This window comes from Leptodactylus fuscus, chromosome 6 (assembly GCF_031893055.1).
Source record: "Leptodactylus fuscus isolate aLepFus1 chromosome 6, aLepFus1.hap2, whole genome shotgun sequence".
In the NCBI taxonomy this organism is placed as follows: Eukaryota; Metazoa; Chordata; class Amphibia; order Anura; family Leptodactylidae; genus Leptodactylus; species Leptodactylus fuscus.
In genome coordinates, this window is record NC_134270.1 from 112,248,412 (window position 1) to 112,392,590 (window position 144,179).

The 144,179-nt window shown below is 42.4% G+C and overlaps 3 protein-coding genes across 6 annotated transcripts; 1 reads left to right on the forward strand and 2 right to left on the reverse strand.

Moving 5' to 3' along the window:
- The first annotated feature begins 1,055 nt into the window (after positions 1-1,055).
- Positions 1,056-85,038, forward strand: LOC142210033 (piezo-type mechanosensitive ion channel component 2-like). Its single transcript, XM_075279063.1, has 53 exons — positions 1,056-1,101; positions 1,822-1,928; positions 2,337-2,374; positions 3,461-3,639; positions 7,465-7,659; positions 10,024-10,237; positions 11,948-12,110; positions 12,199-12,288; positions 15,517-15,637; positions 20,187-20,299; positions 21,308-21,571; positions 21,649-21,754; positions 22,721-22,902; positions 23,411-23,559; positions 23,794-23,967; positions 24,081-24,122; positions 24,525-24,557; positions 29,918-30,018; positions 31,968-32,125; positions 33,205-33,381; positions 33,483-33,626; positions 36,702-36,902; positions 38,648-38,852; positions 40,767-40,868; positions 46,205-46,370; positions 48,707-48,950; positions 49,051-49,147; positions 49,226-49,388; positions 50,755-50,844; positions 51,118-51,215; positions 52,688-52,756; positions 53,302-53,414; positions 55,154-55,268; positions 57,212-57,280; positions 57,365-57,531; positions 57,627-57,823; positions 57,945-58,070; positions 59,048-59,257; positions 60,407-60,665; positions 61,456-61,644; positions 62,321-62,522; positions 73,997-74,126; positions 74,240-74,387; positions 74,478-74,692; positions 75,915-76,073; positions 76,187-76,334; positions 77,591-77,779; positions 79,594-79,686; positions 79,821-79,990; positions 80,086-80,202; positions 83,802-83,881; positions 83,959-84,187; positions 84,702-85,038. The coding sequence occupies exons 1-53, from the start codon at positions 1,056-1,058 to the stop codon at positions 84,955-84,957; spliced, it is 7,812 nt and encodes a 2,603-aa protein (XP_075135164.1). The 3' UTR covers positions 84,958-85,038.
- Positions 85,039-90,949: 5,911 nt separating this feature from the next.
- NPEPL1 (aminopeptidase like 1) lies at positions 90,950-99,963 on the reverse strand. The gene is made up of 12 exons (XM_075277055.1): positions 99,760-99,963; positions 97,199-97,384; positions 96,684-96,854; positions 96,510-96,599; positions 96,075-96,156; positions 95,746-95,888; positions 95,085-95,162; positions 94,771-94,871; positions 94,278-94,401; positions 93,836-94,012; positions 92,118-92,228; positions 90,950-91,432 (listed from the first exon to the last, which is right to left on the reverse strand). The coding sequence occupies exons 1-12, from the start codon at positions 99,907-99,909 to the stop codon at positions 91,280-91,282; spliced, it is 1,566 nt and encodes a 521-aa protein (XP_075133156.1). The 5' UTR covers positions 99,910-99,963; the 3' UTR covers positions 90,950-91,279.
- Positions 99,964-102,261: 2,298 nt separating this feature from the next.
- Positions 102,262-120,077, reverse strand: STX16 (syntaxin 16). Of its 4 annotated transcripts, XM_075277059.1 has the most exons (9): positions 119,827-120,076; positions 112,676-112,687; positions 109,281-109,388; positions 105,738-105,878; positions 105,497-105,659; positions 105,324-105,415; positions 104,639-104,782; positions 104,479-104,559; positions 102,262-103,674 (listed from the first exon to the last, which is right to left on the reverse strand). In XM_075277059.1, the coding sequence occupies exons 1-9, from the start codon at positions 119,905-119,907 to the stop codon at positions 103,570-103,572; spliced, it is 927 nt and encodes a 308-aa protein (XP_075133160.1). In that variant the 5' UTR covers positions 119,908-120,076; the 3' UTR covers positions 102,262-103,569. The 4 variants fall into 4 exon arrangements, with proteins under 4 accessions (XP_075133160.1, XP_075133158.1, XP_075133161.1 ...); XM_075277057.1 differs by lacking the exon at positions 112,676-112,687 and having other exon boundaries at positions 109,281-109,381; positions 119,763-120,077; XM_075277060.1 differs by lacking the exon at positions 112,676-112,687.
- Between the last annotated feature and the right edge of the window lie 24,102 nt (positions 120,078-144,179).

Genomic DNA, 144,179 nt, shown 5'->3' on the forward strand with positions numbered 1-144,179 from the left:
CCACAGTTCCCATAATATGGCAGCAATACTCTTTGTATAATGTTTGTCCTAATATAGATTGTAAAATCATTCCTGTATGAAAAAAATAATAATGAAGCCATGTGTAGGATATTGTAATGTAATTCTATATAATATCAATAATTGTTGCCAAAGGAAATCTTCTATTGCAAGTCAACGGGACATGTCTTAATTAATATATGATATAAAAAAAATCTAGCAATTTTTTCTCTTTGTGGAGTTGGGTTTGAGATTCCCTGACCTAACCTTTGGCTAAAGACCTAATCTATACACAGTATTCCACTGCGAGCAGCCTGTTTGTGTACAGCAGAGCCTGGAGAAGGTGAGGAGTGAGATTTAATAGCAGTGTGAATTGTCCAGAGAGCAGTGGGATATGAGGGCATCAGGATCAATATGTTCCTTCCCTCTGCTTGCAGGCACCTCCCCTCACCACACTGAAGACCTCTCACTCCTGTCTGCTCTCTGACCAGTGTGGACACTCAGGTGGGTCTTTTATCTTCATTTACTCTGGTGAATCTTTGAACTTATCTTTTATCTGTCATGGACATGAAATGTAAATACCAATATACTACTTTTATAGCATTCAAGATGTCTACTTTATTGTGACTGGACTGCTTGGCCCTTCCTAACCTGCCTTTGCTCACTAGTATAGAGAATGGCAAATGAACTATTATGCGGGCTAGTCTTTCGATTCCTCCTCCCTGGCTGCTTACTGGCAGGTAGGTATCAAAATTCACTACGTCACACAGACAATTGATATAATCTTTCTCTAAGAACGTAATCTTCTATATAATATTCTATATAATTATTATATTCTAAAAGGCATGCTGTATTCTGAGACTTTATACATGTTACTAAAGCTTTTCTGTGTATCCTTCTTTACTCAGCAAGATGTATAAATATTACTCTATCATTAAAAAAATTATATATATATTTGGAATCAAATTATCATTTTAATAAATCGAATATCTGTTTTGTATCCTAAAGCCATTTGCATCCGTTTCAATGGATTCTCCATCATCTATTTTGTGTACCTGATGCTTATCCCTCTTCTGTCGAAGCCAACATACGCTACAATGAAAGGTAGACTTACCTGCGTGTTTATGGGACTGTGGTTGAAATTCTTTGTATCTATAACTTTGATACATTGAATGTTTGAGAAATTACAAAACTTAAAATTCTAATTTCTATAACTATAATATTTGTATTATCTGTATTATACTTAGTACATCTCTGCTCGGTGACTGCTTGGGGATTCCATTCTCCATTTCTGGAAGCAGGACTTTTCTCTCCACATTTTTCGGAAGGAAACATTTTCTGTGGGTTTCTGTTTTGTGGATCCCCAAGCAGACCCAAAAATGGAAACCCAAGCGCAGGTTTGAACCTTGAATAAGTGGATAATGTCCCAAACCCCTTCTCGTATCATTAGCATTTACAACATTGTCCTCCAAATGTACTGCTGCGCGGCTACAGTGTCCCTTGGTCCATATGTTATGGCAGCTAGTGATTAACTGTACATTTTTTGTTTTCTTTAGTTACAGTAAATTATTGTGATCAGATTGAAACACTGACTACAAGTTTACATCTGCTTTTTTACCTTTTTTTTACCCTTTTAGAGAGAAAAACAAATCTAAATAAAATACTTATGTACAGTGTTACATTCCTTGTTTCTGCTTCTGTTAAATTATTTTTCAGTTCTGCACATGAAGTGTCTGGATCTTTAGGTAGTAGTTTAAAGAAATGTTACTGTTTTCCTAGTTTATGCGCTTTTTATTTAAGTATGTATTTTTTTCTTTCTCCTAGGGCACACTGGGAAATTCTTAAAGTCTATATACTATACCAGCTTTTTTCTACTCCTTATACAGTCATCTTTCCAAATTGCATTCAATTATGTTCCTCCAGAAGGTAATATACCAGATAGGATTCAGTATAGGTATGCATTATAAAAGGCATAATCTGTAGGCGAGGCTTCTATGGCAACATTGCAGTAAAATAGTAGGATGCCACCAAAATTCACAAGTATATCTGCTCCTGTTTCTGCATCTACTGTATGATTGTAGAACGTTATAATAATATACTATGTTCATATCACAGTTTTTATGCATCTAAAAGCGCTTTCACAATGTGTGAACATACGCTAAAGCAGCAGTGTACAAGATGAAACGTCTCTCACTACAATTAGAGCAAAATGATTGGAAGCGGATATTGAAGTAAAAATTGATAGCAATGTATATTTAGGGAGATAATACAAAAACTGCTTACTTTTATGAAGTGTGTCATGTGTTACCTGGTTATTTGTTACTGTCTCTTCAGATCACCTATGGGAAGAAATCCTAAAACACTTTGGAATTATGAGGTAAGAGAAATATTGCAGTGAAAGATACTTCTGCTTTTATGACTGTATCAAAACATATTCCACCAAATGGAGGTGACCATATATTTTAGTTAGCTGTTACCTGATTCTCCCATGCACATACACACTCGACTCAAGGGAGAAAGAGCTGAAAGGTACCTTATTTGAAATCATCTGTCATTTAGGGAGAGCTAGTAGACCCCATACACATCACGTCAAGTATAGAAGGTTCAGCCTATGTACATCTAATGTGTAGAGCCAGTTTTACTCTCTGTTATTTTTCTTAAGATCAATAGCTGAAGTTGTTACTGAGTATCAGATAACACTGACTGCTAAAGTTGTAGGCTTATTCTGAGACTATAAAGCATATGTGGCATAGATATATTGGGATAGATTTACTATTGTACAGTAGTTCCAGCTAAACTATAGCATAAAATACACCAAAATGTGGCACAGCTTAGCACATTTCAGCACATTTTGTTCTATATATTTTGAGATAAAATTTTTCTGACTTGCTAGGCAGATGAGCGATGAGGTATAAAATTCTGACTCAAACTAAGGGTCCATTCACACGGAGTAAACGCGCGCTCATTTTGGCAAAATACACATGTAAAAAATACACGTGTAAAAATAAGACTCCCATTGACTTCACACGTGTATTTTGCCAAAATGAGCGCGTGTTTACTCCGTGTGAATGAACCCTAAGCCAACTGATCAATGATAAAAACTTAGCCTAGACAGTCTAAAGAGACTCTAGATTTATCATCCAGTATCAACCACTGTAAGCAATCTGCCTAAGTTTACACTGACATTCGCAGTATAAAGTAAGGTTATACAATTTTCCATTATAGTTATTAAGATCTCTGCTGGCAGTCGTTCTACAGGATTATACATTGCATATCAATGTGTCTTTGTCATGTGTTGATCATGCAGGTACTGGAATGAGCTGTCCCTGTATGTCCATCACTTGACAAGGACACATATTTATCTATAGGAGTGCTCCAGTTACAGAAGAAGCTGTAATGTTTGCTAAGATTTAACTATGATTTAAGATTAAGCATTTATCGATTAATTTTTTTTTTTTTTTAGACTCAGCAGTGTAGATCCCTGGAATATAGTCCGCCTTTTGGCCTCGGATATTGGCATGTTATTTGCTGGATTCTTCATTCGAAGGGCTTGTAAAAAACTAGTAAGATCAGGAGCTCCCAAAATCAGTGTTCGTGTAAGCAGTGAGGAGGAAGAAGAAGATGAGGTAAGCTCACCCATTGGTGTCAGAAGCGTTTGTATGAGACGTGTTTAGTTTATTATTTGTCTTGTAGGGAGCCTGTAATGCTGAAAATGCAGCGCAATCTGCAGTGAGCGTGTTATAGAGCAGGAGGGGCTGAGCTGATAACTATTTTTATGGGAAAAGATTCAGTATAACTTGTGATTTCTGTATAGTGTTACACTTTCTATGCTTACACTCAATTACCTATTCATGGCAGTGGTCCTATCCGAGGCCGACAGTTATCTTTGTATACATGGAGCGCTGTCAGTCAGTAAGTAGGGCCGCCCTATGTCTAGATGACTGCTTCTGAGCTTAGCAAGCAAAAAACTATAAATGAGTAAATCACACATATATTTAGCTGTGTTAGTTGTTCTAAGTGTTAAGCCAGCTTCAGATGGGCAGTTTCAGCCTGTGAAATAAGGGCCATATGTCAGCTGTAATCTGCTGTATTCTGCACACTTTTAGTTGGGGACTGTAGCTCCACAGTGAGGTGGTGACTTATGATGCTGTGATAAACCAGGTCTTTGGACAATGTTGAGTCCAGAAAATGCAGCTGATATATGGTCCTTATTTCATGGACTGAATATACCATCTGAAACTGGCCTGAGGTGGATGCTTGAGTTGTTCTCACTTTGGGCCAGTTTCTGAGAAGTAATGCTGGATTCCACTTCAACTCAATGGAGTGAAAAGTTCTAGTCTATGAGGTCTACAGGTGTCCGCTGGGAAGCCCTTTTTAAGCAGACAGGCTCTCTGCCTTTTGGGTATCCGTGCGGATCAGAATGATGGAGAACTGAACGCTAATGTAAACCTAGCATGAGCAGTGCAGCAGAAAACATTATAGAGAAGACAGCTAAACTGGTAGGGGTGTGCTAGTTAGTGGACTATAAGTAATTCTAAAAACATATGTGAAGCCATCTCTTTAGGTTTTTCTAGATCCATATATAAAATGTAAATTTTCATAAAATGAACATTGAACCTTCGTGATATCAAAAGCCCCATTTTGTATAAAATAAAGAATACTAGAAGATAAATAAGAACACACAATTCATTGGATTAAATAGGGTCACAATTTTTATTAAGGGTTACATAAATGGTCACATAAATAACAAGAACCCAGAGAAATAAAAACAAATAAACCAGTAAAATAATGAATGGTAAGTAAATAATGAGAACCCAGTAACCATCTGCATTAACCAAGGAATAGACTGAATCCACCAAGGGTAACCAAGTCCCACTAATAAACATTATGAAAATATAGACAGTATCTTTAAGGGTGGTGGTGGGGGTCACAGGCTCATCTTCCTCCAGCGATTGCTTGACCAAGGTGGGATCGCTTTATTTTAAACTCTGCTTTTCCCGCCACTGGATACCAATAGCCAATCAGTGATGCCATAAGATAATTCTGCCCAGATACAGAAGAAGCTGGAAGGTGGTTGCACCAAGTAACAGCTGACCAGAGGGGGACTGGTAAGTACCACTATAAACAAATAATGGAAGAAAAACAAGCACAAAAAACAAACAAAAGCAACCAAACTAATATTAAAAATGAAAAATAAGGGGACTGTGATAACATGTGTCCCCCAAACTAAGTACTCTGAGGGGTCCCCTTATCAATCTGAGTAACCTATGCATGATCTTACTCTTATGCTATCTGTACCTGTGCTTCTCCACAAGATGTCGCTGTAATGCTGCCTTAGTAATGGTGGTATAAAATACTAACTAGCTAAAGAGAAAAATGTAGTGCTGAAGTACTGTAGATAGTTTAGTTTTTTTATTTTGTCAATCTGTGAACCTAGACCTGTAACAGCAGGCACCAACTACCTGTTATCATATAGCTATGGCTAATGCACAGGGCTGTATATCTAAATCTGAGATCTGCAAACCGTAGACCGTAGCTTCTAGTAGCTATATAGTAGCTCTTGTGGGTTAAGCCTGCCTAGGTAAGCACCAGTGTTATTCATGCCCGTTCATTGCCTGGCAGATAAGCCATATGGCTGTCATTTCCATTTCTCACCATTACTACTACTAAGGGTGGCATTACTTTGCCATGATTTCTTATACTGGTAAACCATTACCAATCATTAATAGATGGATGAAAATATGATTGTTGAGTTTTGTTAAATGGTAGAAATATTTCTCCATGTTCAGACATGGCAGATTTGTTGACAATTTTTTGCATGGAATTTACAAAGTAGAGAATAATATATTTGCCTTTTCTAAATGTAGTTGATTCCTCTGCTGTGCATTTTAGGACACCACAGCAATTTATCTGCAGCATTCCTACTATATGGCTGCATTTCTGCAACACATCTACAACCACTTCTCAATGTTTGCAATATGGTATTGAGTACAGTACATGTTATTCACCCAAAGAAACATAGAACATGAAATGAAAATGGTAGCCCATAACGCCAAATTAAGAAACTGCTAAAAAAAAATGTTAAAAACTTTAAGTAAAAGAACATTTGTCGCTTTGTTTGACCCTGAATTACAAGGAACCTGAGAACTACCAGATGTCCTAATAATGCTGAGTAATAATGGTGCTATAATTGCTACATAGTTTTTGCTGAATTTTATTGTATAATTAAAGGGTTATTATTCCTATCTCAGCAAATTTCCGTTGGGAATAACTGGCCACAAGACCCCCAACCACCAGAATGAGACTTATGGAAACAGGTGGGCAGCACTGCTCTACATTATTAATGTAATAGCCATGGAGGTGAATGGAAGCTATGGAAACAGAATGGAAGCTACATTGAGCTATGCTTTTTCCATAACTGTGGAGCTACATAGATAGTGCAGTTTAGTTGTGCTTTGCTGTTTACAGAGCTCCCATTCACATCTATGAGAGTTACAGAAAAACATTGTAGAGCAGCACTACTGGGCTGTAAGTCCCACCCGGTGATCAGAATATGCGGCCAGTTATTCCTATATCAGCAGCAATTTGCCCAGCAATTTGCCTAAGCAATTTGTTATACTGTGAAATTTCTTGTGATAAACCAGAAAATTGTACAATTCTGCTATGTAGCATACATTTTCTCAAGATGAGAAGCAGATAGCGGCATGGAGACAATTAGGTTCTCCCCATTCCTCCATTTCCTATGAGAGCCTCAATGTCATTCGCATAGGCTTGCAAGCAGAGACTGACTTTCCCATACACAGGACAGGAATTGTAGGCTTCAGCTAGTGAGAGTGAATGGATAGGGGTCATGTGATACAACCTCAGACCAGAAAAGAGTGCAGAATGCTAAGGCTGGATTTACAGCTGCACTTGTTGCCTTTTGGGCATTCCATCCATCAGTCCGCTTAAAAAATGTGGAGAGAAAAATTCTGCAAGCAGGCCTTTTCGCTCCGCATTTTTCGGAAGGAAACCAGATGGGACCCCATTATAGTCTATGAGGTCAGCAGGTTTCCGCAGGTAAATGCTTTTTTAAGCGGAATAGGTTTCCGTTTGTTGGGTCCACAAGCAGATCCCACAAACAGAAACCTGAATGCAGGTGTGAACCTAGCATTATTAAGAAAATTGCCTATACTGCTGTTTAGAAGATGTACTTTACCAAGTGTTTCTCTACCAGTTCAGCATGTATAAGGTTCCTGTGATTCTGAATTAAAAGAATTGTTCCGTCCATTAAATATACCTGTTGTGAATGTTTTTCATATGAAGCTGGGAATAATTTCCATTTCTTTTCTTTGTCCTAGATAACACATTCAGCATATGATTTGGTTTGGCATTACATAAATGTTAGTGGTGGGAAACAAGCAGGGTTATATTTAACATACGGTAAATGTTTTTATTAATCTGATTTCTTTCAGGAATCTGAAACAGAAAGTGAGACTGAAGAAAGTGAGAATGAGACCGATTTTTCCACAGATGAAGAAACCCTGGATAAGGATGTCAATGATACTCGAGCAAAAATCATTGAGAAGGTTACAGCCTTCATCTCTGCCATGAAGCTATTGTTTGAGGCTCTGTTTACAACAGCCGGAAAAGTGGTGGTCACGCTGCTACTTGGCCTGTCAGGTACTTTACCTATTATTTTATTAACCTCTTCTCTCCATAGCATTGCGATGAGTTATAATATCTAAAGCAATTCCCTGGTTTATTGCACTATGCATCTATTATTTGATCATTATTTCCTCCCATTCTTGGCTGATAACAAAGCAGAAAACAGTTCCACTAAATCCAAATGCAAATGTTCCATCTAGACTGTGCTCCATAAAATGCCCTCCCTCCAACCCCCTGATAACCTATGCAAACATCATTAAACATTTAGAGAAATCTTATGAAAATATCATAATGTATGAAATATTTTCCTATGGTTGGATTTCCCATCACTGCGGAGTGTTTACATTCAGATATGACTATGTAAAATTTATATATATATATATATATATATATATATATATACATACACTCACCGGCCACTTTATTAGGTACACCTGTCCAACTGCTCGTTAACACTTAATTTCTAATCAGCCAATCACATGGCGGCAACTCAGTGCATTTAGGCATGTAGACATGGTCAAGACAATCTCCTGCAGTTCAAACCGAGCATCAGTATGGGGAAGAAAGGTGATTTGAGTGCCTTTGAACGTGGCATGGTTGCTGGTGCCAGAAGGGCTGGTCTGAGTATTTCAGAAACTGCTGATCTACTGGGATTTTCACGCACAACCATCTCTAGGGTTTACAGAGAATGGTCCGAAAAAGAAAAAACATCCAGTGAGCGGCAGTTCTGTGGGCGGAAATGCGTTGTTGATGCCAGAGGTCAGAGGAGAATGGCCAGACTGGTTCAAGCTGATAGAAAGGCAACAGTGACTCAAATAGCCACCCGTTACAACCAAGGTAGCCAGAAGAGCATCTCTGAACGCACAGTACATCGAACTTTGAGGCAGATGGGCTACAGCAGCAGAAGACCACACCGGGTGCCACTCCTTTCAGCTAAGAACAGGAAACTGAGGCTACAATTTGCACAAGCTCATCGAAATTGGACAATTGAAGATTGGAAAAACGTTGCCTGGTCTGATGAGTCTCGATTTCTGCTGCGACATTCGGATGGTAGGGTCAGAATTTGGCGTCAACAACATGAAAGCATGGATCCATCCTGCCTTGTATCAACGGTTCAGGCTGGTGGTGGTGGTGTCATGGTGTGGGGAATATTTTCTTGGCACTCTTTGGGCCCCTTGGTACCAATTGAGCATCGTTGCAACGCCAAAGCCTACCTGAGTATTGTTGCTGACCATGTCCATCCCTTTATGGCCACAATGTACCCAACATCTGATGGCTACTTTCAGCAGGATAATGCGCCATGTCATAAAGCTGGAATCATCTCAGACTGGTTTCTTGAACATGACAATGAGTTCACTGTACTCCAATGGCCTCCACAGTCACCAGATCTCAATCCAATAGAGCATCTTTGGGATGTGGTGGAACGGGAGATTCGCATCATGGATGTGCAGCCGACAAATCTGCGGCAACTGTGTGATGCCATCATGTCAATATGGACCAAAATCTCTGAGGAATGCTTCCAGCACCTTGTTGTATCTATGCCACGAAGAATTGAGGCAGTTCTGAAGGCAAAAGGGGGTCCAACCCGTTACTAGCATGGTGTACCTAATAAAGTGGCCGGTGAGTGTATATATATATATATATATATATATATATATATATATATATATATTCATATCTGTAAACACTGAGCAGTGATGGAAAATCCACATATAGAAATGTTCAACCAAGATGCTGCAGAACCGGACGGGAATAGGACTTGTTCTATATTTTGCTGTATGGACTGTCGGTCCGCACACACAATCGTGTAATTCACGGTCATGTGCACAGGCCCACAGAAATGAATAGGCCAGTGTGCTATCCAGGAAAAAACAGGATAGCATGTTGACCTAGCACATGGTCGTCTGAAAGGAGCTTGAACCCCACCTCACAGTTTAGATACTTTGGACCAGTATTTTTCTAAAAGAAAACTGGTGAAGGCAATAATAAATCACAAAAGTCAGACTCCCTTTTTTTAGAGAGTTTGGAAAACTGTCTAGCAGGGTCTAAAAAGGTTCGTAGGCTGAGGCCAACTTTTCAGAAAAACTGTGTTTTTTTGTCCAGATTTTGTTGCAAATTTTTGAACCGAAGCCAAGAGTAGCTTTAAAAGGAATGGGAAATATAAAGGAGGTATATATACATCTCCTATCTGCTAAACCCGCTCCTGACTTAGGTCCAAATAACAAAAAATGTAGCTTCTCTGCAGCATGTGTAGAGTTTTGTAAAATGTGTTTTTGCTATATAAAAGGAAAACTAATTTTCAATTTGGAAGCCATAAATTTTCACCCTTTCACCCATGTTATATATATTGCAGTAACTGGACCTGTTTGTTTTCTACAGGAATAATTTTACCTTCTGTGACATCTGCCGTGTATTTTTTCATCTTCCTGTTCTTGTGCTCCTGGTGGGCATGTAACCGTAGTGTAAGCCTAGTGGTTTTCAGCAGTCTCTGTGTCTTGGGGGCAATTTTTAGTGCTGGTCACTTGACCGCCATCTATCTCTATCAGCTCCCATACTTTCAAGATGTAATTCCACCTCAGGATTTGTACGCCAGGTAGGATTACAAATTGTTATTGTTGCTTCTTTTTTAAAATAATGTAATGTATTATTAATGGTTGTATTGTGCTAAGTAGCTAATACAATGAAGGATTTTGCATTCAGCAATTTCACATTTGCCCAGCTAGATAGTGAGCAGGTAGATGGGTATACTGTAAAAGCAAACAACAGCAGGGCTGTTTATAGAGATATAGTACTCAGCACTAACAGTCAGAACGTAGACAGGGAAAGTGATGGGCGTTCACACTACCGTTGGTGTCCGTTATGAAGGTGTCCGTTTAAAAGAAAAAAACGGACACCTATCATAACGGACACTAACTGATGCTAACTGATGTTAATGTGTCCTTTTTTTTTACTGATCCATTTAATGGATCAGTTAAAAAAAAACGGACACATTAGTATCCGTTTTTTATACTGTCCGTTTTTTCTTTTTTTACTGTTTATGCTTTCTGAGCATGTGCAGAAAATAAACGGACAGAAAATAACGGACTGTAACTGATGGCCATCAGTTACTGTCCGTTATATGTCCGTTGCCCTTAGACCTCAATGTAAAAAAAAAAAAAACGGACACTTTCTGTCCGTTTATTCAAATGGACAAAAAAATCCTACATGTGTGATTTCTCTGTCCGCTTGAAAAAACGGACATGGTTGTTAACGGACCCTTAAGGACACAAACGGACAACAGATGAAATCCCATTGAAATGAATGGAAATTGTAACGGACACAGCTAGTGTCCATTGCTAAAATCTTGAATGGACAGTAGCAACGGACACTGCAATCGGAAACCAACGGTAGTGTGAACGCCGATGACTTGTTACAGTATAATCTCTGCGCCATGATATACAGAGAACAGGGCGAGTAGAGGCAAGCTATGGAGCCTGCATATAATGCTATCCATAGATGAGTATAGTGTGCACTATGCATGCTATGTACAGAAGGACTCTCCTTAGCAACTCACAATTAGATCATGGCTAAAATGAGACTTTGGAGTAATCTGTCAGTAAAGTGTATTACAAAAGTGTTAAACATATACCCCCTACCCACAGTAAAGAAAAAATTCCAAAAGTTAAAAAAAGATGACTGTTACACTCAGCATAGTATTTCTATCTGTAATCCTTTATGTAATGTCCAGGTATTGAATTGGTATACTGCACATAGCAATGTGTAGCAAGTGTGAGAGAGTGAAGGGTGTGGTCTGGGAGACAGGTATATCCCAGCCAGGCAGCTAAATGGTGTATGGTAAAGGCCCACACCAGGGAGGTCAGCTGACTAATCAAGGCCTTATAATAGACTGTGTGTGAGGATTAGGAGTGTGGCACCACACAGACAGAGCTGACCTGTCCAGATTGAACATACAGAGCAGGTACTGTGCCACCCGTTGTTGTTGCCAAGGCGGGAGTCTGGTAGCCAGGTTTCTGTATAGTCAGGGAAAAGTTTTCCTATGTTTAGTGAGTTCTCAGCCGAGAAGGCTTTTGTTTTGTTTATTTTGTGCCTTTAAAAAGGCAGTGTATGCACTACAAGTGAATAAAGCCTGAACTTTTGTGCAATCCAGTGTCTGTGTCCCTGTTTCCTGCACTGCTACAAGCATCTACCTGAGCGATTCCTGACACAAGTCAATACACTTTTTAATACAAGGCATATCAAATTAATATTTGACATTTCCAATTAATTTTTGCAAATGTATTTCTTATCCATTCTAAATGTCCAGACTTTTTGGGATGACAGCAATTGTCAGGACCAATCAGACTGAGTTATGGAGGATCCAGATGCACGAAGATCTGCACTGGCCAGTTTTCACAAACCCATTTATGCTGCTGGTTCTCTACTATACATTAGTCATGTTGGTACAGCAGTGGGCTAAACTCCCAATGGTATGTCGCAAAATGTTACAAAACAACATTTCTAAGCTATTGGTGCTACACTGGAAAGATCTATATATAATATTATTATCTTTTGAAGGAGGAGCCTGCAAGTAAGAAAGAAAATAATCCCAGAGATGATCACCATTTGGATGGAATGCTGTGGACCTCAAATGCGGAACTCATACAAGTGAGAATCTACACTGAATTATCTCAGCGATTGCTCAGAGCTAGCTAGAAAAAGAAACATTTAGAACCTAGAGGATTACTATATGCATCAGTAATATGTAGAGGATGTACTGCACCAGTGGCGGATCCAGGGTTTGCGGGGCCCTGGGCAATTGACTTTGGCGGGGCCCTACTTACTGGGGGTCTCTCACTTCTAACCTGTACTTCCCAACTGTTGAAGACTAGAAAGAGGGAACAAAACGTGCGGCGCGCGCAGTGCGCCGCAGCAAATTAGGCCCCGCCCACTTTTATGTTGACTCCACCCATTCTCATTCAATTTTCATGTGATTCCACACAGTATAATCCTCCTACAGTCACCCGTAAATTATATCTCCCCCCCATTTTCATATACACCCTTCATCTACCCCTAGTTTCATGTCCCCCCCTCTATCTCTGTCCCCAGTTTCATGCCATTCTCCCCTTTATCTGCCCACAGTTTCATTTCCCCCGTCTCTGCCCCAGTGTCATGCCGTTCTCCCCCCTTCATCTGCCCCAGTGTCATGCCGTTCTCCCCCCTTCATCTGCCCCAGTGTCATGCCGTTCTCCCCCCTTCATCTGCCCCAGTGTCATGCCGTTCTCCCCCCTTCATCTGCCCCAGTGTCATGCCGTTCTCCCCCCTTCATCTGCCCCAGTGTCATGCCGTTCTCCCCCCTTCATCTGCCCCAGTGTCATGCCGTTCTCCCCCCTTCATCTGCCCCAGTGTCATGCCGTTCTCCCCCCTTCATCTGCCCCAGTGTCATGCCGTTCTCCCCCCTTCATCTGCCCCAGTGTCATGCCGTTCTCCCCCCTTCATCTGCCCCAGTGTCATGCCGTTCTCCCCCCTCCATCTACCCCAGTGTCATGCCGTTCTCCCCCCTCCATCTGCCCCAGTGTCATGCCGTTCTCCCCCCTCCATCTGCCCCAGTGTCATGCCGTTCTCTCCCCCTCTTCATCTGCCCCAGTGTCATGCCGTTCTCCCCCTTCATATGCCCCAGTGTCATGCCGTTCTCTGCCCCTCCATCTGCCCCAGTGTCATGCCATTCTCCCCCCTCCATCTGCCCCAGTGTCATGCCATTCTCCCCCCTCCATCTGCCCCAGTGTCATGCCGTTCTCCCCTCCCTTCATCTGCCCCAGTGTCATGCCATTCTCCCCCCTCCATCTGCCCCAGTGTCATGCTGTTCTCTCCCCCTCTTCATCTGCCCCAGTGTCATGCTGTTCTCTCCCCCTCTTCATCTGCCCCAGTGTCATGCCGTTCTCCCCCTCCATCTGCCCCAGTGTCATGCCGTTCTCCCCCTCCATCTTCCCCAGTGTCATGCCGTTCTCCCCCTCCATCTGCCCCAGTGTCATGCCGTTCTCCCCCTCCATCTGCCCCAGTGTCATGCCGTTCTCCCCCTCCATCTGCCCCAGTGTCATGCTGTTCTCTCCCCCTCCATCTGCCCCAGTGTCATGCTGTTCTCACACTCACACACACACTCATCATTCCTCTTTCCCTCGCAGCTTTCTGCCTCATACACATATTGTAGCCGCGATGTGATGACGTCATCACATTGCGGCTACAAATGCCGGAGGCCGGAGCTCAGCGTTAAAGCAGGAGCTGAGCTGTGACAGCTCCGGCTTTAAACGCCTATGTATTCGGCTCATCGGCGTCCTACCGCCGATGAGCCGAATACATAGGCGTTTAAAGCAGGAGCTGTGAGCTCAGCTCCTGCTTTAACGCTGAGCTCAGTTGGAGTCGGGACATGCCGACCGGGACCATTTTGTTAGGTTCCGGCCGCGCCGCGGGGCCCCGCTAAGCGCGGGGCCCCGGGCGGTTGCCCGGCTCGCCCGGCCCTGGATCCGCCCCTGTACTGCACCCTTTATGTCCTCTAAGATCGGGAATGTTTCAAAGTGGTTGCGTTTCCGCTGCGGTCTTTTCTGCAGGGCTTCTTCTAGCAACGATTTACTGCATGGGGCCTTAGCCTAAATCTCTCCTTATACATGACTCTTATCACTTTTGTGGTCTTCCATTGAACCTTTTCCAACTCTAGGACATCCTTCTTATGAACTGAACTACATATTCCAGATGGAGCCTTACCCTTGTAATACATGACAGTTATCCTGCTGGATTTACAAGCAGTTGACTGACATTGTATGCTGTAATTTAGTCTATGATCTACAAGTATACCCAGGTCCTTCTCCACCAGCTTTACATCCCCTAGGACATATGTTTTATTCAGATTATTATTACCAAAATGCATAACTTTATATTTATCCACACTGAACCTCATATGCCATGTGAATGCCAAAACATTCAGTCTGTCCCATGTCTGCTTTTAACCTATGTACATCCCCTATTAACTGTACTGTACTACATAGCTTGGTGTCATCTCCAAAAAATAGAAACAGTGCTATTAAATGTATTTTCTATATCATTAAATAACAGTGTACTTAGCACTGAACCTTGGGGTACACCACTTATAACAGACGACTAGGCCAAGCTCCCAATCATTGGCTACAACTTTCTGGATATGATCCTTTAACCAGTTTTAAATCCCATTACATACTATATTTTCCAAGCCAATGGAACTGATTTTACCCATATTTCTGTCCCAGTCCCAGAGATATCAGGGCTGTTAGTTTCAGTTGCCGATCTCTCTGCACTGTCAGAGGTACCGGCCTTACAGCCAGGGTGATTGTTGGGCGGTGAGGTATGCCTCTCTGATGGTACACTTCTATGGACTTGTACTGTGAAGGGGGTCGTACCTCACTGCCCAACCAAGACACTGAGCTGTTAGGCCGGTATCTCTGAACCTCTGACAGTCCAGTGATATCGGCAGCTTAAAATAAAGGCACCGATATCTCTGGAATCGGGGCAGACACTCCTGATCATAGAGGACAAAAAAGGTCATCTCTAATGTAAAATTGGTTGACAGTGGTTCCTTATTTGGAGTAACTTAATATTACTAATGTTATAGTGCTTTTTAAATGGACTTTGGCCACACTGATATATAAAGTGTGTTTCTTTCTTAAAGGCACTCTTAAAGGAAGTACCTTTTGAATTCCCCACTCTTTACAGCAGGGGAGGATTGCTTTACAGTTCAGTCTAGTAATGGCAAGAAGCCAGTAAATAATCCTGCATTATCTCTCTGCTCTGAACTGTTTATTAAAGGTGCAAAAAACTGATCATTATAAGAAACAAAAATCTAAACGTAATATTTTACATTAATTTTAGCCTGAGTATCTCATGCATAATGGATGGCAAGAATTACCACTGCTGAAGTGTGAAGTACAAGTACATACTGATTTCTCTGTTCCTATATATCTTGAAGATGAGGAAAAAGAAAAAGAGTCAGGTCAGTTTGCCTCAGTAAGCTTAACACACTAAGAAACAGATATCGCTGATCCTCTAGTACATTGGGTCGCAGTTTTGCCTTAACTTCATCGAGGGCAATGCCAAGAGGCGAAGCTAAAGCGAAACACACGTTGGGGTGTGGTTTGGATCCCTCAGGGTTTTCACTTTACCTTATCAACCAGATATATATTGTATTTCCTTTTCTAGTTTGTTTGATTGTGTGCATTTACCACTTTATGTAACCAATGTTGAGTCACAACGGGTATACAATCTTTTTTACCTGGATTACTCCGTGACTTGTCCACCCTGTGGGATGTAAAACTGTTTTATGTGGTTATCCCTCCATATGTATGTCATTTTTATCATATATATATATATATATATATATATATATATATATATATATATATATTTGCGAATTTATTTGCAAATTATGGTGGAAAATAAGTATTTGGTCAGTAACAAAATTTCATCTCAATACTTTGTTATATATCCTTTGTTGGCAATGACAGAGGTCAAACGTTTTCTGTAAGTCTTCACAAGGTTGGCACACACTGTTGTTGGTATGTTGGCCCATTCCTCCATGCAGATCTCCTCTAGAGCAGTGACGTTTTGGGGCTGTCGCTTGGCAACACGGACTTTCAACTCCCTCCAAAGGTTTTCTATAGGGTTGAGATCCGGAGACTGGCTAGGCCACTCCAGGACCTTGAAATGCTTCTTACAAAGCCACTCCTTCGTTGCCCTGGCGGTGTGCTTTGGATCATTGTCATGTTGAAAGACCCAGCCACGTTTCATCTTCAATGCCCTTGCTGATGGAAGGAGGTTTGCACTCAAAATCTCACGATACATGGCCCCATTCATTCTTTCATGTACCCGGATCAGTCGATGCAAACACGAAAAGTTGTGTTTCTACCAAACAGTTCCAGTTTGGTTTCATCAGACCATAGGACATTCTCCCAATACTCTTCTGGATCATCCAAATGCTCTCTAGCAAACTTCAGACGGGCCCGGACATGTACTGGCTTAAGCAGTGGGACACGTCTGGCACTGCAGGATCTGAGTCCCTGGCGGCGTAGTGTGTTACTGATGGTAAGCTTTGTTACATTGGTCCCAGCTCTCTGCAGTTCAGTCACTAGGTCCCCCCGCGTGGTTCTGGGATTTTTGCTCACCGTTCTTGTGATCATTTTGACCCCACGGGGTGAGATTTTGCGTGGAGCCCGAGGGAGATTATCAGTGGTCTTGTATGTCTTCCATTTTCTAATTATTGCTCCCACAGTTGATTTCTTCAATCCAAGCTGGTTGCCTATTGCAGATTCAGTCTTCCCAGCCTGGTGCAGGGCTACAATTTTGTTTCTGGTGTCCTTTGACAGCTCTTTGGTCTTCACCATAGTGGAGTTTGGAGTCTGACTGTTTGAGGGTGTGCACAGGTGTCTTTTTATACTGATAACAAGTTTAAACAGGTGCCATTACTACAGGTAATGAGTGGAGGAAAGAGGAGACTCTTAAAGAAGAAGTTACAGGTCTGTGAGAGCCAGAAATCTTGATTGTTTGTAGGTGACCAAATACTTATTTTCCACCATAATTTGCAAATAAATTCTTACAAAATCAGACAATGTGATTTTCTGGATTTGTTTTCTCATTTTGTCTTTCATAGTTGAGGTCTACCTATGATGTAAATTAGAGACGCCTCTCATCTTTTTAAGTGGTGGAACTTGCACTATTGGTGACTGACTAAATACTTTTTGCCCCACTGTATATATATATATACAGTCCTATGAAAAAGTTTGGGCACCCCTATTAATCTTAATCATTTTTAGTTCTAAATATTTTGGTATTTGCAACAGCCATTTCAGTTTGATATATCTAATAACTGATGGACACAGTAATATTTCAGGATTGAAATGAGGTTTATTGTACTAACAGAAAATCCGCAATATGCATTAAACCAAAATTTGACCGGTGCAAAAGTATGGGCACCTCAACAGAAAAGTGACATTAATATTTAGTAGATCCTCCTTTTGCAAAGATAACAGCCTCTAGTCGCTTCCTGTAGCTTTTAATCAGTTCCTGGATCCTGGATAAAGGTATTTTGGACAAACAATTCAAGTTCAGTTAAGTTAGATGGTCGCCGAGCATGGACAGCCCGCTTCAAATCATCCCACAGATGTTCAATGATATTCAGGTCTGGGGACTGGGATGGCCATTCCAGAACATTGTAATTGTTCCTCTGCATGAATGCCTGAGGATTTGGAGCGGTGTTTTGGATCATTGTCTTGCTGAAATATCCATCCCCGGCGTAACTTCAACTTCGTCACTGATTCTTGAACATTATTCTCAAGAATCTGCTGATACTGAGTGGAATCCATGCGACCCTCAACTTTAACAAGATTCCCGATGCCGGCATTGGCCACACAGCCCCAAAGCATGATGGAACCTCCACCAAATTTTACAGTGGGTAGCATGTGTTTTTCTTGGAATGCTGTTTCTTTTTGGACGCCATGCATAACGCCTTTTTTATAACCAAACAACTCAATTTTTGTTTCCAAAATGAAGCTGCCTTGTCCAAATGTGCTTTTTCATACCTCAGGCAACTCTATTTGTGGGGTACGTGCAGAAACGGCTTCTTTCTCATCACTCTCCCATACAGCTTCTATTTGTGCAAAGTGCGCTGTATAGTTGACCGATGCACAGTGACACCATCTGCAGCAAGATGATGCTGCAGCTCTTTGGAGGTGGTCTGTGGATTGTCCTTGACTGTTCTCACCATTCTTCTTCTCTGCCTTTCTGATATTTTTCTTGGCCTGCCACTTCTGGGCTTAACAAGAACTGTCCCTGTGGTCTTCCATTTCCTTACTATGTTCCTCACAGTGGAAACTGACAGGTTAAATCTCTGAGACAACGTTTTGTATCCTTCCCCTGAACAACTATGTTGAACAATCTTTGTTTTCAGATCATTTGAGAGCGGGCTGTCCATGTTCGGCGACCATCAAACTTAACTGAACTTGAATTGTTTTGTAGAAAGAAATGGTCCAAAATACCTTCATCCAGGATCCAGGAACTGATTAAAAGCTACAGGAAGCGACTAGAGGCTGTTATCTTTGCAAAAGGAGGATGTACTAAATATTAATGTCACTTTTCTGTTGAGGTGCCCATATTTTTGCATCGGTCAAATTTTGGTTTAATGCATATTGCGCATTTTCTGTTAGTACAATAAACCTCATTTCAATCCTGAAATATTACTGTGTCCATCAGTTATTAGATATATCAAACTGAAATGGCTGTTGCAAACACCAAAATATTTAGAACTAAAAATGATTAAGATTAATAGGGGTGCCCAAACTTTTTCATAGGACTGTATATATATATATATATATATATATATATATATATATATCTTACAATAAAATATTGATTTTCCGTATGTGTCTATGGTATATATTTAGGATTGAAATTTTAAGCACATGTGCTTTTTTATATATGTGTATTGGTAGCCCAATTTTGCATAGGTCACTACAATATATATTGAATATAGTGGATAATACACTGCCTGGCCAAAAAAAAGGCACGTTGTGCAACAAGGTACCATTCCACCCCTGATATAATTATGAACAGTTCATGACAGGAATTTGCATATATTCTTGAATATATATAATTGAGCTGTAGCCTGTCATGTGCAGATCATAATTAAAGGTGTGAAGCGATGTCTACCAACGGAAGAGCTACCAGAGGAAGAGATGTTAGTGCCTTCAAGAAGGGGCAAGTCATTGGATTGCATCAGGCCAACAAATCGAGCAAGGAGATTGCTGAAGTAACTGGTATCGGACAGAGAACTGTTCAGCGTATCATACAAGCATGGCGAGATGGTGGAGAACCCCCCTCCAACCGTGGAAAGTGTGGGCGTAAGAGTATACTCGAAATTCGAGGTTGTAGGTCCCTAAAGCGACTGGTGAAGAATAACCGCCAGAAAACCACCTTTGAGCTCACACAGATGTTCAACTCGACGGAGCGACACGTTTCGGAGCGAACAATGCGAAGAACTCAAAGGAATGGGTCTCAACAGTTGTGTCGCCACACGAAAGCCATTGCTGACAGAGACCAACAGACGTCGGTGCCTGTCATTTGCAAGAGACCACAAGGATTGGACCCTAGAGCAGTGGAGAAAGGTCATGTGGTCAGATGAATCACGTTTCACATTGTTCCAGAGTGATGGTCGTGTCCGGGTGCGACGAGAAGCAGACGAAACACTGGAATGTGCTGGAAAGGAACCTGCACTGTCACTCACCACCCTCAACGAATCTGCGTAACCTGGGCTCCCTGATACTTGAGAATTGGATCAAAATCCCTGAGTCTACACTACAGAAACTTATAGACTCTATGGAGAGACGGATGCGTGCTGTTATTCGTGCTCATGATGGCCCAACTATATTAACACTCGCGACTTTTTTTTTTGGCCAGGCAGTGTATGTTGCGTATATGCACAGATATTTCAATTTCACAGGTTTTGTGAACTATATTTTTAGAGAATAAATTTTGTGTTTGCTGTCACTCAGAGAAGGAGGAAGCGGAGGAGGTCACTCCAGAAGAGACAAAGCCCGGTGGAATGGCAGTGCTTGGCCAGTTTATCATGAGACAGAGTTATGTCAGTGCCTTAATAGTCATGATGGTAAGATGGTGTACCATACTTTAAATGGATTTGTTTAATGTAGTACAATGTGTAGATTTCAATATGTAGATGACTGAGATATGACCACATCAACTCTGTTATTTTTCCATCAGTTCTTAAAGTAAACCTACCAGAAGAAAATCCTTTATTGAAAATAAAAAAAATATTAAACTCTGCTTTTAATATCTCACTTCTGTGTTAATATATGGTTATTTATAGTTACATGGCCAAAGTCTAAAGAAGCAGATCAGAAATTCTGCCGACAATTGCTGTACTACTAATTTGTGGCAGTTGTAGTGTTATAATAATGACCATGAAGTCTATGATACGGCACTACAGCACCAAAACCCGCTGCTACATATCATATGGCAGTGTGTCTCCTGGTATGTAAATGTTATCGGGAGCTGCACTGTACCGGGGACAGTTGGACTGTTGGACCCTCGCAGATCTAATATCCAATATTAGAAAGCGATAACCCCTTTAATTTATTTGGTAAAACAGATTTCCATAATAACACTATGGCTGACATAAAACCAAAAGAGATACAGTTGTCAGTGAAATCTCTTCTCAGCTTCTGGGCATGCAACTTCAAGTAGGATTAAGCGATCGGGAAAGATCGGATCCCGATTGGCGATCGAGTAAATTTCACGATCGTGATTGGGCTCTGATCCCGCCTAATAAAAAATCGGGAACGGAATTCCGATCCTGATCGCTCAACTTACCTGCACCGAATCGCTGCCGCTCCCCGTTGTTCTTGGTCCTCTCCTCTCTCATTCACACGCCTGCAGAGCGCCGTATGTGCCCCCGCCTACCTAGGCTAGTGTTACAAATGCTGGGAGAAGGCAGGGCTTGTGACTTAGGAGAGTGTGGGCAGGCACTGGGAGGAGAGACATGAGTGATGTGTTTTTCACTTTTTTATGTACACTAAGGGGTATTGTCTCTTAAAGGTCATCTCCTTTAACCAGTTACCTAGAATAAATATGAATTTAATCTCTTGTTATTACCTAGATTTGGAGTATCACACACAACAGTTGGCTGACATTTGTCTTATTAATATGGTCATGCATAATCTGGATGACGCGGGATCGGCGACGTTATGCCATGCTGAGCGCACCGTTTTTGGCTTTATATGCAAACATTTTAGTGGTCCAAAATTTTTTTGTTGGGCTCAATATCTCCCAAGAAGAGCTGTTCCCTGGAATACCCACAGCTGTTCTCATTGACTTTGACTTAAAACCATATACTATGCCATGTGTACATCTTGGACTAAAGGTGAGACTAAACCAAATTTCTTTTTGGTTGGACTCTCTGGATAAAATTATATTGTTGACTGCATTATTTTTTTTCAGATCTTCTATGCCTTTGTCTTCTGGACTTTGCTAAGGCAGAATCTAAAAGAACGTCAACAGGAAGGAGATAAGGAGTCACTTAAAGATGTTCTGGTAGAGGAAACTGGTTAGTAGACAACAATATGGAGTATGCAGAATCATTTTCTTTGTATAATAAATCAATACCAATCTTCTTTTGGGTCCTGAGGCCTAGCTACATCAGAGCCCTTGAATTGCAGCATGATATAAAAGGATGGATTTCAATCGAGTAATATACTTGTTCTGTGGTCAATCAGTATACACTGTCTAGTACCAATGAGTATTTGGACACCCATACAAATGAAGATATCTGCAGTCGTGATGTACGTCACGCCTTACGCCGTTAAATATTAAACATTGGCATTAGTGCATTGGCATTAGTCCATTTTTGATGTCTAATTTTGAGAAAAGGGTAATTGTGAGGTACCACAGAAATGGTCGAACCTTAAGGGACATATCAAGTGAACTGAATTACCCAAAATCGACAGTGGCCTATAGGATTACGAAGTAGAAGGTGAATGGTGATTGTCAGAATGTGCCCTGAGTTGGCAGACTCCCGAAACTGGGAGATAGAGACCGACGAGTGCTGGCCAGAGAAACCGCACCCAACCGATGGCTCACTATTGAATATAATAAATGTTTTTCTATTCTACCACAGGTGTCCAAATACTTATTGGTAGACAGTGTATTACATGATATATTAATATATTCTGATTGACTGATAATTATCCATAAGACATGTGTATACTTTATTGAACCCCATCCTTTTTCATAACTGTAGCATACACAGTTCAGTCATTGATTTCATGTAGGTTTTCTTTTCCTGACGCTATCTATGATCACATGATCAGCCGAGTCACCATTTGGAGGCTGAATGATAGATGCATCTTTCACTGTGTTTTAATATTCCCTATACCACAGGGCTAAGTCATCATACATTTGTCGGAGTGGAGATTTAATAAAATACACCATGAGTTATGATTATAGTCAGTGAGCACCTTGTAGTTTTTAGTAACTCAACAGTTGTTGATTTCACTATTTCTGTTACATGCAGAAACCGAGGAACCTCCAAATGCATTCATGGAAATGGTTGGCACCTTGGTGCGGGGAACATTGGTGAAATACTGGATTTACTTTTGTGGTGCCATGTTTTTTGTCATCAGTTTTAGCGGCAAGGTTGTGGTTTATAAGATCCTCTACATTGTGCTTTTCCTCTTCTGTGTCTCTTTATACAAGGTGAGAACAATTTTGCCGCAAATTGAATTGTGAAACTCTTTCTGGGCAGTTTCTTATTTTGTGTATTTCATGATGAAATTTCAGATATTCCTGAAAATGCATGTAGAAAAGAAACAAAATATGGTTGCCTAGGCAGACAGCACTATGGCTGAGCTTGAGCTGTATCTACCAGGTGGCAAGCCATTTCTCTTCCAGCTGACACCTAGGCAATTATTCTGCTGGACACTTTATTACTGAGATCTTTCCTCCTGTGTTGTTGTCTTTTTTTCATTATGCTGTTTAAGGGAAATCTCTCCCCATCATTCATGCAGACACTGCATGAAAACACACAGACTCCATTATAGTCTATGGGGTCCATGTGCTTTCTTTTCCCGCTTTTTAATGTATTCGGTATTCCATTCGGGGGGTTGCCAAGCGGACTCCCCAAACGGAATACCGAACACAGATGTGAACCAGGCCTAAGACATTAGACTATGTAGAGGAATTTTCAAGTTTCCTTTTTCTGCAGATTCATTATGAATGGTGGAGAAGAATCCTAAAGTATTTCTGGATAACTGTGGTTTCCTACTCCATGGTGGTTCTCATTGCCGTTTATGTCTACCAGTTCAAGACAATCTCTGGATTTTTTCTTCAGATCCTGGGAATGTCAGAGGAGGGGTGAGAAAATGGAAATTTTATATGGCATGACAATACAGTTTGCATACATACAGGCTGGTGTACCTAAATGAATTATGTATATATAAGAACTGATAAGTGGTAAATTTGTGACCTAGGTTAGGCTTGATTCATATGACGCCATTACATTTGGTAAAGTAGACCCTAATTTTATATCAATTTTTAGTTGAAATAATGGACATTAGTGATATCTTCTTCTCTCCCACTAATGGTCAGACTGAGAGACCTGGGTCTGGAGCAGTACAGTGTTGTGGAGCTGTTTGCTGGGATATTGCTTCCGTCCTCCTTCCTCCTCGCGTGTATTCTTCAGCTCTACTACTTCAATGAAGACTTCCTGAAGCTAACAGATCTCAATAACATACCAGTCAATGAAGGAGGCATTCATGACAGGTCTGTATATAAAAGAGATTACCTTATCTATTGCATAGTCTTCTAAGTTTGTAGCATTATAAATGTATCAAAGTATTTTACATTGCATCACTTATGTTTCCTTATGTAAACAGCAAGAAGAAAATGGAGAACCGTGTCCTTATTCTTACCAATATGTGAGTAACACAATTATAGATAAAGATAGATAGATTTATATTTTTTCTTACTTATACTTACTTCTACTTAGCCATCATATTCCACAGCGCTTTGCAGAGATATTGCCAACATTGTCCCAAGCAGGGCTCATAATCTAAATTCCTTATCAATATGTCTTTGGAGTGTGGGAGGAAACCGGGGTACCCAGAGGGGGCTAACCACTGAGCCGCTGTGTTACTCATAGACAAGGAGATAAACTGACAGACAGTGTCATTTGGGGAAAACAGGCAGAAATTGAAAAAGAAATCCTTTTTTGGTTTTGTCAAATATAAAGTCACAGCAGAGCGAGGAAGAGTTGTACTTTTGCTTATGTACATAATCTCCATAATAGTAATCTCTGCATTTGTGTAACCTATTTGCAGGATAAAGGACAATATCGGCAATCTGAAGACAACGTAAGCAACCAATTACCATTTTCTCAGAAACGTTTGCAGCAAAATGTTTAATTTCAGTTTTATAAAATACTGTTCATGGGGCAGACAGTAAAACCAGAAATAAATAATATAAATAAAAATCACATATATGTTGTTAGATTATTGAACTATTATGTCTACAATAGAATTATTAAATTCCCCAATGTGAGTGTTGCACTTTTAAAGGAGTTGTCTGATTCAAAAAAACATTTTTGTTTTTGAAATACAAAGAAGACATTTTACTGTTACTATATCACTAGAGATGAGCGAACAGTGTTCTATCGAACACATGTTCGATCGGATATCAGGGTGTTCGCCATGTTCGAATCGAATCGAACACCACGTGGTAAAGTGCGCCAAAATTCGATTCCCCTCCCACCTTCCCTGGCGCCTTTTTTGCACCAATAACAGCGCAGGGGAGGTGGGACAGGAACTACGACACTGGGGGCATTGAAAAAAATTGGAAAAAGTCATTGGCTGCCGAAATCAGGTGACCTCCATTTTAGACGAATAGTGGATTTCAAATCCGGGTCATATGAGAATGTGAACTTTGTGACTATGAGACAGGGATAGCTGTACAGGCAGGGATAGCTAGGGATAACCTTTATTTAGGGGGGAATGTTATTAAAAATAACTTTTTGGGGCTCTATCGGGTGTGTAATTGTGATTTTTGTGAGATAAACTTTTTCCCATAGGGATGCATTGGCCAGCGCTGATTGGCCGAATTCCGTACTCTGGCCAATCAGTGCTGGCCAATGCATTCTATTAGCTTGATGAAGCAGAGTGTGCACAAGGGTTCAAGCGCACCCTCGGCTCTGATGTAGCAGAGCCGAGGCTGCACAAGGGTTCAAGCGCACCCTCGGCTCTGATGTAGGAGAGCCGAGGGTGCACTTGAACCCTTGTGCACCCTCAGCTCTGCTACATCAGAGCCGAGGGTGCGCTTGAACCCTTGTGCACACTCTGCTTCATCAAGCTAATAGAATGCATTGGCCAGCGCTGATTGGCCAATGTATTCTATTAGCCTGATGAAGTAGAGCTGAATGTGTGTGCTAAGCACACACATTCAGCTCTACTTCATTGGGCTAATAGAATGCATTGGCCAGCGCTGATTGGCCAGAGTACGGAACTCGACCAATCAGCGCTGGCTCTGCTGGAGGAGGCGGAGTCTAAGATCGCTCCACACCAGTCTCCATTCAGGTCCGACCTTAGACTCCGCCTCCTCCGGCAGAGCCAGCGCTGATTGGCCGAAGGCTGGCCAATGCATTCCTATGCGAATGCAGAGACTTAGCAGTGCTGAGTCAGTTTTGCTCAACTACACATCTGATGCACACTCGGCACTGCTACATCAGATGTAGCAATCTGATGTAGCAGAGCCGAGGGTGCACTAGAACCCCTGTGCAAACTCAGTTCACGCTAATAGAATGCATTGGCCAGCGCTGATTGGCCAATGCATTCTATTAGCCCGATGAAGTAGAGCTGAATGCTAAGCACACACATTCAGCACTGCTTCATCAAGCCAATACAATGCATTAGCCAGTGCTGATTGGCCAGAGTACGGAATTCGGCCAATCAGCGCTGGCTCTGCTGGAGGAGGCGGAGTCTAAGGTCGGACCTGAATGGAGACTGGTGTGGAGCGATCTTAGACTCCGCCTCCTCCAGCAGAGCCAGCGCTGATTGGTCGAGTTCCGTACTCTGGCCAATCAGCGCTGGCCAATGCATTCTATTAGCCCGATGAAGTAGAGCTGAATGTGTGTGCTTAGCACACACATTCAGCTCTACTTCATCAGGCTAATAGAATACATTGGCCAATCAGCGCTGGCCAATGCATTCTATTAGCTTGATGAAGCAGAGTGTGCACAAGGGTTCAAGCGCACCCTCGGCTCTGATGTAGCAGAGCCGAGGCTGCACAAGGGTTCAAGTGCACCCTCGGCTCTCCTACATCAGAGCCGAGGGTGCGCTTGAACCCTTGTGCACACTCTGCTTCATCAAGCTAATAGAATGCATTGGCCAGCACTGATTGGCCAGAGTACGGAATTCGGCCAATCAGCGCTGGCCAATGCATTCTATTAGCCCGATGAAGTAGAGCTGAATGTGTGTGCTAAGCACACACATTCAGCACTGCTTCATCACGCCAATACAATGCATTAGCCAGTGCTGATTGGCCAGAGTACGGAATTCGGCCAATCAGCGCTGGCTCTGCTGGAGGAGGCGGAGTCTAAGATCGCTCCACACCAGTCTCCATTCAGGTCCGACCTTAGACTCCGCCTCCTCCAGCAGAGCCAGCGCTGATTGGCCGAATTCCGTACTCTGGCCAATCAGCACTGGCTAATGCATTGTATTGGCTTGATGAAGCAGTGCTGAATGTGTGTGCTTAGCACACACATTCAGCTCTACTTCATCGGGCTAATAGAATGCATTGGCCAATCAGCGCTGGCCAATGCATTCTATTAGCGTGAACTGAGTTTGCACAGGGGTTCTAGTGCACCCTCGGCTCTGCTACATCAGATTGCTACATCTGATGTAGCAGTGCCGAGTGTGCATCAGATGTGTAGTTGAGCAAAACTGACTCAGCACTGCTAAGTCTGCATTCGCATAGGAATGCATTGGCCAGCCTTCGGCCAATCAGCGCTGGCTCTGCCGGAGGAGGCGGAGTCTAAGGTCGGACCTGAATGGAGACTGGTGTGGAGCGATCTTAGACTCCGCCTCCTCCAGCAGAGCCAGCGCTGATTGGCCGAATTCCGTACTCTGGCCAATCAGCACTGGCTAATGCATTGTATTGGCTTGATGAAGCAGTGCTGAATGTGTGTGCTTAGCACACACATTCAGCTCTACTTCATCGGGCTAATAGAATGCATTGGCCAGCGCTGATTGGCCGAATTCCGTACTCTGGCCAATCAGCACTGGCTAATGCATTGTATTGGCTTGATGAAGCAGTGCTGAATGTGTGTGCTTAGCACACACATTCAGCTCTACTTCATCGGGCTAATAGAATGCATTGGCCAATCAGCGCTGGCCAATGCATTCTATTAGCGTGAACTGAGTTTGCACAGGGGTTCTAGTGCACCCTCGGCTCTGCTACATCAGATTGCTACATCTGATGTAGCAGTGCCGAGTGTGCATCAGATGTGTAGTTGAGCAAAACTGACTCAGCACTGCTAAGTCTGCATTCGCATAGGAATGCATTGGCCAGCCTTCGGCCAATCAGCGCTGGCTCTGCCGGAGGAGGCGGAGTCTAAGGTCGGACCTGAATGGAGACTGGTGTGGAGCGATCTTAGACTCCGCCTCCTCCAGCAGAGCCAGCGCTGATTGGCCGAATTCCGTACTCTGGCCAATCAGCACTGGCTAATGCATTGTATTGGCTTGATGAAGCAGTGCTGAATGTGTGTGCTTAGCACACACATTCAGCTCTACTTCATCGGGCTAATAGAATGCATTGGCCAGCGCTGATTGGCCGAATTCCGTACTCTGGCCAATCAGCACTGGCTAATGCATTGTATTGGCTTGATGAAGCAGTGCTGAATGTGTGTGCTTAGCACACACATTCAGCTCTACTTCATCGGGCTAATAGAATGCATTGGCCAATCAGCGCTGGCCAATGCATTCTATTAGCGTGAACTGAGTTTGCACAGGGGTTCTAGTGCACCCTCGGCTCTGCTACATCAGATTGCTACATCTGATGTAGCAGTGCCGAGTGTGCATCAGATGTGTAGTTGAGCAAAACTGACTCAGCACTGCTAAGTCTGCATTCGCATAGGAATGCATTGGCCAGCCTTCGGCCAATCAGCGCTGGCTCTGCCGGAGGAGGCGGAGTCTAAGGTCGGACCTGAATGGAGACTGGTGTGGAGCTATCTTAGACTCCGCCTCCTCCAGCAGAGCCAGCGCTGATTGGTCGAGTTCCGTACTCTGGCCAATCAGCACTGGCCAATGCATTTCTATGGGGAAAAGTTAGCTTGCGAAAATCGCAAACTGACAGGGATTTCCATGAAATAAAGTGACTTTTATGCCCCCAGACATGCTTCCCCTGCTGTCCCAGTGTCATTCCAGGGTGTTGGTATCATTTCCTGGGGTGTCATAGTGGACTTGGTGACCCTCCAGACACGAATTTGGGTTTCCCCCTTAACGAGTTTATGTTCCCCATAGACTATAATGGGGTTCGAAACCCATTCGAACACTCGAACAGTGAGCGGCTGTTCGAATCGAATTTCGAACCTCGAACATTTTAGTGTTCGCTCATCTCTATATATCACCATTACATTGGTAATACAGGTGATTAAAGTTTAAGGTTTACGTTAAAGATTAAGGTCAGTATCCATGGCCTCTTCACCATAAGAACAGTGAATCGGTGGAATAGTTAAACTCAGGAACTGATCACTGCAGTAGCAGCTTAAAAAGGTTTAAATGCCTTCTTATAGCAAAATAGCATTGATGTTTATATAAATGTATAGAATTCTTGTTTCCCTCACCTCTTCCTTTCATCCATTTCCTCATCCTTTGTAAACCAATGTATATTGGCATGTATTAGTATCAGATTTATAACCTTGAATTCTGATACATTGGGGCTTGATTTTTGACTCCTATCGCATATAATATATATGATATATATAAATCAAGGTGAATAGAATCTTTGAGAAACCTAATGTATTTACTTGTACATTGAGATAGCTCAAATGCGATACAGTTATTTTATCTAGTTTATCTAGTTTTATCAAGTTATTTTATTTGTCTCATGAAGACCTATTCAGAAAAATGGATATAATAAAGAAGGATCCCCTGCTCAGGTTATTCCCTTTCCACCATGAGCTAGAACGTAGAACTGCTCTGAATAGCTCAAGTTGTAGTAGACTTGATTCATACTTGTAATGCAATGACAGCAATTCATGTAAATGGATAGGTTGTACAGTAATATTCCATTTCCCTGCAGCAACAAGATATTTGGCTGATCTCAACTTCCCTGGTAAAATCAGTTGTTTGTCAGAGAGTCCTAATAGTTCAATAGCCTGATTCTATTGGCTTATACTTTTATAGCCACTGATATAGCTTTCATAAACTGAACGTGTTCAATTCTGTTCTATGTAACGTATTAGCATGACTTATCTTGAAGCCAACTACACCTGAAAACCTTAGGAGTGTAGATCCACCAAATAGTAGTGGTTGTGTATATGTTGTGAATGGTTTTTGATAATGCATTCTTTTTCATGATGTCATTAAGGAAATAATAATAATAATAATAATAATAATAATAATAAATAGTAGTGAATAAATAGAAATGGTGTGCTGTCTCTTGTATATAATTATGGTATATATATTTACAAGTAATGTTGATCGGTATATATTTTCCATAGTCTGGATGCTGATAAAAAGAAAACTTCAAGTCAGAGCACGCTGGAAAAAATTGACAACATTACTGAGGATGAAGACACTACTGAGGATGATCCACGTTCTGGTAATAAACAGACCTGCATTATTCTAATATTATTGAGATTTTCAATTACCGTATTTTTCGGACTATAAGACGCACCTAGGTTTTAGAGGAGAAAAATAGGGAAAAAAAATTTTGAAGCAAAAAATGGTAAAATATTTAATATATGGGAGTTGTAGTTTTGCAACAGCTGCAAGGCCACATTGACAGGTGACCCTGCAGCTGTACGGGGACGCATAGAGTGGTTTTTTTTGCGGGGCCAGAAGTACTTTTTAGTTATACCATTAGTTATACCAAAAAAACCCGGTGGTTTATGACATATGATTTTCTACTTTTATATATATATTCTAGGGACAGGAGGTGATTTAGAACTTTTATTTATTTCATATTTTTATTATATATTTTTAAAGTTTTTATTTTTTTTATTTTTACTATTTTATTCCCCCCCGGGGGCTTGAACCTGCGGTCACTTGATTGCAAGTCCCATAGACGGCAATACAAGTGTATTGCCGTCTATGGGACATTCTGTCTATTAGTATTACGGCTGGTCATAGACCCAGCCGCAATACTAATATAGCAGTGACAGGCCTGGGAGCCTCATTAGGCTCCCGGCTGTCACCCGAACAGGTCGGCTCCTGCGATACCGCCGCGCAGGAGCCGGCCTGCAACTTTACAGGTACAGGGCCGGTGGGGACCGGCCCCGGGGGAGAAGAGGCCGCTGATACAGACTGCAGACCCGGCATCCGCTGTACTAGAGAGGCGGATGCCGGGGAGGGATAGACGCTATCACAGGTGCCGGGGCCTGAGACATCGCTGCGCTCCACTGTCCTGCATGAAGCCAGCAGCGGCGGGGGGACGGAGGAGCAGAATAGCATCGCACCTGCCGCTGCTGGCTTCATGCAGGGCAGAGGAGCGCAGCGATGTCTCAGGCCCCGGCGTCTATCACTTGCCGGCTTCCGCCTCTCTATTACGGCGGGTGCCAGGTGCCACATTCAGACTATAAGACGCACCCTTCTTTTCCCCCAAATTTTTGGGGAAAAAAGTGCGTCTTATAGTCCGAAAAATGGAAAAATGCTTTTCCCAATGGAAAAGCAGCCCCAGTGCATTTTAGTGAATCCTCTCATGAATACAATATTGGTATTGTACATGATTTTCAAATAGAAGATGCCATTGAAATTATGTGTACACTATACCTAGAATTAATCTACCAAATTTCACTCATAGAGTCCAGTTTGGCACATATTGATGTTATGCTTCTTTTCTCTAACATACTGGGGTAGACTGGTGTATTATACTCTAATCTTAATAAAGGCCCCCGTGAAGCACAGGGGACCAGTAATTTATGAAGGGGCTCCGGCTGCATCATAAATCAGCCGCACGTCTGTCAATCAGAAGGAAAATCTCCGCCGGTTAAGAATTGTAGATTTTCACTATAACTCACATAACAGAACTGGCACAAGCTTTGCCCACGTTTAAACAGTATGGTGAGTTATGAAGAACGGAGGTTGTTCACACGTTTGGTGCAAGAAAACTGGAACTGATAAATTTCACCTACTGTGTCTAAATTGACTGGAATATCAGGTGAAGAAATTATACAATGTGCGGTATAAAGGGATTGCAAAGTTAGCAAAAAAATTGGCACTACAGGATCATCTCATTGATGCCTTTTTCACATTGCCTGTCTGACTTAACTCAATGTATACGTGTGTGTAACAATGAAGACCATTAGCAGGTCAGGGATGTATTAGTGTCTCTACCCTAGCTTATGCGGTTCTTCTGTCTAGAAACAAATTAATACAACCTCTATGGAGGGTATTTTACTTAGTGTCTGTTAGGTTATAGAGATATATAATTGTTATTTAATAAGTATTATAAACAGTCTATGTTTACTATATGCTACTATTCAACATAAGATGCCTTATATGCCTGATTACCAAGGATCTTCAGTTTGTGAATATGTCATCTATTTCCAGATAAAAACCCATGGCTGGTAGTGATTGACAAGCTAATGTCCTTGCTGTTGACTGTACTATATTTTATTCATGATGTCCAAGTACTCTTGTGGAGACTGCTGGAATTGCACATCATCAAGATTGTGTCCACCATAGTGATCTGGATCACACTCCAAGAGGTAGCATAATATATAAAATTAATCTATCATAAGAGCAGCAGACAGTTACAGAAATGAGAATAAATTAATCCACAGAGAAAACTTTGAGATACGATTTTGGGAATACAGTTTTGAGTTTATTTTGTGTGTTTTAATATGGTATAGCTTTGAGAAAGTGTATGGGGGGATTACCATCATAAGAGCAGCAGGGGGTTCATAGGGTAAGTGTTGCTACTTTTCTTAATATATAGCAATAAAAGGACATTGCAAAAAATACCATGGGGCTGAATAACAGATGCTGCAACAGCAATGTTCACAAGCAATAACAATCAGTAACCTTTACATTTACTTATAGAAACTGTTGGTCTTGCAATTACAGTAAACTAAATATAGCCTCTAGCAAGACTGGATGCAAAGGATTGAACAGATGTGATCAGACTCCTCTGATAAGAGTTTCTGTTTTAGCAGTTTATTTGGTATGGACTTCTTGGCTGTTTCTCCCCTTGCAAGACATTTTATATTCATTTATATGACCATGTAATCATAAGGAATCAGGCTCCAGTAGTATTGAATTAGTTAACAGGGAAGGTGGTTGTCTTAAATTGCATATCTTTACTTACCGGATAGTACAAGACTTCAGATTTGTAGAAAGTAGAATTGATCCACTGTAATGGATGAATGGACAGCACTGGACTAATAAGTAATATGATGAGTTTGTAGATATAGGTTTTCAACCCATATCTAGAGAAGAAGAAATCACTTATGTGTGATGTTTTGACCTAACCGGCTTTCCTCTGACGTAAGACCTTGCTTAGAGAGCTACCAAGAAACAGGTGCTTTCTTAGAAAACCCAACTTCCTTCCACAGCAGTCATCTGTTACTTCTAACAAAGGGTCTATTTCTTAGCAGCCTGACACCTTGGCCTTATGTCAGAGGAAAGCTGGTTAGGCTAAAACATCACACACATAACTGCTGTCCTGTTAAATAAATCTATTACGCATTTCAAGGCTTTTTGTTATACAGTTTGTCTTGATCTACTGTATATTATGTAGTTACTGTATGTTTTTTAATAAGTTGGTATACATTTTCTTGGTTACCAGGTCTCTCTTATGAACTGTCTTTTCTACATGCCCTGGGTGTTTGCATTGCCATACTCACACCTCCGTCCATATGCTTCAAACATCTCCACTGTCTGGTCCTGTGTCATGGTCATTTGCAAGATGATGTATCAGCTGAAGTTTGTTAAACCACTAGACTATTCTTCCAACTGCACCGAGGTCTGATTGTTTCTGCTGACTAATATTTGCCTGTTTCAATATTTCATAGCTGTTTCTTCAAGAAAAAGAAATATAAGTTGTACTTGTTCTCTTTACTGCAGGGCTTGTATCACAATGGAAGTCTCCACAGTACAATCTCAGAAGAGTTGCTGCAAAAATCCGTTCTATATATTGCCCCTGTGGACCCAGCTTTGTGGTGTGGAGGACTGAGAAAATGTGCAGACAGTGTTCTTCCCTGCCTCAAGGTAACTCCTAGTTCCATATACTTGCACATTAAAGGGGCTCTATCATTGGGAGAAGTCATTTTTAGCTAAACACATATTTGCATAGCCTTTAGAAAGGCTATTTCACCTGTACCTTTTGTATGTAAATTGCCTCAGTAGTCTTTGAATAAGTCTGCTTTTTATTCATATGCTAATTAGCCTTCTCTGTGCATCGGAAGTCTCACTGTGCACTTCTCTCTGCTATTCTCTATGTGTATGCACAGCAGAGGCTGCTGTGCTGATGACTTATCTCCCTGCTCTCATACACAGAGAATACCAGACACAGACACTTCTGGTTTATGGAGAAGGTTAATTAGCATATGAATAAAAAATGGACTTATTCAAAGACTACTGAGGCAATTTACATGCAAAAGGTATGTGTGGAATAGCCTTTCTAAAGGCTATGCAAGTATGTGGCTTGTCTAAAAATGACTTTTCCCAATGATAGAGCCCCTTTAAGTTAGATTCCTTATTATTACTCTATCATATGTGTATTGTTTGGTAGATATTCTGCGGAGGTGCTAAGGAGTCACAAATAGAGATGAGCGAACACTAAAATGTTCGAGGTTCGAAATTCGATTCGAACAGCCGCTCACTGTTCGAGTGTTCGAATGGGTTTCGAACCCCATTATAGTCTATGGGGAACATAAACTCGTTAAGGGGGAAACCCAAATTCGTGTCTGGAGGGTCACCAAGTCCACTATGACACCCCAGGAAATGATACCAACACCCTGGAATGACACTGGGACAGCAGGGGAAGCATGTCTGGGGGCATAAAAGTCACTTTATTTCATGGAAATCCCTGTCAGTTTGCGATTTTCGCAAGCTAACTTTTCCCCATAGAAATGCATTGGCCAGTGCTGATTGGCCAGAGTACGGAACTCGACCAATCAGCGCTGGCTCTGCTGGAGGAGGCGGAGTCTAAGATCGCTCCACACCAGTCTCCATTCAGGTCCGACCTTAGACTCCGCCTCCTCCGGCAGAGCCAGCGCTGATTGGCCGAAGGCTGGCCAATGCATTCCTATGCGAATGCAGAGACTTAGCAGTGCTGAGTCAGTTTTGCTCAACTACACATCTGATGCACACTCGGCACTGCTACATCAGATGTAGCAATCTGATGTAGCAGAGCCGAGGGTGCACTAGAACCCCTGTGCAAACTCAGTTCACGCTAATAGAATGCATTGGCCAGCGCTGATTGGCCAATGCATTCTATTAGCCCGATGAAGTAGAGCTGAATGTGTGTGCTAAGCACACTCATTCAGCACTGCTTCATCACGCCAATACAATGCATTAGCCAGTGCTGATTGGCCAGAGTACGGAATTCGGCCAATCAGCGCTGGCTCTGCTGGAGGAGGCGGAGTCTAAGATCGCTCCACACCAGTCTCCATTCAGGTCCGACCTTAGACTCCGCCTCCTCCAGCAGAGCCAGCGCTGATTGGCCGAATTCCGTACTCTGGCCAATCAGCACTGGCTAATGCATTGTATTGGCGTGATGAAGCAGTGCTGAATGTGTGTGCTTAGCACACACATTCAGCTCTACTTCATCGGGCTAATAGAATGCATTGGCCAATCAGCGCTGGCCAATGCATTCTATTAGCGTGAACTGAGTTTGCACAGGGGTTCTAGTGCACCCTCGGCTCTGCTACATCAGATTGCTACATCTGATGTAGCAGTGCCGAGTGTGCATCAGATGTGTAGTTGAGCAAAACTGACTCAGCACTGCTAAGTCTCTGCATTCGCATAGGAATGCATTGGCCAGCCTTCGGCCAATCAGCGCTGGCTCTGCCGGAGGAGGCGGAGTCTAAGGTCGGACCTGAATGGAGACTGGTGTGGAGCGATCTTAGACTCCGCCTCCTCCAGCAGAGCCAGCGCTGATTGGTCGAGTTCCGTACTCTGGCCAATCAGCGCTGGCCAATGCATTCTATTAGCCCGATGAAGTAGAGCTGAATGTGTGTGCTTAGCACACACATTCAGCTCTACTTCATCAGGCTAATAGAATACATTGGCCAATCAGCGCTGGCCAATGCATTCTATTAGCTTGATGAAGCAGAGTGTGCACAAGGGTTCAAGCGCACCCTCGGCTCTGATGTAGCAGAGCTGAGGGTGCACAAGGGTTCAAGTGCACCCTCGGCTCTCCTACATCAGAGCCGAGGGTGCGCTTGAACCCTTGTGCAGCCTCGGCTCTGCTACATCAGAGCCGAGGGTGCGCTTGAACCCTTGTGCACACTCTGCTTCATCAAGCTAATAGAATGCATTGGCCAGCACTGATTGGCCAGAGTACGGAATTCGGCCAATCAGTGCTGGCCAATGCATCCCTATGGGAAAAAGTTTATCTCACAAAAATCACAATTACACACCCGATAGAGCCCCAAAAAGTTATTTTTAATAACATTCCCCCCTAAATAAAGGTTATCCCTAGCTATCCCTGCCTGTACAGCTATCCCTGTCTCATAGTCACAAAGTTCACATTCTCATATGACCCGGATTTGAAATCCACTATTCGTCTAAAATGGAGGTCACCTGATTTCGGCAGCCAATGACTTTTTCCAATTTTTTTGAATGCCCCCGGTGTCGTCGTTCCTGTCCCACCTCCCCTGCGCTGTTATTGGTGCAAAAAAGGCGCCAGGGAAGGTGGGAGGGGAATCGAATTTTGGCGCACTTTACCACGCGGTGTTCGATTCGATTCGAACATGGCGAACACCCTGATATCCGATCGAACATGTGTTCGATAGAACACTGTTCGCTCATCTCTAGTCACAAACACTTATTTGAAGAGGACTAAAGGGGAACTTACATGATGTTTTTATATTAGTTTAGCAACTTATCTGTCCAATATAATAAAAAAAATGGATGGGGTGAAGGGTTTGGGCGGGAAATGGATACATTTTATGATGATGAACCCTGTACAAGTAGTCGCCCTATCTTTGGCATCTTTTTTAATCTGTTTTTAGCATAAGCAATAAAATGATCCACTAAACGGATGCAAAAAAGCGTCAAGTAAATGTGTGTATTACTGTATGCAAGGCTACAATAATATTTCATTACTTGTCTTTATAGAACCATCTGACTATTCTGGCACTGATGGCTATCGAGTCAACCGTGTATCGGCACCAGTTGTATTACCGAGTACACAACAAGCTCACCACTCCCATCACTGGCAGCATTTTTGATAACATCACCCGCCAGAATCTTGATGATGGTCTTGTCAGCTGCTTTAAATACTATGTCAATTATTTCTTCTACAAGTTTGGACTTGAGGTTAGTTATGGGTTTAAGACTACAGAGACTACAATAGCACAGACATGATGTGTCTGAGAGGCAACTGTGACAAGGCCGTGCAGCGTTCCAATAATTCATTACAAAATGATTGAGTGCTAATGGCTGTGTGGTAACCTGTAAAACCAATCTGTGTGTTATGAATATTAATGGAATATTGTGGCAGCTTGCATAGCCACCAAGTCTTGTCCACATCATGACTGTGCCGTGTAATTGTACCCTTACACTGTAACGTCTCTGCCTGTTCTGGTCTCTGCGCCACTGTCCACTCAAGCGCTGCAGCCCAGGAGGCAAGTTCAGTTTGATTCGTTACTTAGTGTTTTTCGTTGTACTGTGTGAACACTGCTCTATCTCAGTAATTGAATTTTCACCACACCCGTCTCCTGCACTTTGATTTCCTCTGCCCCTCTAATGGTTAATTCTATCCTTGCTTTTGTGATTGACAGCCTATCTTCCAATCAGGTCTGGGGCTGGTCCTGGGCTTTCTATATACATGCCATCCGCCCACACAGACTTGCTGGCTATTGAGACTCTGTCCTATGACTTTATCCCTGCTAAGCTCCTCTTCTGCTTCTATTATTGCTTACCTCTGACCTCTGGCTTACCCTTGTGACTATTCTTTTGGATTTTGATTCTGTACTGCATTGCTCGACTGTTACCGGACCCTTGGCTAGCTGACCTCCCTTTGTTGTTTGTCTTGTCTTCGTTCTGTGTGTCACTTATATAAGAAGAGCCCGTCGACCAGTTAACACTTATTGCTTAGGATAGGACTGGCAAGCAGGAAGGGACAGTGGGGGGAATTCAACTTAGGGCTCACTGTCTCTTGTCTCCCTCCCCTCAGAGTTCAACAGCAGCTACTGGGAAATTGCTGTCCTAGCAATTCCCTTACATACATCTAAAGAGTTGACATGATTCGCAAGGGGATTTATCTGTAAAAAATTTTCAGAGTAGGCATGGAAGTTTTGTAAGTAACAAGAAAGAATATTATAGTTGCTCATCTTTGTTCTATCCTCCCATTATTATTATAAATCATAAGGATTTCCCAACAAATACCTCTGATGGAAGACTCTGACATTCCACTGTACAGACAAACAATGGTATAAGTTGCCAACAGGGTTCCCATGGGGAAAATTTATGTTTACTGCATTGTGTACTTGTCTTTACCCTAGCTGACACAACTCCTCCAACAAATTCTTTATTGAATGTGTTGGTCACATGTTCAGCAATAGGCTGTTTTGTGCCACTAGTGCTTCAACTGGCTGGTAACATATCATATCCAGAAGCAGCAATAAATGCCTCCCTTCAACAGATGAGATACCAGTGTGATGCCATTAATACACCGCTCCATAAAGAATTGTTAAGAGGAGCTGGTGAATGTCACCATCGCTTTTCTTATTCTTGTGCTTGAGCTTGGAGGTGTTTTGTATTTTCTGAGCACCCCATGTCCTGCCTATAGCGGGGATACTCTGGTAACTACGATGGTGATAAATGGGACATTATGTGAATAGTGTAAACACTGCCATATATATCCTGAAATATATGTATTCCTGACATATATATTAAACATATGGCTTATAAAAAATGTGCATTGAGCTTTAGTCGGATTAGCAGGTTATCTGGTCTTTACTAACACTAGCTAATTTATTTCTATTCATACTCAATTTTCTGAACACTGAACATATTGAATAATGTATTAAATAGACTTTAATAACTTTTTTTCCTTTTAGGTTTGTTTTGTAATTGCAGTGAATGTTATTGGCCAGCGGATGGATTTTTACGCCGCCTTGCATGCTGGCTGGCTGCTGTATTTGCTTTATTTACGTCGTAGGAAAACTATTGCAGAAGTTTGGCCTAAGTACTGCTGCTTCATAGCCAGTATAATGACTGTCCAGTATCTACTCTGTATTGGCATTCCTCCAGCATTCTGCACAGGTAATGCAAAATCATTTTACTTGACACTATCATAGGTAGACCATGACTTGAATTTTACTTGAACTTCTAAGGAAGTGTGACATAGCTGTGCTATAACCGTACTGTAGGGTCTGTATTATGGCCACACCACTCCCTGTATTTTTACTGTACAGAACTTAGATCACTATAGCACCCTTAACTCTTTCCCTCCTTAGCCATTTTTAAATTGTTTGATTTTTGTTTATTTTTACTCCCCACTTTCCAAAAGCCCTAACTTTTTCATTTGTCCATTCACAGAGCTGTATAAGGAATTTTTTGCAAGACCGATTGTACTTAGTGGTACTAATTCATATTTCATATGATAAGCTGCATAAAAATTCTGAATCTGGCAGATTTAGAAAAAAAAAACACAATAAAACCATTTTCTTTCAGGTTGTTTTTAAAGTATTTACTGTGCAGCTGAAATGACATGTTACCAATATTCTGTGTGTTGTTATGATTATGGCGATACTAAATGTATATAGTTTTTGTTACATTGCAAGACCTTAACAAAAATCTGTATTTTGACTCCCATTACATTTTTTATATTTCTGTATATGGGACTCCAAAAGGCGCAGGGCCCGATGTACTTTTTATTTATACCATTTTGGGAAATGTCTTATGTTTTGATCACTTTTTACTAACATTTTTTGGTAGCTGAAATGGAAAAAACATAGAGGCTCAGCTACTTAGATTCTTGTTCCTGCTATGGCGTATGGGAATGGGCATTCTCTATTATTACTATAATACTATAACAGGGTTGAGAGTCTTCGTAAGGCTGTTGGTTAAATGGGACAGCTTTCGCAATTTTGATGCACAGTAGCCGCCCTACAAGGCTCCTGTGCAGATATATTAAAAAAAAGTTAATGGGGGCTGCTACAAAGAGTTGATGGCTGTGATTAGAGGAGACTCTGAACAAGAGGATCATTGTGGGGTTTCTGCTGTATGAAACAACAGAGACCCAGTAGTTAATGGCACCTACCCTGTTTCTCAGCGGGTGACATATTTAAAGATCCAACATCCATCGTTCTATTACAGCAGGTACTAGAAAGGGTTTTGAAGATGAAATCTACTGTACAGCACCAATGAAATGTTTACTACATGCCGGGTCTTGATAATGATGATGATACACGACGTAGAGTTCATTGTATATAGATATTCTTTACAGCAGTGTTCTCTACCCTAAGGCTGTACAGCTGTTGCAAAACTACAACTCCCAGTGTATTTTAACTTTATAACATCACTTTCTTTTTATATAGGCATCCTCCATGACATTATCATGGCTTGAATTCTATTTGCAATACAGCTGGCAATGTAAGCAATTTATGCTCTTCAGTATAATTGGTATGGCATACGATACTGAATATACTGAATATACAATATACTGGTTTTGTTAACACCATGCGCTAGTTTTTGCACCATATCATAATATTACTCACACAGGGTTTGATTTATTAAGATTAACATTTCCTACATGATCTTAATTCATTCATTGAAGATGCACCTGAATTATAAAGAGGTTTTGACTTCTTAATAATTTCAGCGCATCTTACAAGGTCCCATGCACCAAAATTGAAATCTACGCCAGTCAGGTTCCGAACTAAAAAACTTACCCTTATAGTAAATCTGTTGGGAAAAGGTTTTCCCACTCTGACCCGCCTTGATCTCCGCCATGCTCCACTCACGTTTCTAAGAAGTGTTGAGTAGGTCCAAAAATGGAGAAAGGTGTGTTTTGGACTCATTTTTTGGCACCAAGGTCTGCGAACCATAAATGCTCGGCTATTGCACGGACAACTGGAGTGTCTATTTTTGCACCAGCCTTCACTTAAAAGCCTGATGATATCGTGAGCAGTCTAGGTTCATGTGATTAATGTTTTTATTGTTTTTTTTATACAGATTACCCATGGAGGACTCTGCAACTGAAACCCAACTCAAACCTTATCAAGTGGCTCTACCTTCCTGATTTTGCCAAAAGCCCTGATCCAATATTTCTTCTTTGTATGTGAATTAACTGTGCACTCCTATTTTTTGTGCAGAATAAGCAATGTGACCAATAACTACTTAAGATAAGATAATATTTTGCTTATGCTTTTTGTGTTTTACCTAGATAGCAATATAGAATTATACAAAACATTGGGCAATATGATATTGTTTTAATATTTACAGTAGTATGCAATATATTTATACACCTTTAACTGTGATTTTATTGGACAAATACTGTAAATACTCCTGTTTTTCCATAGTCAAGGTTAAGTCTTCCTGACATGCCTTCTATATTTTAGTCATGTAGCTTATATTAGTTTTGATAAACTGTTTTACTTGTGCTATTCTAAAAATCTGTTTATTTCTTTTAGAGGCATGATATGTCAGACCTGACAGCTTCGCCTGTGTCCTAAGTCGCTAATTTGATAGGTACATTAAAGTCTCCTGGTTCTGTGATCACAGTATTCAAAGATTGGAAAGCATCTACAGACAGAAGCAACTGTGGTCAAAAGTCAAAGTTTAATATAAGGGACAGAGACTACATTGTCAAATTGAAGCAAAAAAAACACAGTGCTATGGTTCCATATCCCCTTAAGGACACAGGGTAGTTTGGACGGTAATGCTAGGTCACTTTTTTATATTTTCCATTTTCAAATTCATTCACTTTCATATTTTTATATATTCCCTCCAAAATTCATAACTTATTTTTCTGTCAGCATAGCTATCTGAGGGCTTATTCTTTGTGTGACAAGTTGTGCTTTCATTTAGCACCATTATGGGGTACATAGAATGTTGTAATTAACTTATTAAAGATTTTAGGGGGGCTCTGTGAAAAGAACTACAATTCACCTACATTCATTTTGCATTAAAAATGCTATGACAACTTTGTCTGGTGGGTTGTTGTCATTAAGGTGATAACAAATTTATATTGCTTTACTTATTTACGTTTACTAAATAAAACATCACTTTTCAAAAATGAACAATTTTTCTGGGATCACCATTTCTATTACTGATCTCTATAACTTTTTTTACTTTTTTGTTGAGGGAGCTATGTCAGGATTCTTTATTTGCGGGACTAGTTAAAAGCAAGTTTAAGGGTGTTAGTCTTTGAAAACTATCAGCACTGCACAAAGATGATATTAATGGCAGTGCTGCAGTAGTCAAACCAAAGTCAAGCTTTGACTTTTGACCACAGCTGCTTCTGTCTGCAGATGTTTTAACAATCTTTCCATACTGAGATGTAATCACAGCACCAGTAGACAACTCAAGTAGTAGACCAATCAACTCAAAAATTAGGGTCAGACATGGCCTTACCAGCTGCATACCAACAATCAGACCCCCTGGAACTGTGCTAAGTTGACACATCATGCCTCTAAATCAAATGATGAGTAAAATAAATAAGTAATTAAGTTTATCAACAGTGATAAAAGATAAATGATTGAGGAAAAAGGAGATTAAACATTACCAGAGAGGGCAGGCGTGTCAGGAAGAGTTCAACTTGACTATATAAAAATGTTGATGTTATTTTGTCCAACCCCTGTGTGTTATCTAAGACACAATTATGGAAAAGCACAATCTAGGGCAGGGTTCACACAGGGTATTTTGGACTGGAATTTGACATGGAGGTCGCCTCAGATTCCGGTCCAAAAAACGGATAGCCGCGACTGGATGCCTACATCTGATCTACATCTGATGTAGCAGAGCCGAGTGTGCATCAGATGTAGCATCATGTGTGCATCAGATGTAGCAGTGTGCACACTCGGCTCTGCTACATCTGATGCAGCAGAGCCGAGTGTGCATCAGATGTACACTGCTACATCTGATGCACACATGATGCTACATCTGATGCACACTCGGCTCTGCTACATCTGATGCAGCAGAGCCGAGTGTGCATCAGATGTAGCAGAGCTGAGTGTACATCAGATGTGTAGTTGAGCAGAACTGGCTCAGCACTGCTAAGTCTCTGCATTCGCATAGGAATGCATTGGCCAGCCTTCGGCCAATCAGCGCTGGCTCTGCCGGAGGAGGCGGAGTCTAAGGTCGGACCTGAATGGAAACTGGTGTGGAGCGATCTTAGACTCCGCCTCCTCCAGCAGAGCCAGCGCTGATTGGTCGAATTCCGTACTCTGGCCAATCAGCGCTGGCCAATGCATTCTATTAGCCCGATGAAGTAGAGCTGAATGTGTGTGCTTAGCACACACATTCAGCTCTCCTTCATCGGGCTAATAGAATGCATTGGCCAATCAGCGCTGGCCAATGCATTCTATTAGCGTGAGCTGAGTTTGCACAGGGGTTCTAGTGCACCCTCGGCTCTGTTACATCTGATGTAGCAGAGCCGAGTGTGCACACTCGGCTCTGCTACATCTGATGCAGCAGAGCCGAGTGTGCACACCTGGCTCTGCTATATCAGATGGGCTGACCGGCACATCAGATGTAGCAGAGCCGAGTGTGCACACTCGGCTCTGCTACATCTGATGTAGCAGAGCCGAGTGTGCACACTGCTACATCTGATGCACACATGATGCTACATCTGATGCACACTCGGCTCTGCTACATCTGATGTAGCAGAGCCGAGTGTGCACACTTGGCTCTGCTACATCTGATGCAGCAGAGCCGAGTGTGCATCAGATGTAGCAGAGCCGAGTGTGCATCAGATGTGTAGTTGAGCAGAACTGGCTCAGCACTGCTAAGTCTCTGCATTCGCATAGGAATGCATTGGCCAGCCTTCGACCAATCAGCGCTGGCTCTGCCGGAGGAGGCGGAGTCTAAGGTCGGACCTGAATGGAGACTGGTGTGGAGTGATCTTAGACTCCGCCTCCTCCAGCAGAGCCAGCGCTGATTGGTCGAGATGCGTACTCTGGCCAATCAGTGCTGTCCAATGCATTCCTATTGGAAAAAGTTTATGTCACAAAAATCACAATTACACACCCGATAGAGCCCCAAAAAGTTATTTTTAATAACATTCCTACCTAAATAAAGGTTATCCCTAGCTATCCCTGCCTGTACAGCTATCCCTGTCTCTTAGTCACAAAGTTCACATTCTCATATGACCTGGATTTGAAATCCACTATTCGTCTAAAATGGAGGTCACCTGATTTCGGCAGCCAATTACTTTTTCCGATTTTTTTCTATGCCTCCGGTGTCGTAGTTCCTGTCCCACCTCCCCTGCGCTGTTATTGGTGCAAAAAAAGCGCCAGGGAAGGTGGGAGGGGAATCGAATTTTTTTGGAGTTTGCCACGTGATGTTCGATTCGAATCCAACACATCGAACAGCCTGATATCCGATCGAACATGTGTTCGATAGAACACTGTTCGCTCATCTCTAATTTCTGAAGCTATATTCACCAAAATTCTGGTGCACATTGTGCCAAAAAAAATGCAATGCTGGTTTGGGGGCCACATGGTGGCTCAGTGGTTAGCACTGCAGCCTTGCAGCGCTGGAGTCCTGGTGTTCAAATCCTGCCAAGGGCAAAAAACCATCTGCAAGGAGTTTGTATGCTCTCCCCATGTTTGCATGGATTTCCATCCCATATTCCAAAGACATACAGATAGGAACAAAAAAAAATGTACATTGTGAGCCCTATGTGGGGCTCACAATCTATATTTAAAAAGAAAATAAAAATGCTGGTTTAGGCTAAGGCCCCACATAGTGAAATGCATTAAAAACACTGCCAAAAAAAGCGGATCACATTTTTTTTCCACAAAGTTTTTTAATGTATTTTCACAGAGTTTTCCTCAGTAGACTTTCTATGGACTTTCTAGCCCGACAACTTTTCCTCAGGAATAATTGACATGCTGTGATATTGCAGCATTTAGACTGAGCTTTTCCGCTGCAGATTTTTTTCAGCAGTCCGTTGATGGGATTAGCCAAAATCCCATTCACTTTGCAGGTACTGTAAAATGCAACTTTTTTGACACTGTGTTTTCGCAATCTGAGTCTTCAGCTTCAGAAATGTTTTATACACTTTTATGACTTGTATGACATGGAAGGCATGGCTTCGAAAAAGGGCCATGTCATCAAAGAAAGTGGCCTTGGCCTAATATGCACTGAAAAAATGCAGTAAATTCTTGCCACATTTTTCTGGCATAAATTAAACCAACTAAGATGAAGTGTAAAGTTAGACTTAGTCTAAGAATACAATAGATTTATCAACCAGCATTAGACACTTGGCGCAGTTTCAGACTGTCTAGTCTAAGTTTGCAGTGCCTAACTTTTGGACAGTATTAATAAATCTGTCCCAGTGAGTAAACATACACAATACAGAAAAATCCCTCTTTTTGACAACTCCACCTCACATTTCCTGTAGCTGAAAATAAGATTTGGATAATGTTGAGGGGGAACATTGGACCCGTTGTTCCTACAAATATCTTTGAATTTGTGAGTATTTCTGGAATGCCTTACATGCACAACGTTCTGCAAGTCATGCTCAGTTTCTCAATAGGGTTTAGCTGGCTATACACATAAGACATTGATCTGCAGATCATTGGCAGATCTAACGTATGTTAGTATAATCTGCTGTTTATCTTATGTCTATTACCACAACAATTGATTCTTAATAGATTGCATAAAATTTAGCTAGTATACAAATAAATATCTGTATAACCATAGAAAAGCATAAAACCTCTTTTTCAACTATTCTGTAATTAATTTAGTAGTGTGCTTTGTGTTGTTGTCTTGCTTTATCACCCAACACCTATTCAGCATGGATTTCTGTCATGGACTTCTGTCCTTACATACTATTGTAAAATGTTTTGATACTTTGCATTCTTTGTTGCTTCAATGATCGCAAGGCATCCAGGCCTGAGGCAGCAAAGCAACCTCAAACCCTGGTGCTCCTACTACAATGCTTCACAGTTCAGATTTGGTGCCTCCTACGGACACTAGATTAAAACTGACTAGCATAATAGCTGCGGAGGGGTATAGTCCACACGATAGCCAACACTTTTTTAATACCTAATGTCAAGTTCCTAGTACTGTTGCTGTGTCCACCAAAGATATTTACAAAAAAATGAATATAAATTAGGTGATTGCACTACTTACCTTGTAGTGACCTTAATCTACCTGTATTAATGGGGTATTTATAGAATATGTACAGGATGTGCCATGATTCCCTGTAGATGTAGGTTCCACCTTTGACAGAACAAAGGATTCCCTCACTCCCATCTGGCGGTACCATGACCGGTGTGAATGCTGAGGTACAACCAATGCAAAATAGAGAAAATAATGTAATTTTACCGATATTAAATTTTCTTTTGACATTTATCTGTGAACTATAAAGTATAGTTCAAAGGCTTTAACATTAAGGTGTCATGTGACAAGTTTACTATACTCTTTTCCCCATTCTTGTACAGATGACGCCATGCTGCTGCTCCTTGCTTCTCTGCAGTGGCAGGTATTTGAGGATGAGAACTTGGCTTGTGTGCGAATGCTGGCTGGTGATAACATTGAGATTAGTAAAGACTTGGATCCAGGAGATTTGAGCCAGTATAGCCCTGTACCCAACTTCCTCCACTGCAGGTGAGTACTGACCAGCATATCTGATTTCTATAAGTTCAATTTTAGTTAGACATTTGCTTCATTAAAGGGGTTTTCCAGGCAAAAATAATCTTTCACAAAAGGTCTGTTAGTGCTATTAATAAATGAATAAGTGCACCAAATTCCTTTAGCAGTGTTTTGAGTGATTTCTGGATTTCTCTGTAAGTTCCTGGCATCTTCTACATTTGTTGACATGGCCATCTTCTAGTTCTGAATTTTCCTACAACTACCAAGATGCATTAATCTTTACTCAGAGCTGACTCACACCACCTCCCTCTCTCACTACTTCCTCTCCCTTTCTCACTCACACCCCCTCCCTGTTTCCTTAGCTAGCCCACCCAATACTAGCCCTGCCTAACTAACTCAATGCCCCCCCATCATACTTATTTGTCTTCTGGTCTGTATCTTCTCGGCACTCTGACTCAATTGCATAGGCATGGATGGCCAGCAGACATCAATAAGATGAGGTGCCAGCCACCTAGAAGCAGTAACGTCCTGCGCCCAGAAAATCCAGACTGGAAGAAAGATAAGTATGATAGGAAATTGAGTTAGTTAGGTGACGTTCCATTTCTAGGAGGGGAACTACAAGTTCCCCATAACGTCACCAGAAAATCTGAAAATGTGCCTTGGGCGGTCATATAACTGCCATGGCTATCAAGGTAAATATAGATTTTTGGAACAATGAGTAATTTAGAAGGTAGAAAGGGTAAGTTTAGCTTAATTTATCGTTATCAATTTAACGCTAGGTTCACACCTGCGTTTGGCACTCCGTTCTGTGGTTTCCGTCTTCTGCATGCAAGAAGACGGAAACCACAGACCGGGTCCGGCCGTGTGCGGCGGTGAGCGTTTTATGCTCTCCGCCGCGAAACCGTTTTTTTAAAATCTGGACACAGAGTACTGCATGTCAGACTCTGTGTCCGGATTAAAAAAAACGGTTTAGAGGCGGAGAGCATAAAACGCTCACCGCCGCTCACGGCCAGACAGCTTTCTCACCCATTGAAATGAATGGGTGAGAAAGAGTCCTGCAGGTTTCCGTATCCTGCCTCTGTTTTGTGCAGGAAACGGAAACCTGCAGAACGGAGACCGGGCGCAGATGTGAACGAGCCCTTACCCAGACAAACCCTTTAAGGGATCCACAGGAAATGGAAAAAAAGAACCAGAATCCAGAACCTTGAGGGATCCCGTTGTATTTCGCATGTGCGCAACTCCGGTTAGTGTAAGGGGAAAAGTTGCTGCCACCATCTTTAAACCCATTTTTTGCTTTTACAGTGTTGTGACTCATCACAACACCAGGAGGTAAGAGGCCCATAAGCTTTTCTTTCCCCACGGATTGGTCTGTAATACGACACCATATTGGCGCTCCGCGTCTCCTCTTTATATTTTTCAACTTTGCCTTTTACTCCTTCTCCCTGCAGTAAAACACACCTGGGTAGATTTACTAAGTGTCTAAATTTTAGACAGTTTACGACTAGAGTTACCATAGTGTCTGATGCTAAAAATTGGTGTATTGTTAGACTGTCTAGTTTAACATTACACTCCTTATTAGTTGGCTTAAATGTTTTGGCACACAGTGTTGCAACTTAGACCCCTTTCCCCACGAGGCCATGACTCTTTTTCAATAGCCCATTTTTTGAACAAGTGGTGCACAATGAAGCTCTTGGTTTGGACTTGGAGGATTACCTTTCTTATTTACGGCATGTAGAGGACGTGTTGTGAATGTTCTCTAAGTGTCTTAATTTTATACATCACAAGTGTAACAAATATGTGGCATAATGTAGAGACAATAGAATAGATTTACATTGTTATTCTTAGGCTTTCCAGCTGTGGGACCCCCATAAATCAGACACACCACATGATAAATGATAAGCTGTTCTGGTGGGCTAACCACTTTAATGTATTTGTAGAACAAGTTTTAAAGGGGTTATCTAGTTTCAAAGATTGATGGCCTATCCTCAGAGGTCTGCCAACTAGGATCTCCGCAGGTCACTGGTACCGAGCCATCACAGGAGAGCCACCTTGCTCAATCGCCATACAATCTGGCAATCTGACAATTTGTAGGGATCCCAGGTTGTTGGACCCTCACTGACCTAATATTGATGGCCTATCCTGAAGATATGCCATTAATACAAGAAACCGGATAACCCCGAGGTTTTATCACTAGATAAAAATTGAGATTGGCAACATGAGATACATTTCTATATTGCCATAAGTCAATACTTTATGCCACAATTTTATGATTCAAATATAGATTGTAATGTTCTTTTATAGCAAAAGGCAAAATTTACTAATATCACATATTTCTGTTCCATTCTGTACAGGTCCTATCTGGATATGGCTAAAGTTGTGGTATTTAGTTACCACTTCTGGTTTGTGCTGTGTTTGATTTTCATCACAGGTACCACCCGAATAAATATACTGTGTATGGGATACCTGATGGCCTGTTTCCATTTCATGTTGTTTGGTGGTACCCTTCTGTTGAAGCCAGTTCGTCATATTCTGAAGCTCTGGGATTATCTCATTACCTACACGGCTTTTGTCATTACCATGAAAAACCTTCTTTCAGTAAGTGTGAAAAAATAAATGAACTTATTTGGAAAATCTTTTACCATTCTTGTATATTTCAATATTGGGACAACCAAAACTCCTTTTCTTATTTTTGCAGATTGGAGCATGTGCCTATCTAGATAAACTCATAAAGAATAACTGTTGGCTCATCCAGACATTTAGTATGTTTTGTACTATCAAAGGATATGATCTAAGTGAGTTGAAGTTCTACTAGATAATTGGTACATATTGAATCCATCTTAAAACTGCATCATCAATGTTTTGTCTTCTAGAAATCCCATCAGATCAGTCATGTGAACTGCCAGAAAATGAAGCAGGAATTGTGTGGGATGCGATATGTTTTACATTCCTTTTGATCCAGCGTCGTGTGTTCTCTAGCTATTACTTCCTTTACGTGGTAGCTGATCTGAAAGCCTCAAAACTCCTTGCTTCAAGGTATCACTTATCTGTGACATAGATCCTTCTTCTTTATGCAGTATATTATTTATTAAATCAGTTTTCCTCCAAAAGTTGACAAGATCTTGTAATTGTACCCAAAATTAAATACTGTACTGAAGGTTCTTTGGTTTAATTGCAGATGACCATCTTACAATGAGGCTATCCTAGTGGTCAGCTAAATTACCCCTCGTTCACATCTGCATTGGTATTCTGTTCGGGGGAGTCCGCATGGGGACCCCCTGAACAGACTACCGAATGCATTTGCAAGCGCTGTGCAGTAAAAGCACACAGACCCCATAGCCTATAATGGTGTCCATGTGCTTGCCGTGCGATCTCCACCCTGAACATGCGGAGAGGAAAGTAGATTGTGAACTACTTTCCTCTCCACATGTTCACTGCGGAGATCTGGTGGCAAGCACATGGACACCATTATAGTCTTGCAATTGCGTTTGGTATTCCATTCGGTGGGGTCCCGAATGCGGACTACCCCGAACAGAATACCAACGCAGATGTGAACCAACCTTTAGGGGTTGGAGATTACTATTTGTAAATGAGGATACATAGGTAGAACATTTCTAAGTGCCCCCTGAGTGGGCAAATGCACTGCACTCTCCTGTGACCAATGGAACACCATACCGGGCCTTCTCCTTCCAAGCTGCCACCCAGACACCACACTATGCAGGACAGTAGGAAATAAAGGACACAGACATTATCTTTAATTTGAAGTACTCCTTACTGAGGTAGATGGCAGTTATGCAACATATGCAGATATTCTGTCACAAGGTAGATGACCGGTTAAGAGTAACGGTTGTGGTTTGGCCCAATGTACAAGGTCGCAAGATGGTTGGTACAAGGTCGCAGGATGGTTGAACAATACGCTTTCTATGTGAGGGTAAGTTCACAAGGAGTTTTTTGGTCAGGATTTTGAGGCTGTATTTGCCTCAAAATCCTGACCAAAAAGACGGCTCCCATTGAAATCAATGGGAGCCGCTCGGGAACTTTTTCTGGGAGCTGGCTTGTGCTGGCTCCTGGAAAAAGAAGCGAGATGCTTATTCTTCAGGTCGTTTCGCCTCACAATTCTGTCTGAAGACACTCCCTCCTCCGGACTAGGCCCATTGGGCCTAATCTGGAGCGTAGTGCGCGGCTGGATGCTGCTGCAGTGCACCGGTTTTCAGTCATGGCTACCCAGCTTTTGGATCAGAACCTGAGGCGGCCTAGATAAAATGCTAACAACTTACAATGGCCAGGGAATTTAGATGCACATGTAAGGCAGAAAACTGAATCCAGATTGTGAAATGTTAGTTACCGGTAGGGACTTTTTATTTTAATAACTCTGTCTCATTTTTTTTGTCAAAACACTAAGAGGGGCAGAGCTCTTTGAAGAGAAAATTAAGAAAGTAGTGGCTGCACGTTTAGAAGAGGAAAAGAAATGTGCCCAGGCAATGAAAAAACAGTAAGTGCTAACTAATGTATGAAGTGTTTATACCTGTATATACCTGTACCGACTGAGTCTGGCATTTATGCTAAAGGTAGAATAAATGAAACATATTGTTGTATAGTGTTTTCTGTGAATATGTAGCCTCCAATATTTGGTGAAAGGAGGAAACATAGGGGAGAATATGATGCCCTATGGCTAATCCATACTTGTGTGCATAAACCCTTAGTATGAGTGGAAAAGTGTTTATTAGATATCATCATACCTCATCTGTGTATGTGATACCGACAGAATGGAGCAAATCAAATCTAAACAGAAGGCAACAAATGATGAGAAAACAAGGAAGGAGAGCGGCGGAGAAGATACATCTGAGTTATCAAAGGAGAAAGGTAAACACCTACTGCAAAGCAGAGCATGAAATATCTCAAAGACTTCCAGTTTTTAATTTTCAATCGCTCGGAAATCTACCTTGTAAAAATGCTGCGATGAATCCAGGCACAAGTAGAAGAGGGTTAAAAAGACAGTTAATATAAAGCAGCAAAGTGACGCTAGGTTTGCACTAGTGCCTGGAGTCCATTCTGCATGCAGAAGACGGAAAGCTGTCAGACCTGCACAAAACTGAGTAGGAGACGGAAATCTGCAGGACTCTTTCATACCCATTCATTTGAATGGGTTTGAAAGATGTCCGGCCATGTGCGGCAGTGAGCGTTTTATGCACTCCACCGCAAAACCATTTTTTTTTAAACCGGACACAGAGTACTGCATGTCCGACTCTGTGTCCGATTTTAAAAATCGGTTTCGTGGCGGAGAGCATAAAACGCTCACCGGCGTTCACAGCCGGACATCTTTCAAACCCATTCAAATGAATGGGTATGAAAGAGTCCTACAGGTTTCCGTCTCCTGCTCAGTTTTGTGCAGGAAACGGAAACCTGCATGAACGGAGACCGGGCGCAGATGTGAACGAGCCCTTAGTATGAAATAAACTTATCACCATTCAATGTTGTGTAGGCACATCACTATTGGTGCACGTAGGAGTGGTAGATGCTGCCATTGCCTCTGTCTCCTTACACTGGTGGCTGGTCACATCAGTGGAATAGTATTCAGATTTAGCCCAATGTATTAACAACAAACATTTTTCAGGTTTATGTAAAAATCTTAAATACTACACATTGCTTGGCTCTCAGTTCCACTGTAACAGACTTAAAAAGTCACTTACTGGTCATCAGTGATAAATAGCAGGCTCAGGGGATTCATCAGCTCCCCTGTGGGCCCTGATCCAAGAGAGTTAGTGTACTCCTAGACCCCTGCAAGAGTAGTACATGGCACAGCACACTCACTGAACTACATACTAGACAGCGTACAGAATCTGATGCACTCTATGCTCCCATGTAATAAACTTGGTAGATATTTAACAAACTATCCAGTTTATTATATATCGATCCATATGAAGGCTGAGATGACAGCTAGGCACAGAGACAGGTCAATCACTATTCTTTCTCCGGTGCCCAGTCTCCTTACTGTCACTGCTGAGTCCCTATCACCAATTATCTTGCTCAGAGCCAAGGGGGCCTTAGTCTAAGGTAAGAGCGGGTCATCAGGCTACTGAGAGGGCCACAGGTCAGAGCCAGTACAAGCTATGGACTAGGTAGCAAGCTGATACTAAAGAAATGTGTGTGGGTTCAGTTTTATGAATGATCAAAGTAAATAAGTATATTCCCAGCATCTTATCAAGGTATCTTTTATAACACCTAATCGTATCATGTAAATGGTTTGTGATCTGTACGCACTGTAATTTTGCTTTTATGATATTATATATGTCCTTTGGTTGTTATATGAATTTTCTATGTTTATGTAATTACAGATGATGGAGACAAAAAAGACAAGGATGGGAAAAAGAAATGGTGGCAGCCCTGGGTGACTCACACAACAAGTAAGAAACATGGCTTTGTTTATTCTGAAGGATAACCTTGGGATATTTTTGCACACAACTCTCCTTGGCAGAAAAATGTGAAGTGACATCAGTTCTCACTTTCAGAACTTCATCTCTACTAGTTACATAATACTTGTGGTTGAGAAGAGGACACTGTCTATCTGTCAAGGTCATCTCCTCGATTCTCACATCTTTCTCTTCATTCAGAAGTGAAACTCCTTTGATTTCTTCATAGTCATATTTATAAGATAGTTCATAGTTCTGGTTATATATCAATAGCCGGGGGAAATCTCTACTTTATGCAGCGATTTGCTAATTTTCCTCTTAATCATTCACTTAAGGTATATGCACACTACAAGCCATGGTCCCTTTATTGTGCTGATCTATGGTTGTTCTAGGGGTCGTCCCTACGCTGATCACATATTAATAGAATATCCTATAGAACAAGCATTACTGTTATACCCCAAAAGAACTCATGTAAAAATCAAATCTGATTGTCTGTTGGGACAGTGTTCCTCTTTAAATTTAAATTTGTATTTTGTTAGTGGTTCGAAGCGGAAGCTATAGCCTATTTGATACAGACAGTGAAGATGAAGAGGAAGAAACTCGAGAAGAAAAGAGGGAAGAGGAGCCCCCTAAAAAGAAGACAGCTTTTCAGGTAAATAATTTGGTTTTGACCACTTTGCGGCAGATGCAGATAAAACAAACCTAAATTTGTACATATTGTTCAGACCTGATTGTAACTGTTTAGAGAAGTCAGCGGAACCTGTTTTCCAGGGAGTCTCACAGTTTTAAAGCCCCCTCACTATGTCACCCACACTTTTTACCCAGACTCCCAGCAGTTCATTACATCGATAACCACAGAGATGGTGTTAGGATGGCAGAGGCAGTTCTGTTCACTAATTGTTCTGCCAGGTAGAGCAGTACAGGTCAGGGAAAGCTGGACACACAGCACACCACAAATCACAGCAGAACCAGAAACTGAGAACTCTTACCAGCAGGTCTTCAGAGTTGAGTTGCAGGTCTGAGGAACCAGAAGGCAGTGGCGGGCAGTAGTCAGTAGATGGTAGCAGAGAACCAAAGTGTAGTCGTCCAATCTGAGTCATCAACGTGAGGGCACCGTAGTACGGAAAGTAATCCAGAGGGTAGGACAAGCAAGTCGAGTCGGTAACAGGAGAGCAGAGCAGTCAGCTTCAAGGAGCAGACTAAAGGTCTAAAGGCAAGCTAGGGTCGTCAACAGGAGTAGGCACAGTACAAAAATCAGGAGGCAAGAGGCAGAGTCAGAAGGCAAAACAGGGGTCACAAATGGAGGCAAACTAGACACAGACAAAGGAGAGCTTACTGTCAGGAACACTAAATAGCCAGCGGCGAGCTGGAGCAAAAACCCATCTTAAATAGGTTCCAGCCTGCTGTCTGTCTCCAACTTGGAAATACTTGCTCCGGTTCAGGAGGAGACCGGCAACCCCGGAACAGCGCCGTGGAGGTTCTGGTCTACTTCCCGAGACCTGGAAGCAGAGGACCGGGAGGGGTAGAGAGGAGAGGGCCAGCAACTTCAGCCCACCGTTGCGGAGGCTATGGCCCTACTCCTAACACATGGTCTATGATATTGTGTGTGTCTATACTGCAGGGACAGGTATTTACACAGCAGTCCTTCCTCAGGTTCTGAAGAAGAGTCTGTGGAGATGATATGACCTCCCTGGCCCTAAGGCCTCAAGCACACGACCACTGTGTACATGGTCATGTTAGTCATTCATTTCTATGGCTCCATACACACAGCCGTGTATTTTCACAGTCCCATGTATGGGACCATGAGCCAGAACCAAAACTCAAGACAGGTCCTTTTTCTGTCTGTTTCGCAGTTCATACTCACTAATCTCAGTGCATGCGGCTGTGGAGCCATGGGCGGCACACTGATGTCATCCATGTACTATCTGTGCCATTTAATTGCAGCCTGGCGACACTCAAGTGGTCGTGTACATGTCACATAGATAGAGACTGAACCTACAGGAGGAGTGAGGATAAGAGGGACTTTATATGGAAGTTAGTGTAATCTTATCTGCTGTTCAAGGGTTTAATCTAGTGTATAGGAAGCATGCAGTGAAGTTAGTTCAGCCTTTTATGGTATTAAGAGTTTAATACAAAAATCAAAAGTTGACCAAAAGTTTAGTTATGCTTTAAGGCTAAATGCACAGGTTGCATATCTCTTTCATATATTTAAGGTGTCTGTTGCTGCAGAATGTGCATGGATTTCTACACGTCCCATTCAATAAATGGAAGAGTGATAGAAATTTTTTGTAAGAATTCGTTAGATGGAGTAATGTTCAAAAATGAAAAACATATGACAGATATGTTCTTCTTAAAATACAATAATGTTATATGCGTTGACATTTTATCCAGCTAGCTTATGAAGCATGGACCACAGGCTCTAAATCTGCATTGAACCTTCGGAAGAATGATGAGATCACCATCCGAGAGCAGATCCGCAGAGAGATGGAGAAGCAACAACCAGATGGTACATGGTGATCAACATCATTAGTCTCTCCTATGTTTGGAAATATTTACACTACTTATGGACATTCCTGAATATCCTTGCTGTGTGTGCCGCTATATAGAGGTCCTGCAGCTGCTAATACGGGGACTCCACTGTTAGATAAAATTGCTCTCCCCACAGTAGGCAGAGATTGTTTATTACCATTCCTGCATTCCTGGTCAGGAATGAGTGCCATGTATACAGTTCAGAAAGCTATCATGACACTTCTTCCCCCTTTTCCAATGATCACTTAATTGCCAGGTTGCTGCAGATGTTGCTACATGTTACCAAACAACCTGCATTTGTTCAGTAAAGCCAGGGCCCCATGGGATGGAAACGCTGCGATTTGCCCGCAACAGAAATGCTGAAGAAAAAATCGCAGCGTTTTACAATACAGGCAAAGTGGATGGGATTCTAGCGAATCCCATGCCCACTTTGCGGTAAAAGCCGCCATGCGGAGACGCCGCGATTTCTAAAGCTGGCACAGTTTATACCTACGGAAACACCGGCGGTTACCCCATAGGTATAATTGTAGCAGAAAGTCCACAGAGGAAAACTCTGCGAACTTTCTCTTTAAAGTGCTACGGGAAGAACCGCGATGCGTTGCTGCCACGGTATTTCCCTCAGCGCATTTTAGCTGCGGGACGTCCTGTGGGGCCTTAGCCTAACAAAGGTTTATATGTCATACCCAGTTAGGCTACATTCATATCTGCATTGATGTCCATCTGGCGCAGAGTCAGTTCAAAATTGTAGGTGAAAAAGTCTGCAAGTGGGACTTTTTTGTCCAGTAATGTCATAGAGAAACAACAGTTACCTGATGGACCCCATTATAGTCTAAGTCGGAATCTATGGTCCATCATTAGATGAATGGTCTTTCCTGTGTAATCTGTTCTTCTGGTTCTATGAGAGAGCAGAAGAACAGATGAAACAATTGTCAGGGTCTGAGGTTGTTAGGTGGGGTGGCATAGACACACAAGTCCAGTTTCTTCAGTCCAAAACAAAGGTACAGTTTTATTTTCACTCTAAAAGGTAGTGCAGCAACAAAAGGAAACAATACAAAAATAAATACCTGCCCAGCAAGGCTCTAACTAAACATAGAATAGGTTACCTCACCTAGAATAACAGAAATCAAAAGCCAGTAGAATCATTCAGGACACAGCTCCAAAAATATCACCTCTCTCTTTGGCTCTCCAGCCAAGCTCTGCCCAGAGTCTACTGCTGGAGCTGACTTCTTAAGCCTCCCTTGATGAGCAGACTCTCTGCAGCTGAGTCGCTGCTGGAACATCCCCAAAGTATGGACTGGAGGGGGGGTGGAATGACAGGTCCCACTACCAACCTACCTGTCATTCCTAAAAATCCAACCCAGGACTGAGCATTTACCAAAATGTTCAGCAGATGAAAGTTGTCCGATGTGTTGTGATCACCCCCTTAAAGGGAAAACAAAATAGTGGAATAATGAGATACCTTTTAGGGGAAAAATGTGTGAAAAAAAAAAAAAAATGCAAACCAAATTGGGGAACAGAATTTTTTAAAAAAGGATTTTAGTTGCACTTTTAACTAGTAAAAATAGAAAAAATGTCATATTTTCCCTTGTTATTTACATATATATGGATATAAAAAGTACTAAAATAAAAAGGATAAAAAACATGGCCATATGTTTCACTGCAAAACAGATAGAAAACATGTTCAATAACTGAACAGAAAAAAGTCATTTTCAAACTCTCATGAAATAAAAATGTGTCTGGTCATAAATAGGGCAAATATGCTTTAATGGATTCCTATTAGAAGCAGGTATGAAGTAAATACATAATTGAGAACAATCAAAGATTTGTGTTCTATAATTGTTTATTTACACTCCAAATCGCACATATTACTATAATAATAATAATAATTATTATTATTATTATTACAAGCAGGAAATCAAGGAAAAACAGAGGAACCCCAAATAGAGGAATCGCAGACTGAAAGTCAGGAGGATACTGCTGATGGACCAGGTATGCCATGGTATTGCAATAGTCCATTTTATGTTTCTTATAATCTCTTTTGGCTCACTTTATTGTTATGCTCCCACATGACAGAAAATATTGTCCAGAGGATCATAAATATCATCAAGTTTTCCTGGGTCTTCATCCAAGCTCTCACAGATGACACCATAGAAACTCTAAATGCTTTCTCTAAAAGTAGTGTGGACGTTGCCACTGTCTTGAGGATTGAGCGATGCATGTTACAAAGGAACCTGGACAGGGTAAAACGTCTTATATTTTATAACATACATGCCTTCTTCAAACAGTTTTCTGTATCCTACTTAGCAATACATCTTAAGACAGATTTTGTTTCTAGGGTAAAGAAGCCTCTCAAGAAAGCATATCTGAGTATTACAAAACAAAGCAGCTGTCAAGGACTCAAACCTTGTCCAGTGAAGAGAACGATGACCATGTTAGTTGTGCAATAGAAGAGACTGTTCAGTCCACGAGACTGGAAATCTGTAAGATTCTCAGTGTGGAATCCCAGCAATCTCAGGATAGTTTTATCTCCAGGTAAAATGCTTCTGTCTTCTGTTACCCATGTAGCTATACAGAATTAACTAATGGCCTACAGTATATATAGTTTGGGAGTCTGATAACATACCAGTATTTGATGTTTTTGCTGTTTTGGCAGCTGTGACACAGAAGATTTGGTTTTGTCCTATGAAGACCCTGCTAGACCTGAGGAAACACCAAGAGACCGGAAACCCCATCGTATGCTAGCCTTTGACTCAACTTCTGTTGATAGTTTGGACTTAAGGTAAATGTTGAGTGGTTGACAACCATGATGAGCTTCTATATTAATATGAGAGAAACCACCAATGGAATAGTGATACTGAAAAAGGAATACAGTACATAGGAACACAGAGGTTTTCTGTCACAGTTGAGGCCAATAATTTGTCACAGTGGTCGTGTGTGGATGGCACATAATGGCTGCAACCTATTAAACAGTGAATAGTTACATAGTAGATGAGGTTGGACGTAGACACCAGTCCATCAAGTCCAACCTATAACTCTACAGTCCCCTACAGTGTTGATCCAGGGGAAGGCAAAAAAACTCCATGAGGCTCAAGCCAATTACCCCATTTTAGGGAAAAAATCCTGCCCAACTCCAATCTGGTAGTCAGTATAAACCCTGGATCAACGTGTCCTTAACAGATTCTAGAACCTATGACCTGTAATATTGTTCTGTTCAAGAGAGGCATCCAGGCCCTCTTTGCACTTGTTCAATGAATCCACCATCGCCACTTCCTGGGGCTTACAGTTCCATAGCCACGCTATTCTCACTGTAAAGAATCCCCTTTTCTGTCCTACTGAGAGGGGACCCCTGCTGCCACAGGGCACAGAGCAAGAGCACCATTTGCCCTATGGTTAAAGCGGCCCTGGCTACTACAATGCTATTGATTCCTGGGTACTTTCACAAATGACTTTTAGCCATTTTGGTTCAATAAATTAAACAGGGAAATCTGTTGTACGTTGTTTATCTGAGGTTGCAGTTCCCTAATTTTCAGACTGCCGAATAAGTAAAACCGTTGAATTCCAAGGATGATTGTATATAACCTTACATTTCCTGAATCATCTGCTTATCAAGGAATATATACATTTATTTAATCTATAAAATGTAACAAGATTCTAACGTTTTACATTTAAAGGGATATTTCTTTTTGTCCATTTTCCTATGCACATCTTTCTTTTAAGTGTTATCTTCCTTAGTCATGGTCTACATGAAGATGGAAGATTGGAGCTGGCTCAGGAGGATGAAGACTATGAAGGAGATGCAGAAATGACAGAAACAAGAACGGACATCCCTCCGTCATATAGCACAGTTATTTTAAAAGAAGAAGAGCATTCTGCTGAAGCTGAGGAGACAACCCAAGAACTGGAGGAGAGCAGGTCATTGGCGGATGTTCCTCAGTTACTGACTGCTAGTGAACTGCTACTGAACAAGTAAGGAGGGCTAAAGAATTTACTCAAGTAGTATCTAAAGACTGTGTCAGAGGTCAAGGATAAAATCATGTTACAATAACTGAATTTTCATGAGCCTTCGTGAATACATTGAGGATGCCTGCAAAGTAAGACATAAAGGCAAATTTTCTATTATACATGCAGCTCAATTCTGGTGTAACTTGAGCTCAGAAAAGGTGTACATGCTTTACAATACATTTATTAACTCTTTGAAACCATTTCTACACCTTCTTTGACAAAGTATGGCTTAGTGTAAATGGGGCCCTGCTTATCAGTGAAAGGGGTGTAGCTTAATAGCAACCCCATGGGCTATAAATGCACCATAATTTGTTGGAAACTAAGCCAACCAATAGGAGGTATAAAATTACACTAGACAGTCTAAATGTCAGCCAGATTTATTGTTCAGCATAAGACACTTTGATATATCTGGTGCAGTTTAAGACTGTCTAGTCTAATTTTGAACTTTCTGACGTTCAGACAGAATCATGCTTATTTATTCTAGATGCTAAAGTGTTCATTTATGGTTAAAGGGAATGTCTCTCACATTTTTGTTGATGACCTTTATTGAGCATAAGTGAGTGTGATTTATTTATTTTTTTCACTGTCCCCGGCTGATTTAGCAAATAAACTTTTCACCTATTTTTATACATTTTTTTTTTTTTTAAATGTAGATTGTGAGCCCCACAATGTACATTTTTCCCTATCTGTATGTCTTTGGAATATGGGATGGAAATCCATGCAAACACGGGGAGAACATACAAACTCCTTGCAGATGGTTTTCTGCCCTTGGAGGGATTCGAACACCAGGACTCCAGTGCTGCAAGGCTACAGTGCTAACCACTGAGCCACCGTGTGCCCAATTGCCCATTTTTGCCAGGACAACCCCTTTAATTACATTGAAGTGAATGGGACAAGGCTGTAATTATATTGCACAGCTGCTATGAACCAGTTTACATTACATAATGTATACAGCAGTCTTATTTTGACTCTGTAGCTGGGAGTTTGGGGGTGCTGAGGGTCAGACTGCTACCAATCTATATTATCCCATTTAAAAATAATTCAAGTACCAGCAAATGTTTTGTTTTTGATTCTTAAACCAGTTCTATTTTGATCTATTTTCTTTTTCCATAGGATGTATAATGATGAAGAAATGGAGGAGTCAGACAGATTTTATCAGTTTCTCCCACGCCCCTTGCGTCTTGTCTTCGCTCTCTATAATACCATTGTATCAAAGTCTGAGATGCTTTGTTACTTTGTCATTATTCTTAATCACATGGTATCTGCATCTATTCTCTCCTTAATTCTACCTATTCTCATTTTCCTGTGGGCAATGCTATCTGTACCTAGACCCACAAAACGCTTTTGGATGACAGCTATCATCTATACTGAGGTACGCGCTCTGGCAATTTTCTACCAGTATTCTCAATGTAACCTGTATGTAACTCCTGTCTAGATGATACAGGAAACATAAGGTTATACAGTATACATGATTTGTATTCGATGCCTATGTAGATCTTACTTTCATCTCCTACAATAAGATCTTTTGGTTTAATTTCTTATAGCCAAACAGTAAGAAATTTGTGCAATAAGTAATATAACTGTAACACATGCTTTGTAGTCCCACACAGCGACTCTCATTACTTTACATAGATTAGATTATTATCCTGTTAACCATAGGATGAAAATAAGCTGCCCCTACACATTAGATATATGTTGGCTGAACCTGCAGCCTCCCGACTCTCACCCAATGGGCAGCTCAGATTTGCTGTTGCCAAAGCTTTCTCCTCAGTCCTATTGAGCACATATATGCTATTGTGTGAAAGGGGGCATTCACACGGAGTTTCCGTGCGCAAGCGGAAAAAGAAACCAATTGAAGCCAATGGGAGTTTTTTTTTCCCACGAATTCTGCATCAGAATCCACGCACGGAAACTCCGTGTGGATGGACCCTAACTTGACCGAGTCCCTAATAAATATTAATAAGGAACCATGCTGATTAGAAAAACTGTTGAATTTGAGGAATATCACAGCATAAATTACAAACATATAAATCTATTATATGTAAATGTATATTGTTCTAAATTTGCTCTAAACCATGTTTTATGACCATCTTGTTTCAGATATTATTATTATTTTTTTAATTATTTTATTACTGATGTATCTTTCCTGAATGTTTTTCTAGATTACGGTTGTTCTCAAGTATTCTTTCCAATTTGGATTTTTTCCATGGACGTCTACAGTGTATCGGAGTATGAATGCAGATAAACCATTCCGTCTTCCCAATATAATTGGTATTGAAAAGAAAGATGGCTATGTACACTTTGACCTAATACAGCTCTTAGCCTTGTTTTTGCATCGTTCTATCCTGAAAGTAAGTTTAGCACACTATGGGTAACCTCATGTTTATTGGGGTTGCTGCAAATTTTCTGTGTGCATTTTCACATTTACAGTATAATATATTTGTATGAGATTCATACATATAAATTGTCCTGATGTGAGGATTTTTAGAATGTCAGTTTGTGATGTGGATTTTGACTGTGGGTTTTATCCCGTTCAATGTACTTGGTGAAATCCTCCAGAAATCTTTAGTAAAATTCATGTTTTACAAGCAGATTGTACTACAATATCATGCTGAAATCTGCCACGTGTGCACCTACCTAAAGATACATATACATGCGTTAACCACATAGTGTAAAGTTAGCCAGAGGTGACAGCATCCATCAGGGGAATTACAAAAATCTTTTCTTTATTTGTTCCAACACATGGCATAACATTTCTGCACCCAGCATAAATCTTTGTCTAGTCATTGTAAGGGGAGCTATAGGCATTAGGTAGCAGTAGGTTGATGGCTAAAATTATGGTTGGTTGCTACATTTCACCTGACAGATGTTCATTATTGCTAAAATTGTCCATCATCTCTATATATATGCAAATTGTACAGTGCTGCGAAATATGTTGGCACTATATAAATAAAATGTATTATTATTATTATCATTATCATTATCATTATTATATACCACTGTAGTAATGATATCTCTTGTCTGTAGTGCCATGGTTTGTGGGACAACAAGGAGGTCTGTTTACCAGAATCCAAAAAGAAGAAGAAGAGTAGGAGGCAAAAAAAACGAGGGAGTAAGGGAGAAGATGACACCAACTCTGGGCTGGTTCCATGGCATCTTTTTAAACATCAAAATGCTTCAAAGAATGTCTTCAGAAAAAGGAGAGCTTCTCAAAAACCAGTGGTTGAAGGTACCAGGACTTCAATTGGTAGTGTTTTTCTTGGGAGATGGTAGTACATAAATTTATTTTGTAATTCCTTCCAGCTGCCGTATACTTTATAATATATATACAAGGATTATGAATGATAATCTGTTTTCCCTTAGCCCAAACAGCAGCACAACTGGGGTATTCCTGCCCCTATGAGCTGTTAGGACAGGTGGAATTTTTAATTACCTAACAGCTTTGACCCCTATAAGAGGCCAGAAGACCGGCTCCGCCCTTGTGTTAGTAACAAGTATAGCATATAAAGAGCAATTACAAAGTGGTACACACACATAAAGAATCTGTACAACAGTACCTCCTAGGGATGGAGCCTTGTGCTGCTGTTTGGGCTAAGGGAAAACAGATAATCATTCATAATCCTTCTTTCCCCCTATGCCCAACAGCAGCACAACTGGGGATTTAGCAAGTATTGTTTCCCCTAGGGCGGGTCATCCTGGCAGGCTGATGCCAAGACGGAGTGCCCAAATGCTGTAGCATCGGTCGTACGCCAGTCCAGTCTGTAATGTTTGGCAAAAGTCAATTGTGAGCTCCAAGAGGCTGCCGCACATATTTGCTCTAAGGAGAGGAACTGTGTCTCTGCCCAAGATGTCGCCACTGCTCGGGTGGCATGGGCTCGTAAAAATTCTGGAACAGGAAGCTCTTGGGCCCGTAGGGAACAGCTAATGGCCTCTCTGATCCATCTTGACAGGGTTGCCTTAGATGCTTTAGAGCCTCTATTGTGGCCAAACACATTGACTAGAAGATTCTCTGATCTTCGGAACGGTGCTGTACGGTCTAGGTAAATACGTAGTGCTCTTACCAGATCCAGTGTGTGTAGCTTCTCCTCCTGCTCCGAAGAAAGAAAGCTGGCAAGGCAATTACCTGGTTGGTATTCTGAAGTGTGGGTACCTTTGGCAAGAATCCTGGGACGAACCTCAGCTGCACCCTGTCTGGAAAGAAGGTTATGAAGGGCTCAGAGGCCGCTAGGGCCTGTAATTCACCAACTCTCTTAGCGGAGGTTATTGCCAGCAGGAAAGTCACTTTCAATGACAGGTACTTCCAGTCCACTTCCGATAAGGGTTCAAAGGGGGGCGCACAGAGCCCTTGTAGAACCGCGGCCAGGTCCCACCTTGGGACAGGGGGCCGTACCTGGGGGCGGAGCCTGGCAGCCCCCCTAAGGAACTGTTTGACGAGAGGATCTTGTGATAACCGTGTCTCCAGGAGAGCAGATAGAGCTGACACTTGGACTTTAAGGGTGGCAGGTGCTAGTCCTCTCTCCAGGCCGTTCTGTAAGAACTCTAGGACTGCATCTCTGTCTGGATCGCGCTGGTTGCCTGTACACCAATCTCGGAATATCCGGGCGATCTTTCGGTAGCTCTGATTGGTTACCTCTGCTCTAGAATGGGCTAAGGTACTTAGCACTCCCTGGGACAATCCTCTGTCTGCGCGTATGGCACGGTTAACCTCCAGGCAGTGAGGTTGAATTTGTCTAGGCCCAGGCAAGGCCGACTGTTCAGTGACACCAGGTTCCTGACTGGTGGAAGCCTCCAGTAGTTCCCCCGACTCATAAGGATAAGGTCGGTGAACCATGCCCTTTTTGGCCAGAACAGCATGATCACTATTGCCGAGGTCTAGTCCTGCCGAGGTCTAGTCCTGAGTTTCGCCAATACCTTCAGAATCATTGGAATGTGAGGGAAAACGTATGCCAGCTTGCACCTCCATGGTATTGACAGGGCATCCACCGCCAAAGGGTTGTTTTCCCGGTACAGGGAGCAAAACCTTTCTACTTTGGTGTTGTATTGGGTGGCCATCAGATCCACCTCGGGGAGACCCCACCTCCTGGTCAGGTAGTGGAAGATGTCCTGATGTAAGGACCATTCGCCTGCGGTCGGGCGGCCTCTGCTGAGTTGATCCGCTAGGATGTTCAGGCGGCCCTGGATGTGAACCGCGACCATCTGGGAGAGGTTCCGTTCTGTCTAGGAGAAGATCCGGTTGGTGACTTGCAGGAGCGAGGGGGACCTGGTTCCTCCCTGCTTGTTGATATAATGGACTGCGGTCAGATTGTCCGGCCTTACCTTGACCGCTTTCCCCTGCAGAACCGGTGCAAACGACAGAAGGGCTCGATGAACTGTGGTAAGCTCACGCCAGCTGGATGAGTGCGTCCTCTCCCGCTGATTCCACGTACCTTGTACCAGGGTCTCCCACAGATGAGCTCCCCAGCCTGTGAGGGAGGCATCTGTAGTCAACAGGGTCCAGGCGGGCCGGACCGAGGACTTCCCATCTTGCAGATGGGTCCACCAGGGCAGAGTTTGCCGGGTGCTGATGGTTAACTGGATAGGCTTCTGTACTCCTGTAGGATTGTAGTTCCAGACTCTCAAGATCTCGTCTTGTAGTGGGCGCATGTGCCATAGGGCCCAAGGAACTGCTTCTATGGTGGCGGACATCAATCCTAGGACCTTCACAGCCGTCCTGATGGTGACCCTCCGTGTAGTAGATAAGTGATGTACCGCCCGAGCAATCTTCCTTTTGCGAGAGGAGGGTAGAGGGATCGTCATATTGAGAGAGTCTAGAATAAGTCCCAGGAACTGAACTTGAGTTGATGGCACCACCACTGACTTCTGCCAGTTTACCAGCCACCCCAGCTTGCTTAGTAGAGCTACAACGGTCTGCACCTGCATGGTAAGAACCTCCTTTGAATGAGCCTTGAGAAGCCAGTCGTCCAAATACGGGATTATAAATATGCCTTGAAGGCGCAGGGCGGCAGCGACCTGAGCTATGACCTTTGTGAAGGTGTGGGGGGCGGAGGATATGCTGAACGGGAGGGCTGCGAACTGGAAGTGCGCCTCTTTCCCTTCTATGTATACGGCAATCCTTAGGAACTTTCGGTGTGCCGGAAAGATGGGTATGTGGAGGTAGGCGTCCTTCAGGTCCAGAGTGACGAAGTGATCTCCAGGCTGTAAAAAAGGCAGCACTGACCTGATGGTTTCCATGCGGAAGCGCACCTTGCGGATGAAGTGATTCAGGTATCTGAGATCGATGATCATGCACCACTCGCCTTATGATTTGGGGACCAAGAAGACTGGAGAATAGACGCCTGTGCCTTGATCTGCGCGGGGTACCACCTCCAGCGCGGCCTTGTCCACGTACTCTTGAATCGATTTCTCCAGATGAAGTTGTTTGGAGCCCTGAAGAGGGCGGGTTCTTACCATCTTCTCTGGTGGCTGGGAAATAAAATAGATTTTATAACTCTCCTGGATCATCTGGATGACCCAGGGGTCCCGAACACTCTGGCGCCAGGCATCCACATAGTGGGAAAGATGACCGCCCACCGTGGGGGGGGGGAGGGAGAGGTGGGGGAATTAGAAGGAGGTTCTCTTATGCCCACAAGAGGAACCCCGACCTCTTCCTCTGCCGGACCGCCGCTGACCTGAGGCTCCCCGACCCCGAAAGGAGGTGCTCTGTCCTACTAAGGGCTGCGGCAAATTCTTGCCCTTGGAGTCAGCCAATCCCTCCATAATGCGGTCGAGCTCCTTCCCGAAGAGCTGGCCGGGTTCAAAGGGGAGGCTACACAGGCTGTTCTTGGAGGTGAGGTCAGCCCTCCAGGGCTTCAGCCACAGGGGCCGGTGAGCAGCGGTAGCTAACGCCATAGACCTGGCGGCCAGACGGGTCTGGAAGTGGGTGGCCTCCGTCAGATGGTCTACCAGCAAGGTGATGTCCAACATCGCCACTAGGAGGTCGTCCCAATCCACTCCGGAGTCAATATCTTTGGCCAGAGACGAGAGCTCTGCCCGCAGGCCAGTGGCTACTTCATTGGCGACAATGCCAAGAGAGGCCTGGGCAGAGGAGGCCGAATACACTCGCCTCAGAGATCCTTCTACCCATCGATCCATAGGATCTCGCAGACTTGACCCATCTTCAGTCGGGAGGACCGTGCGTCTTGATAGTTTAGCCACAGCCACATCTACTTTCGGCGGAGGGCCCCACGCTTTTAGCTGGCTTTCAGAGATAGGGAATAAGGTTTTAAAATGCCTGGATGGGGGAAAGGGTTTCTCTGGGCGCCTCCATTCCCCTTCCATCAGGCGGAGCATCTCTGAAGAAGGCTTAAAGGTACGGGACTTGCGGCTTGAGCCTTCTCCACCCTCCCGATCTCTGATCCTGAGTGCTCTGAATACCTTTGACATCTTCTCCATAGGGAAGATCTCCTTCTCCTCCTCAGAATCCGACGACGACTCCACATCTCTGAGGCGCAGGTTCTCCAAGGGCGGAAGGGATAATTCACACTCCAGGCGCGGTCTCTTAGCCAGGTGGGAGACGGAGGTTTCCATTCTCTTCATGGAATCCTGGACAAATCCCTTCACCCAGGATACCATCTCACGCATGGGGGTCGCCTCAGAGGAGGGAGCTCTACATCCCTGGCAAAACTGGTACTGGGAGTCGTCCGTAAGAGGGATCCTGCAGGTGGCACACGCAAGGTGCTTCCTTTTTGAAATGGCCTTCCTCCGTGGAGGAATGGCGGAGGAGGAAGAAGAAGACATTCTGTTAGGAGTATTTAGGTTCATTGCTTTCTATTTTTCTTACCTGGGGAGTTTTTGGCTGCGCAGTGTCTGGGGTGGCATCCTGGCGCTGCGGGGTTGTCCTGTCGTGGGTATTGGTGCACACCTTCTGACTTGCACGCGCGCACTGTTGGTAGGCAGCTTTATTTCCTGGTTGAGTAGTCTGTCCTCCCATTTGCACCTGGGAGGAGTGGTCTCTACTCTGTATTTAAACCCATGCCTCCCATGGTTCTGTGCTGAGTGTCGCTTTTACAGAGCTAGGCCTTAGCAGGAGGAGTAGGTGGTTATCTTGGATAGAGGAAGTTCCGTGGTTGGTTTTTGGGAGGTTTGGGTGAACTAGTTGGTGTGTGAGTTTTCCCCTCTGTGTTCACCAATCCTCCCTCTGTGTATAATTGACTGTGTGAGTGAATTGCCTTATCCTTTGATTTCTACTCAGTTTCCCTGTGTTTGTTTCCTAGTGTAAGGTTCCTTCCCATATTGGTTTGGGGAATCCTTTCCCACATTTTCCTGTGTGCTGCTTGTGTTGTAAGTCAGCGCACACCCTTGTCAGTCCCTGTCAGTAGCAGCTTCACTTGTTCGTTAGGGGTGACCCCCTTTAGTCTCCAGTCCCTAGAGATCTTATAGGGCATTACTTCTCCCACTTCCCTCTAGGCCTACGGTTTCAGTGAGAGAGGAGCTGTCGGGGTCAGGCTTAGCCTGAGTACAGCCGACCCACACCCGTGAGGCAGGGCGAGATTTCCTACTGCTATTCCTTAGCCCCGTTGCAGCTACCTGGACTGACATAACAGTACACTCAGCCGTAAAAAAAAAAAAAAAAAAAAAGGTTCGTTTGCATTATGACGGACCTGAAACAGTTGTACCAGGCGGTGCAACAGATCTCCACTGAGATGGAGGGGATCAAGCTACGAGTGGATGCCATCCAAGCTTCTGGCGTATCTCAGTTACAGCAGTTGGCTCAACACACAACCTCTCAGGTGGAGGGCATACAGAGGCAGGTGAGTGGCGCCCCTGTGGGTCGGCCTCTGGAGCCAAAAGTCAGCTTACCTGAACCCTTCCGAGGTAAGAGGTCAGATTTTTTCCGATTTCAAAAGGACTGTCTTTTGTATTTCCGGCTACGGCCATTTTCCTCCGGTTCTGAGGTACAGAGAGTTGGGATTATTATTACTTTATTGAGAGATGATCCCCTCATCTGGGCACATTCGTTACCAGCCGACTCAGCTTGCTTACTAACTGTAGAGGCGTTTTTCTCCACAATGGGGTTACTGTATGACGACCCAGACAGGGTACGCACGGCTGAGTATAACCTACGACGTGTGGTGCAAGGGGATCACGCTATAGAGAAATATTGCACAGAGTTTCGTAGGTGGGCAGCAGAAGTACATTGGAATGACCCCGCTCTACTTAGTCAGTTTGAGACAGGGCTCTCGGACCAGGTTAAAGACCATCTAGTTTCTCACCCTGTTCCGGGAGATCTAGATGAGGCCATGCAGCTGGCAATTAGAGTTGGACGGCGCCTCCGGGAGCGTGGAGACAAGAGTCCTAGGGGGGGTTAGCCCTCCTCAATTCTCTGTTTTTAGAGAGGACCCGGGGGGACCAACCCATGCAGATTGGGGCCACTGTGCGAAGTGCTAGACCCAAGAGTGAAGGGTCCCACACAGTACGCTGTTTTGTGTGTGGAGGGATGGGACATGTAGCAAGGGTATGCCCCTCCAGAGAATGGTTCGCCAAGGAGAGTAATAACCCCAGGTCTATTGAGGGTAAAGGGAGAAAACCTACTAAGGAGCGAGGTGTGCATATTTCCTGTACTCAGACTGCCGGGTTGACCCTTGAAGGATGGGTAAATGGGCAGAAGTGCCGGATTTTGGTTGATTGTGGTTCGGCAGTCAAACTTATTGACTCAGAGTTTTGCGAGCAATTAAGGGTGAGTCCTTTGGTCTTGAAGTCACAGATACCAGTGTGGGCTATTGATAAGACCCCTCTACAGCAAGCTGTCATCTCCAAACAGGTGGAGGGTCTGGAGTTTATTGTGGGTGGCCACCGGGAAGAGATTGACTTGTTCTTGTTGTCTAAATTACCAGCACAAGTAGTGTTGGGGTGGCCCTGGCTGAAGCAGCATAACCCTATTATCAACTGGGAGACCGAGTCAGTAGTTTCTTGGGGGCAGGGGTGTAATGGTCGATGTCTGCCCATATCCGTTATGTCTTTGTCTATAGACAATTTGCCTCAAGAAATATGTGAGTTCAGGGAGGTCTTTGAGGAAAGGGCAGCCAAGACATTACCACCACATCGCACCTATGATTGCTCGATTAAATTTATACCAAATGCAGTGCTACCCAAGACACGGTTGTACAATCTCACTATTCCGGTGAGGGAGGCGCTCAAAGAGTATATTGAGGGGAGTCTAGAGGTGGGGCATATTTGCCCATCTAAGTCCCCAGTAGCAGTGGGGTTTTTCTTTGTAAAGAAGAAAGATGGAGGGTTGCGCCCTTGTTTGGATTTTAGGGAGATTAACAAAATCACGGTGCGGAATCCCTATCCCATTCCGTTGATCTCGGATCTATTCAGCCAGTTTACGGGTGCCCGCTGGTTTAGTAAAAATAGATTTACGTGGGGCGTATAACTTGCTGAGAATCAAGAAGGGGGATGAGTGGAAAACAGCGTTTAACACACCCCTAGGACACTTTGAGAATCTGGTGATGCCTTTCGGTTTAACCAATGCGCCTGCGTTTTTTCAGAATTTTATTAATGATGTACTAAGTGCCGTCATAGGGAGGGGGGTTGTGGTCTATCTGGACGATATACTCATTTACACCCCGGATTTGGAGACTCATTGGGAGAGAGTGAGAGAGGTTTTAGATCTCCTGAGGGTTAACCAATTAAGTGCTAAGCTGGAGAAATGTGTGTTCGCGGTCAATAAATTATGTTTCCTTGGCTATATCCTATCGGAAAAGGGATTCGAGATGGACCCTGAGAAGGTCAGGGCAGTCTTGGAGTGGCCGCGACCTGAGAACCTAAAGGCGGTCCAACGGTTCTTGGGGTTCTCCAACTATTATCGCCAGTTTATCAAGGGATTTTCTGAGGTTGTGAAACCTATCTCGGACTTGACTAAGAAGGGGACTGACTGTGCTAAGTGGTCGCCAGAGGCGCTAGCCGCGTTTGAAGAATTGAAGAAGCGATTCTCGTCCGCTCCCATTTTGAGACAGCCGGATGAGAGGTTGGCCTTCCGAGTGGAGGTGGATGCCTCCTCGGTGGGGGTGGGAGCAGTACTTTCTCAAGAGTTCGAGGAGGGTACGCATCCCTGTGCCTTCTTTTCTAAGAAATTCTCTGCCTCTGAACGGAATTATGACATCGGAGATGGGGAACTACTGGCAATAAAACTAGCGTTCGAACATTGGCGTCATTTCCTGGAGGGGGCCAGAAGGCCAGTCCAGGTATTTACTGACCACAAGAATTTGGTTTATCTTGGGTCGGCGAAGAGATTAAATGCACGGCAGGCCAGATGGGCTCTATTTTTTGCGTGGTTCCATTTTACCGTGACTTATGTGCCGGGTTCGAAGAATGTTAAGGCTGATGCTTTATCCCGGTATATGTCGACTGAGGAGGAACGAGAGGCGCCTGCCACTATTCTTGGGGATGGAGTGGTGGTAGCAGTATTGGGCGCGAAATTGGAGAAGGCCTTGATCGAAGCGCAACACGCTGCACCTTCCAAGATACCTAGAAACAAGCTTTTTGTCCCAACTACTCTCCGACAAAGTCTCCTGAGGGAGTGTCATGAGTCAGTTCTTGCTGGTCACCCGGGGGTTTCAGAGACCATGAGATTGGTGTCTAGGAATTTTTGGTGGCCAGGGTGGAGTAAGGATGTCTTGCAGTTTGTTCAAAATTGTTCGGTCTGTGCAAGAGCCAAGGCGTCGCATACCTGTCCCCACGGTCTTCTACATCCATTGAAACCTCCTAAGGCACCTTGGACTCATCTGTCTATGGATTTCATCACGGGCCTTCCGGTGTCTAAGGGTTTCACGGTCATTTGGGTAGTCGTTGACCGCTTCACGAAAATGTGCCATTTGATCCCGTTTTCCAGGCTGCCATGTGCCAAGACACTATCAGAGGCGTTTATTAAAGAAATTGTAAGGTTGCATGGTCTTCCTGAGGAGATCGTTTCGGACAGGGGTCCGCAATTTGTGGCTAAATTCTGGCGGGCTTTTTGCAGCAGGTTGGGAGTTACACTGTCGTTTTCCTCCGGGTTTCACCCAGAGTCTAACGGACAAACAGAGAGGAAGAATCAGGATGTGGAACAGTTTTTGAGGTGTTTTGTTCGAGAGAACCAGAATAATTGGGCTGACTTTCTCCCCCTGGCAGAATTTTCCCTAAACAACCATGATTCCAATGCCACAGGTACCACACCTTTTTTTTGCTCCGGTGGTAGACATCCTGTTTTCGGAGTATTTTCTTCCATTTCTTCCCCAGTTCCGGAGGAGGAGCTATTTTCTAAAAAGCTGCAAGGGGTATGGTCCCGTATCCGAGAGAGAATCTGGTGCGGGCGTCGCACCAGGCTAAGATCCAGGCGGATAAGAAGAGAGGAGAGTTGCAGTTCTTCCCTGGTGAGATGGTTTGGTTGTCCACCAAGAATATCAGGTTGAAGGTTCCTAGCAAGAAGCTGGGTCCCAGGTTTGTGGGTCCTTTTAAGATCATCAAGATGGTAAATGAAGTGGCGGCGCAGCTGCAACTACCTAAAAAGTGGAAGATAAACCGGGTGTTCCATGTCTCCTTGTTAAAGAAGGCCAAGAAGGGAACGTCTCCAGCTAAGGTTCCACCAGTTTCTGAGTCCGGGGAGTATGAGATATCCCGAGTTCTGGATAGCAGATATGTTCGGGGGAAGCTACGGTATCTGGTGGCATGGAAGGGATACGGTCCTGAGGATAATTCTTGGGTTCTGGAGTCGGATATGTCAGCCCCCAGACTCGTGGAGAAATTCCACAAGGAGTTCCCGAAGAAGGATGCTCCTAGAGAATCCGGAGTCTTCTCCTTGAGGGGAGGATCCTGTTAGGAGTATTTAGGTTCATTGCTTTCTATTTTTCTTACCTGGGGAGTTTTTGGCTGCGCAGTGTCTGGGGTGGCATCCTGGCGCTGTGGGGTTGTCCTGTCGTGAGTATTGGTGCACACCTTCTGACTTGCACGCGCGCACTGCTGGTAGGCAGCTTTATTTCCTGGTTGATTAGTCTGTCCTCCCATTTGCACCTGGGAGGAGTGGTCTCTACTCTGTATTTAAACCCATGCCTCCCATGGTTCTGTGCTGAGTGTCGCTTTTACAGAGCTAGGCCTTAGCAGGAGGAGTAGGTGGTTATCTTGGATAGAGGAAGTTCCGTGGTTGGTTTTTGGGAGGTTTGGGTGAACGAGTTGGTTTGTGTGTTTTCCCCTCTGTGTTCACCAATCCTCCCTCTGTGTATAATTGACTGTGTGAGTGAATTGCCGTATCCTTTGATTTCTACTCAGTTTCCCTTTGTTTGTTTCCTAGTGTAAGGTTCCTTCCCATATTGGTTTGGGGATATCCTTTCCCACATTTTTCCTGTGTGCTGCTTGTGTTGTAAGTCAGCGCACACCCTTGTCAGTCCCTGTCAGTAGCAGCTTCACTTGTTCGTTAGGGGTGACCCCCTTTAGTCTCCAGTCCCTAGAGATCTTATAGGGCATTCCTTCTCCCACTTCCCTCTAGGCCCACGGTTTCAGTGAGAGAGGAGCTGTCGGGGTCAGGCTTAGCCTGAGTACAGCCGACCCACACCCGTGAGGCAGGGACCGGGATAGCTAGTGGGAGTAGTGCAGGGCGAGATTTCCTACTGCTATTCCTTAGCCCCGTTGCAGCTACCTGGAGTGACATAACACATTCTGCGGGAGAAGAGAGAAACAGCAATACTAACAAACTTGCCCCCATGGTGGGGATACTCCCCCTCCCCGCCCCCGGCCACCTCCACCAAACCTCACAGGACTTTCCACAGGACACGAATAACTGCCAGGAGCTTCTTCATGCTGCTTGTAACCGGAGCGACAAGCACTGAATGGTGGGTGGGAGGGGAATTTCTAGGCCAGGGGGGCGGGGACTTCAGGAGGGAAACACCCCCCTCCTTTCTCAGGTGCTAGTTATGAATAGAGGCCAATGGGGGCCCCCCCCCCCAGACTTCTAGGCTGCAGGACCCTCAAGGGAGGGGAGGGGGACCCCTTGAACTTACTCCGGCAAAAAATGCTCGTCTCTAGGGGTTTTTTCCGGACTCCCCAGCCAGCGGACCCGGGAACCTAAAGAAAGTTAACCTAAAGTTCCTCCCCGCACAGGGAAGCCCCGTACCCAGTGCAGCAGATGCGGCCAGGCGCGCGCATGAGCCGGAGTGCTCCCCCAGCGGGGGGAGACGAAGTAACTTCAGAAAAACCAGGAGGAGCATAGAAAAGCAAAAAAAAAAGGTCTTCAGCATGTCAGGTAAGAGGGGGGAGAGAAGCAGACCCCTATGAGAGGTCAGAAACCCTGCTCCCCCCTGACCACCTGTCCTGTCCCACAGGACAGAAAAAAGCACAAGGGAGGAGCAGGTCTTCTGGCCTCTTATAGGGGTCAAAGCTGTTAGGTAATTAAAAATTCCACCTGTCCTAACAGCTCATAGGGGCAGGAATACCCCAGTTGTGCTGCTGTTGGGTGTAGGGGGAAATATTACTAACATGAAGGGAGAAAGAAGAATATACTTTATATTTATGATCGTACCAAGACTTTGTATTTTTAGTTCAGTTGTATCTTGTGGATAATGTTAGATAAGTCTCCGTCTGTAGTTAAGTGCATGTCTACAAATACTGCAGGTTATTGGGTGAATAATTATTAAATTTTAAGCAAGTTCAGCTAAGGCAGGCTGTCTGATCATATTTCTGGTCACGTCTCAGGAACCCCTCAGAAGAAAGACAATAAGAAGAGGTGGAATTGTTTCAGACGTAACCCAAAAAAGAAACGCCAGTCAATAAAGGAAAGGCTAAAGCAGCAGTGGATTAAACTGAAGAAACTAGCAGTGAAAATGTAATGTTTTATAACTTTATATAGAGGAACATATAAAATGCTTCCTTATGTACAGTTGCACTTCAGTCTTGTTATTAGTTTATGTGATCCATAGTCTGCTTGCCTTTTCACAGAGCTCTGCAGATATACTTGCCTATCAGACAGTTCTTCTATGATATTATACACCCAGAGTACAGCCCAGTGTGTGACGTCTATGCTATTATGTTCCTGGTTGATGTCATTAATTTTATCATTGTTATCTTTGGATACTGGGCATTTGGGGTAGGTATTCTCTTCATCTGTTACACTGAAATGTTAAGACAAAAAATGGCTTCGATGCAGAAACTGAAAACCTGAATTTTTAATTTGCAGAAACATTCTGCTGCCGCAGATATCACGGAGTCTCTGTCTGAGGATCAGGTACCAGAGGCCTTTCTGGTTATGCTTTTACTACAGTTTGGCACCATGATTGTTGACAGAGCCATCTACTTGCGAAAGACAATGTTTGGAAAGTGTGTCTTCCAGGTTGTCCTTGTGTTTGGAATTCATTTCTGGATGTTTTTTATTCTTCCTGGAGTTACTGAAAGGTACAGTGCTCGGCAAGAAGTAAAACAAATGACAAAAGCATTGTATTGTTCACTGTATTAGGCTCTGTTATTCCAGTTTGTATGTTTAGAATATGAATAATTTCCAGCTAGTACAGAAACAGAGATTCACTACAACTAGAGAAATGTAACATAAAGTAGTCATCATAAGGCAGGGATTTTCCAGTTTTTCCCCATCTGGTTATCCCCATCAAGAGCACTATTGTCAACCTCCTCTTAGCCTAAAATAACTTCCTCCAGTCACTAGTTAATATCATTAAACTGCACAATAAATGGGAACAAGAGACTGAAGATTGAGGTCATAGCTATAAAGTGTGCAGAGGTATCAGTCGCTACAAGGTCTTGGGCCCCGAGGGGACCCCAAAGGTCCCTCTGCCACATAAAATATACAACTATTCTAAATGGCACAAAGTAGGTAGGGGTCCTGGTACAAATTAAGTTATGCCTGTAGTTGAGGCTACTTTGACACAAGCATATTTTTCATTGTTTTTCCATTTTTTTCTGTCCATAATGGACACAAAGGCATGTTCTCACCATTTTTTTTTATCCATTTTGCATCTACCACTGGGGTGTAGTTTCCTAATTAGGTGGCCCATCATGTAACCAAAGATAGCTGGGTGGATATCTTTTTTTTAAGGGGGGGGTGCCTTTCTAAAGTTTGCCTAAGGCAGCAAAAGCCTAGGTTCACCCCTGCCTATGATCACAGGACCAGATGCCCTGCCTTTTCGTTTTATTATTATTCTGTGCAAGCCAGATTTATTGTTTTACAACTAGTTGTCCCTATCGAGGGGAGGTTGTGACCAAACAGTGACCTTAGTCACTGGGCACATATGGAACAGGTAATTTCCTAGCTTTCCAAAATGAGGAAAGGGGATGGAAATGGAACAATTCATTTCCCAGCTTCCAAAATGGGGAAGAAAAAGGAAGATGGACCTCTGGCAGGAGAGGGTGGCTAAGCACAAGCCAGTCTTCATCTTTGTAAACAAAAGGACTCTATCTTTCTTTTATTTTGAAAACTGTTTTGCTTGTTTGTCATCTTGTTTGAAACATTCCTTATTGTCCCTTTAGTCTATGATTGAGCAAATTTAATTATTCAGTATGGGCTTGCGTCATTTCAGATTTATTTTGTCTCCATGTCCCCGGATGTCACATAAATTCTGCTTTATTTCCACATCCTAATTCTTCACTATTGTCTGTTTTGCAGGAGATTTAACACAAATCATGTGGCACAGCTATGGTATTTTGTAAAATGTCTGTACTTTGGTCTGTCAGCTTATCAGATCAAGTGTGGCTACCCTAACAGAGTCCTGGGAAACTTTTTAACAAAGAGTTACAATTGCATCAACCTCTTCCTATTCCAGGGGTGAGAGAGGTTCCATTTATATTTATGGACCACATAGTGGCCTTAGCCTTGGTCTTTTCATATGTAAATGTTGAGAATTTGATTTAGGTTCTTTTCTTACTCTCCTCCTGTAGTTTCCGTATGGTGCCCTTTTTGACTGAGATGAGGGCTGTCATGGATTGGATTTGGACAGATACCACACTTAGTTTGTCAAGTTGGATATGTGTGGAGGACATTTATGCTAATATTTTTATTATGAAATGCTGGCGGGAATCTGAAAAGGTAATAAAATCTGCATTTATAGGCTTGCATCTTAGACCTGCCAAAACCTTCTTTTTTTTTTTTTTTTTGCATACCTCTTCCTCAGCTATACTGTAAAATATTGTTAATCCAAAGTCATTCTGCATGAAAACATTCATGGTGGTAGATAGATGGAAAGAAACATATATAAATATTAGGGTAAGTTCACACTACTGATACACTGCCTGATTCTGAACGTTAAAACACGTTCAGAATCAGCGGCGTATAAAGCAGTTCCCATTCATTTCTATGGGAGCCGGCATACGAGCGCTCCCCATTGAAATGAATGGGCTGCTTTTTTCACTACGAGCGCTCCCATTGAAGTGAATGTGATGTGCTCGCGTGTAGGGCTCGGCATGAGCAGAACTAGCCGTATACGCGGGCACTTCCCATTCACTTCAATGGGAGCGCTCGTAGTGAAAAAAGCAGCCCATTCATTTCTATGGGGAGCGCTCGTATGTCGGCTCCCATAGAAATGAATGGGAACGGCTTTATACGCCGCTGATTCTGAACGTGTTTTAACGTTCATAATCAGGCAGCGTATCAGTAGTGTAAACTTACCCTTATACTGTATTCATAATATACAATATATACTGTATTTATAATATACAATATATATATATATATATATATATATATATATATATATATATATATATATATATATTTTATTTTGTGAGTCAGTGGTAGATAAAGGTGGGGTAAATATGTAGGACAGCATTAGAAAACAACTATATTACTGCAATTTCGCCCACACGGGCCGGAAATGCCATTTCACAGTAATTGCAAAGTGGATGGGATTCATGCGAATCCCATGCCCATTTTGCGTTTAAAACCACAGTGCGGACCCGTTGCAATTTCCAAAATTGCAGTATGTCAGTTATATCTATGGAAACACCGGCGGCTTCCCCGTAGATATAATTGTAACAGAAAGTCTGCGGAGTTAAACTCTGTGAACTTTCTGTTCAAAGCGCTGCGGGAAGAACTGCAATGCGTTCCTGCCGCGGTTATTCCCACAGTGTTTTAGCACTGCAGATCGTCCCGTGGGGCACCCTGTGCCAAAAATATGCCAACATTTTTTTAAGCCAACTAATCTGTGGTCTAACATTAACTAGACAGTCTAACAATACAGATTTATCACATAGCATCATACACTTTAATAAATCAGGCATATTTTAGGACTGTTGGTGCCTTCTGTATTTGCTGACTTATTTCCTGCTATAAAACATTTTTTCTAGAAATATCCAGAGCCCCCAGGCCAGAAGAAGAAAAAGATTGTGAAATATGGAATGGGAGGAGTCATTATTTTTGCATTGATCTGCATTGTCTGGTTCCCATTACTCTTTATGTCCTTAGTGAAGTCTGTGGCCGGTGTAACTAACCAACCACTGGATGTTTCTATTCAGATCAGCATCAGCGGCTATGAGGTACAAGATGACTGCAACCTTACTACATTAAAATATATATGTTTTACACCTAAATCATCCATTCTGCATGGTCTGATGCTTGTACTTTCTCATCTGTCAATGACTTCCTCTACCATGACTATGTTATCAATATTATTCAAAATTGTGACAAAACCGCGAGATGACAGAGGCATGTACATAGACAAATTATGGGAAATAATCTTGTCTGCTATCTTGTCCGAGCTTCTCCTCTGCAATAGGTCATTTTCTGATCACACATTACCTTTGTAACATATCCATACATCTTTAAGCTGTTGCAGGAAGACGATAAAAAGGATCAGGTGCTGCAATTCAACATGTCTGATCCTTCTTTTTGCCTTTTTACAGTATTATCTGCAGCTGTATACAAGTGATTAGGGAACCTTATGGAGTGCTAAACCATCCATAGAAGGAGCTGCTGTGGTTCACAAAGTTTGTTTATAGGGTGCTAAGCATGATCAGATATCAGGCATGGCAATAAAGGCACATCTTCCAACTTTCAGGGGATCAAAAGAAGGACAAAACCTGTAGAGCATGCTGGGGCAAAATTATATGTATAAATCTCTAAATCCGCCCATTACCCCCTTGGCCATGCCCCAATATCACCCAGTGCCTATGTGCCCTTACATAATATAAAGCAACTTTAGTGACTCCAGCATTGTTTTATGCTCCCTTGTGGACCCAGTGCAGTATATTGGCCCCTTTGTCACTTACACAGTATAATGTCCTCCTTGTGGACCCCACAGTATAACGTCACCTCCTTGTGGTCCCCTACACTTTATAATTCTTCCCTATCATGATCTCCACACTATAAGAACGTCTACTTCTAGTGGTACCCACCCTACAAAAATGCACAAAAGAAAAAAAAAGATTGATACTCACCTCTCCCCTTTCCCAGGCAATCCATTTCAGTTTTTGCTGACAGTAGCTTCAGGGAGCAGCAGATGCAATATAGTAACATCACTACAGTGATCCTGCTTGCTTCCAAGCTGCCAGCAGAAAAGGACTGACTGATGAAGTAGGGAGCCGACAGCAACCTGCTTCTCCATGATGCTCAACTACATTAGCATCCGGAAGACATAGATAAGTTGAAACCAGAACATACCTCCCGCCACCTAGGACAGCACCTGAAATGCAAGACTGTGTTGCTGAATCCTGAATGGTTGGGAGGTATGTTAATGGAACCTGTGACATAGAAAATTCAGCACAATCTGCAAACAGTATATTAACCAGGTGGAACCGATTCCAGATACACGTAGTGTGAGAAAATATTCAGTATAACCTGTCACTTATCTAGTGAAATCTTGCTCATTCTGTGTCGAGAAGTCAAGGAGATGGTCCTAAGAGTGATTGACAGCACAGTCATAGAGGGGAGGCTGTCAGTCACTGGTAGGACCGACTCCTTGACTTCTCAACATAGGAGGAGAATAGGTATACTGAACCTTTTCGCCTACAACTAATTCTGAAGCTTTTCAGCTCCTCCTTCATTTTTGTGACTGGATCCCTTCAATCATTTTATCAGCAGTGAATTGGGTAATTATTTATAACTTATACATCACATATAAAGCATAGATAACTGTATACTAATACAATGATAATACACAGTAGCCCATTCACGAGCCTTGCTTGCAAAATATGAATTTTAGTATATGTTCTACAATGTATCTAATGATCATTCTTAATGTTCTATTTTAATTGTATTGTCGACATACTACCATATCACATCATCTAGAAATCAGTCGAGCAGAGATCTTAATAATAAAGGGATTTTTTTTCCCTTATTTTATATATATTAGCCTCTGTTCACCATGAGTGCTCAGCAGCAGAACCTGGTCCCCTTTTCTCAAGGAGCCTATGATGAAATGACATATAGATACGCATTACACCCTGTAAGTATACCGGGACAGGAGAAGGTGTTTGCTTTTCTCCATTGTTTCACCATTGGTACTAACATTGGTGCCAGAATCACTGGTAACATCAGATGGCTGAATTACTCTGTTTCCTACTCCTATTTTATACCCAGTCTGCAATGCAGTTCATTGTTAACTACATGCCCGAGGACATTGTTACTGCCAAGATAAAGAGTAATGCCAGCCTGCTCTGGACCATTAGCCCAGCAAGCCGCGAAGCAATGATCGAGGAACTCTCAGAATCTACCCAGATATACTTTGATATTCACTGGAGTATCCTCAGGTAAGTTAGCATGTGTAGATGGCTCCTGTCATGCTGGTAAAACATACAGGTACCACCCTGAGGTTATTCCAATATCCATCACTTTTGTGTTTCAGGAATGCATCTATTGTAAAGAGTGCAGAGAGTTTTGGGAAGCACACAGTATGCTATGAAGATACAGAAACCCGCGACCATATAGTCCAGATGCTAAAAGGAGAAAGGAAGGAGCCAGTGTATGTATTTTACATGAGGCCTCTAGTATGACTGCCATGCCAAGCATATTCATGGCTTAATATGTCTGGTCTGCAAGGAAATAGTTAAAGAGTTTTGCAACCATTTCTTTGTATTTCCTCATTATATCTCTTGATAAAAATAGAGCAACTTTTACATCCGTCTTAGGCTACATTCACATGATGTGTTCAAAAGTTTAACAGACTTCCTAAAAACAGATACCAACAGAACGGTATCCATGAGCATAGGAATAACATGGTTCAGTGTTGTACAAAAAAAAAAATGAATCCATTAGTGTCCATCTGTTTGTATCAGATATCAAAATTTAGTTTACTTTGCTAAAAGCAGATGTTTTGTTTTTTTTAGCATTGAACCCCATGCAAACAAATGCTCTTCAATAGGTGTCTGTTTTAGCAGATGGTCAAAATGTAATGTGAATTTTATCCCCAGATCACACTCAGAAGGTTGTAATATGGCTGCAGGTACAGTCCTGACCGTGAGTCTAATGACCCACACCTATAGCCAGGGCCGCCGATAGGCCAGTACTACTGCTACTGGCGTCAGGGGCCCGGCCAAATTGAAAAATGGGGGGGGGCCCGGTTTTGGCCCGCCACCGTGTGCCGGCCCCCTGGTGCCCGTAGCAGTCATTGTATGTCCTATTTCAACTCAGATCTGCATCCAGAGGACGCAGATCTGAGTTGAAGACATACGCGGCTGAAGCAAGGAGCTGACACAGGTCAGCTCCTCGCTTCGCCGCTGCGTGCCTCTCTCGCTGACACATATGCGGCTGAAGCGAGGAGCTGACATGTGTCAGCTCCTCGCTTTGCCGCCGCCGCTACTACTGGCTTGTAGACGCGATGTGATCACATCACGTCTACAGTAGCCGGCGGTAGCGGCGAGGCGAGGAGCTGACACAGGTCAGCTCCTCGCTTCAGCCATCGCGTCTACAAGCCAGTAGCCGGCGGCGAAGCGAGGAGCTGACACAGGTCAGCTCCTTGCTTTGCCGCTGTGCGCCTCTCTCGCTGTCACATATGCGGCTGAAGCGAGGAGCTGACCTGTGTCAGCTACTCGCTTCGCCGCCTCCGCTACTGGCTTGTAGACGCGATGTGATGACGTCACATCGCGTCTATAACTGTGCGCCAGTGAGAGAGAGGCGCGCAGAGAGCTGCGAGGGAACGAAGGAGAAGGTAAGTCAGTCAGTGTAATGGGGAACGTGAAACTGGGGGCAGAGAGAGGACGGCATGACAATGGGGACAGAGATGGAGGGACATGAATATGGGGGCAGAGATGGAGGGGACATGAATATGGGGGCAGAGATGGAGAGGACGGCATGACAATGGGGGCAGAGATGGAGGGACATGAATATGGGAGGGGACATGAATATGGGGGCAGAGATGGCGGGACATGAATATGGGGGCAGAGATGGGGGACATGAATATGGGGGCAGAGATGGGGGACATTAATATGGGGGCAGAGATGGAGGGGACATGAATATGGGAGCAGAGATGGAGGGGACATGAATATGGGGGCAGAGATGGAGGGGACATGAATATGGGGGCAGAGATGGGGGGACATGAATATGGGGGCAGAGATGGAGGGGACATGAATATGGGAGCAGAGATGGAGGGGACATGAATATGGGGGCAGAGATGGAGGGGACATGAACATGGGGGCAGAGATGGGGGACATTAATATGGGGGCAGAGATGGAGGGGACATGAATATGGGGGCAGAGATGGAGGGGACATGAAACTGGGGGCAGAGATGGAGGGGGAGATATGAAACTGGGGGCAGATGAAGGGTGTATATGAAGCAGGGGGAGAGATAGAGGGGGGACATATAATGTACGGGTGACTGTAGGAGGATTATACTGTGTGCGGGCACATGAAAAATTAATGAGAATGGGTGGAGTCAACATAACAGTGGGTGGGGCTAAATTTGCCGCGGCGCGCAAAGCGTGCTGCACATTTTGTCCCTCTTTTGGTTCTTCAAATGGTATGGGTACAGGGGGCAGTGGAAAGATGTTAGAAGGTGGACGGGGGGGAAGGGGGATTGTTGGGGCATCAGGTGTGCAGCACTGTGGAGAGGGAACTGGGGCAATAATATATAAGTTTTTAGCTGGAGAACTACAAAGCACATAATACCTCCAAAGGTATGTGTGCTTTGTATTAATAATGATGTAGGCCGCTATGCTACTAGCATAGCAGCCTATTTGGGGGTGGGACTTTCACTTTAAAGGAATGTTCACATTGCGTTTTTGGCCTCCCTTGCTGGGATACGTTGGTAACCAGTCACAATCAGCTACCCACTTATCCCTGCACGGAGAACTGCAGGCCCCCCTTTTTTTAATGGCCAGTTCTTCGTGCAGGGATAAGTTGACAGCTGATTCTGACTGACTACCAACGTATCCCGGCAAGGGAGGCCAAAAACACAATGTGAATAAGCCCTGAGGATTTATTAGGAGGGCTCTTATAGATGGTGTTGGCTCTCTATAGGCGCGGTCACACGGAGCAGATTTTACCTGAAAATAGAATCTGATTAGCCTTGTAATGCTGCTAAATAAAGGGAGATGTAATACAGAATCGGTATGTCGCAAAATAAGGTAGTTTTAAAATGGGGGGGGGGGCCCAGACACTTAGGCTGTATGGAGCCCCAAAATTCCTGATGGCGGCCCTGCCTATAGCACCATATATCCTTATGAGGCTGCTAGACTGGATCATTAGAAGTGCAGCTAGGAAAGGATTTGCAGCCATAATTTGGACTGAATAATATGAATGCATATTACAGACCTAACACCACTTATTCCTTATCCACAGTATGGGAAATAAGTGTATGTCATGAGAAGAGGGTCCGTGAGCTCCCTGTGTGTATGGAGCAGTAGTGTACATGCATGGCTACTACTCAATTCACTTTTTGGAACTGTACTCAGCTACCTGTCTGTCCCATACAAGTGCTTGGAGTGGTGGGCACGCATTTGTACTGTTGCTCCTTTGACTTTGATTTGAAGGCTACTATCGCAGAGGGTCTGTGCTATGTATGAATGGATGGATAAATGTGAGAATAACCTTTTAAAATCCCTTAGAATTCTGTGTATACAGCTCCTATGCAGACTTATGTGTATCCTTAGAAGTGTGGTAACAAGTCCTATGTAGTCTAATGGCTCGTTCACACAGGGCAAGAGCGGGCAGATTTTGTCACTGAATCCATGCCAGAATCCGCCCCCTCACAATAGAGGTGCCCTTTCTTCCGGCGGATTCCGCGGCTGATTCAGCCACGGCGTCCGCTTCACAGCAGCACCCTCCGGACTAGGCCCATTCATTTGGGCGTATTGCAGAGTGGGAAGCCGAAACTGTCAAAGGTGCGACAGTCGTATTTTGGTCCTATTCTGACGCGGCTTCCCGCGTCAAAATCAGGACCAAAATACGCCATACCGTGCCCCGTGTGAACTAGCCCTAATCCTGCAGTCTCACTTTACCATAGGTCCCTTTATACCAAAAAGTAGGCTAGCCTACTTTTAAGTGCTAGGTGATTAACTTGCATAGGGACCTAGCATTCATTCAATAATATATATTTTAAAAAATCTCCAATTATATTTTCATTAGCATGCTGAAGAATATTTTACCAAAACACCTCAGAGCAAATTCTGGACCTGAAGCAAAAATTGCTCACCGGCTTCAGACAGGTAAGATCAGTCCATCAGTTCTTGAGTGCGGATGTCAAGTCTCTTTATATTAATTTCATCCTTTCCTCCATTCCCAGAGTTTTCAGATAAGGCAGAAGATATCCAGAAATATGCTTTCTTCCGTAATTTAACAATAAAACTACAGCAGCTCTCTACAAACAAGACATCGAACCAAGTGACAGAGTGGTGGCTGATTCAGGAGTGGAATCCCGCATGCGGCCCCGCTGGCTGCAGCAAAAACATTGAACTGATCATATACAATGATAAAGCCAGTCCTCAGAGTCTGGGATTCCTTGCTGGATATGGGTAAGAAGTCAAGAATGTCCATGTTTGCCTCATCTCAGTACAATGAATTATACTGTATTATATCAAGAGTGGAGAGACAGGTGGTAAGAGTTGTATGGAGTGATGAAGCAAACATGGTCTTGGTCCACAGAAGATAGAGAAATGAGTGAGTGCACTTTACAGAAGAGACTTGTATGTAGCGGACTATGCCATGTTCAACCATCACTACATCCAATACCTTTTTACCCCGAGTCTTCATAAGCCTCCGTGTTGAAGCAAGTGGGGGAAGGTCTTTTACAACTACCAGAAATCTCCCATCCTGAATTATAGACAGTTAAGTAGTACCTATCTTTGTAGCCCAAGGTTCTGTTCACATTTGCATTGCGGTTTCCATATATGTACTGTATTTACCTGACAGAACCTCCGACAAAGATGAGAATATAGTCTTAAACAATCGACTCTGCAAGCAAGCTGGTTTTAGAAGGCAAATTGTCTTTGCAGGTTTGGTGTTAATATATATATTTTTAATCTGCAGCATTGTGGGACTTTATATGTCTGTCGTTCTGGTCATTGGCAAGTTCATCCGAGAATTCTTCAATGGCATCTCTCGTTCCATCATGTTTGAGGAGTTACCCAATGTTGACAGAATTCTGAAGCTCTGCACAGACATCTTTTTGGTTAGAGAAACTGGAGACCTGGACTTGGAGGAGCAATTGTTTGCCAAATTAATCTTCTTATATCGCTCTCCTGAAACTATGATCAAATGGACAAGAGAACGGCACGATGAGTGACTAGACTTGTGAGCATCACTGAGATTTCAGGTGTAAACAGGTCTATCATGGCTTCTGATGTTGCTATAATTCACCTTTACATCAAGCAGATGACTTTGTATAAGACTATAAATAAACAGTACTAATTTATAAAAAGATATGACAAGTCTTAAGTGACCACACAAAGAAGAAATCAGTTTTGTATGTGTGAAGATATGACAAACACAGCCACTGCGTCACATTCAGTGTGTGCTCCCCAACATAGGTTTTTACAAGTATCGCAAGTGGCCATCACCACTACCACTAAGACAAACAACATAAACTCACTCCTTAATCCAGTTTACTAAATATTTGTATTAAAGGGGCACTGTAATTTGGAGGATGAACCCTCAACCTGGAGGTCTCAGTATATTTCTCCTCCTTGTCCCCTGTACTTAGCTTCTCTAGCTTGGCTGGCTTTACGGGTTTATATCTGGTGGCATTGCCCCAACCGCTACATGGGCTCCCTCCATAACCTGTGCCATGCAATGTTCTACCTGTTATGACTCCTGTTATGGGCTACTATAGGTCAGGATTCTTTTATATTCCTAGAGTTTACTAGGCTCCTGTTTGCTCTGGGTCTACGTCATACACAGGCATGTTTGTGGAACATTTAGAATATTTTTATGCATTGTTTAGTCTGATTCTGTATGACTATATCTTTGACATTGGGAAACCTACATTTGCTGACACAATAGTTTGTTTATGGCTATAAGAAAACATGTATGTCACAAAGTTCTAAGATCAGGGTCACCAAGAAAGTGCTGATTTTTTTTTTTTTACAGATGTCTGCCCAAAATCCACAAATACTGCATTGTGCCTTTAGGAGACCCATTTTACTCTATCTAGAATTTTACACAAACTATGTGACCAGTGCTCATAGCATACCTCATACTTTAGAGGAATGTCACTTTTGATGCATAAATCCCTTAAAGGGATTCTATCACTGGGAAACCTACTTTTCAGTAACACCAGGTCAGAATAGCCTTAAAGCGGTATTCCCACCTCACATACTCATCAGTCTTTACTGCTGTAAAATCTTCTTTCTTCCTGGTTTCTTGCATCATTTGGTGGGCGGGGTTTCACATGCAACCTGCCGTTTAGCTCCACCCACCCATATTGGACTATGAAGTACAGGCAGCAGCAACTCCATTCTGTGTTACATACAGAGACTGCCTGTCTCTGCCATAATGAACATAATTGAATTAGCTAGCCTGATAACTGGGAGAACAGAAGAAATGAAAGCAGCTCCTCTCCTCTATCTGCTAACAGGAAGCTAGGTCACGTGGTGTAGACACAGGAATAGCTAGATACACAGGCTCGCTCCCGTGTACTTAGCCCCTCCCCCCTCCGGGCAGCAGATACATCATTTGACTCATGAGCAGCTAAGTCAGGGCTGTGGCCACAAAGAATTGAATAAAGTAAGATAGTGGAGACACAAAGCAGTTTTGCTGAAGCAGTGTATTTAGGAAAAGTCTTACATTCACATTAACAAGCAGTATAGATCGGATCCTTGTGATGGGACAACCCCTTTAAGGCTCCATTCCCACGGAGTAACGCGCCGCACATTCAGACACGTATACACGTGTCAAAGTGTGAGCGCTCAAAACAGATCCCATTCACTTCAATGTGTGCCGGCTCACACGCACTACACATTGAAATCAATGGGAGGCTTTTTAACACATTGATTTCAATTTGTAGCGCCCGTAACCCGGAACACATTGAAGTGATTGGGATCTGTTTTGAGCCTAAGGGCAAGTTCACACAGAGTTTTTTGGTCAGGATTTTGGCATTGTCAAAACCGGACCCGAAAACGTGTGAGCAGTTTCCTGAGGCTTTTTTGCCATTTGAAGCATTTCCTAAAGCGTTTTTCGAGTCCTATTTCGAGGAGTTTCCTGATCAGTTTCCTCTTGGGATGTGGTCATGAATTATATTTTTAAAAACCGCCTGGCGTTTCTTGATCAGGTTTTTGCCAAAAACGCTTCAGGTTCCGCTTCAGGTTTCTGACCAAAAAACGTGAGCAGGAAAAACCGGCTCACATTGACTTGCATTGAAGCCGTGAGCCGGAAAACGCTCAGGCTTCAAAAAAGAATGAACATCTCGCTTCTTTTTTGCCACTAGCGGAAAAGACTCAGAAGCATTTTGTATACTTTGAATGGTGAGGCATTTTTGGTTCAGGGTTTGGAGGCGAATTTCTGCCAAAACCCTGACCAAAAAAACTCCGTATGAACTTAGCCTTAGAAAGGCTATTCTTCTCCTACCTTTATATACTGTATGTAATTCTCTGTGTATGTATATGTGCCTGATCTGAGGTGATCTCCTATGCCATGGCAAATCCAGATGCTGCAATAATGGGTATGGGAATTATGGCTATGCATTATTTATTTAGCTTACTTGTATAGCACCACCATATTCTGCAGAGCCTTTACAGAAATTATCAGTGTCCCATATAGGGCTCACAATCTAATTTCCCTATCAGTATGTCTTTAGAGAGTGAAGGAAACTGGAGTAACCGAAGGAAATACATCCACAACAGACCGGGATGGGGCTAGGACCGTTGACAGATACTGGGAACCACTAGACCTGCCGCCATTATTTCTAAAGTGGGGGTGAGACAAGCATTTCATCTGTCTACCAGACATTCATGACATATGTCACATATGTATACATTCAAATAGACTATTCTTTGAATCCCCTATGGTAACATGCTGTGGTTTCAATTTATTGGCCCCACTTGGAATCGGAGGTCCCCCTTTTTTTCTGCCCCTACTAGTGGGATACAGACCATATTGAAGACCAGCTGCAAGTTTTCAGTGATGCACATCTGTTACAGTGTTACATTTATGGTACAGTGAATGTTTGTTTATAACATTTATTTGAGAGGTTGCCCATTACACTAAGTTCACACTAAGATTCCAGTCTCTGTCCCAGATTCCACTTAAAATAGGTGTAGAGAAAAGTGCTGCAAGGAATGATCAGTATAAAATCAACAGAAACCGGACGGACCCCATAAGTGTGTTGAGTTTCTTTCTTTCAGGGAACCTGTACACTAGAGTGAACCTAGCGTTACTCATATCTTATCTTCCATCCATAAAAACTAGATTGCTGACCAAATCAGAACATATGTTATACAGTCCTATGAAAAAGTTTGGGCACCCTTATTAATCTTAATCATTTTTAGTTCTAAATATTTTGGTGTTTGCAGCAGCCATTTCAATTTGATATATCTAATAACTGATGGACACAGTAATATTTCAGGATTGAAATGAGGTTTATTGTACTAACAGAAAATGTGCAATATGCATTAAACCAAAATTTGACCAGTGCAAAAGTATGGGCACCTCAACAGAAAAGTGACATTAATATTTAGTAGATCCTCCTTTTGCACAGATAACAGCCTCTAGTCGCTTCCTGTAGCTTTTAATCAGTTCCTGGATGAAGGGATTTTGGACCATTCCTCTTTACAAAACAATTCAAGATCAGTTAAGTTGATGATGGCTGAGAATGGACAGCCCGCTTCAAATCATCCCACAGATGTTCAATGATATTCAGGTCTGGGGACTGGGATGGCCATTCCAGAACATTGTAATTGTTCCTCTGCATGAATGCCTGAGGATTTGGAGCGGTGTTTTGGATCATTGTCTTGCTGAAATATCCATCCCCGGCGTAACTTCAACTTCATCACTGATTCTTGAACATTATTCTCAAGAATCTGCTGATACTGAGTGGAATCCATGCCACCCTCAACTTTAACAAGATTCCCGGTGTCGGCATTGGCCACACAGCCCCAAAGCATGATGGCACCCCCACCAAATTTTACAGTGGGTAGCAAGTGTTTTTCTTGGAATGCTGTTTTTTTTGGACACTATGCATAACGCCTTTTTGTATGACCAAACAACTCAATCTTTGCTTCATCAGTCCACAGGACCTTCTTCCAAAATGAAGCTGGCTTGTCCAAATGTGCTTTTGCATACCTCAGGCGACTCTGTTTGTGGCGTGCTTGCAGAAACGGCTTCCTTCTCATCACTCTGCCATACAGCTTCTCCTTGTGCAAAGTGTGCTGTATTGTTGACCGATGCACAGTGACACCATCTGCAGCAAGATGATGCTGCAGCTCTTTGGAGGTGGTCTGTGGATTGTCCTTGACTGTTCTCACCATTCTTCTTCTCTGCCTTTCTGATATTTTTCTTGGCCTGCCACTTCTGGGCTTAACAAGAACTGTCCCTGTGGTCTTCCATTTCCTTACTATGTTCCTCACAGTGGAAACTGACAGGTTAAATCTCTCAGACAACTTTTTGTATCCTTCCCCTGAACAACTATGTTGAACAATCTTTGTTTTCAGATCATTTGAGAGCGGGCTGTCCATGCTCGGCGACCATCAAACTTAACTGAACCTGAATTGTTTTGTAAAGAGGAATGGTCCAACATACCTTCATCCAGGATCCAGGAACTGATTAAAAGCTACAGGAAGCGACTAGAGGCTGTTATCTTTGCAAAAGGAGGATCTACTAAATATTAATGTCACTTTTCTGTTGAGGTGCCCATACTTTTGCACTGGTCAAATTTTGGTTTAATGCATATTGCACATTTTCTGTTAGTACAATAAACCTCATTTCAATCCTGAAATATTACTGTGTCCATCAGTTATTAGATATATCAAACTGAAATGGCTGCTGCAAACACCAAAATATTTAGAACTAAAAATGATTAAGATTCATAGGACTGTACTTAAAAGAGGAGAGAAAAAAAAATAAATAAAAAAAACCCACAATGCTATTTGTTATGCTCTAAACAATACTATTAAAATAAGTAACCAGTCATTCAAATTATTTATGCACATGGTCCATCAGAACTCATCCTCCCAGTAGAAAACACAATCCCAAAAGCACTTGGGATTTTCACTGCTTTTCTTTTGTGTCTTGCATTTTTGCCCTCCATTATGTTAATCTATGGGAGAAAATGTAATGTTTTTGCAGGTAACATTAACATGCTGCATCTTCACACTGAACTCACATTGTGTTTTTTGTTCTACATTTTGCTGTAGCTTTTTGAGCCGAAGTCAAGAGTGAAGGAATGGGAAATATGAAATAAGCCCTTCTAATGCTACTAACCCCACTTCTGCCTTTGGCGGAAATAGAGTTCTTATTGAAGCCAATAACCTGAAGAAGTATGGGTCTTACAGGACAACTTCACTCCTTAGATCATAACCAAAACAGAATCAGGTCATTCAAGATATCATACACTCAAATCGATCATTGTTCAGCAAACCAACATCACACAATAATAGACACTGGACGTCGATCGGGTGGGTTGAAAGAGGCAACAGGATTGGGCCTTGGTGTCACTAGATTTCATATGGCCACATCTACTGGATGTACTTAAACGTTAAGTTGTGGGGTGGATGGTTAACTCCCAGAGCCTACTTAAGGCTGAGGCTACACCGTGCAGAAAAGCTGTGTATTTTCTTGCAGATTCTGCTACGTTTTTTTTTTTGAGCCAAAACCAGATTTATCAAAATGGAGATACTAAAGTCCTTTTCTTTTTCCCCATTCCTTCAAAAAAAAAAAAAAAAAAAAAAAAAAAAAATCAAAAAAAAAAAAATCTGCAACATGTGGCCTCAGGGATCCCATGTTATCATTGTATGTGAATCCTGAGGTACCTGACACTGATCAAGCACTATTCTAGCCATCAAAGCTCTGCAGATAAATGCACTTTCCAGATCTGGCAGAGGCCCCATTAGCCGTCAATCATGGTGAAGAGAGGAGACTAGAGGTGGCCGAGAGCACGGACCAGACCAGCCACTGCTAATAGCCTAGATTTCAGACCGCCTATGCAAGAACCATAAATCCTGAATTCAGCAGCATCTGGTGAACAACTTATTAGGTAAAACATTTCAGTTTGCTTAAAAAGTTGTTTTGTTTATTTTTTTTTTAAATTTCTCTGTAGAACTCGAAATAATAAGTCAAAACTCGTGTCACGTTTGGAGACCGTTTTAATAAAAACAGCAAGTCAGGTAGAAAGACAGACAATAGCACATCCCATGGAAGAGGAATTTACCAATTCCATGGAGAGAGGGAGGTAAACAGTGCTACCTAGAGAGATGACAGACCGCGACTTCCAAGCTTCATGTGATCAACAGTACTAAAAAGCATCAGGTATCAGGGGCCGACTCCTGTGCATATCATTAAATTCAGATAGGAAAAGTCATTCACAAACATATACCATAACCGTCAGATCAGAGACAGGAATAGCCCTGAGCCCAGACCAGTCCAGCTTCACTTTGTAGTGGTCTAGGAGAAGGCAGTCACACCAGACGTCTCCTTTTGGAATCTCGCTCAGGAGTCTCAACTACTTCATCCTCTCCCAGAGGAGAAACCAAGTTCAGCAAAGGATCTTCTGAAGCACGGCCAAACAGAGAAAGTAGCAACGCGACGCCAAAGCCAGTGGCTCTCTCACCCTGCAGACATAATAAGTCATGTGAGGAGAATTAAGAATACACAGTATTAATACATTTTACAAATAATGGCCGATATTGAAAACCCTTCTGCTTAACCCCTTTGCCCCATACTATCATATCCCCCTGAGGACATAGTTAATGCTCAGTGCTATAACAGTATGACACCCACAGCACAGACACAGCTGTTGTTGAAAGTGTAGTAAGTTGACAGCCAGGACGAGTTCCAGCGACTACCCCCCCCCCCCCCCTCCTTTTTCAGCCCCTCTGATCCCAATTGATTGCCACCTGGATTTTTTTTCTTCATGTTTTTTTGGCATATTTTAATCTGGCCTTTTTATTTTTGAGGCCAAATAATGAACCCTCTGGATTCACACTCTTGAAATCTTCACTTTCTGGTAGACAAATACTGATACACCGACTTCCTGGAGAATGTTCCTCAATTGGGTGGATGTTCTGAATGGGTTTTTCCTTTTTTCAAACATACAGATTGCCCAGATGTGCATTTCACTTACCACATTCTGCAAATGTGGGTGTTGTGGAGCGGCCAGAGGTTGGTTAATTACAACTTGCTTAAATTAGAATGGAAATCTACGCCAGTTCCTACTTAGGGCAGATATTCATTTTGGCACCCAGACCTCTGACAGATTTCTTAAGAGAATTCACTGTACTAAGATGTGATACTCACTGCATGAACAGGCGATGCGATATCAACGTGCACCCAAACTCCCGGCCAGTCAAAACCAATGTGAGAAGCAATAAAGAGGCCAGCACAGGAACTCTGAGCATTCTCCCGGTCCTATAGAGAATACAAATATATTAGTCTTGAGCCTTTAACATTGCACATGTTTGAAGCCTAAATATACGCCCATGTTATGCTGATTTAAGAAAAGATAGCAATTTTTTTTAAACGAAACATTTTGGAGTCCTCTTTTGTTTCTAAATATACAGTAGATGCATAATTTTATAATACCGGTAGTGAATGCAATGAGGTGACTTCTGCAATGAAAACCCATGAAGAATTGGCAAATGTCAGTCTATTAGGCTTAGTAGACTGAGTGAAAGTTGCATTTTTTTTTTTATTATAGTGATATAAAAAAAAAAAAAAAATTGCTTTTAAAAAATGTTTCAAATAAAACTTGACAAAAAAAAAGCCATTTAAGGAGCCTCTAAGGGGTTAAATGACAGTTAACCCTTAAAGCAAATATATTCACATACTGGATTATAAAACAAGATAAGGCCCCACGTAGTGAATAGCTGCAAAAAATTGCTGCAGAAGAGACCACAGTGGAAACGCATCGTGTTTTTTTTTCCCCCACAGCTTTTTTCACAGAAAACCAGCAGTGTTCTACCTATATAGAAAACACCAGCATTTCTGTAGGATTAATTGACATGCTATGATTTGGAAAAACTCAAGCGTTTATGAAGTTGAAATATTACACCTGTGGGTTTTTTTTTCATCCCTTTTGAAGTTAATGTGAAATGCAGCGTTTCTTTGGCATTGTGTTTCTGCCGAAGCCAAAACATTGTGCGTTCACAACGCAGGGCCTTCCTGTATTAGCAGCCCTTGCCAGCTGTCTCTTCTCACTTCCTTCCTGTATTTTTCCACAAGTTGGTGGGTGGTCTTTGATCAAATAACATGCACAGTAAATATATATTACATTACACAGGTTTGTATACAACACTTACCATGCTTCTATAGAGAAGGACTCAGTGTTATCTTTGTATTTACATTAGGAGATAAACACAGCCCCCCTGAGCCTTTATCAGCAAACTGCAATTAACTGGACTGATTGCCCAGCTTGCAGAGCTTTATAGTATAGTGAGAGTGCGCAACCTCCCCCAGAGAGCAGTGACTCATGTCAACTGTCCTGCCTATTAGATAGGCCATGTTCCATGGTAATGACATATGAACAATGGGAGGAATAATTTCACATGGCAGGCAAACAAAGCAGCATTGCTAAAGCAATGTATTTAGGAAAACTCTTCACACAAGCTAGCAGTATAGATAGGTTCCTGAGATGGGAAAACTCCTTTCAAGTAAGGCAGAGCTGTGGAGTCAGAGTCAGGGCTAGTTTTGGGTGAGGTCAGAAGAGTTACAGATTCCAAAATACTTAAATACAAAATTCAGATTTTTTTCTGATTTAGGCGAGTTTTACTTCTTCTGGCAAGCCGTGTCTGTCAGCAATTTTTGAAGGAGTTCGAGTCGGGCTGTGGAAAAATAGAGGAGTCTTGTGCTTTGGCCTAGCAACCCCATAGCCCCGATGCTAAGACAAACACTATTGTACAAGTACTCGTAACTAAAGGAGAGCTTTTATAAGAAGCGAAGATACCATATAACCCTGAAGTATGACCAACAATTGATTCATAAAATTATATACAACCACATCATTCTCATCCACTTACCGCCACAGAATTTTTCATATCAGCCACGGCAGATGAAAACTCGCTGAAGTGCAGCTCTGGACAATAAACCAGTGGGTGAACCAGGTCTCCACATTTCCGGCCAGCCTTTACACAGGCCATCTCCCACTCATCATCATTGGTCAGTACTGCAGCATGGTACTTGCCAGTCGCAATGCCCTGAAAAAGTTGATATTAACATTAAGTGCTTTTTCCAGAAAGTTACACTTGCCACATATCTTTAGATAGCATATTTCAGAACCAAGCTATCTTCATCAGTCCCAATGACTTTGAATACAGCAGCCATTCCTTGTAAACAATGGAAAAAAGGAACTCCAAGTCTATCCAGTATGTAGGTGAGTAGTGTTTCTAGGAAAGCCTTTAAGGCAGGTGTTAATGAGAACACAACAATATGAACATGTAGACAAGTCACAAATGACCTCACCTGAGCACCTGTCAAGGTTGCCATATCCAGAATGATATCTGCATTTAGATCCTTACAAGCATAGGCCACCCCATCAGCCAGCACCAGTCTCCCCTCTGCATCAGTGTTATTAATTTCAACCGTTCTAGGTAAAGAAAAGAGCACAAGAAAAATAGCTATTCAGCAAATATTTTACAGTAGTTTGGGTATGCACAGTGCCCCCCTCCCCCTAAAAAACCTGTAATCCGACCTAAAACCTGGGAAAAACCAACACAGGTATGAAAACAAAAATCTATCCTGTCAGAATCACATTTCCCCAGCACTGAGATACTTAAAGGGAGTCTGTCACTATATTAAGCCAGCAACACCACTAGATAGATCAGGCTCATCTGACTGCACTAGTGTCTCTCCCTACTAGATCAGATGCATGGATGACCCTACTGAGATAAATTAGGGCCATATTAAAATGTGTATTATTGCCATTCTGGTCAACTAAACACAAGCAGATTCTTACTTTCCAGAGTACAGCAGGTGGATATCATCTGGTCTAGTTGCATTTGGTCCAACAGAGTTCTCCGCCAGGCAGAACAAGGCATGGAGGTTGTCTTTAAAACCCTGGAATAAAACAAAAGAACCTAGAGTTTGGACCTGGCTGCCTCCTCCTATCATATCTATGACCTTTACCACAAGATGTCCCCACGGTGAGCTGATGCCAGATCTCTACAATACAAGGTGTGTGTGTGTGTGTGTGTGTGTGTTAAAACTACATCTAAGGCAAAGCTGCACCAAACAAAATATGTAATTTACTTCAATCCACTTTTATCAAACCTGTTTCACTGCAGCTTTAAAAGCTCCGAGGACGGCAGCCGCTCCTCCACAATCTCTCTTCATACCTGGCATTGTGGTCTGTTAAAGAATAAAGCCATCAGATAATGTTCCTCCTCTAGTCATTACAAGGATACATTGTAACACTTCTGTCCAGTTACTAATGAATTATTCACATTATATGGCTGCTCTCTCCTATATACCATACAACATACAATGCTTGCACGTGAGTGAACAAGATAAGGGGGACTGTGACAGAATGATGGACAGATTGCATACATTTGTAATATACTTCGTATGTGAACCCTTCACCATCTTCAGGCCCTTTGTTTGCAGTCAGTAAAAGAATCCTCTTGTTTACATTCACAGGCAACAAACCCTTTATATAGCCTCGGCCTCAAGGTGGATACAATGCTACTCAGTCTAGGCAATGCCCTTTTAACTAGCACAAGCTGATGATCAATCTCCCCCAATTTTGTATATCTGCCACAATTAACACAAATTTCCAGAAGCAGGCTCCCATCCCCCACCCCTTTCCCATCAGCCCACCAGAAAAACAGAAGTAATTGCTATGGAGAAAGAACATGTAAAGCTTTAGATTCTACCAAATTGTATAGCCTTAAACCTAAAACACACACACACACAACACTCTTCAGATTCCTACCTTTCCCTTAATGCTGAGTCCTCCAGTATCATACACAATGCCCTTACCAACCCAGGCAATGGTTTGAGTGGCACCTTCTGGGGTATGGCTCAGGATGACCAGGGCAGGTGGGTGCTCTGCTGCTTTGCCAACACCATATATCCCTATATGACACAAAGAAACTTATGAAGAAAACACTTTGCATTTGGGAAAGAGTACCAACAGGAAGTCTTCATATAGAGAACAAAAAAAAAAAAAAAAAAAAAAAACTTTTTTTTTTTGGCAAAACATAGCCAGTAGTATGTGCTCATACTTTTCTCCATCTCATTGAGGAGTCAGCCCATTCTCACCTCCAAATCCTCTCTCCTTTAGCTCGACATCTCGAATAATCATTGGAGAAATGCCAAGTTCCTTCCCAACGGCAGCAATCTCCTGCAAAATTAGTGTTCAGATTTAGACACTATATCTATGAGATAGAGATATGAGAAGCTAAACAGGTGGAGTGTATACTGGAGAGTAACTCAGCCCCGGCACCAATGCCAATACTGGGACACTGAGGGAAGGGGCATGGGGCAGAGGATTCCCTGTTTGAATTCGTACCAGAGGAAAAAAACAGTTGCTGATATCCTTTATGTAATTTATGTTTATTATTTGGCAAATATGCTATATACCTTAAAAGCACATAAGAGATAAAACATTTTAGGCAATGCTCCAATCCCGTACCCTGTCATAACACCGTTTACCCAAACCCTAGAGTGGGATATAACAGTCTACTGTTTACTCACCTCAATAAAGTGGTCTGTATTCATCTCATTACAGGGAGTATCCACAATACGCGCCGCCAGTCTTATCCCCTCAGTTGCACTTTCCAGGCACTATTAGTATGAGAAAAATAGGCAAGTATGAAAGGGCACAGATCCCACGCAGAAAGAAGAATGTAGATAAGGGCAGAATAAAACCTTAAGAGTGGTCACTTCCACTGGCCCGTTGTTCTGGCCAACCAGCAGAAATTCAACTGCAACGCTCTTTTTCTCTGCTCGCCGGGAAGCACTGGAACGGCGGGTAAACAGTGGAAAGGCTCGAGCAATGGCACAAGCACTGGCGAACACCTCTGAACGCTCACATACCATCTGTGGGAGAAAAGCTCTCTATTAGACATTACTCAGACATACATCACAAATACATATTTCAATGATATGGATCTTATTGATGTCTTCGAATAGAAATTGGTCTGTTACCACCCGCTCCCCAGCTGTGGACATACTGCAATACGCAGCATATCCCAGTCCTAGGTTGTCAGAGCATGCTAAACCTGGTGGCTTCTCAATACATTGCAGGCCTTTGCCAGAGGATAGAATGAAGTTCCTGAGAACAGTTTCGAACCATCAGCCTTATATATGCAACTCACTACACATACAATTGTATAACTCCAGTACACTGTTCCCTTTTGAGACAGTACCAGAACCATACTTACTAAGATACATCTTGATGTTCCTGATGGGAGGCAGTTTCGGATCAGACGTGTGATAAAGTGGGCAGCAGAAGGGCTGTTATGGCGACTGACACGGGAAGGCAGAGCAGCAACTGTGGCCTGGTTCAAGTACAGAGGACAGCTGTCCGTAGGATTGGGACTTAAGGTGCCGAGAGCATTCTTCCATACCTTGTATGAGTAAACAAAAGAAACACAGATGACTTCATGTACAATGTGAAGCAAGCGACTAACAAATACAAGCAGTAGGTTGGCAATATACTTTAGGAATAATTAAATCAATTAGATTAGAAAATATAGGTGATATTTTCCAAAGACAGTGCTACTTTAGTCCACAGGCTGTATCTGGTATTGCAGCTTAGCCCTACTCACATCAATGAGTCTAGCTGCAATACCAGGGGCAGCTCATGGAGAAGCATGTCGCTGTTTCAGGAAGACAGCAGACAATTTTTCTAATATCATACAAATTGTTTAAAATTAATTCTAATTTGGCTCTTATGACACTTCAGATAAACATATAGCTAAATTTTTATTGTTTTTCTAACACACAGTTAGTACGTGGACATTGTGTCGTACTTTCCACTAGTGGCGTAACTATGAATGGTGGGGCCCTGTGGCAAACCTTTGACATGGGGACCCCCTTCCCAAAGAACCCGACCGACTGACTGCCCCCTTCCCCCCGCATTCCTGCACGCACTATTATGCCCCATAGTGGCCCCTGCACACAGTACAATATACTGTAATACATAATACTATAATATGTTTGCTGCCTGGGGAAGAAGGGGTTACAAGTGCCACATTCAGTGTCAGTGAAGAGTTCTCTCACAGTTCTCACTTAAAACACTCTTCAAAGACACTGAATGTTGCACTTGTAACCACTTCTTCCCCAGGCAACAGAAAAAGCAGCAGGCAGCTGCCAGCACAGTACTGTGTGCTGACAGCCTGCCCTGTACACATGGGTTAAACTCACCGCTCAGCACACACTCAACTCTACTGCTCTGTTCTCTCCATAAGTTGAATCCCCTGGCACTATCTTCTTCCTGCAGGGATGACTCCACCCCTCTCCCATTGACAGGATGCACACTGAGGCTCTCCCCTTCCCGCAATCTGACACCTTAGGTGGCCTCAAAAAGTAAAATTTATTGTTTATTTCTTTTTTTGGCATATTAATTAGTGAGGGGGGCCCGGGCCCTGTGACAGCTGCTGCCACAGTAGTTACACCACTGCTTTCCACTGATGGCACACAGACAGGCATATTTTCAGGGGCAAAACTGCAAATATTGAGAGACCAGCTAAAATTTTTGGAAGGCTGATCACGACAATCCCTTAGTTAACATGCCAGGTTTGCAGATTTATTTTCATGAACTTCTATAGCTAAATCAGAGATCCTAGCTGTTAATAAGGCGGCCCTTGACTGGTTGCTACTAACAAACGTGGAAAGAAAAAAACTGTACCACTGGAGTACCCCGAACCCACCCTCCTGGTTGACCCCTAGATTACAAGACTGCCTGTAATTGTTTAGGGGACCCATCTAACACTGCAGTTTTCATACTGTGTAGAAGCTTCTTCATCTTACCAGAATCTTATCTTTTCAGCAAACATCAAAGTGACCTTTGAAATAAAAGAATCTGCTGTTCTGTCACTCATCAAGTCATTACTCAGCACATTTTATCACTTCAAATTATTATTACAGCAACATCTTGTGTTTTCTTATCTCACACTTCCTACTTCTGGCCAGTTGTTACAGGCATGCCTGCACCTAGTATGAGTGGAGATAGCATCTCAAGGAATGACACTCCACCAGTTGAGAAGCCCTGTTCTAGAAGATTCATTTGGAATAGATGTAACTGCAGCACCTTCAAGGAGTATAACCTGAGAGGGTCACCCCCTCATCTGAGGGACCTATAGTATGCCCTAGGTATAGGGGCACTGATCCTCACTATTGCATGCAGTATATGACATGGAGCCGGAGTTCTTCTCATATCAGTATACTAACCATAACTCAGAGCAATAAAACAAATCTGCTCCAGGAATTGAACTTCGATACCACAAGACAGCCAAGTGTAACCTTGTGTAATTATTGTCCCACAGGTCGGCTGGGTCTTTACTATTTGCCACAGTAATACAAGTCTCTGCAGACTCCCACATGCAGAACTGCTGGGCTTTGTTGTTCTACATCTATACCAATATGTGACCGTACTCTGGACTCTGTGTCTCCAGCTGGCAGTATCTGTACATGATGAGGGCTGTAGAACTACAGGTGGAAAGCGAGAGATTGTAAACCTCAGCCATGGAGAGCAGGACGCAGATAACCCAGTCAGGAGACGTTGTACAGTGATTGCCAACCCTCAGGACAATGACTGTCCAGCAGGGACTGTACATGTCGTCTAGGCCTGCCCAGAGCCAATAAGGAGCAGTGCCTGGGATATAACTGGTCCTGGCCCATTATCTGCCCATTGCTGTACAAGTTTCCCCTATAAACCAGTGCACAGGTCGCGCCCACCCAGAGAAATAAATAACTTCCGGCCTGCGGGACGTCCTCTTACCTCCTCGGTGACCCTGGGCTGCAGCTTTCCGCTCACATCGTTCCAGAGCACCCGGTGCAGGTTGGGCAGCTGCCCCAAGATCAATATAGGCCTAGCCTGGGGGTCGGCATCCCCGGCGCTCGATTTAAACTCCAGCCGCACATTGGCCATTGCAGAGCCGAGTGCTGCGCTGTGCCGCGCCAAACCTCGCTGTCAACTCTAGCCCCGCCCTTCCCGCACAGCAGCCAATCACATTGATAAGATAAATCACCCCGCCCTCCACTTGGTAGTAACCTGGTTAGTATTTGTTAAGTTTAGGCTCCGCCCCTTACCCAAGGCCAGTCATAAGAGAGGGGAAGGCCGTGTGTCCCACCTAATTATATTCCGAATGAAACAAAAAGCTGCCATTACTAGTTCCAGACAGTAGGTGTCCTGCGTGACTCAACTGGAAATTTGAGAGCCTAGACTAGAGAGCTGGTGACTTGTGCAGAGTATTCCTGGCTAGCAGGATCACTGTATCATCCCAGCCTGCTTTCAAGGCTGGGATGGTGGATTGGAATACAATGACAGATTAACACATTTGGGGTTATTCAATTTAGAAAAAAGATGACACTATGAAAAAGAGCTCGAAACGCGTGAGCGCCATGTAGGCCAGTGATTTGGGATTTTAACGCAGTAATTAAAAGTTACGTTTTACATGTTCTGACGCTTAAGGCAGGTTCACACCTGCGCCCGGTCTTCGCTTTCATGTTTCCGTCCTCTGCCTGAGAAACTGGACAGGAGACAGAAACCGGCAGTCAGTTTTCAATCCCATTCATTTGAATGGGTTTGCAAAGTGTCCACCCATGAGCATCTTCTGGTCTCCGCGGCAAAACTTTTTTTTTTTTTTTTTTTTTAACCGGATACAAAGTCGGACATGCAGTCAAATTAAAAAAAAAAAAAGGTTTTGCTATGGAGACAAGAAGACGCTCACAGGCGGACACTGACTGCCGGCAGAAGACGGAAACCCACAAAGCGGAGACCGGGGCGCACCTTAGCCGTGCTGTACCGCTTCAGTTTTTTTGTTTCTTCATAAATCTCTCAATACCTGTGCCAATCAGGCAGTTTATTAAGACTGGCATTTAATATACCAGTCTTAATAAATGTTCCCCAGATTGTCCATTGTTCTATTACATTGTAAGCTCTTACAAGCAGAGGACCTATTGCATTAAAATATAAACTCTTAGGAGAAGGCTGTAGGTCTCTTTCCTTATAGGGTCTGCTCTCATGAGGTTATAAACATACATACAAATAGTATTAAATGAACTGCTGAACGTCTCCTACATTCATTCCAATATAGGAGCAATTCACTGCCCATCCTTCCGATCTATGTTGAAGATAGTAATCCAGAGGATAGGACAGTAGTGGTCTATCAGCAGTCCTCTAAATGCACACTAGTTATAGGCTAGGGCCACATGGGACGTAAAAATTGCGGCGTTTTACAGTACAGGCAAAGTGGATGGGATTCTAGTGAAAACCACCGTGCAGACATGCCGCAATCACAACATGCAGGAAATCACAGCATGACAATTATACCTATGGAAATGCCAGCAGTTTCTCCATAGGTATAATTGTAACACAAAGTCTGTGAAGGAAAACTCAGAACTTTCTGTTTAAAACGCTGCGGTAAGAACCGTGATGCGTTCCCGCCGCGTTTTTTCCCACAGTGCTTTATTGCTGCGGGACATCCTGTGGGGCCTCAGCCATAACATGTTCCCATTTATATGCAACTCAGAATCAGCAAAGATAAGAATTATAATGCATGTGCCTTCACCAGCAGAATAGTGAGCACAGCTTTCTAATATAATACGGCGGCCTTGACTCAGGGTCAGTACAGATAAGTAAAATAATGCATGTACACAGGGACTCCATCAGCAGTGAAGGCAGTGCAGCAGCTCTAGTGTTTAATACAGTGAGTGAGTCAGGATCAGATTAAAAAACATACCGGTATGTACGAAGAGATTCCACCAACAACCAGGATAGTAACAGCAATGGAGGCTGTAACTCAGGATTGGCACAATACAAGTAATGTAATATATGTACACAGGGACTCCAACAGTGAGAACAGCGCTGGAGAATAATACATGAAAAACTGTTGCCCATAGCAGCCAATCGGCACCGTTATCATTTCTTATAGGTCTTTTGAAAAATAAAATCTGTTATAATTGGTTGCTATGGAAAACTAAAACCATTTTCATAAATTTCCTTTATTGGTGTACATACTACCCACTAAAAGCTACAGAAGTTGCTCTAATGTTTCATTTTATTTCTACACCATCTGTTTGCATAGGTTATTTCTGTGGATTTCTCCCAAGCAAAGCACACTCTAAAAATGACTGTTCCATTAGCTGGCTTGCTATGAACGTGGACTCAAGTGTTTGTGTAAGAGACAAAAAACAAACTCAGAAAGGGAATGATGTGTGTACAGTGCAGCAGAATATATTGGTATTATAGAAGGAAATAACCAGTCACTTTAAAGACAATCACTCCAACAGTTTAATGACCAAAAATAAACAGGATGACAAAAGTAGTTTGGAGTTTGGTTCCACTGATATAACCGCAGAGATGGGAGACATGCACTCCGCAGGGCTCTGTGCATTAAGGGCACCACACCCACCATGCACGGAGGACTTCCTCATCCTATACATTATGTTACATTGAACAAACAGTGGCAGTTTTTACCATTAAAATAGCTTTGCTCCCCCCAATACTTACAGTCTCATAAATTACAAATATACACAAATCTCATCACCATCTTTAGGGGTAAGGTCACACACTGATCCAGAAATGGGAGTCACAATTTTTGGTTTACGATTTGCAGCCACAAAGAACAGATGTAAGAATGACAGTGAAATGCACACATTTTTCCAATGTAAGAAACTTTGCAATGCAGATAAAGCAACAACTGTTCGGGTCTGTGGTCATCCTGCTCATGATAAATAATAATACACTCTCTTTTAATAGAACAGTATTTACAATATGCCATAACCATCACAATTTCCACTAATTCTAGAATCTAAAGCTAAAGTGACAGGCAGAGTAGAGGCGATCGTGTTGGAGGGGGGAGGGGGTGGCAATCCATGCTGAACGCTACCAGCTCATTTCCTTATTTTCAGATAGTGCCAAACAGAGAATGAGCGGTAAGGTTTTAGCAATCTGGGCCTGGAGAGGAGGGTCCATTAAATGGAAAGTTTAACCACTGGAAAATGAACAAATTCGGCAACTTTCTCATTTACTTTGTGTAAATATAACACCTATTTCAAGATATTTTGTTAATATCACTGAATGACACAATAAGTTATTCCTCCCAGCCATATTGCTGGGCGCCAAGTGGCATTACAGCTATGACAGTGTTGACCAGTACTTCCCAGCAAATTGGTTCTGACTATATTCCCATTACCCAGTGCACTCTTTTAGATCAGGCCTGCACATACAGATACCAATGAAATCTTTTCACCTGCTCCTGACCACATGTGAAACAATAGTGTTCTTCTTATGCAGATAGTGCAAAATGTTAGCCCACCACTGCTTTGGTCCATAGTCCATTATATGAAATCCTCAAAAATGATCAGAAATCACAGCAACCAGGTATAATGTCCACATCATAAACTGAAGGTAGGCTTCTTCATTGTGAAAAAAGACTTCAGCTCCTCAGGGAAAAAATAAAAATCAGGAAATAGTGATTCTCATGAGCACATGGGAAGGCACGAGGGAATGAAAATTACCCTCTGAATTCACAGGAGTGTCCGAGAACCGAACAGTCCAAACTAATAGAATTGAACGTAAAATGACCTACTTAGACTTTACACCAATGAGCACAACAATTAGAACAATCACAAGGACAAAAAGAATTAAAATGACAAGCATCTTGCGGTTCTTTTTCTGGTACTGCTCCGCCTGCAAAACAAGAAGATACAGAATGATGGTAAGAAGAATGCGGCCATCTAATGAAAGTCAGACAAGGACATGTGCGGGGCTTCTGTCACCTCTCTGAAACAGCATTTTAACCATTCCTCACTCAGCACAGCAAATGGTGCAGACAATAGGTGCATATAGTCAACAGCTTCGCCAATCTAGCATGGAGCTGTACTGGTCTTATCATGAAAACCACCCTCAGTCTATGCACCTAATAGACCCTGCTTGACATGGATAGTACTATGTCCTACAGTAGCATCACCACAATGAACACAAAGTTATTAAAAAAACAAAAACAAAAAAACACACACACACACCACCACAACAATAATAAATGTGAATCAATAAGTTATAGATACACAACAGCATAATGTCAGTGAAAAGTATACCGCTGCAACAAAACAAGCTATACTGACGGACATTTGAAAACGTTACAGCTCTGACTGTCATGGCATATTGGGAGTTGTAGTTTTGGAGAAGCTTGTGAGACATATGGTGGGCAGCCATGTTTCTGCAAACAAGCAGTCATATGGGTGACCAACAAATATATACATAAGTCACATGATGATATATAATCTACTACATTTCCATGCTGCACAGACGTGCTTTATATCTGGCAACAGATAGCATCCACTTTCAGGATTTAAAAAAAACAAAAAAAAAACCACACAGTAGAAAAGACAAAAAAGAAGAAGCTATATAATACAGTTTACCTGAACACTGACAGGGAAACCTGAGGGAAGACACCCTGAATCAGTGCTATAACTTACTATTGCAGACACTCACCTTCTGTAAATGTTTCAACCCCTCCTCAGTTTTTACGCAAGACTGCTCAACATTGTAGTCAATCCTGTCCAGAATGGTACCCTATTACAAAACAAAGATATACTTAGAAGAAGAAAGAAGATGGCAGTTCTTAGACAGCTGGAAGGGACTGCCAGGTTACCTGTTCCACGACCATGGTTGCCAGCTCCCTGAAGATCTCATTCAGGTCAGAGATGGACTGTACAATCTGACGGATCTCCCGTTCCCGTTCTTCCACCATTAGTGTATTCTGCTGCACTAGAACCAACTGGTCATCTGAGAACCCCTGGGCACAAATAAGACAGTTCTCAAGACACGGAATTCATCAACTGAGTCATTCCCTTTGTAGCTTCCCTGTTTTTCCTTTTCAGTCTTTCAAAACTTTACATAGCTCCCATTAGTTCCAATGGATAGTTCCTTCACAGACACAATACTACAATGAGTAGCCTGGGTGGTGTTGCTATAGGTCTGGATTTTAAAATCTGATTGGTGGGGGGGTCCAACTTCTGAGCTTCCCCGACAGATGTCTAAATGCTAGGTAAACTGCAGGTCCAATTTCTCTATAACAATAATAAAATTCCAGTAATATCTGCAATGGGAAGACTCCTTCAACCATTTGTGAAGTTCTTAATATACGCAGAGCTGTGACAAGGTCAATATACTCCCATAATTTCACAGGTTAAATGAACTAGCGCTAAGCTGCTGGCAATAGCATTGTGGTCATTGTGTGGTTCAGAAATAAATAGCAGAACTGTATATTAGGTATAAGTCCCAAGTAACCTAAGATAACAGAGCTTTTCTGCAAGGAATGCAATGAAAATTCATACCCTATCATATAACGTATTGTCCTCTCCATCGTCCATCAGAGGAACAGAGGTGTCAAAGAAATGCTTTGATCTCTCTTCTCGATTCTTCATTCCTAGAGAGGAAATAAAGGTTAGGTTGGAATCACATTGGTCTGAGAATCCACATGAAATTAGATTCTCATAGCAGCTCTTACTTTTGAGATAATCAGACTGGGCATGTCTAAAGTTTGTGGAGAGGTCCTGAAGAGACTGTGCCAGCGAGGAGACAACATTGCGTAACACGCGTTCCTCCTGCTCTGTGCAATTCCGTGCCCGGCTCTGTAAGGCTTGTACTGCCCTTTGACACCGGTGGAACATCTACAAGAGAACATACCTTATTATAGGAGCAGAAGTATAGGCCACTATAGTCATGTGCGTGATAATACTCTACATCACCTGTGTGATCTCCTGAGTGGTGATCTCAATGGCGTGCTCCTCTTCTGTGCTGTCATCTAACGTTGGTCGATTTAAGTGCTTGTCATGTAAGCTGGCCAATTCCTTCATCTTCTGTTTAATACGTGTAACATCATACTGGATCTGGAACACAAAGTTTGAGAATGTGTTAGCATGAGGATACTGCATGATCTTTACACACCAAACACAATTTAAAGGGTTGCTCTCATCAAGGCAAATTAAGGTCGAGATGTCATTAATAGTTCTCACATCCCAAACCCTAGGATGGGACTTATGGGAACAGACAAGCAGTGCTGCTCTATGCTGCTCCTGTAACTCCCAAGGACGAGAATAAAAGCCACAGAAACAGCGCAGCACATCGAGCTATGATGTTTCCATAATTGTGAAACTACAGAAACAGTGCAGTTTGGCTATGCATGCTGGTTCCATAGCTCACAATCTCCTCGATGAGAGTTAAGGGGAACAACATAGACATACCCCCTACAGGTTCCAGTTGTAGGGTTGGTACAGAATATAGTTATTTTGGTCTTGGAATAGGAATTTGCAGAGGTGGGAATAATCCTTCAACTGTATGCAGTATATTGCCATACTTCCCGCTGTGGTGGCTGCAGGCAGAATTTCATTATTTAACTGCGTCAATACAGGGGTTTCTGTATGAGAGTAATGTAGTTCTGGCTGCTATAATGATATGATAAGAAAATAATCAGAACAGAATATTGGAACTCAGAAATGATATGGAGTTAAATTAGTGGAGAGTCATTTCAGAACTCAACATAAAAAAACAAACAACCATTAATATTTTTCTCCCTAATATTATAAATCCCAAAATCCATTACGCCAATATGACTGACATTACTGCTTTCACAAGGGTGGTCTGTCACTTTTGCTTGGGTTCTGACTGATTCATTTGCAGATCTAAATCTTGCTGAGAACCTGATAAAGCTGTATTTGCAGCCATACTGCTAGCCTGCTTTTCAAGTTAGATTGAAAGATTAGACGTCAATGACATATTTATTTTGTTTGACTGCATTTCTTGTACTTGTTATACATGTTCTCCTTCAGCCGCATATTGATATGCAAAGGTTTCAGAGAGGTGTGTAAAAATGCTGTAAAGCTAGAATGCTTTCAAAATTAGACATGGTAATAGTTTATTCTAGTCAAGTAACAAAACGCAAAGCAAATGAACAAAAGAGAAATGTAAATTACATTAATATTTGGTGCGACAGCATTTTCCCTTTAAAACAGCATCAGGTACATTTGCACACAGTTTTTGAAGGAACTTGTTATGGAGATTGTTCCAAACATCTTGTGCGATATAGGCTTGCTCAAATCGTTCTTTGTTAGTTCTGCAAGATATTTAGAACCACCAACATGCAGAGTTTCTTCAAAATCTGTGTACAAGTGTACCTACCTAGAAGAATTGATGCGGTTTTGAAAAAAAAGGTTGATCACACCAAATATTGATTTGATCAAGATTTCTCCCCCTTAAGGGCAGCCTGCAAAGGTGACGTAAAGAGACATAGCACCCCTTCTGACCAATGTCTATGTCTGTCACCCAGTCAAACTCGTACCAGCACTGATGAAGAGAAATAACCAGGCTGCACGTGGGTTTCTCTTACTTTTGAAGTGACACTGGTTTAGTTTATTCCTCAACAATATCTCTTGGTTTCATAGAAAGCCAGGCATTCATCTATAGGGAGATACCTTCCAACAAGAGGTGCTAAGTTTTTCTTTTTTCATAAATGAGAATTTGCATATTCCTTTCCCAGATTCCTAGTACAGCATGCATGGTTTCTTAGACTATACACATACAGTGGCTGTCAAAGGAGACATCTCCTTAAGCACTTCTGGACTGCCCATAGACTATAAACGTCGGGGAAGTGGTTGCCTAGTTCTGACAGGATGTACCGGTACGTCCAGTCAGAACACAGCAGCTGCACGGAGATCGTGCAACTGCTTTCAATGAGAGCCGGCTGTAACTTCAGAGAGATGGCAGGGAAGGTTTATTCCCTTCCCTGCCTTCTCGATTAGAGATGAGCGAGTACTGTTCGGATCAGCCGATCCGAACAGCACGCTCCATAGAAATGGATGGATGCACCGGGTACTTCAGCTTTGACAGCGGCCGGCCGCTTAACCCCCCGCGTGCTGGCTACGTCCATTCATTTCTATGCGAGCGTGCTGTTCGGATGGGCTGATCCGAACAGTACTCGCTCATCTCTATTCTCAATCGCTGTGTATACAGCGCTCATTGAGCGCTGTATACACGGCTATGGACGCCGCCATGATGCGGCCGCCCTCTGACCTGGCGGTCACGTGATCCTACAGGACCCAGATCAGCTCTGTAAGTGTAAAGATCAGTGTGCAGGAGGCTGGATTCCTCCTGCAACTGAGGCTAAATATAGCAGCCTCAGTTATAGGGGAAATCAGCCTCCCTAAAAAAAAAAAAAAAGTAATCAGATGTCCCCAAAGGTCTCTTATGACCTCATGGGAACACAATCTGAAAAAATAAAATAAAATATAAAGTTTTAAAAAAAAAAGTAAAATAATTAAAAAAATAAAATAATACGCTAATAAAACGCCGTTATTAAAGGTTATAGCCCCACTCTCGACAACACCATACAAAATAAAAATTACCGTAACGGAGAGGAAAAACTATTTTATAAAGTTTTTTAGTAGCGCTTTGTGTTATTAAATAAAAAAAATAAAGTGAAAACCAGACACAATTTCCCTCCTATTATGTTTATATTTTCCCGAATATAAAAAAAATTAACACACATTTGAAAATAAAAACATAAAAATAAAGCCCTATGTTTCCCCGAAAAAAGACGCAAAAATTAGTTGAATGAGATATACGAGAAAAATGTTACAGCCCTCAAAACCGCACATATTAAAAAAAAAACGAAAATGTGTCTGGTCCTGGACCACAAATTGGCCCAGTACTGAAGTGGTTAAGGAGATATCTAAGGGCTAGTTCACACGGGCACATGGAGGAGGATTTTGACAGCGGAATCCACGTCATAATCCTCTTCCATACAATGTTAGTCTATGTAAACTGCTAGCTTTTTTTTTCTGCTAGCAGAGAAAAAGATGCGACATGACCTTTCTTCAGGTATTTTCCGCCTGAAGAAAGCAATAGAAGTGAGCGGGAGGCGAAAACCGCGCGTTTTTTTGCAAAAATAAGCAACGCTTTTTTTTTTTTGCAAAAAACCACGCTGAAAAAACGCAACGTGGTTTTTTCAGCCCATTCACTTTACAGGAGGGGAAAACAGCCTGGCTTTTTTTTAAGCTGTTTTTACAAAAAAAAAAAAAAAAAAAGCTCCAAAAAAAGCTTGGCAAGGTCCAAAAAAAGCTTCCTAATTGGGAAGCTTTTTTTTCTAGTGCTAAAATAAGCCACACATTCTTTACGTGTGAACTAAGGGTTAGTGTTTCATAAGGAGTAATAAAATAGCATTTCAACATTGCAGCATTTTCACACACCTGCCTAACATTTTTGCACAGTAATGTATAACACAATTTATATCTTACTTCTTGTACTCCATCCACCCATTTTGGAGATAGTCGTCTGGTGAATCCAATGGCGGCTTCTGGGTCCAGACTAATGTCTGACACCAAGGCCATACGATCATCTGCCAACTGAAAAAAAAAGAAAAACGGGTATGGTCATGGAGAGTAATGGAGAACATAGAACAACTTCCTAATATATGTTCCCATCCATATACGCTGGCTTATGCATGGTGGGTAATCCTATGCTATACTGCCCAGTCTCAAAAATAAATATATTGGACAGATTAATTGCCGAACAGATCTTTACTGATCCTGTAAAAACTGAACACATAACACGAAGTGTGAACAGAAACTAACTCCATGCATGGTAGTATAATTTGATCACACAGTCCCACTAAATACATATGTGAAAGCGATAGCAGTTTCAGGATGATCATTACCGTATTTTGCGGACTATAAGGCGCATTACCCATGAGCGCCTTATAGTCCTGCCTAGGTCCATATATAAGGCGCACCGGACTACAAGGCGCAGCGCTATCCGGTGCGCCTTATATGATTGAAAGCGGCGGCCGGCAGACTTTGCCGGCGGCCGCTTAGCCCCCCGCGTGCCAGCCGCTTCTATTCATTTCAATGGCACGCTTCCATTGAAATGAATGGAAGCGCTCGGCACACGAGGAGTTAAAGGGATTCTACCTTTAAAAGAACTTCCTTCTTGATCACGTCGGAATAGCCTTAAAAGACTATTCATCTCTTACCTTTTTACCATAGCCAGCGCCGCCTTCTCCCTGAGCTGTGTTCGCGCCTTCCGTGTCGTCTTCTTTGGGCCTCATGGATGACGCATGCGCAGTCGGCTCTAACAGGCTCTCGCAGCCAGAGCCGACTGCGCATGCGTCATCCATGAGGCCCAAAGAAGACGACACGGAAGGCGCGAACACAGCTCAGGGAGAAGGCGGCGCTGGCTATGGGAAAGGTAAGAGACGAATAGTCTTTTAAGGCTATTCTGACGTGGTTAGGGGGAAGAAGTTCTTTTAATGGTAGAATCTAGAGTTGAGCGAGTACTGTTCGGATCGGCTGATCCGAACAGTACTCGCTCATCTCTAGTAGAATCTCTTTAAGCAGCGGCCGCCGGCAAAGTCTGCATGCCGCTTCCATACATTACAATGAGAGCGCGCTATTCAAATAGTTAGAGATGAACGAATACTATTTGAATAGCGCGCTCCCATTGCCATGTATGGAAGCGGCATGGAGACTTTGCCGGCGGCCGCCGCTTAACTCCTCGCGTGCCGCCGCTTCAAGCCTTATATAAGGCGCACCGGACTATAAGGCGCACTTTCGATTTCTGAGGAAATCGAAGTATTTTATGTGCGCCTTATAGTCCGGAAAATACGGTATTATGGCTATGTATACACAACAGCTATTCATTCAATGCATTTAAAATAAAGAAAAAAATAAAAATGAAGCAACTCTGCAAAAAAAATGTCCTTGTCTTTTGTGTTTACAGCTTCTCTGCATACATATTATACGAGACTATAAGTTTACAGACGACAATCAGCCCGTGTGGTGTGGTGTGGTGTGTGTGTGTGTGTGTGTGTGTGTGTGTGTGTGTGTGTGTGTGTGTGTGTGTGTGTGTGTGTGTGTGTGTGTGTGTGTGTGTGTGTGTATATATATATATACAGTCCTATGAAAAAGTTTGGGCACCCCTATTAATCTTAATCATTTTTAGTTCTAAATATTTTGGTGTTTATAACAGCCATTTCAGTTTGATATATCTAATAACTGATGGACACAGTAATATTTCAGGATTGAAATGAGGTTTATTGTACTAACAGAAAATGTGCAATATGCATTAAACCAAAATTTGACCGGTGCAAAAGTATGGGCACCTCAACAGAAAAGTGACATTAATATTTAGTACATCCTCCTTTTGCAAAGATAACAGCCTCTAGTCGCTTCCTGTAGCTTTTAATCAGTTCCTGGATCCTGGATAAAGGTATTTTGGACAAACAATTCAAGTTCAGTTAAGTTAGATGGTCGCCGAGCATGGACAGCCCGCTTCAAATCATCCCACAGATGTTCAATGATATTCAGGTCTGGGGACTGGGATGGCCATTCCAGAACATTGTAATTGTTCCTCTGCATGAATGCCTGAGGATTTGGAGCGGTGTTTTGGATCATTGTCTTGCTGAAATATCCATTCCCGGCGTAACTTCAACTTCGTCACTGATTCTTGAACATTATTCTCAAGAATCTGCTGATACTGAGTGGAATCCATGCGACCCTCAACTTTAACAAGATTCCCGATGCCGGCATTGGCCACACAGCCCCAAAGCATGATGGAACCTCCACCAAATTTTACAGTGGGTAGCATGTGTTTTTCTTGGAATGCTGTTTCTTTTTGGACGCCATGCATAACACCTTTTTTTTATAACCAAACAACTCAATTTTTGTTTCCAAAATGAAGCTGCCTTGTCCAAATGTGCTTTTTCATACCTCAGGCAACTCTATTTGTGGCGTACGTGCAGAAACGGCTTCTTTCTCATCACTCTCCCATACAGCTTCTATTTGTGCAAAGTGCGCTGTATAGTTGACCGATGCACAGTGACACCATCTGCAGCAAGATGATGCTGCAGCTCTTTGGAGGTGGTCTGTGGATTGTCCTTGACTGTTCTCACCATTCTTCTTCTCTGCCTTTCTGATATTTTTCTTGGCCTGCCACTTCTGGGCTTAACAAGAACTGTCCCTGTGGTCTTCCATTTCCTTACTATGTTCCTCACAGTGGAAACTGACAGGTTAAATCTCTGAGACAACTTTTTGTATCCTTCCCCTGAACAACTATGTTGAACAATCTTTGTTTTCAGATCATTTGAGAGTTGTTTTGAGTAGCCCATGATGCCACTCTTCAGAGGAGATTCAAACAGGAGATCAACTTGCAATTGGCCACCTTAAATACCTTTTCTTATGATTGAATACATATGGCTATGAAGTTCAAAGCTCACTGAGGTTACAAAACCAATTTTGTGCTTCAGTAAGTCAGTAAAAAGTAGTTAGGAGTATTCAAATCAATAAAATGATAAGGGTGCCCATACTTTTGCACCGGTCAAATTTTGGTTTAATGCATATTGCACATTTTCTGTTAGTACAATAAACCTCATTTCAATCCTGAAATATTACTGTGTCCATCAGTTATTAGATATATCAAACTGAAATGGCTGTTGCAAACACCAAAATATTTAGAACAAAAAATGATTAAGATTAATAGGGGTGCCCAAACTTTTTCATAGGACTGTATATATATATATATATATATATATATATATATATATATATCAGATCTGATAAATCACAAGAAAAAAATCAAAATCAAACAAACAACCGAGTATAAAGAAATTGAGAGGGTTGGGAGGGAGGGACAGTACCTCATCGAGCTCCTGGCAGGACATTCAGCGGGCACAGGCAGAGGGCAAGAGAAAGAGACAGAACACAGATCATCAATGCAGATTAATGGCAATCATCAATACTACTGATTCACATGTGGAATTCCACATCTAGGATTAGCCCATGCAGAAAGATGAGACAGTGCTTCCCCTATCCCGTTTAGCTCTTTCTTTTGAGAAAAGCCAAATAACTTCCATTCCAACAGAAGATGGAGAGGTCATCCATCTTTCCTTGATTCCTGGGTGGCACACTAACTAGGCTTTGATTATATAGAATCAGCAAGTCCTGCAGCTTTGTAGCCCAATGGGGTTCTTTATACACCCCTGAAAGTAAACATGGGGAGAACACAAACACCATGCATTTGTAGCCTATGGTCATATTTGAAGCCATAATCCCAAAGCTGCAGTAGAACACATGCCAACCACTGAGACATTTGCACATTTGTTATTCAGGAATTTGTCTGAAAATTCAGCATCTTTATCTTATACTTTCACTGTGGCCAGCATAGTTGGCGTTCTGCTGCCTGGAGACAATCAGCAAGCGGGCTCAAGCGCCTGAAATAAGTAATTCTGGTATGAAGTTTAGTTTTATTAATGTAAGTATATCCAATAGCCCTATCATGTATTCAAACATCTGAGGAACTGCTATTACTATGAGGCACATGGAGTTACTAAGCTGTAGTGCACATGACCAGACTTTTTATCTGCAATGGTGGATTTCCCCCCCTTGGCTTATACTCGAGTCAATGTTTTCCCAATTTTCACGAAATCTACGCTAAGGGCCATTTCAGACAGCCATGACACGTCAGTAAATCATGGTGTGCTGACATCTGCGTCAGGTTAGTCCATTCTTCTGGTCCCTTGCAGGACCAGAAGAACATAAAAACAGTCCATATACTGACGGGTATGAACGGATTCCGAGGGATGTCTCTTTTTTTGCCCCCTGAAATTACTTCCTGGAAAAATTGAAACTTGCGGGAGTTTTTCATCCAAGATTTGTAACAAATCTGCACAGGACGGACACCCAACAAGACAAAAACTCAGCTTTAGGGATCCATGATTCAGCTAGTTTGGTCATTAAACCCACGTCAGGGTAGGGTCTGCAGCTGTAATAAAGTCTACACAATACAGCCCTATCGTGGTCATCTGAATCTTAACTTCAATAGACACTGAAACGCACAGTGACCACAATGGTTCCTAAGTTCCTTGCTTGAATGAAGTGATAACACACAGATTCAATTGCTACTGTAGGACTGATGTAGGTGGCCAAGTACAGCGCTACATCAGTGACCGGAGCAGGAGTCATGAATGCGCAATAATACAAGGATCCAAGTGACCCCAATCTCATGACTGCTGGAGGTCTCAATATGTGAAAGTCCAGTGATCTGACACTAGATGTCTACAGTCAGGCTGTTCATGAGAATCAAAAATACTTCAGAAAGAACGGTAGATCTGCAACTCGTCTGTATTTTTTCATAAAATTTTACTTTTAATCCATTTCGTTAAAAATACATAAGAAAGTACAAAAAAGTCAGAGAAAAAGTGCAAACAAAAAATCTTTAAAAAAACCGCTGTCTTAGCATAAGATTTTTTTTTGCACTCTTATGTATTTTTAACGAAATGGATTAAAAGTTAAATTTTATGAAAAAATACAGACAAGAGTCACAGATCTACCGTTCTTTCTGAAGTATTTTTGATTTCCACAACCCAGGAAGCATTGGATCGTGCACCTTGGCCTGACAAACGGTGAGCTGAATTTCAATACTATTTTCTACTGTTTTTTGTTCATGAGAATGCCTGTTAAAGGGAACCTGTAAGGTTGATTAGGGGCGCTAACCCCCCTCAGGTCCTTATGGACCAGTGTTTGAGTGTCCCCAATAGCCCTATTGTGTGCAGCGATGCAAACATGTACTTCCCCCAACTTCACTGAACATCTACGCAGACGAAAGCACTACAGATATATTTCTTATTTTTTAATGTAGGTATAGACTAGTTTACAATGGGGCTATTTGGGACACAACTATTGTTCCACTTGTGAGTATCAACCTGACAGATTCCATTTAAGATGCTCCAGAATTTCTAAGTTTACTTAATCGAAGAGAAGGAGTTAACTAAATGCATTGGCTTGTAGTCAGTGTGAAAATACCCCAGATTTATCACAGTGTCTGATACTGGATGATCTACTGATGGTCTTATCAAAGGTTGCATCACCTTCTATTTGACTTACTTTGACCCAGAATTTTCAGACATAATTTTGGCATCTGATGATGTATTTAACCTTCTTTTTTGAGAATCCACACCCAGCAGATCAGCAATAGTTTAGCTCACGCTGGCAAATTACATCATTTTTATGCCAATGTCTATGTATTCATAAACAAGATAAAAACATCTGAGCTAAAAAGTGAAAAAATAAGTGTAATGGCTAAATAAAGTACAAAAGATGGTGGATTTTGTGGTGGAGGTAAAGACTTCACTTTGATATTGAAATACTGAGGCTTTGGGTTCATATGACAGACACTATTATGAATTGGACTTTGTATCACCGCCCCATGTCACTGAGATTTGCTGTTTGGTTGGCAAATATCTTTTTACTAATTGGTTAATGATTAATAAATATACAACATATTGCAGTAACCCCTTAAAGGGTCAATCATTTTTCTCAGTCTCACTTCATAGACCATGTGATTTTGGACAAAAATGTAATGCACTATACTTAAAAATATTGCTGCATTTAAATTCTGCCTGAAAATCTTTCTAATGCTGGGGCCCCACTTGGCGCAAACTGCACGGTATCGCCACGGCAGAAAACGCATCGTTTTACAGTCACTGCAAAGTTGATGGGATTCTCGTGAATGCCATCTACAGATTGCAGAAAAATATGTACAGTGCAAATGCTGTGATTTCCCAAACTGTTGCCGTTTTGGAAATCACAACATGACAATTATACCTACGGAAATACTAGCGGTTTCCATGCACTGCTGCTGTAGTTTTTCCTGCGGCCCGCTACATGGGGCCTTAGCCTAAAGGTCCTGCCACTAGGAGCCTCCCTTTTATATAATTTGCTGTTAACTCCCTGTTGACAAGGGAAGGTCCGTCCAAAGATAACATTAACAAAACAAGAGGAGAGAGTCTGATTTTCTGCATACACCTGCAAACAGCTTTCTCTGTGCACTGGACTGAGCATTCTGCATAGCTCACAGTTTACAATGTAAGAGAAGTCTATTATGCATTTACAGTCCTATGAAAAAGTTTGGGCACCCCTATTAATCTTAATCATTTTTAGTTCTAAATATTTTGGTGTTTGCAACAGCCATTTCAGTTTGATATATCTAATAACTGATGGACACAGTAATATTTCAGGATTGAAATGAGGTTTATTGTACTAACAGAAAATACGCAATATGCATTAAACCAAAATTTGACCGGTGCAAAAATATGGGCACCTCAACAGAAAAGTGACATTAATATTTAGTACATCCTCCTTTTGCAAAGATAACAGCCTCTAGTCGCTTCCTGTAGCTTTTAATCAGTTCCTGGATCCTGGATGAAGGTATTTTGGACCATTTCTTTCTACAAAACAATTCAAGTTCAGTTAAGTTTGATGGTCGCCGAGCATGGACAGCCCGCTCTCAAATGATCTGAAAACAAAGATTGTTCAACATAGTTGTTCAGGGGAAGGATACAAAACGTTGTCTCAGAGATTTAACCTGTCAGTTTCCACTGTGAGGAACATAGTAAGGAAATGGAAGACCACAGGGACAGTTCTTGTTAAGCCCAGAAGTGGCAGGCCAAGAAAAATATCAGAAAGGCAGAGAAGAAGAATGGTGAGAACAGTCAAGGACAATCCACAGACCACCTCCAAAGAGCTGCAGCATCATCTTGCTGCAGATGGTGTCACTGTGCATCGGTCAACTATACAGCGCACTTTGCACAAACAGAAGCTGTATGGGAGAGTGATGAGAAAGAAGCCGTTTCTGCACGTACGCCACAAATAGAGTTGCCTGAGGTATGAAAAAGCACATTTGGACAAGGCAGCTTCATTTTGGAAACAAAAATTGAGTTGTTTGGTTATAAAAAAAGGCGTTATGCATGGCGTCCAAAAAGAAACAGCATTCCAAGAAAAACACATGCTACCCACTGTAAAATTTGGTGGAGGTTCCATCATGCTTTGGGGCTGTGTGGCCAATGCCGGCATAGGGAATCTTGTTAAAGTTGAGAGTCGCATGGATTCCACTCAGTATCAGCAGATTCTTGAGAATAATGTTCAAGAATCAGTGACGAAGTTGAAGTTACGCCGGGGATGGATATTTCAGCAAGACAATGATCCAAAACACCGCTCCAAATCCTCAGGCATTCATGCAGAGGAACAATTACAATGTTCTGGAATGGCCATCCCAGTCCCCAGACCTGAATATCATTGAACATCTGTGGGATGATTTGAAGCGGGCTGTCCATGCTCGGCGACCATCTAACTTAACTGAACTTGAATTGTTTGTCTAAAATACCTTTATCCAGGATCCAGGAACTGATTAAAAGCTACAGGAAGCGACTAGAGGCTGTTATCTTTGCAAAAGGAGGATCTACTAAATATTAATGTCACTTTTCTGTTGAGGTGCCCATACTTTTGCACCGGTCAAATTTTGGTTTAATGCATATTGCACATTTTCTGTTAGTACAATAAACCTCATTTCAATCCTGAAATATTACTGTGTCCATCAATTATTAGATATATCAAACTGAAATGGCTGTTGCAAATACCAAAATATTTAGAACTAAAAATGATTAAGATTAATAGGGGTGCCCAAACTTTTTCATAGGACTGTATATCTACTTCTGGTTTCTTGTGTTATCGCTGGCATGTTATACATACATAGCTTATTAATTAACTTCATTCATTATTCCTATCTCAGCATACTGCTGTAGAGACTGGACTAACTGCCCCATGTCCCAACCACCAGTGTACCGTAACTCCCACAGAGGAGAATGGGAGCTATAGAAACAGCACAGAACTGCTCAGATGGAGCTATGGAAACTCTATATCTCAGCAGTTCTGTGCTGTTTCTATAGCTCCCATTCATTTTTGTCTTAGAACTCAGTGGGGCAGATTTATTGAAAAGTCCAAAAGCAAAATTGTCTTAGTTGTCCTTATCAACCATCCACCGTGCAGATCTCAGGAACATAATCCAAAATGAAAGCTGTGCTGTGAAGACAGACCCCATTATAATCAATGGGCTTCCTCAAGATCTGCTCATGTCCATCATTAGACAGAAAACAAGAATGGACTTCCCAACGCAGATGTGAAGGTAACCTCAAATGTAGAATTCTATTCAGTTCCTATTAGTCTAGAGCACTACATTGTATCTTCTCTATCCCTATAAAGCAGAGTGATAAATACTGGGGTGGTGGGACGTCACACTACAGCACTACTGTCTACTAGGAGCATCATTGTAATACCTCAAAGGACACAGCAGAACGTAGCAAGAAACAGAAAGGAATGAATCAGTATATATGTCATTTACTGCATGACATGCACATATACTCATCTGTCATCTACACCTGTCTAAAGACTAGAAGCAAACACGTCAGCAGCAGATGGAAGAGTAAAGAGAACAAGCCACAAAGACAGCAGAATGCACACCCATGTATTACAAGGAAAGCTCAGGGACAGCCTGTAGCTACCACAGACCACCATCAACAGCATCTCAGTGTGTACAGCACATGTAATTCACAAAGTTCACATGTAAAGAATGCTAGATATGTCATATATGACAGACTCCAACCAAACAAAGCAGACTAATCACATGCAAGAGGTTAATTACAGCCAACACCAGCCATATTCTATAGTACAGAAATATAACATACAATATATTACTTATACAAGTGGTATATATTCTGTACAGCTTATTGGATGCATATAAATTTCTTTATGCAGGTAATGTACTGGCAGCTGCCTGTATACAGGTGTTATAAACAGTATATTAGAGAACACTTGACTGTATAAAATAAAGGTAATATTTCATATAGTATATTAGTTCACAGCTAAATGTATTCAGGTGATGTTATATTTTGAACACAACAAGATATATGACTTAATACAGATATATATTAGTACATATATACACTAGCTGATAGCTGCCTGTATACAGGTGAAATTATATACTTAACAATACAAGACAATGACCGTACATAGGGGTTATATATATATATATATTATGCACAGTATACTAGAGGCCATCTGCCTGTATACAAGTGAAATATTAAATAAAATAAGCTACATGATGTGACTGTATACTGGTGATATATAATAAGTACAGCATATCAGATGAGATATGTCTGTATAGGTGATATATTATAGACAGTATACTACATGACATGTATCTGTATAATAATAAATAGACACAGTAAATTAGATGCAAGCTACCTGTATACAGATTGTATATATTAAACACTGCATACTACATGACGTGTATCTGTATATAGATACACAGTATATTAGAAGAAAGCTGCCTGTATACAGATATTATATATTAAACACTGCATACTACATGATGTGACTGTATACAGGTGATACATATTTGGTGACAGGTGTCTGTATACAGGTGATATATATCATATACAGTATACTACATGACATGTGACTGTACACAATTGACATATTACATGTGATTCTAAACAGTTGATATATATCATGTAGAGTTTATTACATGACAGGTGTCCGTATACAGGTGAAATATATCATACACTGAATACTACATGACATGTGACTGTATATATATATATATATATTAAATACTGCATACTACATGATATGTGACTGTATACAGGTGATACATATTTGGTGACAGGTGTCTGTATACAGGTGATATATATCATATACAGTATACTACATGACATGTGACTGCATAAAGGTGATATATAGTATACACAGTATAACAGGCCATGTGACTGTATATTCGGCTGCTATATATCATGCCCAGCATCTATATACAGGTATGATATTACACGGATGAAGGATCACACACATGCACAGCTTTCCTTGACACTACAGAACTATCAGATGCGGTCACACCCCGGGGCCGGAGACTCACCGCTCCGCGGCTCTGCGTACTCCCCGGGCGGCTGGGATTACTCACTTGCTCGGCCAGAATGTGCCGGTTATGGGCGGCATTGTTCCGCAATAATAAGAAGGCGTCGGTCAGGCGGCGAGTGGCCATGTTCCTAGCCGGCCAGAGAGACCGCTACCCCTCTCCGCCCGCCCGGTACCCGCCGCTCACGCACCCCGGCCACACGGCCTACCAAACCCGCCGCCAGACACCACGGAACCGACAGCCCGCATCCCAGCACTTCCGCCAGGAACCTGAACCGGGGAAAGACATTCACCACTTCCGCCAGAACCGGAGTGTGTCTATGAATAATGTCCCCATCTTCCGGTAGTTAGTGTGAGCGTCTGACACTAGATTAGTGACACGACAGTCGTCAACTTCTTGTAGTCCACCATACTGTGCACGTCTTATGTATGAGCAATGGAATGGGGACTATTTGTGGGGACACAGTTTGGCCTCCGGTGTTTAGAACTCCGCTTGTCTCTGATTGGCTAATGAAGGGTGACGGGCTGGTTGGATACGACTATACTGCAGCTGTTAGTGTCTCTCTCTGCTGACTGGAATGGCTGCTGTATGGTTGAAAGGAGCAGTTCCAGTTTACAGAGAAATCTATTTGCACCCACCACCCAAATTTCTTTAACCCCTTCCCGCCGATGGCATTTTCGTTTTTGACTCCCCTCCTTCTAAACCCCATAACTTTTTTATTTCTCCGCTCCCAGAGTCATATGAGGTCTTAATTTTTGCGGGACAAATTTTTCTTCATGATGCTACCATTAATTATTCTATATAATGTACTGGGAAGCAGGAAAAAAATTCAGAATGGGGTGAATTTGAAGAAAAAATGCATTTCTGCGACTTTCTTACGGGCTTTGGTTTTACAGCGTTCACTGTGCAGCCAAAATGACATGTCCCCTATATTCTGTGTTTCGGTACGGTTCCAGGGATACCAAATTTAAGGGTGCATTCAGACTACGTAACGCCGGGCGTGTATGAGAGCCGTACACGCCGGCATTACGGCAGACTGCCGAACACTTCCCATTCACTTCAATGGGAGCGCTCGTAACAGCGGCGTTTACGAGTGCTCCCATTGAAGTGAATGGGAAGTGTTCGGCAGTCTGCCGTAATGCCGGCGTGTACGGCTCTCATACACGCCCGGCGTTACGTAGTCTGAATGCACCCTTATATGGTTTTATTTACATTTTGACCCCTAAAAAAAATTCCAAAACTGTGTTAAAATTTTTTTTTTCTAAAAGTCGCCATATTCCGACGGCCGTAACTTTTTTATACGTAAGTGTACGAGGATGCATAGGGCGTCTTTTTTGCGGGGTCGGGTGTACTTTTTAGTTCTACCATTTTCGGGAAATGTTATTGCTTTGATCACCTTTTATTCAAATTTTTATCAGAATCAAAACAGTGAAAAAACGGCGGTTTGGCACTTTCGACTATTTTTCCCCGAACTACGTTTACCGAACAGGAAAAATATTTTTATAGATTTGTAGAGCGGGCGATTTCGGACGCGGGGATACCTAACATGTATATGTTTCACAGTTTTTAACTACTTTTATATGTGTTCTAGGGAAAGGGGGGTGATTTGAACTTTTAATTCTTTTTATATTTTTTTATATTTTTTTTAACTTTTTTTTTAAAAATTTTTTTGCATTTATTAGACCCCCTAGGGGTGGTGAACCCCAGGGGGTCTGATCACTAATGCAATGCATTACAATGCTAATGCATTGCAATGCATTGCAAAAAAGCATCCTTTCTTTTGCAGGCTGCATAGACCAGGCTGTCATGGCAATGGGACGTCAGCCCTGGAGCATGCTCCAGGAGCCGGCGATCCCGGCCAAAATGGCGGCGCCCATGCGCCGCCGGGAAAATGGCACCTCCGGCGCCTTTGACCGCGGCGCCAGAGGGCTTTAAGCAGTAGACACCCGGCGGCTATGGCGGCCGCCCGGCTCCCGGGCGGTCGCCATAGTTACAGACCTGACATGTGCCGTACTATTACGGCGCATGTCGGGAAGGGGTTAAGTGGGGGTGGGATTAACATTCAAAAGGTATGTGTGGAATAACCTTTCTATAGGCTATGCAAGTATGTGCTTAGTTAAAAATGAGTTTTCCCAATGAATTCCTTTAAGGCTAAGGCCCCACGTGGAGGAAACGCAGCTTTTTTTGTTGCGTTTTTTTGAGCCAAAGCCAGGACTAGATTGATCTGAAGATAGAAGTATACGAGCTTTCTATATATTTCCGATTCTTGTCATAGCCATTCTTGGCTTTTGCTAAAAAAAAAAAAAAAAAAAACGCAAAAAAAGCTGCATTTCCGCAATGTGGGGCCTCAGCCTAAAAGAGTCGAACCTTTGGTTTTTCACTTATCATAAAAATTTGAATAAAATGTGATCAAAGCATTAGACATTTTCCAAAATGTTGTAACTAAAAACATCTGGCCCAGAAAAAAGCATGCCCCATGCATCCCTGTACACGGGAATATACAGAAATTACAGGTGTCAGAATATAGCAACTAAAAAAAATGTTTTGCAAAGTTTTGGATTTTTTTTAAGGGGTTAAAACGCCATTTTGTGTGACTAACACATAGGAATAGCCTTAAAAGAAGGCTATTCGTCTCCTAGCTTTAGCTGTCTTCTCCGCGCCGCCGTTCCGTAGAAATCCCGGTTTTCGTCGGTATGCAAATGAGTTCTCTCGCAGCACTGGGGTCGTCCCCAATGCTGCGAGGGAAAGCTCCAGCGACACCTCCATCTTCTTCAGGAACAGGTCTTCTTCGCAGCTTCTTCCGGGGGTTGGCTTCAAACTTTTAGGCCTAGGGCAAAGCCGACTGCGCATGCCTGCCATTCACAAGAAAATGGCCGCTTACAATACTGTGAAAGCGGCCATTTTCTTGCGGCCGGTAGGCATGCGCAGTAGGCTTTGCCCGAGGCCTAGAAGTTTGAAGCCAACCAGTGAAGAAGACCCGGTCCTGAAGAAGATGGAGGCGGTGCTGGAGAGCTCTCTCGCAGCATTGAGGACGCCCCCAGTGCTGTTTGAGCGCTGGGGCCCGCCTCCAGTACTGCGAGAGAACTCATTTGCATCCTGACGAAAACCAGGATTTCTACGAAATGGTGGCGTGGAGAAGACATCTGTTCTCACGGAGTAACGCGCCTCTCATTTAGACACGTATACACATGTCAGAGCATGTCGCTTCAAAACAGATCCCATTGATTTCAATGTGTGCCGGCTTATGCACACTACACATTGAAATCAATGGGTTACAAAGCCTCCTGTTGATTTCAATGTGTAGCGTGCGTAAGCCGTCACCCATTGAAATCAATGGGATCTGTTTTGAAGTGACACGCACTGACACGTGTATACGTGTGTAAATGAGTGCCGCGTTACTCCGTGAGAATGGAGCTTAAAGGTAGGAGAAGAATAGCCTTTATTAAGGCTATTCCTACGTGATAGTCAGAAAATATTGAGTTTAAATGATAGGATCCCTTTAAGGCTATTCCTATGTGTTAGTCACAAAAAATTGTGTTTTAATCATAGGATCCCTTTAAGCAAAGCCATAAAAAAGTCACGCAAATGCGCTTTCACCCCCTTCAGAAATTTGTTTTCAGCCTCCCAGTACATTGTATGGAATATAAAATAGTAGTATTATGAACAACAATGTGTCCTGCACACATTAAGCCCTCATATGAAAAATTAAAAAGTTGTAGGTTTTGGAAGGCAGGAAGTCAAAAATGAATTACACAGGCATGTATAGAATTCCCTACTCTTCCTAATTTATATGTGTAGATTGTAGTTCAATAAACCCATATTCCAAATATACAGGCATTTAACCCCTTCCTGTCATCCACCGTAATAATACGGCGCAGCGGGGAAGGACTTAATAATAATAACTATTTACATAATAACTATTTACATAGCCTCAACATATTCTGCAGCACCTTACAAATCAGAGGACACATGAACAGACAGTATTAACCATTACAATATGACAAAGAAATTAACATATCAAACAATAGGAGTGAGGGCCCTGCTTGTGAAAGAGCTTACAATCTATGAGATTGTTTTACTATCTAATGTGCCCCCGGTCGCTTCCCCTTCCCACTCAAGATGATTAAACATGGTAAAGAAAAAAAAAAAAGCGAATAAAGCCCCAAAAATCCAATTTTCCCATATTAAATATTTTATTATGTATAGACTTGTACTGTCCGAGGGGGCGTTCCTTACCACAGCGATGACGCTGAGCTATGAGGAACCCCTCCCCCCAGTACAGAGCTATGGACAGTACTGACAGGTGTGGCGTTCCTCACAGCCCAGCTAGACTGTCAGGAACACCCTTCTGTTGGTGAGCAGACATCGATGCCGAAACTAAGGACACAGATATTTCCAGCCCGAGCACACATAACAGGAAAGCGCACTGTTGGCTTTCTCTTGGTATATAACACCGCATGTGCTGGAGGACACGAAAGCTCCTCTTTAACTACACATATAATCTGTTCATTCCACTGTAAACTACACTACAGTCCTATGAAAAAGTTTGGGCACCCCTATTAATATTAATTAGAGATGAGCGAGTACTGTTCAGATCAGCCGATCCAAACAGCACGCACACATTGAAATGAATGGACGTAGCCGGCACGCGGGGGGTTAAGCGGCCGGCCGGCGTCAAAGCGGAAGTACCAGGTGCATCCATTCATTTCAATGCGTGCGTGCTGTTCGGATCGGCTGATCCGAACAGTACTCGCTCATCTCTAATATTAATCATTTTTAGTTCTAAATATTTTGGTGTTTGCAACAGCCATTTCAGTTTGATATATCTAATAATTGATGGACACAGTAATATTTCAGGATTATAATGAGGTTTATTGTACAACACTTTGCCACATATATCCCTTCTGATCCCAGTAGTCAAATGGTAGATGATGAAGTAGCCGCAATCTCTATCAAATCAGTGACAATCCTATTAAACCCACACTAAATTCTCACATGGAGAGTCTGTGCTAGGACTTATGCTCCTGTTGGAGTTTTTTAATATTCCTACAAAGATCAGTACTGAAATATTTATTTTTTTATTTTTTTAATGTGGATTGTGAGTCCCACACAGAGCTCACAATGTACATTTTTCCCTATCAGTATGTCTTTGGAATATGGGATGGAAATCCATGCAAACACAGGGAGAACATACAAACTCCTTGCAGATGGTTTTATGCCCTTGGCGGGATTTGAACACCAGGACTCCAGTGCTGCAAGGCTACAGTGCTAACCACTGAGCCACCGTGTGGCCCCCTAGTACTGAAATATTTCTGTTGATGAATCGTGGTACATTCTGCATCTAAATAGTCGAGCTCTTGGCTGGAATGAAATCATTGTGATGAAATGCAGCTACCACGAGGGGGAACTACCCTGTTTCCCCGAAAATAAGACATGTTCTTATAATTAATTAGCTAACGAAATATATGACCTTTCTTATTTTCGGGGGATGTTTTATGCAGCGGCTGGAGCGGGGAACAATCGGCAAACAAAGCGGGGAACAATTAGCGGAGTGCCGGCATGACTGCCGGTTGTATGTGATCCAGAAGGTGAAGGGGGGGGGGGTGTCTTATTTTCGGGGAAACAGGGTAAGTGCATATGAATGTATACAGAAAGTACTGAGCTCCCAGGGCAATCATGTACATCATTTTCAGCAACATATAAAGGAGCAAAGGCAAAGGCCACATGTAGAGAGCCTCAGCCAAAAAGTGCTGTGGGAAAAACCGTAGCAGACTTTCTGCTTCAAGTATACATATACAAAAAATAGGTATAATTGACATGCCGTGATTTACAAAAATGCAACGGTTTTTGAAATCACAGCATGACCGTTGTGGATATTTTTCTGCAATGTGTGAATGGGATTAGGGATTAGCCATCCACTTTTCAGGTACTATAAAATGCTGTGGTTTTTGCTGAGGCGTTTACACAGTGCCAAAATTCATGGTGTTTACGCTGTGTGGGGCCCCGGCTTAAAGGAGTATTCCAAAAGCTAGGTGATACCTGTCTGATCGGTGGGGATCCAACCACTAGGACACCCACTGTTCTTGATAATGGGGTCCCATGTGTCACATATGAATGGAGCAGTACGTGCTGCTCCATTTTCTACTATAGGATTGCCAGAGGTACATGAGCACTGTATTTCACTTCTTTTCTTCAGTATATTAGATATGAAAGGAGCAGCAGTGTGGACATGCCACATGACATCACATTCATCAAAGAAGTGGGGCTCACAGAGGAACGCTACTTCTCCAAGCACATGATCCACAGGGCTTCCAGGTGTTACACCCTCCACTAAATGATGGTTCATCAATTGATAAGACCAGAAAAACCCTATAAACTCCATATGAAATGCCAGATTACATTTCATATTGCATGCTTACCATTAAAACATAAATTTTTTTTCATGCTCAAAGACATAAATCTGACAGCCAAGATTATATCAGAAAAGTATTAAGTTTATCATAAGACTAATACTAAATACTCTACATCACTTTTTCTTAATTGTAACTAATGTTGCATGCATTCTCCCAGATGTCCTCTAGATGGCAGCACCAAGCAGTGTTTTCTTTGCGTTGCTTTAACCACTTCAGTAACGGGCCAATTTGTGGTCCAGGACCAGACATATTTTCGGGTTTTTTTGTATGTACGGTTTTGAGGGTTGTAACATTTTTCTCGTATGTCTCATTTAACTAATTGTTGCGTCTTTTTCGGGGACACATAGGGCTTTATTTTTATGTTGTTTTTATTTCCGAATGTGTTTTAATTTTTTTTTTATATCCGGGGAAATATAAACATAATAGGAGGGAAATTGTTTCTGGTTTTCACTTTATTTATTTTGTTTATTTAATAACACAAAGTGCCACTGAAAATCTTTATAAAATAGTTTTTCCTCTTCGTTACGGTAATTTTTATTTTGTATGGTGTTCTCAGGGGTGGGGATATAACCTTTAATAACGGCGTTTTATTAGCGTATTATTTTATTTATTTATATTATTTTATTTTCATTTTTTTTAACTTTTTTATTACATTTTAGTTTTAGGTTTTTTTTCAGATATTGTACCCATAAGGTGATAAGAGACCTTTGGGGACATCTGATCACTTTTTTTTTCGTTAGGAAGGCTGATTTCTCCTATAACTGGGGCTGCTACATTTAGCCTCAGTTGCAGGAGGAATCCAGCCTCCTGCACACTGTCCTTTACACTTACAGAGCTGATCTGGGTCCTGGAGGACCCAGCAGCTCTTGTAAGACACTGCTCCCGGCAGATCACGTGACCACTGGGTCAGAGGGCGGCCGCATCATGACGGCGCCCATAGCCGTGTATACAGCGCTCATTGAGCGCTGTATACACAGCGATCAAGAAGCCAGGGAAGGGAATAAACCTTCCCTGCCATCTCTCTGGGAGCTCCAGCTGAAGTTACAGCCGGCACCCAGTTTCAGCAGCTGCACGATCTCCGTGCAGCTGCTGTGTTCTGATTGGACGTACCGGTACGTCCTGTCAGAACTAGGCATCCACTTCCCGGACGTTTATACTCTATGGGCGTTCAGGAAGTGGTTAAAGTTACTCATTATTATTAGTGATCTATGCATGTGTTCCCAATGTGAATTTTTTTTAGGCGGACCCAAGATGGTGTTCTTTTTAAGGAAAGGTTCAGAAGCTTGTTTTTTAAAAAAAAAAAAAAAAAAAAAAAAATCCTATTGGTGTGTCTGCAGGGGCTCTTGTACTGTTGTGAAAACTTGCAAGATATATCAAAGTCTTTCAGATTTTGGTGTTCTCCATCATATGGCTGCTGTACCTAGACCCTCCCTTTTCACTTAGATCTATTGCCACATATTCTAAAGCTGGCTGTACCCATTAGATGATTATAAGCTCACCATCTAATGTGATTTGGGCAGGGCTGTGGAGTGGGTAGGCCAAAGCACTGACTCTGACTCCTCTATTTTCCCCCAGCCTGACTCCAAATCCTTCATAAATGGCTAATAGACTTGGTCAGACTAGCAGCAGTATAGCTCCTCTAATTCAGTTTCTTAAAGGGATCCAATCATTTGAATCCCATTTTTTCTCCCTAACATGTAGGAATAGCCTTAAGAAAGTCCTTTAGAAGTCTTCTCCGCACCGCCGTTCCGTAGATATCCCGGTTTTCTTCAGTATGTAAATGAGTTTTCTTGCAGCACTGGAGGTGTCCCCAGTGCTGCAAGAAAACTCTCTAGCGCTGGCCTCTGTCTTCTTCTGGCACGACTCCCCGCAAAGTCTTCTTCTGTCGGCTTCTTCTGGATTTAAAATTCACGCATGCGCAATCAGACCGTGCATGTCTGCAGCCATTTTCTTGTGGCCGCTTACACAAACGTACTGTGTCATGGTCGTTATTGTTGACACCCCTGAAATATATGCAGAAACTTCCAGAAAAAATATTTCTCCAAGAAAATTATTCCAATTACACGTATTTTGTTATACATATTTATTTCCTTTGTGTGTATTGAAACAACACAAAAAAACTGACAAAAAATCCAAAAATTATATAATTTAATACGAAACTCCAAAACTGGACTGGACACAATTACTGCCACTTCTCAAATTAAAATTTGGTTTTCACACCCTTTGAAAAGAATAACTGAAATCATTCTCTTCCTATAACCACCAACAAGCTTCTTACACTTCTCAAATGGAATTTTGGATCACTCTTCTTTTACAATCTGCTCCAGGTCCCTCATATTTGAAGGCTGTCTTCTCTTCTTCCAACAGCAATTTTAAGATCTCTCCACAATTGTTCAATAGGATTTAGATCCTGACTCATTGCTGGCCACATCAGAACTCTCCAGAGTTTTGTTTTCATCCATTTCTAGGTGCTTTTTGAAGTATATTTGAGATCATTGTCCTACTGGAAGACCTATGATCTAGGACACAACGTAGCGTTTAATTTCATTCAAATATCAACAGATAGTTCTCGCTGACATTGATGCCCCCCGAGCCTGCAGGACAGCTTGAATTGCTTTGGAACTTGATTGGGGCTGCTTATCCAACATGCAGACTATCCTGCATTGTCCAGGTCCAGGGATATTAGTTACAGTGCCATGGGTTGTAACCTTCTTGATTATGTTGCTCACTGTTAACAAAGAAACATCAAGATCTCTGGAGATGGACTTGTAACCTTGAGATTGTTGATATTTTTCCACAATTTTTGCTCCCAAGTTCTCACACAGTTTTTTTCTCATCTCTCTGTTCTCCATACATAGTGTTACACACTCAGACAAACAATAGAAACACTGAGTCAACTTCTCTCCTTTTTATCTGGTTTCATGTGTGAGATTTATATTGCCCACACCTGTTACTCGCTACAGGTGAGTTTGAACGAGCATCACATACTTGATACAAAGTTGTTTACCCGCAATTTTAAAAAGGTGTCAACTCTTTCGTCTGCCCTTTTTTGGAGCTTTGTATGAAATTGTGTACAATTTGCCCTTTTTTCAGTTTTTATTTTGTATCATTCCAATACACACAAAGGAAATAAACAAGTGTATGAAAACCATGTGTAATTGCAAAATTATTCTGGTAGAAATACTTCACTTGAAAAATTTCAGGGGTGCCAACACTGTATAATGCAATGGCCCCCTCACTGCTTCCACATATAATTGCCCCCACAATGCCCCCACATATAATATATTGGCTCCCACACGCTCAGTAATGTTTACGGAGCAAGTGGTAAGCTGCATTCATTACTTACAACTCTGCTCCATATTTCCTCAACAAGAACAGAGAAGAAGTGGGGAGCAGAGTGGTGAGTACTGAATGCACCTCACCACTCGCTCCCTGGGGTGCCTTTAATGTTCAATAAGAACCTTAGTAGTTTGCTTGTTAAGCAAAGATGGGGCCCACATCCGTGTATAGGTGTTTGTCTTTGGTGGATTCACAGTGGCTCTCACCTCATTGTGTATCTCCAGGGATATTGGGGCACATCCCTGGGTGTACACATACTACAGGTTGAAAACCACTGCTCTAGCTCACAAATGAACTTGGTAATTTAATCCTATGAAAGCAAATCTGTATGTATCTAAATAATTATACAATGCCAATAATTGTATAGAATACTTACAAATTATTGAATATATAATTAATGAAATAATTTTATTTTGAAGCCAGAGTCAGTAACTTTTTTCATTTCCAAGTCCACCCAAAACTAGCCCTGATTCTCCTCCAGATGTCAGAGGATAAGTTTCAAATGGGCACAAAACTAAACATGAAATAAAAAGTATAAACTTCTATTCATAGCAACACTGAGAATGTTCTACCCTTTTGTTCTTAGCGAGAACTCCTCCTCTCACAGAAGCTATCTCCCCACTCCCCATTCAGAACTCCTGAATGTATAAGTTATGTGTTACATCTGCACCCATTCAAACTTCTGCACCATCTGCTCGCACTCAGCTGGAGTCATGTTTAGTTTCGATTACTTGCTTAGGGTTCTTCTTGTGTTGTCTGAACTCTGTCCTATTCCCTCACCTTCGTACTTGATTTTCCACCACACTCATCTCCTTCACCTTGGTTTCCCTCTGCTCTTCTAATAGTTAATGTTAGCCTTACCTGTGTGACTGACAGCCGATCTTCCTATCTGGTCTGGGGCAGGTTCTTCCTCTATTTATTGTTTGCTCGCATTCACATTGGTGCTTGCTATTGCCTTGTGCATGCTGACTGTTACTCTTGTTGATTTATTACCTGTACTCATATTATTAACCTCTGGCTTACCTTTAACTATTCTCTTGGATCTCGTTTCTGTACTGCATTGCTCAACTGTTACCGAACCCTTGGCTAGCTGACCTCCCTTTAGTTGTTGTTTGTCTTGTCTGCATTTTGTGTCATCATCTATATCTAGGTAGGGTTTTCCCGCCCAGTTGTTGCCTGTTGCTTAGAACACGACAGGCAAGTAGGAAGGGACAGGGGGGAGGGTTCAGCTTAGGGCTCACTGTTTTGTCGTGCACTTCTCCCCAGGGTTCACCAGCAACTACTCGGGAATTGCTCCTCTAGCAAGTCCCCAATTCCCTTACAATATGGGTGAACTGAATGAAGTAAGTGTTGGCCAACAGTAGAGGTGAGCAAACCAGCGCAAAACCCTCATCCACATTAATGTGGCCTAATGTCCATCATATATAAACATCCATTGTCTAGTAGTCTTGAAGCTGTTCCATTACATAACAGTTGCAATAGCACAGGCTTATAAAAGTGATATTACTATAACAGTTGTCCGTATATGACATAGTACTAACTAGCAGTAATATATTGGTGGCAGTACACAGCACATATAGCAAAACATTACATGACATAACATGTATAATGTAATCACTTCAAAAACAAAAACCAGGCTGTATTTCCATAATCACAGTCACTAAGGCTGCAGTCATACTAGTGTTAGGTGACCGGACGGGGACTCCATCCCCCATTTTACTTAAATATGCAGATAGAAAAGTCTTACAAGCAGGACTTTTCTCTTTGCCAATTTCAGGTGGAAACCCTGTGGACCCCATCATAGTCTGTGGGTTCGCAGGTAACCGCTTTTTAAGCGGATAGTGAACTTGAAGAACGGAAACACAAACGCTGGGTTGAACCTAGAGTAAAACATAGCAACTTTAAAGAAGCAGTAGTGAGTGCTAAACTGTGGAGTCCAGGTAGTAACAGGTAGATGGCCCGAGTTTTTTACCCTTATCTCATAAATGTTATACATGCTTGTCATTTTGCTGTTGCTGATGTTCAAGTTGTCCAAGTGTATTGTTCCATTCCAGGTTGATCTTGGCCCTCGGAATGTGGCCTCTACAGATGTGAGCAACAAATGTGGTGGAAGTATACAATACTTGACTCATGTAGGAAAATAAAATGGGGGATAGCAGGACCTTCTGCAGCAATTGGTAAGGGATCTGGTGGCGTCAAGAAGTACCTTAAAGGGCTTCTTTTAAATGCTGCTATGGCTCTGCTGTAAAACTGTGCGTACAATCTACAACTAGAAGTGGAAGTTAGTGACCTTGCGATAGTTCCTGTCCACACAAGAAAATGATCCTCAAGGAGATACTAGCAATTCTTCTTAGGCTCAGCCAACACTTTTCATGTGGCCTAGTGAACTTGTCACCACTAAGTATGGGAAGTATAATTCTCAGTTGTGAAAAGCACCTCCACAAATCACAAGGTTGGAGAAAGGTTAAAACCTGCTGCCAAGAGGCCCGACCTTCTCCAGCTCACAGAATTTCTCTCTCTGTGCCAGGGTGGAATAAACACCTTTGGAGAGTAACCTGTGACTTTACGGTCCTATAAAAATCCCCTGAAAGGCAAAGTTCTCTAACAATAATGACTTTTAGAATAACAGGCCACAAGTCGTGTAAAGGATTTGCAGGAAGCTGAAAAATAAATATTTGATCAAGTTAAAAGAAAACCAAACCTATGAGCAAAGTTTTTTGGCACCTCAAAGAGCTTTAAGCCCTAGATTGTCACTCTTGGTACCAGAGCACTTTGTAAGTTCTTGCTAATCTGGGGCATCTGTTGATAGGCGAGCAGGATCCAGGAAATGAAAGGAAGGGAAAGCCAGTGTTTTCTTTGTAATTACTGGATATGTTTTATGATCGGCCGGCTATTGTAGTGTCTACGTCATATTAGTTATGTGGTGGTGTAAAGTAAGCTGACATCATGGCTGGAAGATGAAAGGTCGCTTGATGAAACGTTCCAGGTTCTCGTCGCGCAGAGTGTGATATTTTCCTATCTGAAGTTTCTAATAACACGGATGGCTGGGCCGTTCTATTGAGCTAAATATAAGAATTATGAAAGAACAAATGCCTCTTGGAAGACGCTTTAAAAAAAGAAAAATTCTATATTGTAACTTTAGATGAGACAAATCGAGACTATGAGCTGAAAGAGGATCCTTCCTGCTTGATTTTTCAGAGGACTGCTCTATGTTGACATTGTATTTGCCTCTGATCTGACTTTTATATCAGATTGTAGGCATCTTGTTGCTTGTTGATTCAGTACCATAGGCTGAAGCCCAACATTGCAAAAACCTGCATAGTAAATGGGATTATGGCTAATCACAACCGCGCATTGCAAAAAAACATTGGTATCAGAAAAGCTGTGTCTTCAAAAATGCGAGCATTTTTGAAAATCACATTATGTTAATCATACCTGCGGAAACTCTGCTGTTTTCTGTATAGGTATAATAAGGGCTGAAACGCAATGAAAAACAGTTTTTCTCTGTTTTTTTGCTTCGTTTCTCTGAATAAATTTCATACTAATGAAAGCCCCATCAATCAGATAGTGATAGGCCATCAGTAGGAAAATTGCCTTCTTCTCAGAAAATACCTTGAGGCTAGGGCCCCACGTGTAGTAAACGCCATGGTTTTTCCTGCAGTGAAAACGCTACGGAAAAAGGAAAGTGGATTGGATTCTAGCAAATCCCATCTCAACTTCACAGAAAAATATGCTCAGCAGACACACTGAGATTTCCAAAACCGTTGCGGTTTTGGAAATCACAGCATGTCAGTTATACCTAGGGAAAATAGGAAAAAGTAACAGTCAGAAAGCCACAAAAAAGTCACCAATTTATAAAACAATACGATTTATTTATCATAAATATAAAATCACAATCCAATAAATTAGCAGGGCAACAGATGGAACATATGCCAAAGACACAATAAGACACTTTAGAGAAAAAACAGATAAATCTAACAGGTGCTGACACAGATGGTAACAAATATCTCACCGTAACCAAAAAACGTATATGTCATATATCAATTGTGGACCGGAATGGAGTAATACAGAAAATAAGTCAGTATAAATTCCAAATTATCCATGGAACAGAGTAATGGGGAGAAAGTATCAAAGTATAATACTCTCTGTCTGTAAATAAATCTCAATCAAATGATGTATAGTCAAAGACAGAAGAAAACATTAGATACATCCCCCATAACTCCCCATACACCGTTCACCTAAATAGCTTTTACCCTTCAGTTCATGGATAGTCACATGTTTCTGGTCCAAGAAAATCCCCAAAGATTTAGATTAGGTTACCTGAAGCCATATTAGACAGGACAGCAGACCCAGATAGATCCGAAGGATATATAAAACGCATCCCAACGCGTTTCGCCGTAGAAGGCTTCGTCAGGAGGTGTGGATTAAATAGCAGACAACATATTTATATGAAGCTGGATGAGGACCGATAGCGTACACCTGCAGTGATGACGTTCCGTGGAGCCGAGCGGCACCCGCGCGCATGCGCCGGCATCATCAGATGACGTGCCGGTCACATGACCGCTACACACCCTCGGATCACATGACCGGGAGGCCAGCGCACCGCGGGAGTACGCATCTCATCAAAAAACTGTAAGTATGGATGTAATTTGCATGACACAAGATCAAATTCAAAAAAGGAGTTAAGAAGGAGCTTAAAGTAGCAGATTGCCACCATTCTTGTTATATATAGAACGCAATTCATTGCTAGCTCAAAAAAACGCATAATCTGAATAGGTTTAAACACCAATTATATAGAACCCTATCTATTTCCACAAGGACCTTAATTTAAGTATAATACCATCCCAATTAGACTTAAAAAAAAAGAAGAAAAGAGAAAAGAAAAAAAGAAAAGAAAAAAGACAACAAAGGAAATGAAAAACAAAAAACAAAAAGAATAAAAGGAAATAAATAATAATGATAATACTAATCAATAAAAATGATAATAATAATAGAAAATAAATAAATAACGAATCTAATAAAAATAATAAAAAATAAAAAAATAAAAATAAAAATAAAAATTTAATAATAAAAAATAAAAATTAAAATATAAAAATTATAAAAATAAAAATTATAAAAAAATATAAAAAATGAAATTAAATAAAGAAAAAGAAGAAAAAAGAAAATAAAAATTAACTTGTCAAAAATGGCACAGTGAAGTGAAAAAATACAAATTATAAGTGAAAAAATAAAGGGACACATATTGCCCCAAAGAGATTTTTTTATATTATATACAAGTAAAAATATAGGACAGTAAAAGGACACATATTGTCACCATTACTGAAACAACAAAATTATGTGTGAAGATAAGTGCAAACTATGTGAAAACAAAATAACAATAACAATAAAGTTATTAGTAAAATAAGGCATTGGGGTGCGTTTTATATATCCTTCGGATCTATCTGGGTCTGCTGTCCTGTCTAATATGGCTTCAGGTAACCTAATCTAAATCTTTGGGGATTTTCTTGGACCAGAAACATGTGACTATCCATGAACTGAAGGGTAAAAGCTATTTAGGTGAACGGTGTATGGGGAGTTATGGGGGATGTATCTAATGTTTTCTTCTGTCTTTGACTATACATCATTTGATTGAGATTTATTTACAGACAGAGAGTATTATACTTTGATACTTTCTCCCCATTACTCTGTTCCATGGATAATTTGGAATTTATACTGACTTATTTTCTGTATTACTCCATTCCGGTCCACAATTGATATATGACATATACATTTTTTGGTTACGGTGAGATATTTGTTACCATCTGTGTCAGCACCTGTTAGATTTATCTGTTTTTTCTCTAAAGTGTCTTATTGTGTCTTTGGCATATGTTCCATCTGTTGCCCTGCTAATTTATTGGATTGTGATTTTATATTTATGATAAATAAATCGTATTGTTTTATAAATTGGTGACTTTTTTGTGGCTTTCTGACTGTTACTTTTTCCTATATTCCTGATGTATGCAATGTGAAGTCAGTTTGTAATTGTTGGAGGTACCATGTGTGCTTTGTAGTTATACCTAGGGAAAGGCAGGCGGTTTCCCTATAGGTATAATGCAAAGGGAAAGTCTGCAGAGGAAACCTATGGGGGGCCTTAGCCTTAAACAGAAACTCCTGGAATTTCTTTTTTATTACATTACTATAGCCCCAATATACATAATTCAGCCATTATTATTTTGTTTAGTTATTCCTTTCTCTCTGAAAACTCTTGAGATGCTTTTTTATTCACGTGTTCTCATAATGACCCCATTGTAAATTATGTCTTTCCACTTTCTCTAGGAACCACCATTTGAAGCACCAAAACTCTGTGTACTGTATAACAAAATCATTTAGACTGCTCCAAACAGGTTCTAAACAGAAGGGACACAAATATAACAGCTGTTGATGATGATCAGATATTTTTTGTCAAACAGTTGTTCCTAGCCCTAGCTGCCTATGTGATTCTGTGCTGAGGCATTATAGGCTGATAGAATATGGAGGAAGAGAAATCTAAAAGTCAAGCTAGTGTCTGATCAGAGTAAACATGATGATGAATTGCAGGGTTTTATGTATTTATTTTTTTTCCTGTTGAGGGTATTTGGTTATTTGTGTAATATACCTTATTCACCCATTTTACTTCTTCTTAGAAGGAAACAGTCTCTAACGTTCTCTCTATCAATGTTCTAAGAGTTACCAGGTAGTTGGATGACGGCACGTTAAAGGGAACCTGTAATGGTGATTTAGGACACTAAACCACTCACAAGTCCTTACAGACCTGGGGTTTAGTTTCCTAAAGTTTCCTATTATAAAGCTATCTGTGGCCACATTATAAAATAAGCTTTATACTTACTTAAAGTTGACTCATGTGACTTATCTCTGGCACTCTGGTTGTTCAGTGAAGCCGGCTTCACTGCGCAAGTGCCAGAGGTATGGGGCATAAGCATTGAAGCTGAACTGTACTCCTCTGGCTTAAGTAAATGACTATGCTGGTGACAGGAGTACAGTAACAGGGAGAGTATAAATCTTTTTATATTTTTAATGTGGCCGTGGATTGTGTTATAACAGGACAATGTAAAGACTGCTGGTAGTTTAGTGTCCCAAATTGCCCTGACACATTCCCTTTATCTAGCACCTGCTCAGAAGTGCCTGTTTTCTACAGTAGAGACCCGGCATTGGCAGAAGAGGTTAAAGGGGTATTCCCACGTCGCATACTCGCTAGTCTTCTCTGCAGTAAATTCTTCTGTCTTCCGGCTTTGTTGCGTCATTGGTGGGCGGGGTTACATATGCAAAGCCAGCGGCAAGAAGTCGTCGCTTCTATGCCGCTGGCCCTGCATGTGCGCTGCGGATGCACTAGGCATCGGACGTACAGCGTTCACAATGTTATACAGACCCGGCATCCGCTGTAATAGAGAGGTGGATGCCGGGGAGTGTAGACGCCGGCACAGGTGAAGCCAGCAGCGGCAGGACCGATGCTGCTATTCCGCTCCTCCACCCCCCCCTCCCCTCCGGAATAGCAGCATCGCTCCTGCCGCTGCTGGCTTCACCTGTGCCGGCGTCTACACTCCCCGGCATCCACCTCTCTATTACAGCAGATGCCGGGTCTGTATTGGTGGCCCCTTCCGTCCCCCCAAAATGTGAACTACCCCCCTCCAGGCTCGCTCCCGTGCACTTAGCCCCTCCTCCCTCCCCCCTCAGAGCAGCAGATACATCACTTGACTTATGACCAGATAAGTCAAGGGATGTGTCAAAAAAAAAATGAATAAAGTGATATAGTGGACAAACAAAGCAGTTTTGCTGAAGCAGTGTATTTAGGAAAAGTCTTACATCCACATTAACAAGCAGTATCGATAGGATCCTTGTGATGGGACAACCCCTTTAATCACTCCTCTGAACACAGACATTAACCCTTCTGTCACCCCAGATTGCCTTTTCTCCCCCCTCTTGTGCCATCCCCACATGGTGGTTTCATTTTAATTTCATGGGATCCCTAAAGGCTCAAAAGCCAGTCATAGTATTCATAGAGGCTTGCCTATAGCAATCCTTAATAAATATGTAGGCATTTTGCCATAGACTGCAATTCAGTTCTATTGCACTTTATAACAATAGCAATCTGATGATTGAAGGATCAAGCCACCTGTGGGGGCAAAAATAAAACACTTAAAATTTTTAAATTTTTTTTGAAAATATTTCTAAAAAATTATGAATAAAAATTGTAAAAAATTAAAAATGTCACAATATGATGACTTCAAGAACTCTTTTTTTTCAAAGTTTTTGCTTAAAAAATTTGAACACTGTAGAACTAAGAAAAAATAGAGCAAATGCATTTTTTTTCAAAACACCCGATTGTGAAGTTTTTGTAACTTCCAAGTATATCATATAGAGCAGGGGTAGGCAACCTTTTCTGTTCGGCGTGCCAATTTAAATTAAAAAATCAAAGATGAGGTCCTCGGAGTGCCGGGCAATAATTGTAAAGCTGACGACACCTACACTAAAGTCATATAGCACAAACCGCAACATAGGGGTGCTGTCATACTGCGCTCCCAGCCACATGCACTTACCACTATTTGCCTGGATACACATGTTCTTTTCCTTTAGAAGCAATGTAAGTACATGCGTAACTCACAATTAGTGGTAATGTATGTGACTGGGGGCAGAGTGAGGTCATACCTGTAAAGAGCTGACACACAATGTACCTGTATGCTCCATCCAGTCCTCGGCTGTTAGTAACTTCAGATTTCTGTAAGGGAGCGTTCACACTACCGTCGGTGTCCGACAGCTAGTGTCCGCTGCTAATGTCTGTTCAGAATCTTGTGCGGACATTAGCAGCGGACACTAGCTGTGTCCGTGACATTTTGCATTGATTTAAACGGACACCGGGTGCGTTCTTTTACTGTCCGTGGGTGTCCTTAACTGTCCGTTCTCCAAGATGTCCGACTTTTCAAGCGGACAGCAAAACCCGACATGTAGGTTTTTCTGTCCGCTTGAAAAGTTGGACATCTTTAGGAACGGACACTTAAGGACACTCATGAACAGTAAACGAACGCACCCGATGTCCATTTAAATCAATGCAAAATGTCACAGACACAGCTAGTGTCCGCTGCTAATGTCCGCACAAGATTTTGAACAGACATTAGCAGCGGACACCGACGGTAGTGTGAACACTCCCTAAGTGAAACGCAGATTACTTTGTCACTTTTAGTTCCTGGCGGTACAGTAACAGCAAAACCCCAGCCAGGAATTAATGGGTGTCACACTTTCAACAAAGTGAATGCACTGGTGCCCGGGGACAGGATTTGGCTATAATTGCATCTAGTTACAGTGTCACCACCCAATAGAATCACACTAAGGCCCCACATTACAAAAATGCAGCTTTTTTATTGCAGATTTAGCTGCGTTTTTTTTTTCCCGTCAAAGCCAAGAATGGCTAGAAAACGAATGGGAAATATATAGGAAGCTTCTTATATGTCTCCCTCCTGCTCAATCTACTCCTGGCTTCGGCTAAAAAAAACAGCAAAATCTGCAACGAAAAAAAGCTGTTTCTGCAACGTGGGGCTTTAGCCTAAGGCTGAGGCACAGGGAACACAGCTTTTTTTGTTACATATTTTGCTGTGTTTTTCTGAGCCTAAGCCAGGAGTAGATTAAGCAGAAGGGAAACGTATAAGAAGCTTCCTATATATTTCCCATTCCTTCTGTAGCCATTTTTAGCTTTGGATGAAATAAACCGCATCAAAATCTGCAACAAAAATGCTGCATTTCTGCAATGTGGGGCCTCAGCGTTACGCCTCCTGCATACAAGTGGCATGCATGTGGTTTTCACTGACCTATATGTTAAAAATGAATTGACAGGGCCGCAAATGCAGACAGATATAGGGGATGTATAGGACACATATAGGACCTGCTCAATAGTTTTCAGCTCTTCAATTTGGCCCAGATACACAGCCACAAAAAGAATGGCTGTATATATGGGTCAATTGAAATATATAGGTCTGTACTTATATCCACAGTTGTAGATAAAGAGTCTGGTCATGTGCATTGCAGGTTACAACTCAATGTGCCTCATATTAATAGCAGTTAACCCCATCATGTCCCTCACATTAACCCCCTGTGTGCTTTACATAAGGGACACTGATATGTGAGACATATGGAGGTAATAAGTGAATATCTTCATTATATAGGTCCTTTATATGTCTCACACATCAGTAACCCTTATGTGAGCCACACAGGGGTTAATGTGAGGGACATGAAGGGGTTAACTGCTATTAATGTGAGGCACATGGAGTTACTAAAACTACATTAATAAAACCAAATGCCTGACATTAATAAGAATAGTTAGTAACACACCCGTACCTGGTGTTGTGTTTGCTTTCACTTTGCTCCCCAGAGCTTCCTCTCCTCCTCAGGGCTGCAGACGGCAGGAGCTCCTCCTCACGTGTAGCAGCAGGTCCAGGGAGCCCTTATCCTGTGCAGTGAGAGGCTCACCTCTGATTGGTGGGCAGTGAGAGAAGGGGGCGTGTCCTACACCGCAGCTCTACCAGAGCACTGAAGGAACGTTCTCTCTCAATTTAGTGTAGGAAAGTTGCAGGCTGGCTGCCGTGCCAGCAAAATATGCCTCGCGTGCCAGTCTTGGCACGCGTGCCAGGGGTTGCCGACCCCTGATATAGAGTATTAAATGGTACCAACATGAAACACAATTTGTCCCAAAAATAAACCCATTAACAGCTCTTGTGGATGGAAAAGAAAATAAGTTAAAAAAAAAACAAAATTAAAAATGGCTGCGGTGGGAAAGGTTTGAAGAGTACCTCGAGTTATAAACAACATTGCATAAATGAACAGTACATGTGAAAATAAGAAACTTTCTAATATGTCTTTTTAAGGAACAGCAGAGTGTAACAGCAGTAATTATTTGAGTGTCTTTTCTTACCCCCCTCCACTCTTCATAGACTAATATGGAGAAAATAACTGCCTGAAAAGTGTAGAAGTTAATATATTTCTTTAATAAGATATATTACAAAGTTTCTTATACTAACCTGTAGTACTCATTTATGAAAAGTTGTTTAGAACTGGAGGTACAATGTTCTTGTACACAGGGATAGTATTATAGTGGTTATAGTCTTGTATATTATAAGCCCATAGTACTATACTTGTTATATGCCTGTCTAAAAGGAGAAGTATTCTAAAAACTGTAGAAATATAAAGTATATGCCCCCTGCAATTAGCAATACTGTACAACTTGCCACAAGTTTTCACAAGAGCCTCATAAATTACATTGCTCCATGTTCCAGGAACTTATATACTGATGATATACGCTTGTTTTTACTTGAATTCTGCCTTGCAAAGTTTTCTCATACATGATTTGTGGCAACGTTGTGAGTACAAGAATGAAAATCACATGACCGGGATATTCCCATGTCATTAAGTCACTGAAATTGAATTAACATGTAACAAAACATCCCACCCAACGGAAAAAACAAACTGGACGCACACACCAAAGTACGATGGGATAAAGCGGCCACAACAGCCAATTTATTGATTAATTACACATATCATGAACAACAACACTTTATTAGAGGAAGGTCGAGCAGGGTCAGCATAGTAAAAAATGGGCAGTCCGTCCGCAATCTCCCAGCCGCAACGCGCCGACACGGGATAGGACAAAACCTGGTACTGCCTTGTACTCCATCTTAAACATTAATAACTTTATTATCGTGCTAAACAAAGACATGGCAGAGGTACCCTTCACCATGGGTCCCCCATATTGTACACCGGAACTCGGAATTACAGCATGCCCTGCCTGACCTTCCCACCGCCGGCTGTCGTGACAGAAATGACGGTTGACCTGAAAAAGAAAGAAAAAACAACAAGACACCAAAACAAGACCCCAGGGTACAAGAAAGAAAAAACGCCAAAGAGGGAGGGAGGGAGGGAAAGTTCCAGGTGAGGAGTGAACAAGGGGCTGGGAAGGGACAAACACTAAATAGCCCCCCTTATGGTAAACAAACCCACCCCTGACCGGCCACTAACCCCAAACAAACCCACTCCCGCCAAAATATTAACCCCTGTAGCAAAACCTATACCTGCATGACTTGCAAAATCCCTGTCATGCGGGCCTATGCTGAATGCTCCAGCTCCGGCCCTTCCTTGACCGGGATATTCCCATGTCATTAAGTCACTGAAATTGAATTAACATGTAACAAAACATCCCACCCAACGGAAAAAACAAACTGGACGCACACACCAAAGTACGATGGGATAAAGCGGCCACAACAGCCAATTTATTGATTAATTACACATATCATGAACAACAACACTTTATTAGAGGAAGGTCGAGCAGGGTCAGCATAGTAAAAAATGGGCAGTCCGTCCGCAATCTCCCAGCCGCAACGCGCCGACACGGGATAGGACAAAACCTGGTACTGCCTTGTACTCCATCTTAAACATTAATAACTTTATTATCGTGCTAAACAAAGACATGGCAGAGGTACCCTTCACCATGGGTCCCCCATATTGTACACCGGAACTCGGAATTACAGCATGCCCTGCCTGACCTTCCCACCGCCAACACTATCATGTGTGATCCCTTACACATGATAGTCCGCCCAAACGCGCAGAGCTTTTTCGACACCCTCCTGCAAGGCTAAGATCCAAATGTCATACCCCACATCATTGAGGTGAACCCCATCTCGACTCAAGTGGCCGCTGTGTGGAACTTCTAAATCCTTATGGCGAACAACTATACCCCCATTGCGAGCCACAAAGGCCGAAACAGAGGTGTTAACTTTTCGCCTGGCCTTATTCAATTTAACAACAGATCGCGCATGGCGCCAAGACAATCTTGCGACTATTTCGGACCACACTATCACGACACCCGGGTACATGGACCATATGCGAAGCAGATCATATTTAATATCTCTGATGAGCTCACGGGAGGAACGAACGCCAAGATCATTACCGCCCGTATGAATCACCAGGACGTTTGGGGGTCGATCCATCAGGGAATGAAAATGCAAAATAGGTAACAATGCTTGCCACAACATGCCCCTCCTACCTATCCATCTCACTACAGCTTGCGTACGGGGAAAACCCAGTTGCCTACCATTAGGCCTAACTGCGGCTCTGAGGGCTCCCCAATGCACATAAGAGTGCCCCACTATCCAGACCAGGCACGGGGCAGCATCTGAAAGAAAATGCAGTAAAAAGGAACAAGAGTAATACAACAGAAATAATAGGCAACCGAAATACTAAAAACAAACAAATCAATCTGCAGAAGCAGACGGGGGGCAGGTCTGCAGCAAATGAGGACGAATGTACAGGCGATAGCGTGTAGAAGCCCAACGGCCAATGCGCATGACCGCAGCTTCCGGCAATCCGCATCTGGCGGCCTCAGTGGCCGCTCCAATGCGAAAAGAATGAGTATTATATTGATCAGGCGACATGCCTAAACTGCTCAAGACTTTACGAAAAAGTGCAACAAATTGAAAGCGAGAAAGGGCTTTACCCGACTCGTGAATCAAAAAGGCCCCGCCGAAGGCGGGCCGCATGGACAAAAAACCTCTTAACCGAAGCAACTGGACAAGAAGAGGCACAAGGGACAGGGAACAAACGGACGATGACACCTCTACCCTCCTGATCCGTTTTGCTACGCGAGATCTGACAAGAGACGGCATCCCCGTCCACCGAAACGTGAGACCACAACAAACCATCATGAGCTAGGGTAGAAGAACTGACCAATTCACTAATACGAAATGCCCCAAAAAATGCTAAAGAAAACGCGACCCCAAACAACTGAGCTTCGTAAACATCCCTACATACAACCAACAGTTTTGAAAAAATGGCTTCCAGCAAATCAAAAGACACCGGGCGCCTCGCGTCCGGGGGGTGCGAGGAACGTCTGAAACCCACAAGAGCCCGTCGGACCAAGAAATGCTTGGTGGTATCGGGCAAGCCAAAAAATTTTAGCCAAAAAGAGAGCGCCGACAGGCTCCTGCAAGCGACAGACTTCGACCTACCCTGAGAAAAAGAAGAACCCAGCCATGAAAGTACTAATGAAACCGGGGCACCCGAGTAACAGTCATGCCCTACCGTACTGCAAACACACGACCACTCTTGCCAGATCCGGGAATAGGCATTCCACGTGGACGGACAAAGGGAGCGACCCACCAAGGTCAGGGCTGTCCGAACGCCAGATCCCAGAGGTGACCCGGGCAAGGGATTCCATGAAGTTCTGCCTCCGGTGCCAAGGCCCGAAAACGATCCCACTGAAAGCGAGAAAGAGCGTCAGCGATAGAATTAGTCACCCCTGGAACATGACGAGCGGACAGCCAAACATTAAAAGATAAACAAGTAAGGACCAAGTGACGAACAAGACGAATGACAGGAGGAGAAGAAGCAGTTAAATGGTTCAACACATTCACCACGGAGAGATTGTCGCACCAAAAACGAACACGCCTATTGCAAAACAATGGACCCCAAACTTCTACTGCAGCGACAATAGGAAAGAGTTCGAGTAATGTGAGGTTACGGGTAAAACCGGCCTGTTTCCAAGAAATGGGCCACTCGTCAGCAAACCATTGACCCTGAAAATAAGCTCCAAAGCCAAGACTGCCAGAGGCGTCGGTATGTAAAGAAAGGTCA

What these genes read in the sequence shown, in the direction of transcription:
- LOC142210033 (XM_075279063.1), top strand. Translation starts at nt 1,056, where the DNA reads ATGCTTATCCCTCTTCTGTCGAAGCCAACATACGCTACAATGAAAG. An exon ending in TGTTCTGGTAGAGGAAACTG is followed by an intron (nt 21,755 to 22,720) that starts GTTAGTAGACAA and finishes TGTTACATGCAG; the next exon opens with AAACCGAGGAACCTCCAAAT. An exon ending in AACCTCTTCCTATTCCAGGG is followed by an intron (nt 76,074 to 76,186) that starts GTGAGAGAGGTT and finishes CTCCTCCTGTAG; the next exon opens with TTTCCGTATGGTGCCCTTTT.
- NPEPL1 (XM_075277055.1), bottom strand. Translation starts at nt 99,909, where the DNA reads ATGGCCAATGTGCGGCTGGAGTTTAAATCGAGCGCCGGGGATGCCGAC. An exon ending in ATACAGACCACTTTATTGAG is followed by an intron (nt 96,157 to 96,509) that starts GTGAGTAAACAG and finishes CTAATTTTGCAG; the next exon opens with GAGATTGCTGCCGTTGGGAA. An exon ending in TTAAAGCTGCAGTGAAACAG is followed by an intron (nt 94,872 to 95,084) that starts GTTTGATAAAAG and finishes GTTTTATTCCAG; the next exon opens with GGTTTTAAAGACAACCTCCA.
- STX16 (XM_075277057.1), bottom strand. Translation starts at nt 119,907, where the DNA reads ATGGCCACTCGCCGCCTGACCGACGCCTTCTTATTATTGCGGAACAAT. An exon ending in CCACTCAGGAGATCACACAG is followed by an intron (nt 105,660 to 105,737) that starts GTGATGTAGAGT and finishes GTTCTCTTGTAG; the next exon opens with ATGTTCCACCGGTGTCAAAG. An exon ending in CCAGTCTGATTATCTCAAAA is followed by an intron (nt 105,416 to 105,496) that starts GTAAGAGCTGCT and finishes TTTCCTCTCTAG; the next exon opens with GAATGAAGAATCGAGAAGAG.